The sequence below is a fragment of the Geotrypetes seraphini genome, chromosome 7 (genome assembly GCF_902459505.1).
Source record: "Geotrypetes seraphini chromosome 7, aGeoSer1.1, whole genome shotgun sequence".
Taxonomy (NCBI): domain Eukaryota; kingdom Metazoa; phylum Chordata; class Amphibia; order Gymnophiona; family Dermophiidae; genus Geotrypetes; species Geotrypetes seraphini.
Genome location: NC_047090.1, coordinates 50991239 through 51135417, shown reverse-complemented (window position 1 = coordinate 51135417; position 144179 = coordinate 50991239). Strand labels below are relative to the sequence as shown.

The following is a 144179-nucleotide window of genomic DNA, read 5'->3' as shown; positions in this document are numbered from 1 at the left end:
TCCACACAGGAACTGACTAACTTAGAGAATGATATTAAACGTCTGGAACAAATGCATACTGCTTGTGTCTCTGATATGCATGTCCTTTCCAAACTACGTGCATCGAGATACACTTATAACTGCCTGCTCAGTATCACAGCAGCTAATCAAATATTTACCCAACATTCTAAATACTATACTGAATCCAACAAATGTGGTCACAGTTTGGCTACTTATCTGAAGGGCAAAGCTGGAAAAACTAACATTTCGACCAAACAATCTACTACTGGAGAATTGACGAGTGATCCCATTCAAATACTTGATCAGTTCAAAATTTTTTATGAACGTCTCTACTCGGCAGAGGTGACCTCTAACGCCGATATTGAAACTTATCTGGACTCTCTACCTCATCCCACTTTGAGTGATGCTGATGCACAACAGCTGGATATTTCCTTAACCTTGTCGGATATAGAAAGGGCTATTTATAACATGGCGAGATCCAAGGCTCCAGGACCTGATGGTCTTCCAGTTGAGTTTTATCACTGCTTTAAATCTCAACTGATACCACATTTATTGTCTTTCTTTGACTATCTAGTAACTACTGGTATCCGGTTCGTTTACTGAGGCCAACATTATTGTACTATTGAAACCGAATAAAGACTCTTCCAAAGTGCAAAATTATAGGCCACTATCACTCATTAATACAGACGCTAAGATCTATGCAAAAATTTTGGCCATGAAACTGCAACCTGTCCTTCCACAGATTATTGGGTCTGATCAAAATGGCTTTATGACTGGAAGGCTATCCAGCGATAACACCCGCACTTTCATCAATGTCATTGCTAAAGCTAAAACTGTTACCACTCCCATGATAGCCATGAGCCTTGATGCAGAAAAGGCCTTCGACAGGGTCGAATGGCCTTTTTTATTTGCTTCATTAAAGTGGTTTGGTCTCCCTGCTTCTTTTATACAGCTCGTTTTGGCCTTGTATTCTGCCCCTTCCACCAAAATTTACATTAATGGTCTACTTTCTCAAAACTTCCAGTTGTCCAGAGGTACTAGACAAGGTTGCCCACTGTCTCCACTCCTATTCAATGTCGCATTGGAGCCTATACTTATCGCTTTACGACTAAATACCAACATTGTGGGTATTAGTACTAGTACTCATGAAGTGAAAGTATCTGCATATCTGCAGATTATATTCTCTTGTATGCCACTTCAGACTCCATCCCTCATATATTAAGTACTATAACAGTATATTCTCATGTATCAGGATATAAACTCAATCAATCTAAGACAGAAATCATGTCCTTGAATGCTCCAGAACTTTTTGATACTGTGACGAAGCTCGGACTACAGTGGGCTGGTCGTAAATTAAAATATTTGGTCTTTATTTTGGCCCGTCTCTGGAAGAGACGGTGGAATATAATACTGAACATCTTCTCTCGTCCATCACTTCACTTACAACTAATTGGTCGCCTCTTCGTCTTTCATGGTGGGGGCTTCTAGAGACAATCAAGATGATGATAACACCTGTCTTTAATTATATGCTTTGTATGCTACCAATCTACCAGAAACTGTCCTCGTACAAGAAAATTGAATCTATACTTGTTCGATACTTATGGAATAATTCCACCCCACGCATAAGCTTACAGAAACTGAAACAGGAAAAAGCTGACGGAGGGGTTCGATTTCCCAGCTTTCTTGAATATCACACCTCATTTTTACTCCGTCAAGGTGCTTACTGGCTTGCTACAGCTGATGGGTTCTCTTTCCCTACATGGTTTGGGTTGGAGAAGTCCCTTGTTGATAATTCTGACCTCCAATTCTTTGGATTTTCAGGCACATCGACTGACCTGGATTGTTGTGACGCGCTTAACTCAACAAAATCTGCTTTAAGAAGTCTTGATATTTTGCTCTCAACTAGCTGGAATGACACCAATTCTACATATTTATGGAATAATACTAACATACTTATACAAAAACGTACCGTAAATTGGCCTCTTTGGAAATCGGCAGGGATATGGACATTGGGCCAGTTATACAATGATAGTGGATGGATTCCTTTCCAATCTCTCTGCTCTCTCTATAACCTGCCGTCCTCAAGTATGTTTCAATGGTTACAGATTTGTCATGCTATTAAAGCAAATTACTCCATCAAATCTCTTATAACTGATCCTCCCTCCATTTCCAACTTGAGTAATTTGGTGTTGCAGAAGAAGAGAGGGCAATCCGCCTTCTGGTACAAGACTTTATTATCTCTTAAATTTTCTAACAAGCTAGGTGTTTTAGACATCTGGTCTTCAGATACTGGGATTACTCCTTTGCCTTCTGAATGGCAGAAAATCTGGATTGACTCACTTAATACTCTACATTCATCTGCCATTTCACAAACTATGTTTTTTCTTCTTCATCATGCCTTTTAGACTCCCTATAAACTTTCCAAACTTCCTAATAACGATGCTAACTGTTGTTGGTCCTGCAAATCAGATGTTGGCACGCTAGACCATATGATATTTCATTGTACCCATGTTCGCTCCTTCTGGGTCCAAATCTGGAAAACCATCTCGGATCTGTTAGATATTTCTGAAACCCTAACCCTAGCCATTGTCATGTATGGCAGATATGGCATGATTTCCCCAATCGATGACCCATCAGCTAAATTATTGAGAAGCCTATTACTTATAGCGCTTAAACTTATATTGAATAACTGGAAAAATACTGATAATCTTTCCTACCATCTATGGTGGCATAATGTATGTCTTATTATGAGATATGAGCGATGTTTTGCCATAAAAAATGGCTCCTTACATACACATGATAACTGATGGACCCCCTTTGACAACTTATTGTGAAGCCTTGTAAACACCTATCAGTCATGTCCTACTAATATCTTTCACATTTCAGATGTTTTATGTATGCAGTGAATTGTTATATGCTTCAGTTGTATGCGGAATGTTTGTTTGTTGATCTCATTTCTATTCATGAATCGATTGTGTACTTACCTTTTATTTTACTGTACCTTAAATGCTCAATAAATATAAAAAAAGGGATGGCTAACAAGAGTAAAGATATTATAGTTCCTCTGCATCACTCCATGGTGCGACCTCACCTGGAGTATTGTGTTCAATTCTGGTCTCCTTATTTCAAGAAAGAAATAGCGACACTAGAAAAAATTCAAAGAAGAGCAACCAAGATGATAAAGGGGATGGAATCCTCTTGTATGAGGAAAGACTAAAAAGGTTAGGGATCTTCAGCTTGGAAAAGAGAAGGCTGAGGGGAGATATGATTGAAGTCTACAAAATCCTGAGTGGAGTAGAACGGGTACAAGTGGATCGATTTTTCACTCCATCAAAAATGACAAAGATTAGGGGACACTCGATGAAACTGCAGGGAAATACTTTTAAAACCAATAGGAGGAAATATTTTTTCACTCAGAGAATAGTTAAGTTCTGGAACACATTGCCAGAAGTTGTGGTAAAAGTGGATAGCATAGCTGGTTTTAAGAAAGGTTTAGACAAATTCCTGGAGGAAAAGTCCATTGTCTGTTATTAAGACATGGGGAAGACTCTGGATCGGTAGCATGGAATGTTGCTATCTTTTGGGTTTTGGCCAGGTACTAGTGACCTAGATTGGCTATTCTTATGTTCTTAACATGAAATAAAGACTAAACACTTACAATTGATGACTTCAAGGCAGTTCAGTTTTCACAGAATCTTCTCACTCTACCAGCCCCTCTTATTCAAAAAGGGAGCTGGAAGTGTGTATACATCTTGTGGAAATAAAACTGTTCTCCAGACTTAGATATAAAACTTAGCTGTGTTAGAAATAAGGGTGAAAACCTGGTGGGAGAACAATGCTAGACTCAAGTTTTTATGCAGTCTACAAATATGGCAACTGTTCTCTTGCAAGAAGAAGGGTGGACTTAAGCTCTGTGTATGCCCCCTAGCTCTCTGGGAGAAGCAAAGCCCTCTGGAAATCTAAGTCCATAGAGCACACCTACTTACACATCTTAACATAAACACTTAAACTTGTTCTTATACAAGAAACTGAGCAAATGCCCACATAAAATGGGAGCAGAGCAATGTGCATTATGCTGCTTGGAGCCAAGTCTTCCCTAAATCGTTGAGAAGGTCCATTTCACAAAGAACACTGACATTGGAATTGTGACATCCAGGCCGGAATTCATATATAGATTTTTGGCATGCACAAACTATGCTCCCAGCGGACTAGGTCCTTAAGATGTTTATGTGGATTGCTATATATTTATGAATTTTGAATAAAGTCCATTTCAGGAACATTGTCTCTCCACAGTGTTTCTTTGGTTTCTCTCAAACTATGCCCCTCACCATGCCCCCTTGAAATCTCTGTGTGATATGAGCTCCAAATGGAAAATAGTGCTTTTTAAAATTACCATTTATACAAGGATATAATCTACTCATGCAAATGCTGCTATCTTCTTATGGAGATGCTTCTAAAACAACCGTTATATGTTCACTAATGACCTATCACCCTCTATTCAAATTCCTAAGCCAAATTTTTCATTCCCAGAATAGCATTTTAAATATTTGCCTGAATTCACAAAATAGTAATTAACCACTACAATCCTTTCAGGCCTCAAGTCAAGTGAATTTAAATCGTGTGCCTTTAATGGGGGAAAACTGATCTTTGCAGTCAATGTAAAAATATTGGGTGCCCCAGGTGAATCTTCAGTCTTACACCACCTCAGTTAATTTCATTTCCCTATCCTGTGGTCTCCCTCTCAAAGATTTTGATAATTAAACTCTACAATCATGATTATCATTTATTTAAAAACTTACACTCCGCTTAAAACTTAAGTTGTTCACAAAATACATACTTAATTATAAAACAATGCTATAAAAATTATTTACATTTATCAAACGAACTCTCCAGCAGTAATAAGAAGAATTTTATCTTCCAAGAAAAGGCCTTTATAAATAATGTTGTCTTCAACACTTTTTTAAATTTCTGAGGGCTCCTTTTACTAAGGTGCGCTAGCGTTTTTAGCGCATGCATAAGATTAGTCTGCGCTATAGCGCACGCTAGCTGAAAAATTACCGCCTGCTTAAAAGGAGGCAGTAGCGGCTAGCATGTGCAGCATTTTAGTGCGAGCTAAGCGCGCTCTAAAACCGCTAGCATGCCTGTGTCAGAGAGTGACCTAAGTAGTCCTGTCAGATTATTCCATAAAAGCACCCTAGCCACCAAAATTACTGAAGCCCTTATTTTGGCATAATGTACACTTGCCAACCCTTCACTATAACAATTCTTTAAAAATGAAGAACTGGCCTTCATAATTTTAAAGATTAAACTTTGTCCTTTGAATTTCTGTGGCTGTCAGGACTTTTTGTTTTGCTTTGACAGCAGCCACTTTATGCTGCCACCCTAAAACCTGCCACCATAAGGAACTACCTAATCTTGCATAATGATTAGTCTGGCTCTGAATCTCTGCGCACTGCTCCCTGCAAAACTATTATTTCCTACATCCTATGTTGAAGCTTGGATTTTATGCAAGAGCAATAGTGTGTGTGTATTATTGTTTACACTCAAGAAAACAGCGCTTTTCACTGTAAGGCCTGGAGGCCAGTGGGCAGATTCCTTTGGCCCTAAGCATGACTTTCTGAATCTTTTCCCCAACATTGCATTCTTGCCCACCCTAACCAGAGGTTTGCTGCTAGTACTGCCTCTGGAATTATCTCTGGCACTGACAACTTTTGGTGAGTTTGAGTCACATGTTGCTAAAGCTCCTCTGAGCTACTCTCATGAGACTCAGCAGGCAGTCAAGGATTTTGGTCATCTTATGGCTCAAACTCCACTATTGCCACACAATAGTGAATAGCAGCCCCCCTCCTTCCCCTCCTATTCCAGATGCAGTGCTGACAGCACGGTGAGGGAAGCATTTCAATCCCCCCCCAAAGTAACCCGTTCAACTCTGTAACTCTTCTGGAAATGTCCAGATAACCTCTTATGTAATCTGCCTTGAACTGCAAAGTAATGGTGGAATAAAAGTCATTAATGAAATGTAAAGAAAGTCAACCTGGAGGGCCTGTTGGTAGAAATGGTGATTGACAGAGGCTGACTGATGGAAGAGATTGGAAAGCACTGAGACTGGCTGAGATTAGGTTGAGGAGAATGTGTACTGGGGAAAGAGAATGTAGATTATAGGAACTGGGGCCAGAGAGTTATTTTTAGGAGGAAAGTATATTGGGGTAGATGAGTTGGTGGGAGAAGGGCTGAAAGGAATGAGAGATAGATTGAGAGTGTCAGGGGTGAAAACTTCATTTATATGTATTACAGGGCGTGCATGTTCAGCTGAGCTGACTGCATCATTGGAAGGGAATTTTCTAACCCATTATTAAGGCATTGGCTGCTTTGTCCAATGATGGTCCTAACTCTCACACTGAAATTTTGGGGTGTGTTTTTTTTTTTTTTTCTTCAAAGTGGTAGCAACTTGCAAAATAGTGAGGCACTGCTATGATGACTCTGATCTAGGCTAAAGTTAAGGTTCCATAATTCAGAAGGCCATGAACACCATGGACAGCTCACTGAGAATATATGCCAGTGAGTCCTGCAAATGCTGTAAAAGTCACAAGTTGATGTGCTTTTTCTCATTCTCTTGGATTTTTGACAGATTTCAAAATTTGAACCACTGCCTGATGTCAATTTTAGGCACCATGGAGCTATATATAACATCAGGCTTTATGAATTAATGACTTCTTCCTTTCAAATCAAAATTAGTCATACTAGTGTCTGCTAGGTTCTAGGAACCAGACAGTAGAGTTGACAAAATCTCCTTCAGTTTTATAGTTTTTGCTGAATCCATTAAAATGAAAAGCATATTTTGTTTAAATAATAAACGCTAGCTTTATGTCATTGGTTTTACGGCAGAGTTCCAGTTGAATTTGAAAGTGGAGGCAGCATGCTAGTCAGCAATCTAGGCAAGTTTTTGCTCACTTTTTTTCTTTTTGCATGTATACAGTGTGCCAAGAAATTGAACTTGGAAACAATTATTATAATAATTTATTCATTAGCATTAAAGATCATTAGTTAAGTAGGTTTGCAGTGAACTCCACTATGATACTTCTTGTACTGCAGTGGTCTCAAACTCAAACCCTTAGTGGGGCCACATTTTGGATTTGTAGGTACTTGGAGGGCCGCAGAAAAAATAGTTAATGTCTTATTAAAGAAATGACAACTTTGCATGAGGTAAAACTCTTTATAGTTTATAAATCTTTCCTTTAACAGTTAAAGGAAAGATTTATAAACTATAAAGAGTTTTACCTTATGCAAAATTGTCATTAACTATTTTTTCTGCGGCCCTCACATTTAAAGTTTAATATCTTTCCTTTCTCAAAACTGACACATATCAATCACTATATTGAAAATAAAATCATTTTCCCTACCTTTGTTGGCTGGTGACTTTATTTTTCTGTGCTTTTAACTGTTTCCAGGGCCTTCTTGTCCTTTGACTGTTTTTCTCTCCGTCTTCACTTTCTGCCTTGCATCCATCTTTGGCATTAACTTAATATTCAATTTTTCTGCTTTCTTTTCAAAATCTACATTTCCATGTCTTACCTTCCCTTCTTTCTCTCTCTTCTTCCGTCCCTATTTCCATGGTCTGACATCTCTTTCTTTCCTTTCTCTCCCTCCCTCCCTCCTTCCTTTCCCCTGGTCTGGCATCTGTCTCCTTCCATCCCCCAACTTTTTATTTCTTTCACTCTGCCCACTTCTTTCTATCTCTAAAACAGTGAAATGCATTTAAAAGAATACATTTGTCTATGTTCTGTAAATTTAAGAATGCAACTTGATTCTTTTAACTGAATATGATTGCATACTTTTTGAACAAATTAAAATAATAAATTCATTATATAGGAGCTGCTTTACTAAGCTGTGTTAGCCACTAATGTGGGTCTAATGCAGCAAAAATGGCCTAATGTAGGATGCACTGGTGTCCTACATTTGTTTTATTTATTTAATTTCTATACTGTTCTGCCAGGGGAGCTCAGAACAGTTTACACAGATTTATTCAGTACTCAAGCATTTTTTTCTGTCTGTCCTGGTGGGCTCACAATCTATCTAATGTACGTGGGGCAATGGGAAGATTAAGTGACTTGCCCAGGGTCACAATGAGCAGCATGAGCTTCAACCCGCATTCTCAGGGTGTAGAAGCTGTAGCTTTAACCACTGTGCCACACTCTCCCATCTGCCATCTGTACAAGCTATCAGTCTCAACACAGGCTCAGATTATTTAAATTCTACGGTCACAATGATGTCATATGCCTCCGTGGCTTCAGTTTTTTCAACCTGAGTCACAGCTCCATAGACATAAATTATTGAGAACCAGATCCTCAGAAATACCACTAGAGGCTCAAACCTTCATTGCCTCGGGCTTTACGTGCTGCCTCGTCACTGGATCTTACTTTTTCTACTGTGTATAACTATATTTAAATAAGTGCTTTTTTCATCACTATTAAGTGAATAAAGATTATTACTTAGCTTATGTCTATGTGGTCTTGCCGCTAGGGTATATCACCGACATGACATGTTTCGCAAGACCACATAGGCATAAGCTAAGTAACAATCTTTATTCACTTAACAGTGATGAAAAAAGCACTTATTTAAATATATTTATACACCGTAGAAAAAGTAAGATCCAGTGACCAGGCAGCACATAAAGCCCGAGGCAATAAAGGTTTGAGCCTCTGGTGGTGTTTTGAGGATCTGGTTCTCAAGAATTTAAGTCTACGGAGCTGTGACTCAGGTTGAAAAAACTGAAGCCACATAGGAATATGACATCTGTACAAGCTAAGCATGCAATATTTTTTGAAGGAGAGGTGCTGCATGGTTAGGAATGGGCAAAAAGTGGTATGGACATGGAACCAGCAAGAGACCAGTTAAAAGTAGATTACAGTAATCTAAGTGTGAGGTTATGAGAGTGTGGACAAGGATCCAAACAATGTGCTCAGAGAGGAAGGGATTAATTTTTGTGATGTACTGTAAAGATAGAAGTGACAGGCCTTAGCAGTTTGTTGGATGTGCATAGAAAATGAGAGCTTCACAAATATGTACCTTAAGTATTCAGACTCACAGACCTCAGCAGTGCTGCTGTATGACAAGACTTAAACATACAGATATGATAGCACCAAAATCATCATTAGTCTTCAAATTATGTTTTCTCTTTAAAATATTTTTTAAAGATTTTTAAATATTTAGATTTTTAAATACTCATCTCTTACCCCCTTTTCTATGAAACCACGCAAGCGGTTTTTAGCGCAGAGAGAGCACAGAGAGCCTTGCTGAATGGTCTGCACTGCTCCCGATGCTCATTGAGTATCTATGAGCGTCGGGAGCAGCGCCGGCCATTCAGCGCAGCTCCCCGCGCTAGAAACTGCTAGCGCAGTTTGGTAGAAGAGGTCCTTAGAAACATAGCAAAGGGGATTTTGTCCGACATAGAACTATGTTTCACCCATAGAGGCTATATCAAGGTATTTCCGCTAATAGGAACAAAGAGACAAAAATATAAGGATCTCATTAAATAACATTAGTCTTTATAGCAGGGAAATATATTCTTAATCCCTACCAGTTTGGCATTATCTTTTAAAAAAAATATTACAAGTTTAAAGCAATTACCTTAGTAGTGCCAGTTCCGTGTTTGCCACTGAGTATGCTTACAAGGTAAACATGGACGCGCCTTTTTTAAGAATAAATGAACGTCATGAGCTCATCATTACGTATCTAATCATACGAACAGAGAGCGATCGTGACGTGGAGAAACTTTCAAATAAGTGTCATCCACTCTATTTCAGCATTCAGACCCCATGGTTTTACAGTGTTCAATGAAAAAATCCATTTTTGCTCTTTAAAATTTAAACATTCATCATAATTAGCAGGAAAATTGGTGTTAGACTAACTGAGCATAAATCAAGGATTAATACAGTTAATCATAAAGCCACGCTTGTTCAACATTGGCGGGAAGCTAAATATAAAATATCTGATTTGAAATGGAGAATTATTGACCATATTACAGTTGGGTGGGAGGGTAGTAATTATGATGAATGTTCAAATTTTAAAGAGCAAAAATGGATTTTTTTTATTGAATACTGTAAAACCATGGGGTCTGAATGCTGAAATACAGTGGATGACTCTTATTTGAAAGTTTCTCCACATCACGATCTCTCTCTGTTCATATGATTGGATACGTAATGATAAGCTCATGACGTTCATTTATTCTTAAAAAAAAAGCCACGCCCATGTTTGCTTTGTAAGCATACTCAGTGGCAGACACGGAACCAGTACTACTAAGGTAATTGCTTTAAACTTGTAATATATATATTTTTAAAGATAATGCCAAACTGGTAGGGATTAAGAATGTATTTTCCCTGCTATAAAAGCTAATGTTATTTAACGAGATATTTAATGAGATCCTTATATTTTTGTCTCTTTGTGCCTATTAGGGGAAATACCTTGAAACAGCCTCTATGGGCGAAACAAAGTTCTAAGTCAGACGAAATCCCCTTTGCTATGTTTCTAAGAGATTAGTATTTAAAAATCTAAATATGAGGTTCATTTCATAAATAATGCACACTATTTAAAAAATTTACATGTTTTATTTTTTTCAAGTATTTCTTTACAGTCCTTCAATATAGTCTCTCTGCTTTGCAATGATGGAGTCCCAACATCCGGGAAGCTTCATTATTCCATCCAAGACACTTTTCGTTCAGTTACCGAATAGCTTGGGTAACGGTGTCAGAAAGCTCTTTCAGAAATGCAAAACAATATCCACACATTGGTTGTTTCAACTTTGGCAAAAGGTCGAAGTCTGGTGGACTCATGTCTGGACTGTAGAGAGCATGAGCCGTAATTCACGTAATTTTTCAATGACGACATTCTCTATGTGCGAGCAAGCGTTATCATGAAGAATGAGTGGCTTAGCCAAGAGAAATTGAGATCGGGTTTTGTGCATTTTTCTGTGCATTTTGTTCAAAAAATCATGATAATACACTGCTGTGACACTTCTTCCACATGGAACTTTGGCTGTGATGATGATGCCTTCATGATCATAAGCAAAAATCATCATTTGTATGTCTTTTGATTGAGCTCATCAAAATTTATTTGGTTGTTGGGAAGATGGAGCTCTCCACTCGTCATTGAAAAACTATGCAAATACGGCTGGGAGGTGTTACCTCATGCTCCCTACAGTCCAGATATGAGTCCACCAGACTTTGATCTTTTTCCAAAGTTGAAACAACCTATATGTGGACATTGTTTTGCATCTCTGGAAAAGCTTTCTTCTGCCAGTACCCGAGCCATTTGGCAACTGAATAAAAACGGTGTCTTGGATGGAATAATGAAGTTTCCCGGACGTTGGGACTTGGTCATTGTAAAGCAGGGAGACTATATTGAAGGATTGGAAAGAAATACTTGAAAAAAAAAATAGTGTGCATTATTTAAGAAATGACCTTTGTATTTAAAAATCTAAATTATTAAAAATCTTAAAAAATATTTAAAAGAGAAAACATAATTTGAAGACCAATGACGATTTTGGTGCTACCTATCTGTGTTAAGCCTTGTCACAAAGCAGCACCGCTAAGGTCTGTGAGTCTGAATATTTAAAGTATATATTTGTGAAATAAACAATTGTGGTTACCTTAAGAAAGTTACTACTAAGATTGCCTATTCTGTATATGCACTGATAGAAAATAAGGGATCAGAATCGAAGATAACTCTAAGATTGTGAGGAGAGGAGATTGGCACAATGATAGTGTTATTTACAGAGATGAAGGATGAAGGAAAGAGGAGCAGCTCAGTCTTGAATATTTTTAGTTTAAGATGAAGGCAGGACATTCAGGCAGCAATGTCAGCCAAATAGGCAGAGACTTTTTCTTGGACTTTACATGAAATTTCAGATGTAGAAAGGTAGATCTGGGAGACATCAGCATATAGATGATAATGGAAGCCATGGGAAGAGATCAGGGCACCAAAGGAAGAGGTGTAGAGCAATTCTTCTCAATCTGTGGTATGCGTACCCTAGGGGCTACTCGGGCTGCCTGTTATGGGTACGTGGACTGACCGCCAATACCTCCCTACCACCACACACCAGCTTCATTTAATTATCCCCCACTGCTGCTGCAACTGCTTGGCTGGCTCAGACCTTCTCTCCAACATCAGAACTGATGTTGTGGGCTGGCAGTGTGCAATCAGTGCACGCACCTGGCCCTTCCCTTCCCGGAGTTGCGGTGGTGGTGAGGGATAATTAAATGGAGCTAGCAGGTGGTGGGAGTGGCGGTGGACTAGAAGGGAGGAGGAATCAGCGATGGGTCAGCTTCGGCACAGGTCAGCTTCGGGAGAGGGAGGGAAGAAGGGGATGGGACAAAGGATGGAAGGCAGTGAGGGGGAGGGGGCATGAACTTGGGACACAGAAGGAAGGGGGCACTAACTTGGGACATAGGAAGGAGGGAGGAAGGGAATTGAAAGGGACAATTGTTGAGCCTAAGTGTGTGACTTATCATTTCACAGTCATATCAGTGAAATAGTTAAATCTTGCTTCCATAGATTACGTCTTATCCGTTCAATTTCCACATTCCTAGATCCTAAATCTGTCAATATATTAATCCATTCTTTGGTCAAATCTAAAATTGATTACTGTAATTCTCTTTTAATCAATATAACTCAGAAAGGAAAAAGACGACTTCAGATAATTCAAAATACGGCAAGCTTTTAAATTGTACATCGCTTAGAAAATTTGTATAAGCGATTCATCAAACGTTAATAAAACTTGAAACTTGAGTGAGAGGGAAAGAGATGGTGCACATGGGAAAAGGAAGAGGAAAATTGGGCATAGAGAGGAGTGAGGTAGAAATGCATGGGGAATGGAAGGATGAGAGGGAGAAATGTTGGATATGGTGGTGGAGGGGGAACAGAGGGATATATTGAAGGGGATGCAAGTGATAGGAATGCTGGGCATGGTGATGGAAGAAGAGATATGGCATGGGGTTGGAGAGGGGTGATAGAAGGAAAAATGGACATGTGGTGATGGGCAGTGGTGAAAATGATCTGGGGATAAGAGAGGAAGAAAATTTGAACTCATGGAGGGACAGAAAGAGATCGTTGGGGAATGGAATGAGGTGTGGAGGAGAGGAAGCATGTAGGAAGAAAGAAAGAACATAAGATTTGTCACTGCTGGGTAAGACCATTGGTCCATCTTGCCCAGCAGTCTGCTCACATGGCAGCCCTTAGGTCAAAGAAAGAAAGAAAGAAATATTGGATGCACAGTCAGAAGGATGTGCAACCAGAGACTCATGAAATCACCAGACAACAAAGGTAGGAAAAATGATCTTATGTTCAATTTAATGATCAAAATGTGTCAGTTTTGAGAATTCATATCTGCCGTCTATATTTTGCACTATATTTGTCCATTTTTCTATAGTTGTTACTGAGGTGACATTGCATATTTTAAAGTCATCTGCCTTGACCTCTTTGAAAACCCCCGAATATAAATGATAATTAAAATTTTCTCTGCGTACAGTGTGCTTTGTGTTTTTATAGTTTTGTGGTCACCATTATTTATTAATAAGATTATATTGTGTGTATTGTGACAAACCTAGCACCAGCACTAGTTTTGCCTCTAGTAGGATCCAGTGCAGAAGAGATGACCAGGTTAATTCTGGGGACTAACTTGAGGCTACCTCTCTTGTCCATATGATCAGAGCAATAGTGATCTGGAGCAGAGGCAGGCAGACTGGCAACAGCAGCCTCCGGTCAATAAGGCAGCCAGAGAGAAATTAGCTGCACCTAGAAAACCCAGGCAGGGAAAGCCTACATTGGAACCAAAGCCCACCCCCCTCTACAGGCTGAAGGGGAATGGCTGTGGGCTGATTAAAAACAGGCTGAAGCAAACAGCAGGGGGAGGAGCTAGTGACAAGGGTGAGTCATTTCAGCAGTCCAAGGCAGTGCCGGAGCCTATGCAGGAGGTGGAAGAAAGCCTCCCCACTTCTGACTTCCAGATTCCTGAAGGTTTAGAAGGAATGGAAGTGTAAGACCCTGGCCCTATGCCAGAGAGCCAGGCAGAACTCATGGACACAAACTGAGAACCAGGGAGTAGCTGGAAAGCAGATGGTGTTTTTCCTTTCTAAGCTAGAAAAGCTTTATGTATTTTTGCTGCCTTTGAGTTAACTATTATTTTGGGCACAAGAAGTGTACTTACCTGCAGGTGAATAGCTTGTTTTCCTAAAGGGAAGTTTGTGGCTAAAGAGCTTGGGAACTGTATGAATAGGTTTTCTTTTTTCTCTATTTGAAAACCTTACTGTGACTGCCGTTTGCTGGTAGTATAATCACCTAATCTCCCTCAGCTGCACTGCCTTCCAAGAGGTAGCTGCAGAGACAGTGGGCTGTTTGCAAGGCTGAGCTGTGGCTTGCTGCCTAACAGAGTATCTAACCTTGGCTGTTATAAGAGGTTGTTTTGAACTTTATATGAATGCTGAAAATCTATGTTTCCCACCTCTGGGATAAATTCTGCTGAGAGGAAGTTTGGATTATGTTGTGAATGCCATTATAGATTAATTGCTGAATCAGAATGCAAGAACTCAGGAAGGACAATCTGTATGTAATTTTTGCTTTTGTACTTTTATTTTTCCTTTGCAACTGAATTTGTTTTGAATGAAATACTACAGATATGTGCCCTGGTGTTATATCTTTTTGACCCCTAAGGTCAGAATAAATACACAATTCTTTCTTGAAGAACTTGGTCTGAGTTGTGGTACTTACCTTGTTTTCTCCCAGGTCTAGGCAGTTACCTAGGGCCAAACAAAAGTCCTGAAGATTCTCCTGGTTATAGGGGTTATACCAGAACAGAAGGTTTGTCACAGGGTAGCTTCGCTCTGAGGAGTGTTTGTGACAGTATATGAAAAATGGATGGAAGAAATTGCATTACAATTAGTACTATTATTATGGGGTGGAGTCAGGGGCGGAGTTTGGGCAGGTCTGTGATGGAGTTTAGGCGAGTCTGGGGAAGAGCTTGGATGGGGGTATTCAGTTGGTATTTGTTAGGCTAGGGAGTATTTGGCTTAAAAAGGTTGAGAAACACTGGTGTAGAGAGAGAAAAAGAAGAGATCCTAAGATAGAACCCTGAGGTACGCCAACTGGTAGAGGGGTAGCAGTAGAAGAGGACTCACCAACACATACACTAAAGGTGTAATGGCAGAGGTAGGAGGCAAACCAGGAGAGGACGGGGATTGGAAGAAAGAGAGTTAGTTAATTTATATTTATTTGGAAATTATAGACCACATTTTGTTTTAACATCAATGCGGTTTACATAAAAACAATAAAAGGAAAAGAATGCCTTTGCATTAAAAGGAAAGATAAAAAGGGATTAAAAAAAAAGTTTAATAATGGCTGCAATAACAGAATCCGATAAATCTCTAATAAAATGCTAACTTTAAAAATATGAGTTTAAAAAAGAACTCTAAATTTAGAATAGGATGATTCAGATTGAATTCTAAATGGAAGAGAATTCCATTAGAATGGGACTGAGGCAAAAAAGGAAGAATTATGAGTAGATTGACAACTGATGATAATTAGATGAATCTCAAATTCTGAACTGGGTGATAAGAGACCAAAATTTTTGATAAATAACAAGGTTGGACTGAATGTATAGCCTTAAATGCTAAAGTTAAAGCCGTTTATTGATCAGTCTAAATTTAATTGGAAGCCAATGATATTCTTTGAATAGAAGAGTAACCTTAGATGGATACCTATCCCTATCTGCCCACATATCCCAAATAATCTCCACCTCCTTCTACTACGTCCGCCAACTGAAAAGGATCAAACTCTACATCTCCACACCTGACCTCGCCCAACTCCTCTACGCATATGTCCTCTCCAGAATGGATTACTGTAACTCCCTATTTAATGGACTAACCAAAAATAATCTCAAACGCCTCCAACTTGTCCAAAATGCAGCTATCCGCCTCCTACACAACCTCAACTACCATGATCCCATCTCCCCAGCACTCCGCGCTGAACACTGGCTCCCAATTAGCTAGCGCTGTGCTTTCAAGGCCCTAGCAGTAGCCCACAAGAGAATTTATGCCACCACCCCCTCCTACATAAAATCCAAGCTTCCCATCTACACCCCCACTCGCACCCTCCACTCAAAATCGGAAATACGCCTATGCATTCCCCCTGGAAGGTCCCTCCTCTCAGAAACTGCCCGCAAACGATCCTACAGCCACTTCATCCCACATCTCTGGAATCAACTCCCCCCCCAACTCAGGCAACAGAACTCTTTATTGACATTCCGTAAAATGGTAAAGACCCTCCTCTTCAACTAAAGGTCTCCCTCAGTCTACACCCCCCCTTAAACCCCACCTCTCTCTTCTCTCCCCTATTTAACTTCTCCCTAAATTTCAATATAGTCCTCTCTTAGTCTGTACTCTGATAAATTGTCTGTACTCTGAAAAATTGTTTGTACTCTGATAAATACTGCACAGTCTTGTATGTCCAAGCATCTAAACCTATTGTACATCTTATTTGTCTAATTACTTCCACTGTGTATGTTTACTTGTAGACCGTTCTGAGCTACTGGGAGGACGGGATATAAATCTAAATAAATAAATGGTCGTATCTATGTACATTAGTAAAAATTCTAATTGCAGTATTTTGCACAGTTTGTAATTTTTTAATTACTACTGCTGGAAGCCCGGTATAGACACTATTACAGTAATCTAATTTAGAAGTAACCAATGCATAAGAGACTGACAGCAAGATTTATGATCAAATTTGAGCTGATAACGTCACTAAGGAAATCTACTGTAGTGGCATTTCATTTTTGCAAGGGTGACATAATAAAATGAGGAAAATGGTTAAAAAGAAGCTAAAATGGTCTGGTGTAAAAGTCAGAACTCGAAATCAGGTGTTGATATTGTTTAAAAATACCATCTTGGAAGCCCAGACCAGATGTATTCCACATATTAAAAAATGTGGAAAGAAGAAAAAACGAGAGCCGGCATGTTTAAAAGGTGAAGTGAAGGAGGCTATTACAGCCAAGAAAACATCCTTTAAAAAATGGAAAAAGGATCCTAATGATGAAAATAAGAAGAGACATAAGCACTGGCAAGTTAGATGCAACACATTGATAAAGAAAGCTAAACAAGAATATGAAGAACAACTTGCCAAAGAAGTAAAAACTCATAGTAACAATTTTTTTTTTTTTTAGGTATATCTTAAGCAGAAAACCTGTGAGGGAATTCGTGGGACCGTTGGATGACCAAGGAGTAAAAAGGGCACTCAGGGAGGATAAGGTTATAGCGGAGAGACCGAATGAATTCTTTGCTTCAGTCTTTATGGAAGAAGATGTAAGAGATCTACCTGAACCAGAAATGGTTTTCAAGGGTGATGAGGCAGAATAATTGAAAGAAATCTCGGTGAATCTGGAAGATGTACTAAGCCAAATCGAGAAGTTAAAGAGTGATAAATCATCTGGACCGGATGGTATGCATCCCAGGGTACTGAAAGAACTCAAACATGAAATTGCTGATCTGTTGTTAGTGATCCAGAACCTGTCACTAAAATTGTCTGTAGTACCTGAAGATTAGAGGGCGGCCAATGTTATGTCATTTTTAAAAAGGGTTCGAGGGGATATCCAGGGAATTACAGACCTCAGTGCCGTGCAAAATAGTGGAAACAATTATAAAAGATAAAATTGTGGAACATGTAGATAAACATGATTTAATGAGAGAGTCAGCATGGATTTAGCCGAGGGAGGTCTTGCCTCACCAATTTGCTTGACTTATTTGAAGGTGTTAATAAACATAAGAACATAAGAATAGCCTTACTGGGTCAGACCAATGGTCCATCAAGGCCAGTAGCCCGTTCTCACGGTGGTCAATCCAGGTCCCTAGTACCTGGCCAAAACCCAAGGAGTAGCAATATTCCATGCTACCGATCCAGGGCAAGTAGTGGCTTCCCCCATGTCTTTCTCAATAACAGACTATGGACTTTTCCTCTAGGAACATGTCCTAACCTTTCTAAAAACCAGCTACGCTATCTGCTCTTACCATAACCTCTGGCAATGCTTTCCAGAGCTTAACTATTCTCTAAGTGAAAAAATTAATCCTATTGGTACTCCCTGTATTCCCTGTAACTTCATGTGGATAAAGGTGAGCCAGTTGATGTAGTGTATCTAGATTTCCAGAAAGCTTTTGACAAAGTTCCTCAAGAGAGGCTCCTGAGAAAATTAAAGAGTAATGCAATAGGATTAAGAATTGGTTATTGGACAGAAAACAGGGGGGTAGGGTTAAATGGCTGTTTTCTTAATTGTAGGGTAAATAGTGGTGTGCTGCAGGGATCTGTATTTGGACTACTGCTATTTAACTTATTTATAAATAATCTGGAAACTGGAACTACGAATGAAGTGATTAAATTTGCAGATGACACTAAACTGTTCAAAGTTGTTAAAAAAGCATGCAGACTGTGAAAAACTGTAGAAGATCTTAGGAAATTGGAAGACTGGGCATCCAAATGGTAGATGTAATTTAATGTGGATAAATGTAAAGTGATGCACATTGGGAAAAATAATCCAAATCATAGTAACCGGATGCTAGGGTTCACCTTGGGGGCCAGCGTTCAAGAAACAGATATGGGTATCATCGTAGACAATATGCTGAAACCTTCAGCCCAATGTGAGGCAGTGGCCAAAAAAGCAAACAAGATGCTAGGAATGTTTAGAAAAGGGATGGAACAAGCCTAGGAATGTTATAATGCCTCTGTATCACTCCATGGTGCGATTTTGATGGTGATAATTGTATTGTGCAGAATATAAGGAGGGGGGGCATAACTAATATGGCCTCCATAACCAATATATATATTAGATGCACTTTTAGGGCTCCTTTTGCTAAGGTGTGCTAGCGTTTTTAGCATGCGCTGCCCCCCGTGCTATGTGTAAAAACTAATGCCAGCTCAATGGTGGCGTTAGCGTCTCGTGCGCGCTAAAACCGCTAGTTCTGCTTAGTAAAAGGAGCCCTTAGTTAGGGCTTTAGAAGACACTAATATTATAGCTGAATAACAGAAATCCTTCAGTAACCTGTGACACACAGCAAAGTATAAACAGCAAGTAGCAGAGTACATATTTTTCCTTCATAGAGCAAAATATTATGGTTTAATGTCTGAAACAAGATGCTGGAGCCATAACATAGCGGGCCCCTGCAAATAAACTAAAAGTCACACTGATATATTTGTTGGGGGAGGTCATTTGACTATACCATGTGGTTGCAGAAATGTATTGTTTAGCAAATGAAAGAGTTTCTGGAAAACATATTTTTCTTCCAGTAGACGGTTTAGCGAGAAAAACACATCTGTTTATGTGGCCTCCTTGAAGATGAGATACTGGGCTGGATGGACCATTGGTCTGATCCAGTAAGGCTATTCTTAAGTTCTTATCTAATTAGACCACAAAACAAAAGGCTCCCTAGGGAGGAAGCAGAGATAAAGAACCATGCTTAGCCTGAGATAAATCTAATTACTTTAATTTATTGTTTAAACATTTATCTCCCTTTTTCCTCTGATATATTCCCTAAAAGCCTTTGAACTTTCCAATATTTTTTATTTTAGCCTCATTGAGCCTCACTTTCTCTACACTGGTGGCTGCACCAATGCAGAACAAAACATTAACTACCATTTTCAGGACTGCTTAAAACTGATGTCTGGACAACACTCTACCAGTTTTGTACACCAAAAATGGGACCAAAACTGATATACTGTATTTGAGTACTGATAAACATTGATATTACTCCAGAGGTAAGTGACATCTCTTGCAACTTTTCTTAATATCACTGTCTGGCCACTACCAAGTTGAGGAGTCTTAGATTTGATTACAGGCAGTCCCTGGATAACAAATGTTTGACTTATGTACAGGGTGGTGGCAGATCAGCTGATGTCGACTTTTCATCCTAGTAGAGCAGTGGATGTTGACTTTTGTTCACCAGAAACAAAAATAAGACAGGAAGCAGTCTTTCAGAGACAATTCTGCCGTCGGAGAGGAAGTTCGGGCCAGCCAATCGCCCAGCCTGGCTGGCTGGGCGGAACTTCCTCTCCGATGGCAGAATTGACGTTGGGGAGAGGAATGCTGGTCGGCCCGAAGCAGGGAGAGCATGGGGTTGCGGCGGCTTTGGGGCCTGTTACCATTGGTGGTGGTTTGGGTCCTGTTCCCCGATGGCAGTGGCAGTGGCTTGGGGAAGGGCAGGGAGAAAGAAAGAAAGGGGGCAGGCAGGGAGACAGAAGGAAAGAAGAGAAAAGAAAAAAAGAAAGGGGGCATGAAGAGAAAAAAAAAGAAAGGTCAGGGAGAGAGGAAGAAAAAGTTGGGGGAGGGAATGAGGTGTGGAGGAGAGGAAGCATACAGGCTGAAAGAAAGATTGGATGCACAGTCAGAAGAAGAAAGTGCAACCAGAGACTCATGAAATCAAAATGTGTCTGAATTTATATCTGCTGTCTATATTTTACAATATGGTCCCCTTTTACTAAACCGCAATAGTGGTTTTTAGCGCAGGGAGCCTATGAGCATTGAGAGCAGCGCTGGGCATTCAGCGCAGCTCCCGGCGCTAAAAACTGCTATTGTGGTTTTTTAAAAAGGGAGGGGGGTGGGTATTTGTCTATTTTTGTATGGTTGTTACTGAGGTGACAGTGCATAGAGTCATCTGCTTTGACCTCTTTGAAAAAAAACCCGGAATAGGAATGATAATTAATAATTCTATGCGTACAGTGTGCGTTGTGTTTTTTAAAAATTTTATTGTTGGTAGATCATTTTGACTTGGTCATTTTAAAAGTAGCTCGCGAGTCAAAAAAGTGTGGGCACCCCTGCCCTAGACTGAAGGGAGAGATGTAGACATGTGGGCTTGCGCACTGTTCCCTCTAAGCTGAGCAGGAGTCCTCCACCCACAGTCTCACCAATAGAGGGTGCTGTTTTACTGTCACATTTTTCAATTGTGAGGGACAGGCAAGATCTGCAGGACTCCAGGGAACATACCTGTCCTTAGCGACTGAAAATATTCCACCCCCTAGTGGTAGCAATGCAGCTGGAGGACACCTGCTCAGCTTAGAGGGAACACGAGTTCTATGATTTGCAATGGATGTAACACCTGACTGTCTGAATAGCTCCTCCTCTTTCTAGAGCCCTCTGCTAACCCTAGACTGAAGGGACATATTATGATTGAGGACTCATGTAAAGGAGAGCTGGTGACTGCTGTGCAATGCTGCCTATCATATGCAATCAGTTAGATCCCATAAGAGCTACACATGTGCAAGGTGAGGCACTAGGAAGCAGACCAGTGTCAACTGAGAGGGTATTCCCCCCCCCCATGAAACAAAAAAGCTGTAACAGCCAAGCCAACAAGGCCACACATACACATGTGGCCAGGATCAAGAGTGTGTAAGGAAAGAATCCCAGGGGAGGGGAAGGGGGTAAGTTGAGGCAATCATTGGAGGAAGGAGGTGGCATTGTGGGATAAGGAGCCCTCCCCCCCATAGGCAGGGATGGAGGAAGGGGAGAGTGAAGAGGTGTGTTTCCCAGGAATGATGTGCAGGTGTTCCTCTGTAGCAAGTGTCTGTAGTATCTGCAATACAATAGCCAGGTCTTGAAAAAGAGGAAGGAGGTTTTCAGTTGCTGGGACATCTTACAGCTGCATGTGCAATATTACAGGGTGTGTATGTGTGAGAGGGATCTACACAGTACAAGAGCCCCATAACAACAGTAGATCATAGCAATTGGCCATGTACCCCTGTATGCTATTATCACAGAAGTTAATAGAAGTAATAGGTACCAGGCAAAAAAATGCAATGGTAGCATCATTCCATGCTGCCTATCCAGGAAACACAGTGGTTTACCCTCATGACTGTAAACTGTGGATATAGTACTTTTCTTCCAGGAACCTATCACAGTCTTTGTCCTTACCCTGTTATGGCCCCTATAAAGAATGCTTCCCCCCCTGTTCTTCTAAACGCTGTTTCAAAAAGGCTTTTCAGAGGGTAACCAGCAACCTGAGCCCCAGACATTTCTATAACCATTTTAAACATCACAGATGAAGCAGGAATAGTTGCTTACCTGAATACAGCAACAGGCTTGAAAAGGCATACCATGTAATCTGTAAGAGCCAGCAAACGAGTTAGGAATGCATCAGTAGATAGGAAGGTGTCTCAGAACAGATAGGAGATGGAAGTTAGTGCTGATGTAGACGTATCCCGCTCCCCTGGATTTAAACGTACCAATAAACCTTCCCAAAATGTGGCTTAGACGGGAGAAAGTGGCCTAGACGTCTTTCTGATTTGTCCATAATCGACCAGATGGACGTATCACGTAAAGTCGTCCAGTGGACGACTTGTTGGACGTGCTTAATTATCAATAAAAACGTCTAACCTTATATTATCAAATATGTGGGTACTTTCACACCATGCCTCCCAAACCAGTGAAACCTCTGTCCCGAAAGCCAAACTTCTCCCAGGCTGAGACATAAATGCTGGTGCAGGAGGTGCACACACACACCACCAGCAGCTCTTCTCACCCCAAGGAGAAAGACTTGGGGCATACTCCAAGAGCAAAGTCTGGATGGGAATAGTTCAGCGCAGTCCACCGCCATAACTGAGCTGTGGAGGACTGCAAGAAAAAATGGAGAGCCATTAAAAGGGAGGTCCGAGCTAAGGTGGGCAACCGGCCTCCAGATGCTGACATGGCAGACCTTAGCTCCATGGAGCAGCTGGTGCTCACCTTTGTGTCAGCAACCTCCACCTATGGTGTGGGCACACAGGACACATCAGCAGCCGTACCTGCACAGCCTTCTGGTATGTACATGTCTTAATCCCCAGTCTCACAGCTATGTCCCATATTCTGAGAGACCTCTCTTTCATCCTCCTTCTCCTACTCTCTAATGGGGCAGTGAGTACACCTGCTCTTCAAACCTTTACATAACACCTGTTTGGTACTGCTCCATGTGCTAGTGCCAGAGCATGGAATTAGATTCGTACACCCTTATACTGACAGTTTGGAACATTTGCTAGGATCAGCAGGTGTGCTTACGCAAGGTGTCTGCACATACACTGCTTTCATCCCCTTCATAATGTCACCAACACACCGCCCTATGGTAGCTGGGTATGTAGTCACACGCCTTTGGGATGCATGTTACTGCCAACTCATCTCACCTAGACACAGGTAGCACACCTGTGGTATGCTATTACATCCATATATGCTTTTCCCCTACGCAGATGCCAGCTCTGAAGAGGATCAGCCCAGATGTAGTGCCATCGACACACTAACTGTGCAGGGACAGCAGGATGAGGAAGATGTGCAGGCAGCTGCAACACTTAGCCAGCAGGAGCCTGACGAGTCCCAAGACACTCAAACACAGGAGCCTGCCAATGGGGATGAGGACCTGTTAATTCTCCCACCACCTGAGCAGTTTGCCGATGTGGCTGCGGATACTGAGGAGGGCAGTGAGTGAGTATAGCCTGGCCACTGGAAGGCACCCAGTCGCCAGCGTCACCACCTACTTAGACTGGCCCAGAAGCTACTGGGGCACAATCTGAGCCTGGAGGAATATTGGCAGCAGAAGCTCCAGCTGCTGAGACAGGATGTGGAGGCAAAACAGCAGTCACTGGAGGCAAAACAGCAGTCACTGAAGGCCCAACGGGAGACCAATGAACTTCTGAGGCAGCTTTTGCATGCCAACACTGGCATCGTTGCAAAGCTGGAAGGCTTCCACGGTGAGCTCAGAGCTAGAAACCGTACTCCCTCCACAAGCCAGCACACTAATCAGATGCCTGCACCACCCTCCAGCATTGGCTCAGTGGCAACAGGACGCAAAGCCACGGAGAAAAGAACCACCTCCATATGTTGGGACCTGTTACACGCCTGCCTCCCCCCACTCAAGTAACATGGCCAGCTTTTGTACAGCAGAACACTAACTCCAGCAGTGATAGTGTCAGCTCAGACACTGATGTAGCCCCAGTTGGTCCAGAAGCTTCATCTCTACCTAGAGGGGGAGCTGGGAGGGCTGTCAGGGGCCGTGGGAGACCACGTGGGTGAGAGAAGGGGAAGGGGAGGTAGGTAAGGGGCTTGTGTTGTTCATGTATTTGGGTGGGGGTGGGTTTGGTGAGGATGTGTTATGTAGGGGTGGTGTTTTGCAGAGATCCTGTATGGTGGCTTTGTCAAAGCGGTATCACTTCAGGCACTGCTGGTTTGTCAGCTCAAGGAAGCAGGAGCAAGGTCTAAAGACCCTCCTGCGGTGGGCTCGGTGATGGCACCTCTCATTCTCCCGCTCCTCTTCCTGCAGAAGGATTTCCACTGCAACCAACACATTGAGTCCTTCCATTGCCCACAGAGGTGCAAGCCACTACCACTTTCCATAAGAACATAAGCAATGCCTCTGCTGGGTCAGACCTGAAGTCCATCGTGCCCAGCAGTTCACTCACGCGGCGGCCCAACACGTCCAGGACCTGTGCAGTAATCCTCTATCTATACCCCTCTATCCCCTTTTCCAGCAGGAAATTGTCCAATCCTTTCTTGAACCCCAGTACCGTACTCTGCCCTAAGAAAGCAGAGCTCATTAGAGTCTAAACAGGCCCCAGCCAAGCAGTCACCCGACACCCTCCCCTCTCCCCAGGAATTAAGCCAGGTTGTGAAACAGAGGACTCACTCCTGTGCAGCTCCTGCCACACGATAGAGACCAAAGTGAATGAGTAAGATGAAATGGAAGAGAAAGAGCTGGTGATGCTGATAGGAGGTAAGTGGGATGAGAGAGGGGTTTTTGCAGAGGTCAATGAAACGTGGGGAGACAAACGGCAGTGAGAAAATAAGTAGGGAGGTTCAGATAGAGATGGCCAGAGTGAGGGGGTACACACACAAAATTACACACCCTTCCATTACCTATACAGAGGACGGCACACACACAGGAACAGCTTAGACATTGTGGAAGTAGATTTAACTGGAAACGCTACTTAGAACGCACAGAGCAAACTGATTTAGCTTTGGTTATTGTATTTGTATGTTTGGGACCTAAACCCGCCCTCAGAACGCCCCCAGAACGCCCCCATGTTGTACGACTTACGTTAGACGTTTTGCAGCGTAGGACGTGCAGCTGGCTGACTTTTGATTATGGTCGCTTGTACGTTTTGCCTGGTAAAATGCCCAAACTCCGATTTATGTAGTTTTTTAGACGTCTTTGATTTTTGATTATGAACCCCATAGTATAGAGTTTACAGGTTACAATTTGCTACAGTTATAAAGCAAGACTTTTCAATACAAGTTTTATTCTAACTCGACACATAGTAGGGATCTAATATCAATGTACCAGGCATATCCAACTTCGAACAGGTTGTGATCTACTTTTTCTAGGCCTTTTTCTAGGCGGTGATCTACCACCATGAAAATTAAGTTTCAAATTAGTTTCAAATTAAATTTTAACCCAATAAAGTTGGAGGATTCCCCCTCCCCTCCATTTTTAATGAACCTTCTGTAATTTACTTGGATGTGATCAGCTGTTAAGCAAATTAAGCAAAAACAAAACAGAGAAACGAAGATCCAGTAAGAACTGCGAGGGGAAATGGAAAGTACATTTTTTCTTAAAGTTTTATTGAGTAATAACTTTCTTTAACTGTCTTAATAACTTTCTTTAACTTTTATTGAGTAATTTCTATTAAATTTAGGTCTAGTATTGATCCAGGCTGATCTTGCACAATCTTTAATATTTCGCTCTTGCTCATTAGTGAGATGTCTGAGCCTGCATTTCATCCACCAGCTTTTTGAAGTTGGGTGAATATTGCATGAGGGCCAGTCTCGGGGAATTCTGGAGATGTTCATCTTCATTTTGGAACATTGTGTACTCTTTGTCATTTTCAGATGGGAAAATGCAGATTCACACAAATAAGTTGAACCGAAACAGGGGCGTTTAGCTTCACTGCATCTTCTCATGTTGGGAATTTGTCTCTAGGCACTAGCTTCCAAAACGATTCTTGCTCAGCACGGGTCTTGAGAAAAATGTCATTTTTAAGGGTTAATATTTTATTTTCAAGATATGGCTTGTTCAATGAGCAATTTTTACTGATAGCAGCTGCAGTTTCCTTAATGTCACATCTATTTTGAATGGGTATGACAAGTACTCCACAACTAATCCAATTTTTTGGAAGTAACAGAATCTATTTTCGAATTCCTGGATAACAGAACAGATTTCTGTCACATACTTCTTGTTCTGAAAAACAAAATTTGGTTATTGTTCCAGATGGTCCTTCGTATTAGGAAAATGATCAAAAGTGTTGTTTGCAAGGTCAGTCATCATTAGCTCAAATTTGCTCTTGTAGAATGAAACTGTATTCATCATATCGCCAATGCATTTGTTTTTACCTTGTAGTTCAAGGTTCATATCACTTAGTTCGCCTGTAAAGTCAGCGGGAAATGCCAGATCACATAACCACTCCTCATCTTCCAACTCTGCTTGGTCATCTCCCCTCTCCTTCAAAAAACTTCTTATTTCATTCAGCAAATCACAAAATCTTTGCAGAAATTTGTGCTTACTTAACCACCTTACATCTGTGTGCAAAATGATTTCTGCTGCCCCTTCATTAAGAGTAAGATTGAAAAGCCATTTTTGAAGTGATCTTCCACAAACTGAATTTCCAATTTTGAAAGTGATGTTCATGACAGTCTTTCTATTGAGTCTCTTGCTTGCCAAAACTTGCTGGTGAATGATGCAGTGGTAAGAAAGGAAATCTGGGAAGTCTTCATGCTGTCTACAGAGGGCTATGAAACCATTAACCTCACCGGTCATTGTTCTTGCTCCATCAGTAGTGATGGAAACAAGTCTACTGCATGCAATGGAAGATTACACTTTGTTACAAAAGAATGGAAAGAACTGAATATCTCCTGACTTGTAGTTCTCCCTTTTAAAAAAAAATCATTCCAAGTAGTTCTTTAACACTGAAGTCTTCAAAAACCATCCGGATAAAGATTAGTAACTGGGCTATGTCTCTTATGTTTGTAAATTCATCCAGTTGGAGTGAGAAAGCAACACAATTTGAAACATTCTCCAACAATTGTTCAGTTGTGTCTCCACACATCTGTTCTATTCACTGCACGACGGTGTTTCTTGACAAGTGTACATCTTGAATAGCAGCTATGATCTCTTTCTTATTTTTAAATCCTTCAAAAAGATTGTCAGCTGCTTTAAGAAAACAATTTTTTACCAATTCCCCTTCAGTGAAAGGTTCACATTTCTTTGCAATCAGGTTGCTGACCTTGAAGGATGTTATGGTTGCATTGACCGAATGTGACCTTGGCTTCGCCGTCAACTGCTCCTGAGTAGCCAATTTCAATTTAAGTTCTTTGAGCTTCAGTTTACAAATTTCACTTTTGGGTGGAAAATCAGCATCAAACTTATTGCTATGCAGAGTCTTATAATGATGTTCCAGATTACCCTGTTTGGGCAAGGATACTGGGGTGTTACAAATTAGACAACAACTTGTCTTTCACCATGATGAAGAAGTAGTGCATTTCCATTCATCATGAAAGAACATAAGAATTGCCACTGCTGGGTCAGACCAGTGGTCCATCGTGCCCAGCACTCCGATCACGCGGCGGCCCCAGGTCAAAGATCAGTGCTCTAAATGAGTCCAGCCTCACCTGCGTACATTCCAGTTTAGCAGGAACTTGTCCAATTTTGTCTTGAATCCCTGGAGAGTGTTTTCCCCTATAACAGACTCCAGAAGAGCATTCCAGTTTTCTACCACTCTCTGGATGAAGAAGAACTTCTTTACGTTTGTACAGAATCTATCCCCTTTCAACTTTAGAGAGTGCCCTCTTTGTTCTCCCTACCTTGGAGAGGGTGAACAATCTGTCTTTATCTATTAAGTCTATTCCCTTCAATATTTTGAATGTTTCGATCATGTCTCCTCTCAGTCTCCTCTTTTCAAGGGAGAAGAGGCCCAGTTTCTCTAATTTCTCACTGTACGGCAACTCCTCCAGCCCCTTAACCATTTTAGTCGCTCTTCTCTGGACCCTTTCGAATAGTACCGTGTCCTTCTTCATGTACGGCGACCAGTGCTGGACGCAGTACTCCAGGTGAGGGTGCACCATGGCCCGGTACAGTGGCATGATAACCTTCTCTGATCTGTTCATGATCCCCTTCTTTATCATTCCTAGCATTCTGTTTGCCCTTTTTACCGCCACAGCGCAATACGCAGACGGCTTCATTACTTGTCGATCAGAACTCCCAAGTCTCTTTCCTGGGAGGTCTCTCCAAGTACTGCCCCAGACATCCTGTATTTGTGCATGAGATTTTTGTTACTGACATTCATCACTTTACACTTATCCACATTGAACCTCATTTGCCATGTCGATGCCCATTTCTTGAGCTTGATTATGTCACGTTGCAGATCTTCGCAATCCCCCTGTGTCTTCACTACTCTAAATAACTTCGTATTGTCCACAAATTTAATCACCTCACTCATCGTACCGATGTCCAGATCGTTTGTCAAGTGGTAGATTTTGCTCTTCTTTGGAACACTCATCTTCGTTATACTGGGGTGGCTGGATGTAAGAAGGCCAAATCTGCTAAGTTAGTATAAACACTGGCTGAATCTGGTCCAAAACTGTCACTGTCACAAAGTATTAAAGATCAACAGGAACTGAAGACCTCTGGATGATGTTCAATACAAGAACTGGAGATGCCAAAACCACACATGCAGTTATAAAAGTAAAAATAAGACTTCATCATACTGGCACCAATAATCAAATACCACCAAACAATCATCAAAAAAACTCAAACACCTGTCCAGCAAACCAAATAAAATCAAATACTAAAGCACGCGATTTAATAAATTCTGCACAGAACGTAGAATCAACTCAAAGGCAAGGCGAAATAAAATTGCAGTGTGGATTCAACGTAAAGGCTAGGCAAAATTAAATTGCAGAGGCAATCAAAAGTCACAGTGGTTTGAACCAATTCAAAGGCATAGGCAAATTAGAACAAAATTGGAAAAGCCTGCCAAAATCACCAAATTATTGACACTTTGTTGTGTCTGCCCAAAAACATTTAATGAAAGCGAACTATAAAGCGATCAACAACCAGCACACGACACAACTAATACGGTAAGTGTATTCAGGTAAAGTCCGGGTGAATAAATATCACCCCGTATATAACATACTTCTAAGGGGTTTGGGGGCAGGAATGGGTGATTCTGAGAGGCAGGAGACCAGGTATGACGCCGGGCCTGTAGTGTATCGTCGTGAGGCGTGGGTGGCGGCCCCCTGGGGTACCCACAAATTCTGCCCTAAATTTCCTGCACGGCTCTTTGCCCCTGAATCTTCTGCTTTCTGTCCCAAGTGCTGCCCTGGCCTTCCCCCACAGTGCGAGCCCAGGGTTTAAAGTCGGGATGGCTACAGAGTGATCCGGGCAGTCGGTTCAGGGCATGATTCTGATTGACCTCATTTGTATGAGGGCGATTCTTGAATCAGCCCTCCGGACACGGATCGGATCCCTCACGGATTGGATCTGATCCGTGCCCTTAGTGAATCTAGCCCTTAGTCCAGTGATTTTCCACTTTTTCCGTTCCATCAGAAAAAGAAGAAAAGCATCTCTGCTAGTAGGTTGGGATGTTTCTGGTTTTGGACTCATCAGAGACTCATTCAGCCTCTCACTGGCATTATAATGTCTCCCTATTCCAGTCGTTCTTGGATTTTCATAGTGCCTGACTAACTAGTCTGTTTTCTGGGAGAGGATCAGGGTTGGGTTTTTTTTTGTTGTTTTTTTTTCACATTTAGATGTTTCAGTCAAACTCTGTAGGTGGGTGTCTACCTCAACAGTATCTCCAGGCATGATGGAAATCTCTACAGCCAGAAAGACCTCCTCAATAACTAGGGACTCTCTTCCAGAAGCTGTAAGGTAAGCCCTTTGAAATATTCAGAGGGCTCTTAATATTGGATGAGCCCTGCAAGAGAAAAGAGGATATTCGGAGGGGGGGTGGTAGAAAGTTTGAATAATTAGGGAGGTGAATGAGACTGTGATGAGGAATGGAAGTAATGGGAAGAGGAAGAATTCTTGGGGGATTGGAAACAAGGAGTGAAGTATAGTGATTGGTGGGAATGGGAAAAAGGTGATTGGTTGATTCGGGCGGGAGAATTGTGAGGAGTTTGTTTGTGGGAGGTTGGGGTCTGAGGAGGGTAGGCGGTAAAGAGGAGTGATAGAAAAAGTTGGGAATTGAGAGGGTAGTTTGAGGTTTTAATTCCCTCCCTTTCCCATCCTCTTGTTCTGTGGTCACTGTCTATGTTTTGGTGGGTGGGTGTGGTTGGGGGGGCGAGTTATGGTTTGGTATGTTTCCAGTTGTTTGGGATGTTTTATTGAAATATGAGATATGTGTGCTTGGGTGGGTGGGCGGGGCAAAATGGGGGGTTGGCGGTTGCAGCTTGGGCGGTAAATGAGAAGGGATTCCTTCCAGGTGGCCAAGGATTGTGGGGAAATACCTATGAAATATAATGTTGAATGCTGTGTGCGGCCGGGCGACACCGCAGGTCTCGCAAATGGGATATTTGGAATGAATATAATGTATTGGGATATTGGGATAAGCAGCTAGGTCGGGACCGACTAGCTGTTGGGATGGGAAACAGGAAGGCCACCTAGGATGAGAGATATGAATTTGAGTTGCATTGTTACTGGAGTATGTTAATTAATAAAGCTGTGGCCAAATTTCTGCCAAAGTTCATATTGTAAGTGTTTTTATTTAAGTGGTGGAGTTATGAGTTGTCTGAATGCAGAGTGCAAGTTCCAAATATTATGCAGCAGAAAGTTTACTCTAAGCTGCAAGCCACCTCCAAGGAGCAGGAACCAGTTCTGAGACTTGGAGGTGAGCCATATAAATAACTTTCAGCTGCTCCTCCCCTGGAAAATCCCTACCAACCCCCTGAATATGATAACTTTGCACCACTGGGGCGGAGGGCAGAGGTCTCTGTACAGACCGAGGTCATCCCCTCAAAGATGTCTACAGTCTCCACACAGACGGAAGCAATGGATCAGCCAGATGAAAGCCTTTTGCTAGAGCTGAGGAGCCTGAGAGAGGAGCTTAAGATGCATCCAAGACGACGAGACCTTCATCGACGGTGTCATCCAGGAGCTGTCTCAGATCGCCGAACAGGAACCTGACAGGACCATCCTTGAGACACCCAAAGCTTCCAAACCTGCAAACTTGAGACCAACCGTCGGAATACAGGAAGTGGGTGGGGACACTGATTCCTGGCAGCTGGTGACTTCCTCCTGGCAGCTGGTGACTTCCTCCACAGGAAAATGCAGAAGATCTTACTCTGTCTCTTTCTCTCACATACAGGGCGGCTCTACATCGACACCACAAATCACCCTAAGGAACAGATACCAGCTGCTACAGGAAGGTCCCGACAATGAGGAACAAGAAGTTGTTCAGCAGACGGTTCCAGTTCCGGGGTCAACAGATCGGCCCACCCCTAAGAAGCGCAGAGTGGTGGTCATCGGGGATTCGCTGCTGAGGGGCACCGAGTGTTCAATTTGTAGATCTGACCTGCAATCAAGAGAGGCAGTGGCGTACCTAGGGTATGTGGCACCCGGGGCCCATCATTTTTTGACACCCCCCCCCCCCCTCATGTAAAATTTTTTTTTTTTTTTTTTTTTGCAATAACCATGAAATGGAATAAATGGTCAGAATAGAAACAGGCAGTGAAAATTTTCTTTTTTTTTTTTTTTTCCAAAGTATTTTTATTGAGAATGGCAAAAGGTCCAGACAAGCAACCATGGTCTGTACAGAAACTTATACATTATCAAAAAGAACACAGAATGAGAGTAACAGCAACAACAAGCATGAACAAGCCTCTCCCAAGAGAAAATTGCCAATGAGAGGCATAGCAATACACAACAAAAGGCCAAAACTTGGGGCAAGCAAACAAATCCCACCCCAGAACCCACAAGAATAATAAGCCGGACTAGACCCTCAGCCATATTTTATAATGAAAAAAACCCCCACAAGCAACAACACCCAGACCGCTCACCAGACACACCAATCCGCACAACAAGCACCCAAGAAACACCCAGCCACCACCCAGACAAAACTACCAGACACACCTACCCCACCAAGCCCAGACCCAACCCCCCCGCCCCAGAGAGTGCAAGCGCAAAGTGGACCGTGAAAAGGGCAGCTGCAGAAGTGGAAAGCCCCAGATAAGTAGGTTAGCTAAAGAAAGCCCACAGATAGAAGAAATCAGGATAACAGAAGTTCCAACAAATGCTCCCACAGAAAATTTTCTTTTATTGAACCTCATTTATGTAACCATTATTCCAAACATAACATAACATAAATTATGTCTGAATTGTCATGACATCAGAAGTACATATGGAGTAGTTGCAGGTGATGCTTGGGACAGTTCTGATTATGTTAGTTTGGTTTTATGTGTTTTTTTAATAGAAGGGTTTTTATTTCTTTTTTTAAGGTTTTGTAGTTTGTGGTCGAGGTCAATAGGTTGTAGAGTTGGGGGTCAAGTGTTGCAGCTCGAATGGCTAGGAGGTTGTCGAACAGTTTTTTTCTTTTGACGTTTTTGGTTGGAGGGTGTGTGAATGGTGCGTGAGTTCTCCTATGTCTGTTTGAAGTGGATTGAATTATTTAGCTGAAGAAATTAGTTACCCCCCCCCCATTCCACACACATTAATTCTCTTCCATTTTTGTTCCCATTATAAAAAAACACTGATAAGTTCCCAGGAAAAAAATACATTAAAATAAGAAGTGAAAACAAAGGCCCCTACAGATGAGAACATAACATAAGAATAGCCTAACTGGGTCACACCAATGGTCCATCATGCCCAGTAGCCCATTCTCATGGTAGCCAATAGTGCTGCCCGATTCAGAGAAAAATATTTCATTCGATCCGATTCACCCTGTTGAATCGATTTTTCGATTAGATTCACTGTTAATGACACCGCTTTTTAAGTTTAAACAAAGTATAACAATAAATTTCACAACAACAATAAATTTCACAAAGTACTTAAAAAAAAAAAAATCACATTTTTCCATTAAAGCAGTTCTGGAGACATTTGCTTGAACAGTCTTTTTTCCCAGTCCATAAGCAAGCAATATGAAAAAGATTTCCTTAATTATCTACTCAAACATTTTTGCTATTTACTTTCATTGTACCTATACTATTATTCAGTAGAAAAAATGGACTTAACTGTGCAGGAAATGAATCTCCTCATACACCCACCATATAGTGCAAAAATGTGCAAAGGTCTGTTTTTTTCTTTCGATCACTACATAGCCTAATGCCACACAAGCAGCGCTGTTACAAACATATTCTGAAGGTCAATGCTAAGGTTGACAAAGTTTCCTTCCTTGGACCAGAAGGAGATACTGACAAACCACTGGAAGAGATTCTAAAACAACTACCCAGAAATAACACCCAAAGACCCACTCAGTGTGTGAACCAGTTGAGTGGAGTGGACTAACTGGGGGTGGAAATGGGCCCAGAGTTTGCTCAGCAGAATTTCCCAGACTACCTCTTCCTCTCAACACACTGACATGCTACCACCACCACCAACACTAGGAACACCTCACCGAGTATGCCAGCAATGCTTATAAACTTTATAAAACACATTATTATATTTTCTTATAAAGCATATATTTTAACTGAACTCAGCCTTGCCATTCACAAAAATAGAAAAGTTCCCATTTCAAGCTGTCTCATGTACACTTTTCAAATCTAACATATTGTAATCACAAAACAGAAAATAAAATTATTTTTTCTACCTTTTGTTCTCTGATCAATATTCAAATCTTGTTGGTCCCAGGCTCTTGTTGTCTTGCTTGCCAGGGTCTCCTTTCTCCGTGCTAACCATCCGTCTGCCATCTCTGTTCTCCCCTTCCGTTTCCCTTCCCTCTCCCGGAGATCTGGCATCTTTCCTTTTTTTTGTCTCCATCCACAGATTCACCTTTTCTCAACTCCCCACCACCCCAGGATCCACCATCTCTCCCTTTCTTTTCCCAACTATCCTCCTATCCAGTATCTCTATCCCCCCTCCACACCATCCCCTGTTTCCAAGTTCTCTCCCTTTCTGTTCCTTCCCTCCCTAAATCCCATTATGCACCATCTCTCTCCCACTCCTCTGTTTTTAGACCCATTATTTCTAACCCCCAAAGTCTGGCATATGCATGTATCTTTGAACCCCCCCTTCCCTCTCTCCCTCTGTGTACTTTTACACCAGGACCCCCCCTCCCCCGAAGGTCTGTCCCCCCTCCGAAGGGCTACACCCCACCCCTGAAGACCTGCACCCCCCGAAGGACTTTACCTCCCACCCGAAGGTCTGTCCCCCTCTGAAGGCCTAAACCCCACCCCTGAAGGACTGCACCCCCCCCCCAAGGCCTGCACTCCCTTGAAGGTCTGCACCCCCCCGAAGGCCTGTCCCCCCCTTGAAGGCCTGTCCCACCCCCTTGTAGGCCTGTCCCCCCTTTAAGGCCTGCCTGCCTGCCTTTCCCCCCCTTGAAGGCCTGTCTCCCCCTTGAAGGCCTGCACCCCCCTTGAAGGCCTGCACCCCCCCTTGAAGGCCTGCACCCCCCCTTGAAGGCCTGTCCCCCCCCTTGTAGGCCTGTCCCCCCCCCTTGTAGGCCTGTCCCCCCCCTTGTAGGCCTGTCCCCCCCTTGAAGGCCTGCCTGCCTTTCCCCCCTTGAAGGCCTGCACCCCCCCTGAAGGCCTGCCCCCCCCCCTGAAGGCCTGCCCCCCCCCCTTGAAGGCCTGCACCCCCCCTTGAAGGCCTGTCCCCCCCCCTTGTAGGCCTGTCCCCCCCCCTTGTAGGCCTGTCCCCCCCCTTGTAGGCCTGTCCCCCCCTTGAAGGCCTGCCTGCCTTTCCCCCCTTGAAGGCCTGCACCCCCCTTGAAGGCCTGCACCCCCCCTTGAAGGCCTGCACCCCCCCTTGAAGGCCTGTCCCCCCCCCTTGTAGGCCTGTCCCCCCCCCTTGTAGGCCTGTCCCCCCCCCCTTGTAGGCCTGTCCCCCCCTTGAAGGCCTGCCTGCCTTTCCCCCCTTGAAGGCCTGCACCCCCTTGAAGGTCTGCACCCCCCCAAAGGCCTACACCCCCCCCGAAGGTCTGCACCCCCCTGAAGGCCTGCCTGCCCCCCTTGAAGGCCTGCACCCCTTGAATGTCTGCACCCCCCCCCCGAAGGCCTGTCCCCCCTTGAAGGCCTGCCTGCCTGCCTGTCACCCCCTCCCCCTTGAAAGCCTGCTTGCCTGCCCGCCCGCCCCACCCTGAAGGCCTGATGCCCCGACCCACCCCGAAGGACCGCTCGCCCCCCTGGCCTCCCCGCACCACCTATGAACAGCCGCAGCAGGATCGCGAAGTCAGCGTCGGGTACCAGCCCTAAGGGGGTGTTCCCGGCCTTGCCGTTCAGTCCCCCGCCACCCCCGAAGGACCGCTCGCCCCCCTGGCCTCCCCGCACCACCTATGAACAGCCGCAGCAGGATCGCGAAGTCAGCGTCAGCGATCCCTGCTGCTTCCTGCGCCACGGTCCCGCCCCTCCTCTGACGTCAGAGGAGGGGCGGGATCGCGTCGTAGGAAGCAGCGCAGGGATGCTGACGCTGACTTCGCGATCCTGCTGCGGCTGTTCATAGGTGGTGCGGGGAGGCCAGGGGGGCGAGCGGTCCTTCGGGGGTGGCGGGGGACTGAACGGCAAGGCCGGGAACACCCCCTTAGGGCTGGTACCCGGGGCGGCCCGCCCCCCCCCGCCCCCCCTAGGTACGCCACTGAAGAGAGGTATGCTGTTTGCCAGGGGCCAGGATCCGGGATGTAACCGCTTGCCTGGACAGACTCATCAAGCCCCGTGACCACTTCCCCATGATACTCATCCACGTCGGAACCAACGAACCACCAGGAGCACCCCAGAGAGCATTCCTGAAGACTTCAGAGCCCTGGGTGAGAAACTGAAGAGGATGGATACGCAGGTGGTCTTCTCCTCGATCCTTCCAGTAAGGGGCAAGGACAGTGCCAGGGAGGATCGCATCCAGAGGGCAAATGACTGGCTGCAGGGATGGTGCAAGGAGATGAACTTTGGATTCTTGCACCATGGAAGGGCATTGCAAGGACTACAAGGACCAGACGGATTACACCTGACCAGAAGAGGGAAGAGTGTCCTTGGACACCGTCTAGCCCGCCTACTACACAGGGCTTTAATCTAGGTAAGTTGGGGGAGGGTACGGGCACAAACAACCTACCTGTCGAGCTAAGCTGCCAATACTTTTTTGAGACTAAGGTAAGTAAACACTGCAATTCTGGGACAAGGGCGAGTACACACACTTTCGAGTCTGGGGTTGGCTCACATTATAATTCTGGGTCACATTGTAATTCTGGGTCTAAAGAGAGTACACACTGTAATTCTGGGTCTAGGGGGAGTACACACTGTGATTCTGGGTCCAGCGAGAGAACATACATTGCAAATTGTACTAAAGGAATTCAAGTAGCCCAAGTGGGAATACCCCCACAGGGTACACACATTTCCGAGTCTGGGATAGGAACACACTTTAGTTCTGGGTCTGGGGAGTCCGGGATAGGTGCACGTTGTAACTCCGGGTCTAGGGAAAGTACAAAACGTACGAATGATGCTAAAGGTGTCCAAGTAGCTCAAGCGGGAACATTCCCGCTGAGACGTAACAAATATACAACATGGAGGGCTATGTACGTAAACGCCCACAGTCTGGGAAACAAGATCCTGGAATTAGAAACAGAAATGAGGAATGCCAACCTGGATGTGGTGGCGATATCTGAGACCTGGCTCACGGACTCCCACGGGTGGGACATGGTCATACCGGGTTAAAACTTGCTTCGCCGGGACAGGGAGGGCAAATTGGGAGGAGGTGTAGCATTATATACTAAAAATGACATTAAGGAATCCCTTTGGGTAAATTTGGCCAGAGGGAAGGACAAATGCCTATATCTCGGCGTAATATACAGACCCCCAAGACAACAGGATGACCTAGATATGGAATTAATTGGAGATATAGAGAATATCACCTTGCGTGGGGACACAGTATTGTTAAGTGATTTCAACATGCCTGATGTGGATTGGGACAAATACCCCCCTCCCTTTTTACTAAAGCACAATAGCAGTTTTTAGCGCAGGGAGCTGCGCTGAATGCCCAGCGCTGCCACTGCCCAGAACCAACTCTTTGGGCTCCTTTTACAAAGCCACACTAACGGTTTTAATGCACGCACCAGATTAGCGCGCACTGTAGCCCGCACAAGCTGGAAATCTACTGCCTGCTCTAAAGGAGGCGGTAGCGGCTAGCGCGTGCGGCAATTTAGCATGCGCTATTCCACGCGTTAAGGTCGTAGCACGGCTTTGTAAAAAGAGCCCTTTCTTTCAGGATAGTCAGATCTCTTAGCCAACTTCCCAAGTCATCTCAATTTATGCCTACTTATGTATAAACAACAGGGAAGCATAATGCAAGATGTTTTTCCAAAGATTGAAGCTGAAATAGAGGTAAAAATAAAGAAAACACAATAATAGTTGAATAAGCAAAAGTAGCTCTTCTTTCTGAAAAACCATTACTATGCTGCATCTTTATCGAAAGACTTTTGGCCTCTTTTACAAAGCTGCACTGCATTAATGGCCCCAAAGCCCATAGAGATTTAAAAGGCTTCGGGGCTGTTGCCACGTGGCAGCCGCTAGCTGACTGACTAACCTATGGTTTTCTGTTCTTAAACACTTGAATGGATTTGAACAAAGTAATTAATGTAGCTTTATTCATAACATAAAAGTTGCAAGAAAGCCATTTTTCCTTTGAGGAACAAGACAAGTATATGCATTAATCATTTTTAAAAGTACATCATTTCCATATACCCTAAATTGGTACTGTGCCTTTAAAGGTGGGATTATACATACAACAGGTCTGAGGCCAAGAATTCATTTTCTACCTTGTACCTAAATGGTGCTTATTATATCTTTTGTTGTGGATACACTTTTTTAGTAGTTAATGCTTCTCTTAATGTATATGGAAATAAAAGGCAGGAAGAGGATAAAGAGCATTTCCTATGTGAATTTCTCTAAGTGTAATTAAATAAGTAAGTAGTAGGACAAATATGCCAGTTTCGTAGAATGTGCTGTCAAGTGTATCCAAAACAGAAATATTCCATTAGCTTTTTTAGTTAATCATCTGTTACACATTTTTGTAAGATAAAACATAACAATATATCTTGACATTTAAGACTGTTTGGCAGCTCCTACTCTGAAAGAGATGAATTTAGGCATAAAATGTCATTAGATAAGAACGTTCTTTGAACTTTTAGCACCAGACACCACACCTTTTCGATCAGTCTGGAGAACTATACATAGTTCAAAATGTGCATGATACATGAGAAAATACTATAATAAAAATACAAAATGAACGGTAATCTGCATATTTGGGACAGCAAAGCACTTCTAATTCCTAAGTGAATACAGGATTTAGCATAGGATTTTGTTGAAGAAAGCTGAAATAGAAAAGGGATATGAAGTTTATACAGGAAATAGCTATCTGTCATATGATAAAAGTATTCATGTAGGTGGAATAGATTATACAATATCCAGACTGTTTTCTGGACAGACATACTTCAGTTAGATGACACATTTCCAAGCCCTGCTATTTGCTAAGCATGGAAATGATGCCGTATCTTTGAAATAAACTTTCAGCCCTGTTGGCATTTCTCCCTTACTCGAGGTAAAAAAAAAAAAGAAAAAGTGTTGGGAATGACATAATTATGAGTCTCTAGCATCATTTAACCAGAGACGATTGTTTAGTTAAAAGGGGGAATGTGGATTATGACATCAGATAGCCTCCTACCCAATAAAGGCACAATGAGAAGAAAACCTTTATATAAGAAAAGGTTAAGCTACTGCTCCATTATTGAAAGCGAAGAAGCAAGATAAGCACCTGCTTCCTAAAAATAACAAAGGAAAAGGATGAGTTTGCACTGTTGAGGAAACCAGATTAAACAAAATCATTCTCACCTCTCTTTTTCAGGCTGGATGTTTAAACTTCTCTGTGGGTATAGGTTTAAAAAATAGTTTGAAAATGTGTTCAAAGATCATCCTGCATGACTAGGGAAAATTCCAGAGTGCAAGAAGGCTCCAGATCCTGGAGAGCAGAGGCAATTAGTTGTGAGGTACCTTTGTCATTCAAAGTTTATAAAGACTGTTGTATCACAGCTTTTAACATATGGATCTGGAATGGCCGAGTTGTTGGCCCCTTAAACCCTACCTCTCCCATCTCTCCCTTACCCCCTTGTTCGCCAAGCCGCCTCGTTTTCTTATCAGCGCTCAAAAGACCTTCACAATAATGTCAACAATAAATAAACCACAGACTCTTTATTGATGGTAATAACCAGGCTGCAGCTTTATTTATTGGGACAACAAATAAATATGCAATTAACAATTGCTTCACCTCCTGAGCTACAAAACATTGCAATTTTACAAATCAAAATTGTCTTCCACCTGACCCCGCCATGTCAGCAAGAGCCTAGGTGGGTGGCATGGATCTCCATGCCCCTCTTCTGTGACATGTACCTAAAAGCATATTCGCTCACCTGAGCTCACTTCCCTCTAACGGCCCATCCCTGGATGAGCCTGTATGGGTAGGCATGTTCCTCCATGCCCCCCTTTCAGGGTCACTTGACCTGTGATGTCACCACTCAGCTGATCACACTACCACATAACTGCTCATCTTTCGAAAAGCCAAACCTTGTAGCTCGGGATTACCACCACTGTGATATCCCCAAGCACCCCATCTCCCTAGCGAGCTTCTCATGCAAAGGGGAGGGTGGGAGGGAAAGCTGCCTCCAAGGAACAGGAAAGAACCCTGTGCCTCGGAGGCATGAGTCCTATATCGCCCTCTCAGCATGCCCTGCTCCTCCTCCACCTCCACCATACCCCCCCCCCCCCACCTTCTTATCGCCTATGAGCTCCTTCACAATGGGCGAATAACATGGGCCATCCACCCCATTATTATAGTCACCCATCGAGATCAGCTCTGGGGCTCTTTTTAACATATAGATCTGGAATGGCCGAGTTGTCGCCCCCCTTAGACCCCATCTCCTCTCATCTCTCCCTTACCCTCTTATTCGCCAAGCCTCCTTGCTTTGTTTCTTATCAACGCTCAAAAGACCTTCACAATAATGTCAATAATAAATAAACCACAGACTCTTTATTGATGGTAATAACCAATCCAATGCCTAACCACAGCACAAGCAGCTTTGTGTATTGGGACAACAAATAAATAAACAATTAACAATTGCTTCACCTCCCGAGCTACAAAACATTGCAATTTTACAAATCAAAATTGTCTGCCACCTGACCCCGCCATGTCAGCAAGAACCTATGGGGTGGCATGACCTCCATGCCCCTCTTCCGTGACATGTGCCTATAAGCATATTCGCTCACCTAAGTTCACTTTTCACTTCCCCCTAACAGCCCATCCCCGGATTAACCTGTATGGGTAGGCATGTACTTCCATGCCCCCCTTTCAGGATCACCTGGCCCGTGACATTGCCGCTCAACTGATCACACTACCACATAACCGCTCATCTTCCAATGAACCAAACCTTGTAGCTCGGGATTACTGCCACAGGCATATAACTTACAGGCCCCACACCCAAAAACAAAGCTGTGACCCCAGATTCCCAAGGACAAAAATGTCCCCATCAACCAACACAGCAACTAATCCACACTCTAGGTAGTTCCCCCCCCCCCCCCCACCAAAGAGAGCTGCTAATCATGCAACCAGCTGCAGTCGAGCCCCCCTACTGAAGCCACTAAACACAGGCCATCAACCTTGAAAATCTCCACCCACCGGTATCCACCACTGAATCCAGGGTGCATCTCCCTGTTCTCCCTGGCTCCCAGAGCCCTGAAGGAGCACTGACATTCCTGATAGGGTACCTGGCCAGCCATGAGTACCCACTAACCCTGAGGATGAGGCCAGCCCAGGGCGCCCCAAGCATCAACCACTGCCCTACGGCACAAATAAACCTCGGGCTCTGACGTGCCTGCACCCCTGGATGCCCCCACAGTAGGAGCCTCCCGCCGCTGATCCACAAGTAGCCCCTAAAACACCCACCTATCTGTACCCCACAGAAATCTCTTACCGCCAGCTCAAGCTACCCTGCAAGCAAACCTGGGACCTCCCCCCACCCCGCCCCCACCACCCAGGAGCTTATCATCCTGCGCCTTCCTCCAAAGCATTCTAGAAAGAAGGATCCCCCAAGCACCCATGCAGGGGCCAGCCCAAACTGAGCTATTAGAAACCACATCCTGCCCGCACCCCAAGAACCCACAACAGAGCGGGCCAACTTGCAGGAAAGTATCCAAATGGTCAAGACAAAGAGCCCAGCACTCGCCCACGGGCCCCAATGGGTGAGCATGCTGGGACCAACCCCACACCGAGGCAGGCTAGAGGGACCCTCCAGAAAATGGCCATGATGCACCTCATAGCTATACCAGCCACAGCGCTTTGTCGCATGCCTGGACACACTGCCCCCACTTCCCATATGAAAGGAAAGCACGCTAACCCCTACCCACTGCCTCACCCTCCACGGTTGGCAAGCAGGAGGATTCACTGTCCCATCCCATATTCAGAAGTACCCACCACAACACCAAGAGCTTTCAACACCCCGAACTACCCTCCAGAATCAAACGCTCCCTCCCCAACTGAAAAGCAGACTGAAACCCAAAATAACACCCTATGACCACCCCTGCCCCCCAATGTAAACATCCAGAAATGAGAGCTATGATAACAAAAGGAACCTCAACCAACCCCAAACAGACAATCTCTGACCAGATAGCAGAAACTCATCCCTTTACCACAGAGGACACTTGCCAGTCAGACACAAAACCCAACAGCAGCCACCATCGGCCCAGGCAACCCCAATGTAATAGTCCTGATGAGTCCCTCAGCCCAATACCTGGACCACCAAAGCCGCTACACCATATCATTACCCCGGATGGGCTAGCCATCCCCCCTCTCCCCCCTGGAGCAACCCTGCTAAGCCCAAGCAGCGACCAATCAAGTCAGCACCCCTATAACCCACAACCACCTGGCCACCAAAACCACTCCACCCCTGCCAATCCAATGCCTAACCGCAGCACAAGTTGCCACGCCGCCCCACAGGCCGCCCTATATATCAATTGCGAATGAACAGCGGGAGCACGTCGCAGCACCAAACTATGGACAAACCCCCTGCAATGCGCAGCCAAACTGCTCCCATTCACACCTGCAGGATAGACACCAGATTAACGGGGATCTCACCTGCACACACCAGACAAACGATCGCCCACAATGAATCCAGTAAGGCACCAGGTCACCGCATTGAACAGGTTGAGTACCCCATAACCTTACTCACCTGAAGGCCATTCAAGACCCTTCGCCCCTACCAGTCCCCTTTAGCCTTGCATGAGCCCCATCCAGGACTGTCCCTAAAGTACCCTCTACCACCCATGCCAACCTAAAAAGACCACACCTCCCCCAGTACTGTCCTCCAGCTGCACCTAACCCTAACCCTAATCTCCACCCAGGCCAGCATCAAACCGCCCTGGTCCAGCCCAATCCAGACTACAGACAGCCACATACCACCCCATTCACACGGCATGCCGGCCAGAAACAAAAGAGAGGGGTTGGCAACGAACCCATGTTGCCCTGATAGCAGCCACGCAGCCTTCTCCAGCCACCTCGAGCCCCTAGCACAACGGTGGCATGCATCCAGATAACCGGCAGAACCATCTAGCCCCGCCACAATATACTGCAAAACCACCCGGTCCTGCCAATCAGTTGCAGCTGCAGAACAGCCCCCACATTCTGCGGCATGTCAGCCAATGGGGGGGGGGAGGGTGCGGACCCGAGGCACTCTGTCAGCAGCCATGCAACCCACTCTCACCACAAGCATACTCCTACACTGCCTGGTCATCCCTCCCCCGCAAGAACTAGCAGAACTGCCCGGTCCTGCCCATAAAGCCACAGCTGCAACCACAGAACAGCCCTGATGTTCTGCGGCATGCCAGCTGACCATAGGGTGCCACAGACTTAGGGGCACCCCAACAGCAGCCATGCCAGGCCCTCCCCAAGAGCCACATTTCATAGCCATGGAACAGCCCCCAGTTCTATGGCAGCTGGCAAAGGGCATGTCATCCACAGCAACCACACATCCAGCGCAGCCCTCCATTATTCTGGTCAGAAGCACTGGAACTAGCCAACTCCATCATGCTGTAGGGGCCACTCCCTGCACCTCACAGACACCAGTTGCTGTGGGCTCTGGCGCTGGCCTGAAAATAAACAGAAAGAACAGCCAACGACCCCCCCCTCCCCTACATCAAAAGGACCGGTGAACCTGGGACACCAGTTTGACCAAACCATTGCACAAACCCCAAGGCTACACACGGGGCAATGAAGGTCAAGGGACTGTCACAGAGGCACCCGTAACTGCAGTGGGAATCAAAATCACACCTCCGAGTGTGAAGGTACTGCCATGACTAGTCCATCCTGACAGCAACCCCAGATTCCCCTCCGTCTGAACCGTAACACAACCTCTAACAGCACCCGGTAAACACCCAAGGACAGGTATCAAAACAATGAGGCCCCACCGTCCTGACCTCTCATATGGGAACCAAGAGCCGCCGCATCATGGACTAGGCTGCCCTGTGGAACAGCCAAAGCACCCCTCCTTGGTCTACAACGACCCCCATCTGACGTGCCCACACACCACTGTTCCATACAACAGGAGCACAGGACTCTAGGTGCAAATTCCAGTCCCCCGTCGGCACCATGTGAGACACTACTGTCCCAGGGTTCCCACCCAGGGAATCCCCATATGGCCCTACCCTTGGACTACCGATGACCAGATCCGAGGGTGCAGGCACCCCTGCCCCAAGGGCAACAACCAGATCCCCATTCCACGACACCTGATTCCCACCGCTAGGTTCAAACAATTGCAGGGGGTTCCAACAGGTAATAATGGCAGTCCACCAATCACACAGACCCCGGACTGTGCACCTGCGGACCCCACAGCACCACTGAAGGTGGGTAGATACACAGCACGGACCAAGCGCTGCCCCACCCAGTCCTGTGCATTCCCACACACGATCATGCATCCGAGCTGCCAAGGCCAGGCAGCACTGTGGAACCATACACCAGTGGCCTCCCCAGAGACAAACTCAGTGCAGTGGCCCAGAGGCATGTGCTCCCACATTAAGAGCTCGCAATCCATAGACATGCACCCCACACTGACCCCAGGCACACCTTTCCGCATATCACCAGGACCGGGGCCACAACCCCCAGCAAAACCCCCCAGATAAACCACATGCTGGGCATCCCAAGAGGAGAAAGGCCTCGTGCCTCGATCCCGCCTGTTCAGGGCCGGTGCCCCCACCCTTTACCTCCCTTTATACCCAGACACCTCCAGCCTGCTGCTGCCGAGCACAGGCCCCAGGTAACGCAGCTGGTCCATCAGCCCTCCCACTGGAACCCACATGCCACGGCAGCAAGTTTTCAAAAAGATTTTGGTTTTTTCTTGAATGCCACTGCAGCCTACAGGCTCTCCCATTGCCATCCATGTCACACAGCAGGTGCCACATAACACCCAGGCCACAAGACCTGCCCACCCCAGTGAGGCACACAAGTCAAACTGCACCTGCACACCTCAGGCAAACACCCTTGCCGACCAAGCGCAGGACACCACGCCAACATCCAGCAGTAGCCACACACGCCCATCAACTGTGCCAAGCCTGGCCATAGACCTGACCCAAGCACATGCAATGGGCCGACGCCATTCCAACCCACCCCAATCACCACCATGTATGGTATGAAATTGGGCTACAGTTTCTTAGCATTTATTGTGGAAGTACCATAAATATTGTTTAAAAGGTAAAACATTCCGATATATACGTATATACAATATATATATAAAAGGTTTGTTTTTATTTTACTCTTTAGTGCAAATTTTTTAAGATGTTTAGATTGTGCAGAGGCTTGAAGTTGAGAGTCTATTTTGGATTTGAATCTGTGGTGAATTAAGAAGAACTAAGTAGCTTAACAAATGTCACTGCCTGAGCTGAATCCCATTCTTTTTGCTTGCACATTTTTAATCTTTCTGGGTCTATAAACTAGCAAAGGTTTCACGTATATCATCCATTAAGCTGAATTTATTTGAGAAGCATTTAAAGAACAATTTATTGAAGAGATAGCTGTACCACTGTACTGCCTATCATACCAAACATAAAATAGACGCAGATACAAGTGACGATGGCCAGCAAACTTGGTGAAAGTTGCGATTAGTCACGCTCTGAGTTAGACATACTGTTGGGGAACTGAATTATTCTACTGGCTTTACATTAAATGGGAAAAAAATATCAAGCAGTTCTTTTATTTGGTCAGGTGACTGGAAAAAGCATCTGATGGGAGGCACGTTTGATAGTTACACATTTTCCAAACTGTATTGCAGAAAAGGGATACCCCTTTTCAAGGATGGCAAAAACACATATTTTAAGAGAAATGCAGCAATGTTTACTGGAGTGTGTTTGGACAGATTCCAGATATCCAGCTGTTTTCAGGCTAAAGTATCAAGATATAGCACTCTAAAATTGGAGCATTTTCTCACAAATAAACATAAGTCTGGAGCAAAGTGATTTCGGTTTCTCGCTACATTATAAATCAACCCATAAAAAAGGTCTTTTCAACACCTTAATACCATATGCTTCCAGATCACTGACATAGACAAACTTGGTACTTTGAATGCCTGCTTCTGTAGAGTGGATGAAGGTAGCAAGACACACTGTTGTACATAACCACTTTAATTCTACTGATTTTGCAGACTGTAGTTCTGCTATAGAAAGTCAAGAGTCTCAACTTGCAGATGCTGATTCAATTACTGAAATACATAAGGAAACACTATTCAGAGTGAAACTGTGACTGGGTTCTAAGTGCTTTGTTTCTTTGCTTCTCCTCTTGCTCCGTCTTTATTCTGATCCTTGTAAGTAAAGGAATTTGCATTGCATCAGTTAATGGGTGTCCCATACTATCGGAACTCTGCTCCTTTCCGAGGGCGCCACCTCTCTTTGCAGTCAACTCCTCCAGCATGATTCCAAGCCACTGCCTCAGAGCGTGTGAACATTTTGAGCCCAGCTCAGTCAGCACTGCTCTACCAGCAGCCCAGGACAGGCTCAACCCAGCCCTACCCAGTGCAGAAGCAAGCAACCTGCACACTGCTAGCAAGATTTCCAGCACACCATAATCCTCAAACCTATGCAAGCCAGCTGTCCAGTGAGACGTCACAGTCACCTTCAATCTATGCTGCTTTTCTCCACAGAAGCGGACCAAAGTTATCTCGAGCAAGAGCTGAATCTTGAAGCAGAGAAGGTGGTATGCATATTTAAACAATTTATACAAACAAATATGCACACATTCTATATCTACAACTGGTAAGCAGTTTTGACTGTCAACTAACTTTTTTGACACTTTATCATTAAAACCAAAAGGGGAGTGGGTGTTGTACAGTAGTTTAAACCCAAGGGATAGGTGCTTGCCAGGTGAACTGAATATTGTTATATGGGATAAGAGCACTCTTACTAATTTATATATACTTTAATTTTTATTTTAGGGAAGAAATTCTTTAGTGGTTTCTACTTATTTATTGCTTTGTGAAAAGACAAGACTGACCAAAAGCTTGGAGCATTAATCTATAGAGGTGAGTGCCGCATACTGTCTCTTCTGATTTTATTTTCATCGCAGATCCCCAGGTATTACGGGAATTCGGAAGATGCTAAGACAAAATCTAGGAGTACCCTCTTGGCCTTATTTTCCTGTATTTTGCAGGTTCTGAGAAGCAGAGGACAAGATGTTAAGGACGTTGTTCCAGCAGTGGGGTCTCGCAGTGTTCCTGCTCAGTTACTCTGTGCCCTCTTATGGGAGATCAGTAGAAGAGATCGGCAACAGAATGTAAGTTTTTCCCCTTTTAATTTTTCCCTACCCTACCGGAACGATGAATTTGTATTTTAAAAAAATATTTCTTCGTTGACCCAGCCTTCCTTTCTGAATGCAATCGAGATTTAAATCCTTTAGGAGGAATTTACAAATTAGTTGGCTAAGCCAATTGATAGTTATGCTTTGAAACTAAATCAGGATAAATTCCTGTAGTTATGAACTTTGTCATTTAACAGCCGTCCTATCTCGATATGGAGTTTTGCTATTGATTAAAAACTAGAAGAATACATTTTTGTGAAAGATCAGAATAGACAATAAACTCAGGTTTGTTTTGTGGCATAGACCTTTTATGACAAGTGAAACAGCTGAATTTTAGTTTAAGACATATATACATACAAACGTATTGTATGTATATTACTTGTGTAGTTCTAAAATTAGCACTTGTGTGGATTAGTCAAAGATACAGCTAGTAAGTAGCTGGGAAGTTAATGAATTTTAAGTGAAGCGGGATTTTCTTTGGAATGGTGCCACTTTGCAATAGTTATGAATTAGAGTCAAATATTTTGCTTGGAAACGAAGATTTTTTTTATATTTGGAAGGTAACGCAAACTGGCTCTTTTGAAAGGAAAGTTTATTTTGAATAATGGGGGTGGGGGTGGGAGAGAGAAGAAAAGTCTGGAAGACAGGGATTTAGAACATGAACTTCAGAAAAGGAGTCACACAGGTGGCTGTATTCAGACTTGGCTCTGAATGGGCCGGCTCCTGAAGGCAGATAAGTTGCACGGAGCTCCTTTTCATGTACGTCTGCCTGCTTTTAGAGACGTTAGACTTTTAGAGACGTTAGGATTTCTTTTGAAATATCTGAAAAGACTAATAATTGCCCTTATTTGGTTTCAGAAAAAGAGAATTGATCTCTGGGGCTAAACATGAGCATTTTAATTATTATTTATATACATGTTTTAAGAAATCCTTAGATCACTCATACTGTAGAGTTTCAGTTAATTTCAAGTGGCTACATGTAGTTCTTTAAGTGTGAAGAGCATTCTATGAAAAATGTCTTTTTTTCTTTAGTGTTATTCTAACAAAAATACTATGTAAAAGGAATGAGACATGCTTGAATTTGGGAACAAAATGAAAATATTAGTTTAGATTTCCTAAGGCTATTTGTATAGAACATTATGAAGAAAGGAATCTAAGGTTAGGTCTTGTTTTTTAAACTTTTTGCAGAGTTGCCTATTAACCTGATTGCTTTTGTCTGGACATTGTTCTCTACCTGAGGAATCCAAGTATGAGTTTATGCATATTAGAATATTTCAAATATCATTAAATATACAGCTGCATATTCCTAGCTGTAGTAACTTTGATCTGGCTGCTGGCCAATATCTCCATGTGGTTAGAATTAATAAGACATATCTCTTTTCTCTATTGAGGGGCATATATCATTGCATTTATTAAATGTGTCAGGATTAAATGTCACTTTTCTCCAGCTTTGACTGTTATTTTGTTTGCTGCATTACTCGTTTAGCAAGATCTGTACAAAAATAACTTTTGTCTTTATCAAAGAACAGTAAGAAAGGATTTCATGATTTTCTCTAATTACTATAGATATGTGTGTTTGTAAGTGTGAATAGTTAAGGAATACCAAGAAACCATGAAGCAAACTTGGGAGAAAAAGAGTGTGAAGTGCATTTGATCCTAATCCATAGTCAACATGACATGACTGGGCTTGTTATTTAAAACAGATTTTGCTGAGTTGTCCTATAAAATCTAGGTATACTGTATATGCTGCTTACTGAGTCCATGAGAAATAATTTGGTGGTTTCCAGATCTAGCCCTGAAAGGTCTGTCTTTCAGGTTATCTGTGGTGATTATTCATGAAATATATTTGCTAATAATTGGACTAAGAATTGATAAAATTAGAGTGTACACATACACTGATATATGGGTGTTTGTCTGAAAACCAGACAGGAGGCTGTTGAGGTCTGCATCTGAAAACCAATGTTCTAAGGAAATTAAAGGGCCCATTTACTAATAGGGGTGGACATCTAGAAAATTTTCATTTTGTGTCATTTCCCATTTTGCTTACAGGAATTTTTGTTTTATTTTGTTTTTCATGGCCCTTTACTAAGCTATGGGAGCAATGTCACGTGGCAAATGCTCCAATGCCTATTCAATCCATATGGGGGTCAGAGCAATTAACACATTTAATGTTTTTGAATACGTAGAACTATTGGGATGATGTGTATTTGTTAGTTGTATGATTCATGTTTATTATTAGAGCTTACAATCTAACTTTTACAGACATGATATATAGGGTTGGAGATATAGAACCCAATTTGAGAGGAGTTGAAAGTAGTCTCGAAGTTGCAAATTAGAGAATTACACAGGGAAAAAATTTGTCCCTGTCTCTGCCCCGTGAGCTTGTTCCTGTCCCCGTCCCATCCCCGTGAACTTGGTCCCCATCCCTGCGAACTCAGTCCCAGTCTCCGTGAGCTCGGTCCCTGCTCCCACCCTATCTCCACAAACCATCTGATCCCATCCACACAAGCCTTGAATAGTTTTACACTGAACTTATGAACTTATTTTATTAAAGTATAAAAAGAAACAATATTCTGTACAAATGTCATTTTATAAATCAAAGTTCTGGCTGCCGAACTAGAAAAAGAGATCTTCAGCTGGCAGGACTTTGTTTATAAATGTTGAACACAACACAACTAATATACTACTTTATTCTAAATAAATAAAAAAAAAAGGAAAATAAATATAATTTTTTTTTCTACCTTTATTGTCTGGTTTCTGCTTTCCTCATTCAATTCATTCCTTCCACTGTCTATCTTCTCTCTGTCTCTCCCTTCTATCTCTCCCTCCACCCCACCCCTATTGGTCTGGCACCCATCTTCTTCCTTCCACTCCCCCCATAGTCTGGCATCTCTGTCATCTTCCTTCTATCTTTCCTTCCCTCCCCCAGGTGTTTTTTAGCATCTCTCTCCTTCTTTCCTCCCCTCAGATCTGGTATCTGTCTCCCCAATCCAGCATGTGCCTTTTTTTTTTTTATCCCCTCCTTCCATCCATCCTTCCCTTCAGTGTCTGTTCCATTCTCTCCTATCCACTTTCCTTCAGCATCTTATCTCCTCTCTCTCTTCCTCATTTCCCATCAGTGTCTGTTTCTTTCCACCCCCTCCCCTTTCTCTACACCCCTTCAGCAACCTTCACGTGGTCCAGGCAGTGCCTAACAATTCCTACCTCTGCCCACCTCCACCCCTGCCTCCACACACACACAGACTCCATTTCACCAATCTATTCTTCCTCCCTCCCTTCCTTCACCTTACCTTCATGCCGATTTTTAATTTTCTTTCAACGAGAAGCCAGTGCCGCCCCGTGAGCTTGTTCCTGTCCCCGTCCCATCCCCATGAACTTGGTCCCCATCCCTGCGAACTCGGTCCCAGTCTCCGTGAGCTCGGTCCCTGCTCCCGCCCTATCCCCACAAACCATCTGATCCCATCCACACAAGCCTTGAATAGTTTTACACTGAACTTAAGAACTTATTTTATTAAAGTATAAAAAGAAACAATATTCTGTACAATTGTCGTTTTATAAATCAAAGTTCTGGCTGCCGAACTAGAGAAAGAGATCTTCAGCTGGCAGGACTTTGTTTATAAATGTTGAACACAACACAACTAATATACTACTTTATTCTAAATAAAAAAAAAAAAAGGAAAATAAATATAATTTTTTTTTCTACCTTTATTGTCTGGTTTCTGCTTTCCTCATTCAATTCATTCCTTCCACTGTCTGTCTTCTCTCTGTCTCTCCCTTCTATCTCTCCCTCCACCCCACCCCTATTGGTCTGGCACCCATCTTCTTCCCTCCACTCCCCCCATAGTCTGGCATCTCTGTCATCTTCCTTCTATCTTTCCTTCCCTCCCCCAGGTGTTTTTTAGCATCTCTCTCCTTCTTTCCTCCCCTCAGATCTGGTATCTGTCTCCCCAATCCAGCATGTGCCTTTTTTTTCTTTATCCCCTCCTTCCATCCATCCTTCCCTTCAGTATCTGTTCCATTCTCTCCTATCCACTTTCCTTCAGCATCTTATCTCCTCTCTCTCTCTTCCCCATTTCCCATCAGTGCCTGTTTCTTTCCACCCCCTCCCCTTTCTCTACACCCCTTCAGCAACCTTCACGTGGTCCAGGCAGTGCCTAACAATTCCTACCTCTGCCCACCTCCACCCCTGCCTACACACACACACACACACACACACACACACAGACTCCATTTCACCAATCTATTTTCCCTCCCTCCCTTCCTTCACCTTACCTTCATGCCGATTTTTAATTTTCTTTCAACAAGAAGCCAGAGCCTTGAAGTTGCGTGTGGCTGCCGGAAAGTTCTCAGCTGATGCAACCAGAAACAGGAAGTTGTGTCAGAGGAGAACTTTCCGGCAGCCACACGCAATGTCAAGACTCCAGCTGCTTGTTGAAAAAAATTAAAAATCAGCATGAAGGTAAGGGGAAGGGAGGGCGGGAGATGGCCGGATGGACAGCGACGATCTGAAGTATTGCGGCAGCGGCAATCGTTAGGAAGAAGGGAGGGGGCTGTGCACGATCAGTGACCATGCATGCTTCCTCCCTTAACTGTGGAGACAAGGCCATTCACCACTCCATTGGGCAATAAATGGCCTTGCCCCCGTACCCGTGGCAACCACTTTTTTCCCCACCGTTTTGGCGGGTTACCCATGTGTCATTCTCTATTGCACTGCCTATTTACTAATAGCAAGCAGTTGCCATGCGAATTAGCATGTGATAATTGTTACTGTTAAACTATGTTGCCATGACAGCATGCATTAATTCACACAATAACTGAATACTTTGTGATAGGGTGGGAAATGGGTTTGGACTGTGTGTTGCAATTAAGCTACAATATCTTAACATGAGTTGTCACAATTGCAAATATTGGAGATGCACTTACAACCTTCTATGCAGGAGGCAGTAAGTTCATCTGCGGTGTCACTTCATGTATCATATAGTAAAGATTTTTTTTCTTTGCAGTAACTATATGAGAAAATGCTGGGAATGAACCATGGAGTTAGCACAAAGGTTTGCACTTACTGCATGGTAATTTTGCCACTTACTATCCAGTAAATACAAAATTTAACCACACGTTAGTTAAAGGGCATCTAAACCTTCAAACAGTTTGTTCCTCCCTTGAATGATGCCTATGGATATAGTGGCCCATTGTAGGCTTCACAGTTCTTCAAGATATTATTTGCTTTAAGAAATTTTAACAACTCTAAATCTAATAGGAGCATAATGGGGGGAGGGGGGTATCATTTTGTAAAGTTTTGGCCTTGCAGTTTCCTATTGTTCCTATGGGCTTTAAGCTTTCTGAGAGTTTAACTTTATTGGGGCTATAGAACATTGGTATATAAGCATTTATTTATTTTTAGGTATTTATATTGTGAAAGGGCTGGGGGGGGGTATCTGTCTAGCACTCCAGTAACCCAACTTCTGCCACAGGCGCAAGACCAAGCAACCGTTGAGGTACCACACAATAATGGCATCAGAGGAAAAAGGAAAAACAAAATGCTGCCCACAAACCAGTCAGTTTAAACATTTTATTGCTCAGTTTAACTTGCACTGGGGTATGTTGGTAGCCTCCTAGGCTTACCCTGATTTGGGTTTACTCAGTTCCAAAAACCACACTTCATTTTAAACCAACTTATCTTCTAATTTGAAAGCCAAAACAAACAAAAAACTTTTCCCAAACAAGCTTTTACATTCCCCAGAGTCCAGCTGCCACTTGTCTCAGTCTCTGTAGATGGCTCCCAGAGACAATGTTCAGGAGCACCCTGGACATGAGGGCTGGCTCTGGTGGCCACCCTGCTCTGGTTACTTTCCTTTCTTTGACTTGAATCACAGCCGTGCTTCAAATTAAGGCTTTTCAGGAAGTTTTACCACCTGACTCCCTGAGCTATATTCTCCCACTGGCCAGTCTTTAACCCTTGACAGGGAAATGAGGAACCTTAACTTCCCTATTGAAATTGATGGTCTATATCCCTCTCCAGTTCCTACTTCTAGGTGATTTAGACTGTCAGGGCTCTGAAATAGCCTTAAGGGTTCCTTTCCCTCTGTATGATAACCAATCTCAGCCCCTCCCCCTTTCAGCAGATTTCCCCAGCACTAAAGGGATCTTGGCTTCACCATTTCTAGCATCAAAGCCTCAAATTAATTCAAGAAAGATTCATTCATAAGAACTTTAGTACTTTCCTATAAGTTTATAGACCACCTTCAGGCATTTAGTAAGTTTGCATTAACTTCCACACAAGATTTCATTCATACATGCTTTCTTCAGTCTCACTCACTGCCTCTGGGCTTCAGTTTATCCCATGGTCACTATTCATGTCAGAATAAATGTCTTGTATTTCCATGGGCATTTCCTCCCCCTTTGAATATGAGGACTCATTTGTCCACTAGACTGATTCAAAATGTCTTTGCCCTGGCTGCCTGTCCCTCCCTTCTAGCTCCTGCTTTAGAGCTGGGCTTCTAACAGCTCTAGTGAAGTCTGGAATGAAGTGTTTATGTGGGAGAGGCACTGGAATTGACCTCCCTTCAGAGCATTCTCTGAAGCTCTCTCCTCCCTGGGTTCCTAATTGCCTGCCTGTATGCACAGCTGGGCTTAATTTATCCTACTGTGTCTTTAGCTTTACTCCAGCTCCTAGGAGAACCTTGAGCTTTTCAGTCCCTCCCATTTCTTTAACCCTTTCTGTGTCAGATTGTTTGCAAAGGGGTTTAGCTTGAGTGCTTGCATTGGCTTTATGAAAGGAATGATAAGGCAGTGTAATACCCTGCTCTTCTCAGCAGTATGCCTACTGATCTGCCCTCCGTGTCTTCCCTTAGAGCAGGCACAGCCATAGTAGATAGGTTTCTCTCTCTAGGCACAGGGATATTTCCATTACTGAATGGGTTTAAACCAGAGTTTGAACCAGTGACAGGCTCTTCACATCCACATACCCTCTTCCTCAAAATAATTTCATCTTCAGGTGAGGGCTCTACTCCTTTCTCCAGATATGTAGGAATGTCAGTATTTTTGTGGAACACCCCTGATCTGTGTACCATCTAGTAAGCCATGTGTTATTCTTCATTTGGGCCAGCCATGTTAGTGGGATATGATCTGTCACTAAAGGGAAATATCTGCCATCCAAATAATATCAAAATGCCTCAATGGCCCATTATATGGCCAAACATTACTTTTTGATGGTAGAATAGTCTTTCTCTCTGGGCAACAGTTTTCTACTGAGTCACATTATGGGATGCTCTTCCCCCTGAACATCTGTGATAGAACTACCTCCAACCCTTCCTGGGAGGTGTCAGCTTGCAAAATGAAAGTTTGTTTGAAATTCACCTTCTTTAGTGTGGTCTCTTAGCACAAACACCTTTTTAGTTGTTCTAAGGCCTTGATTCCCTCTGGAGACCACTGAAGTTGATTGGGGCAATTCTTTTTGAGCATGTCCATCAGGACCACAGCTTGGTCTGAGAAATGAAGAATAAACCTCCTGTAGTAGCCCACAAGTCTAAAAAATCCCCATAATTGCTTCTTTGTGGTTGTGGGAATTCCTTAATGCATTTTACTTTGTCCACCAGGGGTCTGATCTCCTCTTTTCCCACTTAGTAGGCCAGATACTGTACTAGCTCTTGGGTGAAGGAGCACTTTTTAGGATTAACAGTTAACCATGCTTCCCATAAAGCTGATAATACAGGTGGGCTGGTCAGTGAGTTGAAAAGATGATGATGTCATCCATGTAGGTAGTGGCATAATGACTATGCCTTTCCAGGACTTTGTTCATGACATGCTGACAATATGTGGCAGCACCATGCAAGCCAAATGGAATGCACCTAAATTGATACAACCCTTGTGGTATCTGAAAGGCTGTCTTTGCATGTGAGGCCCAGTCCAAGAGTATTTCCCAGTACCTTTTGCAAAGATCAAAGGTAGAAAGGTAACACGCTCTTCCCAGCTTATCAAGGATTTCTTCTATCCACGGCATTAGGTAGGCATCAAATTGGGAAACCACATTGACTCCCCTTAAGACAATAAAGAACCTTGTCATACCATCAGATTTTGGAATGAGGACAATAGGACTACTCCATGGGCTGTGTGATTCTTCAATCACCTCAAGATCTAACATTTCTTTTACCAATTCCTCCACAATGGCTTGTTGACTTATGGGAAACCGACAGGGTCTCTGCCTTACAATCTTTCCAGGGGATGTGATGAGCTCGTGCCACCTCATGGTACAGCCAGGCTTGGGTGATAGAACCTCAGAAAAGTCTCTCAAAACAACTTCCAATTATCAAGGCAATGTTGAATCAACAATCCAATAGTATTATTACTTTGTACTTACTAAGTTCCATTATAAGATATCTTTCCCTCCCCCACTAAGATATACAAGACCTGCATTCATACAATATGAATGTGGTATAAAATACTCATACTTGCTCCTGATCCATCCTTGCCATTTTCAGGGCTCAGACTGTAAAAAAAACCTCTGCCCTGTACTAGCTATACTTCCCAGTTACCGGAGTTGCCATCAAAGCCCCCTCCAGTCCATCCTGATATGTCTGACATGTCCATCCATAAAAATCTGTCTGACATCGGCTTCGCTTCACCACTGCTGAAGATGCCATCAAAACATTTTCCAGTGTATCCTGGATGCTGTAGGGGGAAGTGAGAAGGGGGCTTGTTTTTAACATAGTGGGGGTAAGGACTAATTCTTTGAAATGAAAATTAATGAAATTCTTTTTTTTCATTTCAAAACAAAAAGAAACAAAACAATTAAAACATTCTATTTTCTTTCCAACAAAAGTTCATTCCTAATTTGTATCCATATAAATCAGTTTGAAGATTGTCTTGAGATGGTATAGTTTAGCTAGGTTATTGCTGAGTAGCACTAGTGGAGGTACAGGAACATGTGGAAGAGATGGAAGGAAAAAATCATCACGGAAATGAGAAAACATAGGGTTTAGTAAGCTGCAAGGAGCAGGTACTGACTATATAAGTATTTTAAATTAAATGTTCAGAGCCAACAAATGAATAAATTTTGGATGGACAACTCAATGTTTAGTCAAAATTTATCCATCAAAAATTAGAAAGGGCCAGGTGTGTTCTGGGATTGGGCCAAAATGTATCTGTATAGAAAGTAATTTTATATGGAACAACCTAAAGTTAGGTAACATGTATTCCTGTAAATGCCAGTATTCTAGTCTTTTATGCATGCTATTTTGTAAGAAAGCATATACCTTCAATAGCATGTACTGTACTTTTAAATTGGACATTCACATGAGTAGAGTCTAAGCAGGGATGCAAATTTATGTGTGTAACTTATAAAAAGCTATAGTTATACCTATATCTCCCAAATTTAGGTACAAGCATTTATACCTGCTCTTTGGCTTGTTTATGCCAGTATTCTATAAAGGAATTTAGTACTTTCCTTTATAGCATAGGCTCCAAATAGGCTTTGTCTAGGTACCCTAAATGTATGCACCCCTTTATAGAATTGCTCTCCTAGTGATAATATACCCTTACCATGTGTATAAATTGATATATTTAGATGGATTAGACAAATAACAGTTCATGATCCCCAAAGAACACTCCGCTCCATTTCTCAAAACTTTCTTGCTGTACCTTCCCTGAGTCATATTAATACAATGCAACCATACATTTTTTAAATTACCACTCCCACTTTGTGGAACGCTGCTCCAAAGTATTTAAGAGAAGACATGACTATTTCAGACTTCAAGTCTAAACTCAAAACCTATCTATTCAAGGATGCTTTTAACGTTTAACCGTCCTGTTAAGGGCGCTCTCTTTCTCTTTGAACCTGATTGATTCATGTGATATCTGCTCCCTTCCTATTGTCCGTTCCACTTGTTCTTTCTCTATAAATCATGTAGTTCTACCACCTCCCTTCTGTACCAGTTTGTCCGTCAGTCTTATATTGTTAAGTCTTTGTATGATATTCCTTTGTTGTATCCTGTATTATTTTTAATACATGTATTTTTAATATGGTATGTACACCGCCTTGAAGTCTGATTTGGTGGTATAATAAGATTTTAATAAACTTGAAACTACCTTTAAATGGATGTTACCTATAAGTTTAGAAGTACATATTCCCAGGTAATAGAAAGTTGGACACCCAAATTTCTGATTCTCTCAGTTGCTCTGATCTCACCCTTATACCTTTTGATCCTATAAGTCTTTCCCCACATTCCCCTCTATATCTCTCAGTTATACTCTGCAGCTTAGTCCTTTCACTCACTCTCTTCCCTCAGTCCTTCTGATACCCTCATTCACTTTCCTTTGCCAGGGCACCCTGACTTTCTGGCCCTCCTAAATCCCCTCACTCATTCTCCATTCCACATTCACTTACTATCTCACACTTGCCCTCCCCATCTCCTTCTGATTTCCTTACTCATGATGCAGCTTGTAAGGAGAAGGATAGTAGTCCTTCTACCTCTCAGGGCTGCTGTCATACTTTGAACTTCATGGGTACTGTAGTGTTGACTCCAAGCTCAAAAGCAGAGGAGGAAGCCATGGCTGGAGATAGTGCACTGCCACAGTCCTCTTCCTCCTCCTCCTTAAAAGACATGATTGGCACAGAGAGGAAAATAAGGGAGAAATACTATTACTGTTGTTGCTAATGCCAGCACTGACCCTGATGCTTCTGCTCCTGTCCCTGACACACTTTGTTAGGATATTAGACTCTCGTATATATGGCACCTAGAAAATCAGAAGTTGACTAGTGTGGCACTAAGCATGATTCTATAAAAGTTAGGTACATTGTATAGAATCATATTTAGCACTGTTTAGGCATTGCTAGGCATCATAAATTGTAGGCACACCCTATTTATGCAGTGTTTTCTTGGTCTAACTGTGTCTGCCAAAGTTAGGCACAATGGCACCTACATCAAAAACAGGTGCCTAACTCTAAAACATGCTGATGATCTGCCCCTAACCATTCCCACTTATAGGTAGGTGCTTTGGATTAGGCGCCCACCTTTTAGAGAATCACATCCACCAAATTAGGCACCTATCAATGAATTCTAATTAATATCAATTATGAGATAAGTATTAATTATCGACACTGATTAAGCCTATTAATTAAAATAGGTGCCTACATTGGCTAGGCAGGATGATGTAGGCACCTAACTTTAGGCGGACTTTATAGTACTACAGGTGCGGGCGCACCATTGCACGATACAGTGGCAGGATGACTTCCTTTGTCCTGGACGTGATATCCTTCTTAATGATGCCCAACATTTTGTTTGCCTTCCTTGAGGCTGTGGCGCATTGCGCCGATGCCTTCAATGATGTGTCTACCATCACTCCCAGGTCTCTTTCAAGGTTACTCACCCCTAGCGGTGATCCCCCCATTTTGTAAGTAAACATCGGGTTCTTTTTCCCTACATTCATGACCTTGCATTTCCCTATGTTGAAGCTCATTTGCCACTTTTTGGCCCACTCTTCCAGCGCTGTCAGGTCTTTTTGGAGATCTTTGCAGTCCTCCATGTTTTCAACCCTGCTGTATAGTTTGGTGTCATCCGCAAATTTAATAACCTCACATTTTGTTCCTGCCTCCAGGTCGTTAATAAATATATTGAACAGGAGCGGTCCCAGCACCGACCCCTGCGGAACTCCGCTCGTGACCCATTGCCAGTCTGAGTAATGGCCCTTTACTCCAACCCTCTGTTTCCTGTCCGCCAGCCAGTTTTTGATCCATCTGTGGACCTCCCCTTGCACCCCGTGGTTCCATAGCTTCCTTAGCAGTCTTTCGTGTGGTACCTTGTCGAAGGCTTTTTGGAAGTCAAGGTAAATGATGTCTATAGATTCCCCTTTATCCACCTGGCTGTTTATCCCCTCAAAGAAGTATAATAAGTTTGTGAGGCATGACCTGCCCTTGCAGAAGCCATGCTGGCTCGGCTTTAGCTGCCCAGTGTTTTCGATGTGTTCCCAGATGCTGTCCTTAATCAGCGCTTCTATCATCTTTCCCGGGACCGATGTCAAGCTCACCGGCCTGTAGTTTCCTAGGTCTTCCCTTGAGCCTTTCTTGAAGATGGGCGTGACATTTGCTATTTTCCAGTCTTCCGGAATCTCTCCTGTTTTCAAGGATAGGTTGCATATTTGCCGAAGTGGCTCATCTATTTCGTTCCTTAGTTCCTTGAGTACCCTTGGGTGAATGCCGTCCAGACCCGGCGATTTGTCGCTCTTTAGCCTGTCTATCTGCCTGAGGACATCCACCTTACTCACCTCTAGTTGGACCAGATTTTCATCCTGATCTCCTTTTACAATCCCTTCCGGTTCCGGAATGTTGGTTGTGTCCTCCCTCGCTGAATTAAAGATACATGAAGGGCATTCTATAACAGATACCTACAACAATTAAGTTTGCGAACACATCCTAGAAAAATGCTACATACCTCATTGCTGAATATCATTATGGTCACCTTCGAAAGCTATGCAGCGACACTGACTTAGTCCACCCTTCAAAGCATTTTTGGAACTCTTTTTCTGGAATGCCCATCAGAGCTGTTGTCGTATTACCCTTGTTGTCCTGAATGCCATTAAAATGTCTTCCTTTCAATATTTTCTTTATCTTCGGGTAAAGAAAAAATTATTGGGAGCCAGATCAGGTGAGTAGGGAGGGATGTTCCAATACAGTTATTTGTTTTCTGGCTAAAAAACTTCTTCACAGACAGTGCCGTGCGAGCTGGACTTGATGGACCATTGGTCTGACCCAGAAAGGCTATCTTTATGTTCTTATGTAAATGTTCGGGTTGTTTTTGTTTAACTTTTTCACTCAGTCTTTGCAGCACTTCCAAATAGTAAACTTGGTTAACTGTTTATTCAGTTGATACTGATATCAAAAAAGGTTATCAACATCGTTTTGACTCTTGATTAGGACTGGCGGAACATTTTTGGTCATGGAGAATTGGCTGACTTCCATTGTGCATTTTGACGCTTTGTTTCAGGGTCGTATTAGTACACCCATGTTTCATCACCAATGATAACATGGTTCAAAACAATAGCTTGCCTCTTCAAAAGGTCTTGGCAAACTTCGACTCTCCTTTGCTTTTGTTCATCAGTGAACTCCTTCGTGACCATTTTTGCACACACCGTTCTCATGCCACAATTTTCAATTAAGATTTTCCTGTTTCTCTTGGTCTGCTATGCTTCTCACAGTCAGATGATGATTTTGATGCACAATTCAATAAATTTTTGCAATGTTTTCTTCAGTTCTTCTCATTACTGGCTGCCCTAACCCTTCTTCATCAGTGACGCTTTCTCTCCCCACAGAAAAACATTTAATCTATTTGTACACTGCCGTTTTCTTCATGTCATTATCCCCATAAACTCGGACTAACATGTCCCTGATTTCACTTCCACTCTTGGCAAGTTTAAACAAGAAATATAATGCTTGTTCATTGCTTTAATTCAAGTTCTTGACATTTTCGTGACAACACACAAAAACACGCAACAGCAATAATGAACACTGCTCAGTAAGACACTGCCACACGTCAACACGAACACAGCTGTGAGACACTGATATACCAAGGTTCTGAAACCTTACTGAGTTGTTTGTACAGTGTTGTCAATGTAAGCGCACAGAGGCAAGTTAATGAACTTAATTGTCAGACTGTATTTACATGCCTACAGTGTGCCTAAGTGGTGTCTATTCTATAAAAGAAGTAGTTGCCTACTTTCTTTTATTGAATACTAGCATCACAGATAAAATATGTCCCTAAATTAAAGTGCAAGAACTTATACCAGCCACAGCATTCATAACTAAATTGCTTAAATATACCTATAAATAATAGCATTCTATAATTTACATATGTAACTATATGCTCTGCCTGAATGTTTCCCATGTGTGTGCCAACTTTCAAACTACCACTACAGTATTTACGTGTCAGATTATAGAATAACACATATGTGGAATTTTGGCATTTAGATGGTTTCCTATGGATTCTAATATGGCACCCAAATTTGAGTGTGCAAATTAATTGAGTATTGAGCCCTTAATTATGAATAATTGGGTGCTAGCAACCATTTTACATAGTAACATTAGTCAAAGATAGCAGATAAAGACTGGAACTATGCATCCAGTCTACCCAACAGCTACACGTATTATAAATTCATGATTAAATTAAATTGTCTTTTTTCTTTTATATTTATGGGCCATAGATCATAGAAGTCCGCCCAGCACTATCCTTAGATTCCAACTACTATAGTTGCCATCGAAGCTCACTCTAGCCAATCGGAACCATCTTCTCATTTGTGAGATACAGACCGTAAAATCTGCCCAGCACTGTCTTCATGTTCCAAATTACTGCAGTTCTTGTTAAAGCCCTCCTCAGCCCATCCTAAACTAAATTTTCATATATGGAAAACAGACAATGCAAATCTACCTAGTATTGGCTTTAGTTCTTCAATTTATATATTGAAGTTAATTGACATGCATTAAAATTTGCATGTGAATCTGGCTATACACTATTCTACAAGGCATGGTGCCTAACTCTACTAGCATGTACATAAGAACATAAGAATAGCCTCACTGGGTCACACCAATGGTCCATCAAGCCCAGTAGCCCGTTCTCAAAGTGGCCAATCCAGGTCACTAGTACCTGGCCAAAACCCAAAGAGTAGCAACATTCCATGCTACTGATCCAGGGCAAGAAGTGGCTTCCTCCATGTCTTTCTCAATAACAGACTATGGACTTCTTCCAGGAGATTGTCCAAACCTTTCTTAAAACCAGCTACACTATCTGCTCTTACCACAACATCTGGCAATGCGTTCTAGAGCTTAACTATTCTCTGAGTGAAAAAAAAAATTTCCTCCTATTGGTTTTAAAAGTATTTCCCTGCAGTTCCCTGTAACTTCGAGTATCCCCTAGTCTTTGTAATTTTAGATGGAGTGAAAAATTGATCCACTTGTACCTGTTCAACTCCACTCAGGATTTTGTAGACTTCAATCATATCTCCCCTCAGCCATCTCTTTTCCAAGCTGAAAATCCTAACCTTTTTGTCTTTCCTCAAACGAGAGGAGTTCTATTCCCTTTATCATCTTGGTCACTCTTCTTTGAACCTTTTTTAGTGTCGCTATATCTTTCTTGAGATAAGGAGACCAGAACTGAACGCAGTACTCTAGATGAGGTTGCACCATGGAGCGATTCAGGGGCATTATAACATTCTTAGTTTTACTTCAATTATACCATCTGACTGCTGTGATGGCAGTAGCCAGATGATGCCATCAGATCACCCTGAGCCAAGATGATTCTAGAAAGTTTCCAGTTATAACCAGAAAATTCAGTTTTCCCATTGGAGTTTCTGATTATATCAAAAGCTCTATAAATAAATGGGCATTATTTAAAATAGGACTTTGCATTGAGCAGATTGTCACTCAATTAACAAATTATTTAAAAGCACAAAACAGCAATAAATGCTTGACCTCCTACTCTAGTATTTCTTTAAAATGCAGTAGCTTGGCACATCAGTAAATTTCCTTGCAGAGTAAAACTATAACATAAATATTTTTAATGCAGAAAAGCACAGGCATAAAAACTAGACACTTTAAAAAAAGATGATGTTACAGGAAAAAAGCAGTTGTATTAGCATCACCTGGTTGTTACATGATACTGTATGTTTAACATATGCAACAACATTTTTTCCAAAGTAGTCAAGTTAAAGTATACCAATTGATGCTATTGCTCTCAAGTTTCAGACATGGGTAGAAAAAAAATAATGTTCTAATTAGCTCATCTTTCTTGTATACCGACTTCCTTTTCACAAATAGGATGCAGGGACAACCCTAGCCCCAGGGAGATGATGGGGCAAACCCTCTAATATAATTCAGGAAAACATGAAGGATATCTCAAAACTCGATACTGGGATAAACAAATTACAAGTTCTATTAAATATCAAAAAACATTTCAAAAATTTACTAGGGAATGTGGCCTTGGGTGTGCCAGTGGTTTTTCAAAAAGCTGAATGCATAGTTATAGAATATTTCCCCAGTGCACCTAACTTGGACACCAGCATTTATAGCACGTTTCAGCAGATGTAAGTCTGGCACCCAAAGTTAGGTGCAGAAATCAGTGCTATCCATTACTGCATTCATTACTGTATCCATTACTCTTTATAGAACAGTGCTTAGCACCTATTTTTTTTTAGTAACCATATCTGAGTTCTATTTATAGAATCCCCCCATATAGAAACAAAGAAACATGATGGCAGATAAAGGCCTAATGGCCCATCCAGTCTGCCCATCTGTAGCACCCACCATCTCCTTTCCCTACGAGATCTCATGTACCTGTCCCACACTTTCTTGAATTCAGACACATTTTTTTGTCTCCACCACCTCTACAAGGAGAGTATTGCATTTATCTACCACCCTTCCTGTGAAAAAGTATTTCCTTAAATTACTCCTGAGCCTATCATCTCTTAATGCCCTCTTATTGTGGAGTTTTCCTTCATTTGAAAAAGACTGACCTCCTGTACATTAATGCCATGGAGATATTTAAACATCTCTATCATATCCCCTCTCCCGTGTACATATTAAGGTCTATAAGTTTGTCTCCAAAAGGTGCTGGGGGGGGGGGGGGGAGTGCATCTTATGGAATGAAAAATACGGTAATTTCAACTCTTATCAAGAAAGCCTGAATTAAGTAGCAGTAAATAACTAATGGGCCCTTTTACAAAGCTGTGTTAGGTGTTAGTACGTGCCTAACATAGCTTAAAATACTGGTGCACTAACCGCACACTAAAAATTTAAAAAAAAAAATAATAATAATAATAATTAAGGGGCATGTATGGGGAGTGGAGAAGTGGTCATTTCTGTGCTAATCAGTTACTACAGCAACATTACTGCTAATTGATTAGCATAGGAATAATGCATGAGCTGTTACTGTCCACAAAATGCGTGGTTGTAATCGCATATGCACTTTTTTTTTTTAATGACTGTGCAGTAATAGCAACAAAAGTGCTTGGCCACTAATACTAAAAATAGAAAAAAAACATTTTTAATGGCCATGGCATAAATGATCTTAGTGCAAAGGAAAAAAGAAATGCAAGGGTACATTAAGGCACTTTTTGCTACAGCTTAGTAAAATGGTTCCTAAATAAATCTATATACTACTCTAAACAAGGTTTAGCAAAATACATACATATGCAATGAGCCCCTGCCCCAAAGAGCTCTTGAAGGTCTGGTGACCTCACAAACTGTTTGAGGTTTTCTGTCTACAGAGTTCCTCTATTTATATTCTTTTAATTGAATTACAATTAAGGAAGAAAAGAGGAGAGTGGTGTCTGGAATAATACACAATGGAAATATATTCTATAAACAAACATTTGCAATTCTGTAGCACTTTTCATCAAGATTCTCAATGCACCGTAGAAGCACATATGCAGACACCGCCACGTGGGATCCCTGTGGGGGTCGAGCTAAGGATCTGGGTCATTAGCACTCAGACTTGATGGGGTGGGTCAGAAGAGTGGGCAGACTTGATGGGCTGTAGCCCTTTTCTGCCGTCATCTTTCTATGTTTCTATGTTTCTATGTTTCTATGTTTCTATGTTTCTATGTTTCTATGTTTCTATGTTTCTATGTTTCTATGTTTCTATGTTTCTATGTTTCTACATTGGCTTTCATGCTGCTCTCTGCTTCCAAATATTTTGTGTTATTATTGCTCAAGCACAGATGGCTAGTTTAGGGACTTACCAAAGTCACAAAGCCAATGGCATATGAAAACCTAGAACTCTCAGTTTCAAATAATTAATTAACCAATCATTATACTGGGACATTTACAGAATTCCATCAGAATTGGAACATGACACTTCGGGCACTTTATAGAAAAGTGGCAACCCTCCCCCCCCCCCAAAAAAAAAAAAAATAAATTGAACAAAACCAAAACAAATAACAAACCCCTCCCCCTTTTTACTACTTTTACTACTATTAATTATTTCTATAGCGCTGCCAGACGCACGCAGTGCTGCACAGAGTCACAAAGAGTAAGAAGACAGTCCCTGCTCAAAAGAGCTTACAATCTAAGCAGGCAAGACAGACTAACACTTCATGTCATGGATAAAGTTAAAGGGAACGGTTAATCAGCTGGCTGGGTTGGAGGGCTGAGGGGAGTTCAGGACAATCAAGCCATTGTGACATCACTGATGAGGTTGGCTCTTATTGGTAGAAGAGCCATTATGACATCAGAAGCTCAGCTGCTTCCCAAAGAAGTTGTCTGGGTTGGAGGGCAGCGGAGTAGGGTTAAGGATTGAAGCTATATAAAAAATATGGGTTTTCAGTCTGCGTTTAAATAAGGGAAGGGACTTGATGGACAAACTCGGGTAATTTATTCCAGGCATAGGGGGCAGCTAGATGAAAGGAACGAAGTCTGGAATTGGCAGTGGAGGAGAAGGGTAACGCTAAGTGTGATATCTGAGGAAAGGAGTTCTCTGAGTGTATAAGGAGAGAGAAGCGAGGAGAGATATTGAAGGGCAGCAGAAGGAACACACTTGTAGGTCAGCAATAAGATCTTGAACTGTATGTGATGGCATATAGGGAGCCAGTGACACAAGCGTATAGGCAGATAGGAGAGGGATGACTGGGGTGTAGCGAGGTTGGTAGAAGATGAGTCGCGCAGTAGCAGCTGCCATGTGGCATATGCTTCGATGCCCATTAAATTACTGTGGGCGTCAGAGCGATTACCGTGGGAGCAGCCGCTACGACTTTGTAAAAGGAGCACAAAGTGAATTACAGAAGTATAATTATGAGCATAAAGTTTTCCTATTTGCTTAATTACTTACGCTGGCTTTTACAAAGCTGCAGTAGAGGTTTCTACAATGGGCCGATGAGGTAAATGCTTTGAATCTCATAGAATTCCTGTGAACATTGAAGCATTTACCTTGCCGGCCCACAGAAGAAACTTCTACCGCGGTTTTGCAAAAGGAGCCCTTAAAAGGGCAATATTACTCCATTTTTTCATTCTTTAGTACTCCTATGACCTTTGGAAATATTTTTAAAATTGCACAGCAAGTGTAAATTTTTAGGGTTGTCCAAAAAGACCTAAAGTTGGAAAAACTGTGCAAATTGAAGTTTTTCCTGTGAATTTGATTTTGCTTGATCAGAAAATCATTAAAAATATATTTTTTAAAGCCCATCCTGGGTCGCTCAAATCCACTGATCCTTTTTAATATTTATATCAATGACCTGGAGGAAGGAACATCCAGTGAGATCATCAAGTTTGCAGACGATACAAAACTATGCCGGGCAATCAGATCGCAGGAGGATAGAGAGAAACTCCAGAGCGACTTGTGTCGGTTAGAAACATGGGCGGAGAAATGGCAGATGAAGTTCAATGTGGAGAAATGCAAGGTAATGCATTTAGGCAATAAAAATAAGGAATACGAGTATACAATGTCAGGTGCAACTCTGGGGAAGAGTGAACAAGAAAGGGACCTGGGTGTACTGATAGATAGGACCCTGAAGCCGTCGGCACAATGCGCGGCAGCGGCAAAGAAGGCAAATAGAATGTTGGGCATGATAAAGAAAGGAATCTCGAGTAGATCGGAGAAAGTTATAATGCCGCTTTATAGGGCAATGGTCAGACCACACTTGGAATACTGCGTCCAACATTGGTCTCCCTACCTAAAGAAGGATATAAAACTGCTGGAGAGGGTGCAGAGACGAGCAACAAAACTGGTGAAGGGTATGGAGAGACTGGAATATGAGGATAGACTTATAACACTAGGATTGTTCTCCCTTGAGAAAAGGAGAATGCGTGGGGATATGATCGAGACCTTCAAAATACTGAAAGGAATCGACAAAATAGAGCAGAGAAGATTATTTACACTGTCCAATTTGACACGGACTAGAGGACATGTAATGAAGCTAAGGGGGGACAGGTTCAGGACTAATGTCAGGAAGTTCTGCTTCACTCAGAGAGTGGTTGACACCTGGAATGCCCTCCCAGAGGAGATTATTGCGGAATCGACCGTCCTAGGCTTCAAGAGCAAACTAGATGCATATCTCCTTAAGAGAGGCATATAAAGATATGGTGGACTATAAATTACGCCAGGTGTACACCTGGCGGGGCCTCCGCGTGTGCGGATCGCCGGACTTGATGGACCGAAGGTCTGATCCGGAGATGGCAGTTCTTATGTTCTTATGTTCTTAAAGCTCCATTTTTCTTAAAATTTGCTATTATTTTTGCTTAATAGAGCAAATTTCTTTGTAAAAGTCATAGCTACAAATTTTATGTTTTCACACTCAGCAATGATTCATTGATAAAAAAAACATTTAATGCAAAAAAATCTAGCAGTATTTTATTAAATGAGGTGGGCCTGGGAAGCAGGACCATGGGTCCAGATTTTCCATTTAGAAAATCTAATCTAATCTAATCTTCCATTTGTGTGTTGCTCATATCTATTCAGTCTCTAGGCGACTTACATAGAGAGGTTAGAAGGAGTCGTAGGGAGCAATGAAAGACTCATTTGTCGGAAGGGGAGTCATCTATGTCCTTAATAAAAAGAGGATAAGATCATTCCTGAGAGAGGCGTGTTGGCATGCAAAAGATCCCATTTTCAAACAGCTCTTAAGAAGAGAGTAAGACAGGGCAATAAAGAAAACCTGGAGGCAGGAACCTTACATCCTTTTCACACTGGAAAAGCTGATAATGTTATTTGTTGCAAAATATAAAGAAATCCCAAATACTTACCTTGTTGGAAATTGGCAGAGTAAAACCTCAGCAGGAGCTAAGCAGGGAGAGAGGGGATTCATCAGTATTTTTCAGGCTCCTAATCAGGGAAGCCTATGTGACCCTATTTCCTCAGCAACCTAGAGAGGAAAAAGGTGTGGCTAGAGAACATACACTGTTAAAAGTAGCAAGCCAGCAGAACAAGGAGGTCTACGGTTTAGGAGGAGTTGGTTTCCTCAGAGCCAGAGGGAAAGAAGGAGCCTGTTGGAAAGCAAGCCAGTTCCTATGGGAAAGAGGAAAGAAGGAGTCTCCCAGGGAGGGAGAGTCCCAATCCACAGCCTGCCCGAAGGAAAAGGGATTTTTTTCCCAAAGTGCTGTAAGAGGTAGAGAAGCATACGAACATAAAAATTGCCGCTGCTGGGTCAGACCAGTGATCCATCGTGCCCAGCAGTCTGCTCACACAGCGGCCCTCTGGTCAAAGACCAACACCGTAACAGAGACTAGCCCTACCTGCGTACGTTCTGGTTCAGCAGGAACTTGTCTAACTTTGTCTTGAATCCCTGGAGGGTGTTTTCCCCTATGACAGACTCCGGAAGAGCGTTCCTGTTTCTACTACTCTCTGGGTGGAGAAGAACTTCCTTATGTTCGTATGGAATCTATCCCCTTTCAATTATAGAGAGTGCCCTCTCGTTCTCCCTACCTTGGAGAGGGTGAACAACCTGTTCTTATCTACTAAGTCTATTCTCTGCACAGGTGGATTCCAAGGAGCAGCAAAAGACTGATATTCCTTGGGAAAGGTAATAGTTGTCCCTGATAGCTAGCTGGAATGTGGATCCACAGCTTCCCCAGGAGCCTGGAGAGAAAGAGAGGGAGACAGAAGCTGTGCAACTAGCTGAATGTGAATTAAGTGCTGTGCTTTGAAAGCTTGTTAACTGAGAGAGACAGGTAGGGCTGGAAGTTAAAAGTCTGATAAAGGGGAGAAGGCTACACGTGGTAGGATAAGGAAGTCTCAGGGCTAGATTTTCAAAAAACCGTGTAAAAAATTGACGGGCTGCTATGGCAGTTGTTATAGTAGCGATTTTAAAAAAGCAAATCGTTCTCCAAAAACGCTCATGCAAATGAGGTTGGTGGAGAATAGTGAAGACTCGGTAAATTTGCATGTGCCCATCACTGGTTATAGTGAAGGGCACATGCGCAGAATAAACAACAAAAAAACAACAACACAACTACACCGGGAGAGATGCCGAATCTGTCCTGCCGCCAACCAATACCCCCCCCCAGCAGTGGGAAAGATGCCTAATCTCTCCCGCCACCAACCAACACCCCTCCACCTCCCCTTGGCAGTGGGAGAGTTGCTCATACTCTCCTGCCCAACCGACACCCCCACCCCACGGCGGGAGAGATGCCCAGCCTCTTCCGCCACCAACCAACAACTTCCCCAACTCCTCTCAGCAATGAGAGGGTTGCCCATACTCTCCTGTCCACACAGAACCCTTCCCTGTGCCTCTGTCAACCCTCCCCCTCTCCCTCTTGCCTTATTTTCAGATGGCTGGCCGGAAGGATGCCTACTCCCTCCGGCCAGCTGGTCTGCCTCTTCAAAATGGTGGGCCTTCCACAGGGAGTGGTTGCACGGTAGCAGGAGAGTGTGGACAATTCTTCCACTGCTTAGGGGAGTTGGGGAGTGTTGGTTGGCGGCAGGAGAGCTTGGGCATCTCTCCTGCTGTGTGTGTGTGGGTGGGTATCAGTTGAGCAGGAGAGTGTGGTCAACTCTCCCACTGCCGAGGGGAGTTGGGGGGGTATTGGTTGGCATAAGCCATTTTGATAATCTGCCGCTAAAATGCGTGCAGGCTTAACTGGCTGGACCCGGTTTAGCGACCGCGTTAAATGCCGGTTTTTGTAGGGTCCCTGGTGTGTTGAAAGGAACTGAAGAAGTTAGAAAGCTTGTCAACTGCTTGGAGAGAGACCAGTATTGTTAGAAGTCTTGGAAAGCTTGTTAACTGTCTGCTTGGAGTGAGACCGGTATTGTTGGAAGTCTGAAGCCTAATCAAGGAGAGAAGGCTATACCTGGTAGAGAAAGGTGATCCTAGTATGCACAGTCCCTAGGCTGCTGGAAGAACCTGGGGAAAAGTGGAAACCCTGTGAGGATAGAAGAGGGATATGTTTATTGTTAAGATGCTCATCTAAGTGATGTGCTCTGTGTTAAAAGAAATAACAAGCAATTATGGAAATAGTGAAAACCTGGATGAGAGATTTTAAATTAAAACTTAATATAGAGAAAATAAAAAAATTTTTTGGTCTCTCCCAATAACAAAATTCAAGAAGAAAAAGTAATACTGAAAGGAATTAGTCATCCTATTATCCCCAAAATTAAAATTCTATGTGTTCTTCTAGATCAATTGTTGACTTTGTGTTCTTCCTGCTTCCCCGACGCTACAAAAGCCTGGTGCAAGCACCGGGTCCACAAGCCTTCCCCCCCCCCCCCATGTCAATTCTGATGTCAGAGAGGAAGTTCCGGGACAGCCAATCACTACCTGGCTGGCCCGGAACTTCCTCTCCGACCTCAGAATTGATGTTGGGGAGGGGGAGGGGAAGGCTTGTGGACCCAATGCAGGCCTGGCTTTTGTGGCATCGGGGAAGCATGGAGAAATCTGCGGCAGTGGCTTAAATCGGTGGCAGTGGCTTGGGGGACAGGGAGAGAGAGAGAAAGAAAGAAAGGGAGCATAGAAAGAAAGGGGAGGCAGGGGGATAGAAAGAAAGAAGGGGGCAGGGAGAAAAAGAAAGAAAGAAAGGGGGCAGGGAGGGAGAGAGGGAGAGAGGAAAAAGTTGGACTCATGGAGGGACAGAGCAAGATGTTGGTTGGGGAATAGAATGAGCTCTGGAGGAGAAGAAGCGTGCAGGAGGCAGAAAGAAGGGAAGAAATATTGGATGAACAGTCAGAAGGAAGTGCAACCAGAGACTCATGAAATCACCAGACAACAAAGGTAGGACTTGCGAGAACTGAAGGCAACATTCGGAGGGCGGCACTGGCCCAGACAGGTGGGCGGAAAGCTTGCAGGCAATGAGAGACATGTAAGGGGGTGTGGGCAAGATGGGATGAGGTGGTGCAGGCCCTGGCAGGCGGGCGGAGGGCTCATACCTGCCTTACTTTGCACCGCTGAACCACCAGGCAATGGACATTTGAAGAGGTACAGGATGGGATAGGAAGGGGGTATTTTAAAAAGGGATGGGAGTTAAAAAAGGTACTGGGGGTGTTTTAAAAAGGACTGACGGGGGTGTGTGCGCATTTTAAAAATTGGTATCTTTACTGCATAAGACGCACTAACATTTCCACCCACTTTAGGGTGGAAAAAAAGTGTGTCTTATGGAGCGAAAAATACGGTATATGCTTAGCGATGGCATGAGCTTGACCACCAGGATTCTAAGAGGAAGGCTTGGGGCAGTCCACAGGAAGGTGGAAATCTTATGAGAGGCTCTCTATGGGGTGAAGTCTTTATGGAGAAAGGCATTTGCTTGTGTTGGTGAGTGAGGGCTGTCTTCAGGGATGTGTTTAGTTTGAGTTCATTGATTTTAGCCCAGATATGTATTTTTTCTATGCCATTGGATATTTTTTGAGAGACATCAAGTGCATTGTGTTTGATTGAGATGAGCATATGGATGTACTCAAGGAACTCATGAAAAGGTTGTATAGTATTTGGGAGAGTGTTGATCCTTGAGGGACACCGCAGAATGCTTTCCAGCTTCTGGAGAATGTTCCATATTTGCAGACAAGGTATTTCCTATTCTGTAGGAAATCTTTGTACCAGCTTAGAACAGTGCCCTCAATGCCTATTTCATTTAGTTTGGTTAGAAGTAGGCGGTGGTTGACTTAGACAAAAGTGGCTGATATATCAAATTAGAGTAGAACTGCCTGGTGTCCTATGCTTTGGTGGTTAAGGATAAAAGAAGAAGTTCTGTGCTATGTTGTGAGTGAAACCTGAAATGTGAAGGATGGAGGCAGGAGAATTTTTCAATATCAGCAGAGAGTTATTTACAGAGATGCACTTCTAGATGTTTAGTAAGTATAGGGATGTTAGTGATGGGTTTGTAATTTGAAGGATTTGAGATATCTGTGTTTTGGGTCTTGGGAATAGGGATGAGAGCAATAAGACCCATTTGAAGTGGTAATTGGCCACACTGTAGTAGGTTATTTAGGAGTTTGGTCACCCAGGATATGATGTTTATGTTTATTAAAATTTGACATTCCGCCAAATCTTACAAAAGTTCTCAGCAGATTACATTCAAATTACATAAATAGAAACTAAAAAGAACTCCATAATATAAAGAGAAGACCTATACTCATCATTCATATCTAAGATACATTCAAATCCAACCACACAATAAAATAAATAAAGTAGTAGGTCAATTGCCTGTGAACATCTCAAATTAATAAATATGATCATTCGGAAAAGGATCAATACCAAATACCTGCTGAAAAAAGTATGTTTTCAACAGTTTTTTAAAACATCTTTTGATTAAATTCAGTACGAATATTTTTCAGAAGTTGATTCCATTGACTAGGTTCTAAGAAAAAAAATGCCTTATTACGTGTTAATTCCCACTTTGTTATATGTACAAGCGGTAGGACTAATCTGTTGTCCTGCAAAGATTTGATCTGGGGTGCCTGCTAATAAACAAGTGGAGGGGCATAATCAAAAGATATGTCTAAGTCCGTTTTGGGCCTAAGTCGCTAGTCACCCAAATTCAAACATGGGAAAAGGCCCATTTTTGAAAAATACGTCCAACATTTTTTTTTTTTTTAATTGTCTAACTGTACATCCAGCCGTCTGATCATCCAGACCGTTAAATCGTCCATCTTTATACCTCATTTTCATCCAAAAATTTGTCCAAGTCAAAAATGCCTAGAAAAAGACCTTTTGCACATGGGCGGGGTCAGAAAATTGATGGACTGGACACCCAAACATTATACCAGAGTAGTGGGGTACTTTACAGGGCACTGTTGTAAATTCCACAAAAAGGGAGTCACATACACATCTCACCACACAACTTTATAGGTCATGGTGAGCCCCCCAAAACATCCCCCAGAACCGACTAGACCCACCTGTCTACCACCCCAATAGCCCTTATAGATGCAGGTGCCACTTATATGGCAGTACATAAAGGTTTTTGCTTTTTTTGGGTGGTGCACATGTTTCACCATGCATGCAGTGGTTAGAGTGGCTTATGAGCCTAGGTCCTCCTCTCCATGGTTCACTGCCCCTCCATGGTTCACTGCCCCTCCCATACCCCCGACCACTTAAGCCACCTCTGTGCAGCTCTACTAGACTTTCCTATGCCAGGTTGCCAGGTGCTGATGTTCTGGAGGCAGATATGTAAAATTGTTATTACGATTTTTATGGCAGTGGTGGTAAGGGGTCAGTGATTACTGGGGGAGTGTGTAGGGGTCTGCACTTTGTCCCTACAGTGGTTATCAGGTCACTTTGGCTACCTTCTTGTGACTTAGACCTGGTTTTAGATAGCCTAAGTCACAATGTCCAAGTCCATCTAGGATGGCCCATGTCCTGCCCAAATCCCGCCCTCACCACTCCTTTTAAAATGCCCCTTTTAGCTCTGGGCTTACTGCAGCACTGTGAAGACCTAAGTCATTTTTAGATACATCTAAAACCTGGTTCGATTATTGGCACATGGACGACTTGTCTAACTGATCGTCTAAGTGCTGGTTTAGGCCGATTTTTAGACATATTTCTGTTTCGATTATGAGCCCTGTCGGGTATTTGTCAAGGGTGGTGCTGCGAGTGGATAATTTTTTTTAGCTGGGAGGCTGTGTCAGATATTATTAAAGGCTTAAAGATATTCTAAATTCAGTCAGCTGTACAGGGGTCTGTTGTCCTTGAGTGTAGTGTATATTCTGGTGTTACTGTGACGATTGTCATATCAACCTCAGTATGTGCATGTTTGATTTTGTTTAAGAAGAAATCAATTAGTATTTGGACATTTAATTAAGAACTAATGTCGGATAGACCTAATTTTGAAGGAGTAGTCATGGTGCATATTAGGCAAAATAATTTTTTTATATCAAAATTTTTGTTTATAATATTGCAAGCATAGTGGGGGTTTTTGGCTTTAGCTATATTGAATTTAGCTATATTGAATTAGCTATATTGAATAGCAAAATAGCAACCTATCAGAACACAAAACAGCCTGGAGGCTTATTGATTGCAAGCCTCCAGGCTGTTTTGTGTTCTGATAGGTTGCTATTTTGCTATTGCCTCTCAAATCTTCAGCAAAATTGATTTTCATCTATTAGGTTTTCGGTAAACCAAGGCGAGGGTTTGGTAGTTCATGTATTGCAGTGGTATAGTGGGGCTTTTGCGTCTAGCATTTGTTCCATTGTGTTGTTCCAATTAGTAGGTATTGTAGTAGGATTGTTTGAAGACGTTTAATAATTCGGTGGCTTTATTACAGAATTGGTTTGTGTTTATTCTATCTCTTGTTACTGTTTTTTTATTGGTATCCTTAGTAGATGTATTACTCATGTAAAGGGTAAAACTGAAGGACAATAGGTCTGTCCAGGGAACTGTAGTCCATTCTGTATCCATGATGAGGTAGGGAGTTGGATGTTATAATAATTTTTTAAGTTCAATAAGTTTTTATTAAGATTGTGTGTCCTTTTTTGTGTGTAAGACAAATTGGAAACGCTAGCGTTTTCTTGGGAATCTAGTAGATTATTTGTGTCACCTAAGGCAATTACTCTTTCAAACTGGCAGGTGAGGTTTGAGATAATTGTTTGTAGTTTTGTAGTATTATGTGACCATGGTCCAGGGGGGTGATATAACAGTAGTTATAATCCATGTTGCAGGGATATTTATCAGATTTATCTTTTAATTTGCATATCATATATTCTACATCAGGGAGTATTGAAAAGTCTGTTAATATGATTTGGAAGAAGCTTTTGTAGACTACTGTGAGACCACCATAGGAAGGGCCTTAAGTAACCTGGGCCAATCAGAGCCCTAGGCCCCTCCCTGATGCATCCCAGGATGCACCAGGGAGGGGAAGGCCTGTCATTTGAAGAATGGGGCTTGCTGGCCGGAAGGGGTAGGCATCCCTCTGGCCTGCCTTCATAAACAAGGTAAGGGGGGGGGGTGTTGGAGGCATGGAGATGGGGTTGTTGGGGGCATGATGGTGGCGGTGGGAGAGAATTGGCATCTGTCCCACTGCTGGGGCGTGTCAGGGGCTATTGCTTTCCCACTGCTGAGGGGTTGCATGGTGGCGGGAGGGAGAGGGCATCTTTCCCACTGTCGGGGGGGGGGGGGATTGCTTGACATCAGTGGTGGGAGAGAGTGGGCATTCATCCCTTTTGTCAATCTTTGATGTGGGGTCTTTTTTTGTGTGCATTTATTCTGCACATGTGCTGATCGTTATCACCAGTGATCGGCACATGCAAATTTAGCGACCCTCTATGGCTCTCTGCGAAATTCATTTGCATGCACAGTTTTTTAAGAATGACTCACCTTTTTGAAATCCTTACAGTAGCATCTGTGACAGCTACCCATTTGATTTTACCACAAACATTTGAGAATCTTCCCCTCAGCTATCCAGTTAGTGGTGTGAATATTGCTACTAACTGGATAGCACCTGGCTCCGCCCACCAACTAGTCTGGCATTGTCTGGATAGTGCTGAGGTGATCAGGGGGAATATTCTCAGCACTGTTCATTTACTGCTGCTGAATGTTCCACTTGTTGGCACATTTCAGATAGCAGCACCTCCTAACCAGATAAGTGCTTTTGAATATTGGTGGTTAGATTTTAAGTTCTCTAGTGATAGAAAAATGCATACTATACTTGAATGTAACTTACCACCTTGACCTACACATAAAAAGTTGTAAGCTATATACAGTATGAAATGTTCTGGATTATCTAAAAAGGGTTGTGGGCTGCCGATTGGACAGAAAGGGCAGAGGCTTATAGTAGAGGAAGGATAGTTTACTTAAGTACCCAATATGGCCTGTGTTTTGGCACAAAGGTCTGCATCAGGGGTTATATAATGAGTTCATGAACAGATAACTTCCTGTACAACTCAGAGGCTCCAACTTTTTTGTCTCATCAGCAGCCCACTGTATTCTTATTTCTGTTACACTTTGTGCTTTTGACAACCTCTTTGTTTTGCCTAAATTTAGGCACTAACTACCAAATTTTAAATATGATGCCTTGAGCTTAGGCATTGACTAGTGTGGCACTAAGCATAATTCTATACGTTAGGTGCATATAATCACACTTAGCACCACCTAATCAATCTTAGGTGCTGTTAGGCATCCTAATTTTAGGTACACTCTATTTATCCCAAGGTTTTCTTCGCCTAAATACCTGTGCCTAAGTTAGGTTGCTAATGGCATCTAAGTCAAAAATAGGCACTTACTTGCAAAACATGCCTATGATCCGCCCATAACCACACCTACTTTCTGGCATGCACTTTGGACTAGGCATCTTCCGTTAGGTGCCTAACATCCAATTAAGTTCAATCAACATTGATTATGAGGTGCTAATTGTCAATTATCATACCCAATTAATTATATTACTTAATTAAGTGTGCCTACATCAGCTAGGCGCACCAATGTAGGTGACTAACTTTAGGCAGCCTTTTTTTTAGAATAGTAGCATTTACATGCATGATTGGTACAAAAGAAGTGGCAGTTATGCATATAAGTGACATAGTAACATTGTAAATGACATAGGCCTTAGAAATCCACCCAGTATTGTCCTTAAGTTCCAACTACTGGAGTTGCCGTTGAAGCTCACGTCAGCCTATCCAAACCATTTCCTATGTGGGATTCAGACCATGAAAGTTTACCCATTTATATTCTAATTAGAAATCCTCTATATTCATCCCACGCTTTCTTGAATTCCATTTTCCTCTCCACCACCTACCTCAGGAGGGCATTCCAGGCATCCTCCACCCTCTCTGTGAAAAATAATTTTTTAACATTACTCTTAAGTCTACCGCCCTGCAACCTCGATTTATATCTTCTAGTTTTACCAATTTCTCTTCTCTGGAAATGTCTGTATCATATCACTCCTGTCTCTTCTCTCCTCTAGAGTATACATGTTTAGGTCCCTTAGTCTCTTCTTGTTCTTCTATTGGTGCACACCCCTATCATTTTTGGCACTTTTCTCTGGATCGCTTCAAGTCTTCTTATATCCTTGGCCACATACAGCCTTCAAAACTGAACACAATACTCCAAGTAGGACCTCAATTCCTCCTTTCTTCTGCTGGTTATGCCTTTCTCTATATAGCCTAACATCCTTATGGCTACAGTCATTGCCTTGTCACACTGATTTGTTGCCTTCAGATCCCCAGACACTATCACCCCAGGCCAGTCCCTCTCCCCATCCATGCATATCAACCTCTTACCTCCCAGCACATACAACCCCCCTCAGATTTCTACTCCCCAAATGCATAACTCTGCACTACTTTGCTTTGAAATTTAGTTGCCAGACAGAACTTTCTTCCAACTTTTGCAGATCCTTTTTCATGTTTTCCACTCCCTCTGGGGTGTCCACTCTGTTATAACTCTTGGTATCATCCACAAAAAGGCAAACCTTTCCTTCTAACTGTTTGACAATATTGCTCACAAACATATTGAACAGAATCAGTCCCAGCACTGATCCCTGAGGCACTCCACTTCCTTCCTCTGAGCAAATTCCATTAACTACCATCCTCTGACATCTGTCTGTCAACCAGTGCTAGGCGCTATTCTATAAACAGTGCTCCTAAATTACTTAGTAGAGAATGACATGGGGGAAAAAATTTATCATTGTTCCCACCCCATCCCCATGAGCTCAGGCCCCATCCCTGCCCTGTCCCCACGAGCTCAGTTCCCATCCCATCCCCGCAAGCTCAGTCCCCTTCCCTGCCCCTCAAACTCGGTCCCCGTTCCCGCCCAGCAAACTGTCAGATCCCATTCACACCAGCTTCGAATAGTTATGATTTTATAATGAATTTATTTTATTAAAGTATAAAAAGAGACAATATTCTATACAATTGTCATTTTATAAACACAAAACCCCTGTCTCCCCTAACAAATATCCCCTCCAATATCATCAAATTACTATAGAATGCTATATAGAAAAATCAAGCTAACAGAATACTTCAGTCACATATGGCAGGAATAGTGTTAGGGGAGTACAACTAAGGCAACTACCCCCTAGTCAGAGAGAGCCCTAAGCCAGCTGGAAGCTAAAGAAGCACAGCCTGGGCTTTGCAGTTCCTAGTTATGTCTAATCCAGCTCTAGCAAATCTGAAATATTCTAATCACAATATATAAAATAAATTTATTTTTTTCTACCTTTTGTTGTCTGGTAATTTTATTCTTCAAATCACATTGGTCTCAGGCTTTGGTTTTGGGGTCCTTCTGTCTTAATCGTGTCATGGCTGTCTCCTGAAGGTAAAATAGGTGTAAGAGGATCTGGAGAAGAGATGCCGAGTCTGACATGGGCGCAATTTTTTTACCACAGGAGCAAAACTTTTCACGTCTCCCATGGGGCGGTAAAAGGTCTTGTCTCCATTCCTGCAGGGTGGTGAAAGGTCTTGTCCCCATTCCTGCGGTAAACCAGTTGCACATTTCTCCATTCCTGCGGATTTACTGCGATGACTCACGGTTTACCGCGGTAAACAGTCCCCTTTTCATTATCTATTGCTTAGTTCACAACTATCAAGGGGGCATACACATAGGAGGAGTATGGGCATGTCATAGGCATGCCACCAGGTGATGCACCCAACTGGTGTACTTAATAACATAGTAAATGGTGGCAGATAAAGACCCGTGTGGTCTATCCAATCTGGCCAAAAGTCTATTTTTTCTTCTTTGATATTTTTGCCAAAGAAGTCTGCCTGGCACTGTCATTAGATTCTAAATACTGGAATTGCCATCCAAGCTCATGCAAACCTTTCAAATCATCCCAAATTATTGTAGTTCCCATCCCATCCCAAACTGTATAGTCATATACGGTACACTGATTGTGCAAGTCTGCTTAGTTTCTACTCTAGTTCTTCAATTTATACCCTTCACTTTCTGATTAGAGATCCTTTGTGTTTGTCCCATGGTTTTTTTTTTTAATTCCATCACCGTTTTGCTCTCTACCACCTCCCTCGGGAGGGCATTCCATGCATCCATCACCCTCTCTGTGAAAAAGAAGTTCCTAACGTTACTCTTAAATCTACCGTCCCTTAATCTCAATTTATGCCCTCTAATTTTACCATATTCCCTTCTCTGGAACAGATTTGGTTCTGTTTTAATAGCTTTTCAGTATTTAATTGTCTGTATCATATCTCCCCTATCCCTCCTCTCATTTAAAGTATACATATTCAGATCTTCCTGTCTCTCCTTGTACATCTTTTGGCTCAAACTCCTTACCATTTTTGCTGCCTTTCTCTCGATCACTTCAAATCTTCTTATATCTTTGTCATATACGGTCTCCAGAAATGAACACAGTACTCCAAGTGGGGCCTCAGCAATGAACTATATAAGGCCATCAACACTTCCTTCCTTCTGCTGGTTATGTCTCTCTATACATCCTAGCATCCTTCTGGCTACAGCCACTGCCTTGTCACACTACTTCTTTGCTTTCAGATTCTCAAATACTATCACCCCAAAGTCCCTCTCCCCATCTGTGCATATCAACCTCTCACCTCCCAGTACATATAGCTACCTTGGATTTCTACTCCCTGAATGCATCACTTTGCATTTCTTCACATCTAGCACATTACCTTGATCCAATTTTCTGGTCACCCAGTCAAAGTATTGTATCATATTTGTTTGGCACGATTTACCTTTAGTAAAGCCATACTGCAAAAGCCATACTGCCTTCAATCTTGTAATCCATTTGATTCTAAGAAATTGACTATCCTTTCCTTCAGCAATGTTTTCATTATTTTCACAATAACTGAAGTGAGGCTTATCAGCCTATGGTTTCCCGCCTCATCTCTGCTACCACTTTTGTGAAGAGGGACCACATCTGTTCTTCTTCAATCCCATGGAATCTTTCCTGGCTCTAAGGATTTATTGAACAAATCTTTAAGAGGACGTTACAGAACCTCTCTGAGCTCCCTCAATATCCCGTCCTGTCCCATGGCTTTGTCTACCTTCAATTTTTCAAGTTGCTAAACACTTTCTTCCGTGAATGGTGCGGTATTCACTTCATTCTCTGATGTAACTTTGCCAGCCAATCATGGACCTTCTCTGGGATTTTCTTCTGTGAATACAGAACAGAAGTATTTGTTTAGCACGTTTGCTTTTTCCTCATCACTGTCTACATAGCAGTTCATAGCTACTTTTCAGTCTCGCAATTCCATTTTTCAACTTCCTCCTTTCACTAATATACCAGCAAAAAAATGTGTCTCTCTTTTTTATTTTTCTAGCCATTTGCTCTTCTGTTTGTGCTTTCACCAGATTTATATCTTGCTTGGCTTCTTTCAGTTTTATCCGGTATTTCTTTCTGCACACCTCTTCTTAAGTTTTTTGTATTTCCCAAATGCCTTTATTTTCTCTGCCACTAGTGTGGAGAACCATATCAGTTTCCTTTTTCTTTTCTTTATTTTCCTCACATAAAGTTTGGTAGCCATTCTTATTGCTCCTTCAAGCTTGAACCACTGTTTTCTACTTCTCTTAAATCCTCCCATCCTATCTGCTCTTTCTTCAGGTAGTCCCCCATTTTATTAAAGTCTGTATGTTTGAAATCCAGGAGTTTGTGTTTTGTGTGGCCGCCCTCCAGTTTTGCCATCATATCAAACCAAACCATTTAGTGATCGCTACTTCCCTGATGGGCACCCATTTGGACATTCGAGATACTTAGGCATGCTCACTTAAGCTAGCCATGAACCTATAGTAAACAAGCATGCCAGACATTTGGCATGCCATTGTAGTTTTGCACTAATAGTCTATAACAGCTTAAGCATGCCCTTAAGCATTTATAGAATTGGCTATAGAGGACAACCAAATTTTGGATTCAGTTTAGGCTTCGGAGTTAAAATCAGTCCAAAATCTGGATTTGGTTATGTTTTAGTTTTGGCTGAAAATTCTGGTGCATTTTGGGCTAAAAACAAAACTCACCCTCCCAACCAAAAACAGTTGTATAGCCCTTAACCCTCTGAGAGAAAACTATTTATTTATTTAAAAAAATTTCTCAACCGCCTATTCCTAGGTGGCTTTACAAATAGTAACATACATAAAATAAAGCAAACAAGACTTGTAGAAACATCAAGGATTACAGATCATTCCATGTAAATAGTTGGTTCACAGTTCTTCACAATACATTAATCCTGAGACCAGAATTAGGCAGAAATCATTTTTCATTGGAATAGTTCTATAAAAAGTGTAGGTATGAGCATTTTCTTAAATTTCTGAATATCAGATAGAGCTTTTTGCAGTCCAGTTAATTTATTCCACAGCGTTACTCCTACGATGGAAATAGCAGAAGCTCTCGCATTTTCATAATGCACTTTTGAGAAGTCCATCAATGACAATCGTATCATACCTTCAGACCGCAGAGTTCTAAGCGGTCGATAGATTGCCATAGTTTGCGATAAATACCAAGGAATCCCATAGTAGATGACTTTGAACCCCAGTATTAATGTCTTGAAAATAAAACGTAAATGTACAGGTAACCAATTGTGACGCTACCGGAACTGTGTGGATATGACTCCCTCCGGTCAGCGTCCAGAATAGCCCAAGTCCGACGTGCTTCCAAAGAAAGTTGGAAGTCCTGCTGGTCACACCATTCAATGTAAAAGTAAAAGATTCAAAAGAGTCAGTTTCCAACATAAATCAAGTCCTACTTTATTGTGGCAATGAATCGGGAACAGGCTTCAGTTCATGCTTTCCCCAAAACCATAAGTAAACATCACAAACACAAAAAGTGAGTTGAAAACAAGCTTCCTGCAACTCACACCTTTCTTGCAGGTACTTCAGGTAAGTAGAAGGGTGCAATCTTAAATGTTTCCGCCTTTGGCAAGCAGGCAGTTCCCAACAGTTACACTTCTATAATGCAAAACAATGCAGTGTCCAAGCCTTGGTTAATGAGCGGCTTGGCCCCAGCCAACTTAATGGGAGTTGGTGGGGGAAGGGAAGTAGCCAAATCCACAAACTTTCTCTGTAAAAACAGAATGCCACAAATGGCCCCGCTATCCCAACCTAGGATGATATGTGGATTCTTCCCCAACAAGCTACCTCTTCCGACCCACAATTCAAAACCCAAAGTTTTCCTTGCTCTCAAAAAACAAACAAACCGAAATATAAACTTAAACAGTCCAGCACACTTCAACCCAAAACCCAAGGTTTTTACTTTCAGGCACCTAATAAGAAGCTTAGCACTGCTTCCTATCCTATCCCAGGTGCAAACAGTTCCCATGAAAGGAACCTACACAATGGCTAACCCGAGCATACAAACAAAACCCACCCAGCATTGAAACTTAACTTTCTTCCATAGGACTGGCTTCAGTCATGCTGGCAGTTTCAAGGCATTCCATAAGCTCCGGTTCTGCTGGCTGGTTAGCTTCAGGGTCAGTGGCTGGATCTCCCATCTCAATGTCTTGAGGGAGTTGAGGTTCAGGAGCACAGTCCTGCACACCTCCTTCCCGGGCTGGCCCAGGGCAGACTGCCTGCTTCCTTCTCAGAGCAGCTTTTAATGCATTAAGGCGGCCACGCCCTGTTCTTAGAGGAGGAAGGGCAATCTGCAGCTTCTGCTTAGCTTTACCAGAACTTCTAATCAGCTCCTGCAGCTGGGAGCTGACAGGAGGAGGAGTAGAAGGATTCTGTGGCTGTTCCAGGCTCTTACTCTCATAATCCTCCCCTCCCCAGGGATCAGAAATCTGGGTTTTAAAGGGCCATACTGAGCTTTCCCTATTCTTTGACTCTAGTCTATCACAATGATCAGCTCTTTTGATGGCAGGGCTAGGTTTAGCAAGAGCCTTATCTGACACAAGCCGAGCTTCAGGGTTAGGGTTGTGACACAGTGCAGTTTCTTCAACCAAGGTGTTATGTGTTCAAACTTTCTAACACCACAGATTAACCTTGCAGCAGCGTTTTGTATCATTTGTAATGCTTTGCACTGTACTGTTGTAATCCCTAAATAAAGGACATTGCAATAGTCCCCAGCCCTTCCCAAAAAACTGCCGCTGCTGCCTTCTGACTGAAAGCCAGTCTTCTCTGAGCCTATATTAGAAGATTAGAGGCCTTGTTGGAACAGGACCAATCTCCATTCGCTCCTTTCTGTGCTGGCTTAATAGTCAAAGTGGCTGCTGTGGTTGTGCAATCTCACAGCATGGACAAGAGAACATAAGAACATAAGCAGTGCCTCCGCCGGGTCAGACCACAGGTCCATCCTGCCCAGCAGTCCGCTCTCGCGGCGGCCCAAACAGGTCACGACCTATCTGACTCACCAGAAGGGGCCTCCTTGCACCTTGGTTTCCCATTGAAGTCCTATCTTCCCATAGAAGTCCTAACCCTCCGGTCTTGCACATTCACGACCTGGTTGGGTTTCTATACTTATTACCTGGTTTGCTTTCTATACTTGTATTACATCCCAGCACTTCTCTCAGTATCCCACGATCCCTTTATCCCTCAGGAATCCGTCCAATCCCTGTTTGAATCCCTATACCGTACTCTGCCTGATCACTTCCTCCGGTAGCGCATTCCAAGTGTCCACGACCCTTTGGGTGAAAAAAAACTTCCTTGCATTTGTTTTGAACCTATCTCCCTTCAGTTTCTCCGAATGCCCCCTCGTACCTGTTGTCCCCTTCAGTCTGAAGAATCTGTCCCTATCCACCCTCTCTATGCCCCTCATGATCTTGAAGGTCTCTATCATATCTCCCCTGAGCCTCCTTTTTTCTAGAGAGAAGAGCCCCAGCCTATCCAACTTCTCGGCGTATGGGCAGTGTTCCAGCCCTCTTACCAGTTTTGTTGCTCTTCTTTGGACTCTCTCAAGTACCACCATGTCCTTCCTGAGGTACGGCAACCAATATTGAACGCAGTATTCCAGATGCGGACGCACCATCACTCGATACAATGGCATGATGACTTCCCGCGTCCTGGTTGTTATGCCCCTCTTTATGATGCCCAGCATCCTGTTGGCTTTTTTCGAGGCTGCTGCGCACTGAGCAGATGGCTTCAGTGATGCATCCACCAGCACACCCAAGTCTCTTTCAAGTCTGCTGTCTCCCAACAATGCCCCCCCCCCAATTTGTAGTTGAACAACGGGTTCTTTTTCCCTATATGCATGACCTTGCATTTTTCCACGTTAAAGCGCATTTGCCATTTGTTTGCCCAGTCTTCCAGCTTGTCCAGGTCCCTTTGCAGGTCCTCACACTCCTCCCTGGACCTAACTCTGCCGCACAGTTTGGTATCGTCTGCAAATTTTATAACCTCGCACTTTGCCTCCTTTTCCAGGTCATTGATAAATATGTTGAAGAGTAACGGTCCCAGCACCGATCCCTGTGGCACACCGCTCGTGACTCCCCGCCAGTCAGAATATTGGCCCTTTACTCCGACCCTCTGCAGTCTACCCGACAACCAGTGCTTGATCCATCTGTGCACATCCCCTCCCACCCCGTGGTTCCACAGCTTCCTAAGCAGCCTTTCATGTGGCACCTTGTCGAAAGCCTTTTGAAAATCGAGGTAAATGATGTCTATGGGTTCCCCATTGTCCACCCGACCGCTTATTCCCTCAAAGAAGTACAGAAGGTTCGTTAGGCACGACCTTCCCTTACAGAATCCGTGCTGGCTTGTTCTCAGTAGGCCATTTCTCTCGATGTGCTCGCAAATGCCGTCCTTGATCATAGCTTCCACCATCTTCCCTATAATTGAAGTCAGGCTCACCGGCCTGTAGTTCCCGGGGTCACCCCTCGATCCCTTCTTGAAGATAGGTGTGACATTCGCCAATTTCCAGTCCTCTGGTACCTCTCCAGTTTTCAAGGATAGGTTGCAAACATGCTGGATTGTGCCCGCTATTTCTTGTCTTAGTTCCTTCAGAACCCTTGGGTGGATCCCGTCCGTGCCCGGTGATTTGCCGCATTTTAACCTGTCTATCTGTTTGAGGACATCCTCCTTACTTACCTCTATGTGCTCCAATTTTTCGGCCTGTTCCCCACTCATGAGCTCCTCTGAGTCCGGTATATTAGATGTGTCTTCTCTCATGAAAACCGACGAGAAGAACGTGTTCAACCTCTCAGCTACCTCTTTATCCTCTTTAATCATTCCCTTCCTATCCCCATCGTCCAACGGCCCCACCTCCTCTCTCGCTGGTCGCTTCCCCTTTACGTAACTGAAGAATGCCTTGAAGTTTTTCGCCTCCCTGGCCAGCCCCTCTTCGTATTCCCCTTTTGCTTTTCTAACCTCTCGGTGGCATTCCTTTTGGCATTTCCTGTGCGCCTGGTGATTTTCTTCCGTTGGGTCCTTTTTCCATCTCCGGAAGGATACTTTTTTGTCATTTATTGCCCTCTTTACTTCAGTTGACATCCAAACCGGGTCCTTTGACCGCTTGTTCTTGCAGCCTTTCCTGAAACTGGGGACGTACATTCTTTGTGCTTCCTGCAGGGTGTCCCTGAATAGGGTCCAGGCGCTTCCTACAGTCTCCATCCTAAAGATGTTTCTGAGCTTCCTCCCCACCATTTCCCTCATAGCAACATAGTTTCCTTTCCTGAAGTTGAGCGCAGTTGTTGTGGTCCTCCTTACTATGGGTATCCCCCTTTCTAATGTGAATCTGATCGCGTTGTGGTCACTGTTGCCTAGTGGTCCTCCCACTTCTACCCCTCTTGCAGGTCCCCCTAATCCGTTTAGGATGAGGTCAAGAGTAGCACCCCCTCGCGTCGGTTCCCTGACTAGTTGCTCCATGAAGCAGTCCCTCACGGTTTCTACAAATCCTGTTTCCCTAGTGCAGTTGGAGTGACCTGTACTCCAGTATATCCCCAGGTAGTTGAAGTCCCCCATCACTGTTACACTTCCAGTCCTGCATTCCTGTCTCAGTTCAGCTTCCAAGTCGTGTCCGACTCCTTCTGGCGTACCAGGTGGGCGATAGTACAGCCCCAGTTTTATGCCTGCACCCTTGTTTCCCGGCAATATGACCCATAGCGATTCCAGCCCCTCTGCCTTCGTTGCCATATCCATCCCGACCGAGTAGATAGAGTCCTTTATATATAGTGCTATGCCTCCCCCCTTCTTGTGATCAGAGATTACTTCTGCCCTGATGAGGCCTGAAGAGGGCCCACAGCTGATGGGAGGGCAGCAGCTTTTGGTCGGAAGGATGATGGCAGTGACTTTTGAATGAAGAGGGTCAGCTTTCTGTCAGAGGCCAGTGGCTCATGAAGCTCACATTTGATTATGATGGGTGTGTGTGTGTGTGGGAGGGGGGGGGGGGTGCATGCCACATACTTTAAGTTTTGATTGTGGTTTTGGATGAAACTGTGTGGTGAATTTTGGCTGCAGATTCATTTTTGGCTGAAAATGAAAATCCTGGTTTTGGTCACCTTCTAGAACTGGTGCTAAGCAACCCCTTTGTGAGAGTATTGTTTAGACATTTTTGTAAAGATATGTTCTTCAAGTTCAAATTTCAATCATTCATCCTTTTGAGGTAGATAGGATGCCAATTGTAATTATGCATGGAGGAGAGCTTTCTAAAATTGCACCTAGTTAATATTTGTTTTCATGTGCCTCTTTTATGCCTATTTTATAAAGCCAAGTACATTCCTACTTGACTTTACAGAATGCTAGTGCAGAAGAATGTATGTACAAGTAGGCATTAGCAAGTATATCAGTTTTATGACTTGTATAAATATTACACTCTGTCCTAAGGTATTTCTGTCCCTCTGTATTCCCACAGTGGAAGTAAGTCTATGAAATTTTTATACGAGTTAGTATTTTATAAGACCTACAGAATCTGTGAATAAAATTATGTTTACAATCGTTTCATTTAGCAACAGGAATATGTATATATTTTTTTCTTTTTTGTCACCTACAGGAAAAGAGCAGTATCTGAGCACCAGTTACTTCATGACAAAGGGAGGTCAATTCAAGAGCTACGACGAAGAATCTTTCTTCAGAATTTAATAGATGGAGTTAACACAGCTGAAATCCGAGCCACATCAGAGGTTTCTCCTAATCCGAAGCCTGCTACCAACACAAAAAACTATAATAATGCCAGGTTTGGCAGTGATGATGAGGGCAGATACCTAACTCAGGAGACAAACAAAGCTCAGTCATACAAAGAGCCTCCATTGAAGACACCAGGGAAAAAGAAGAAAGGGAAGCCTGGAAAACGCAAAGAGCAAGAGAAGAAGAAGAGGAGAGCTCGCTCGGTGTGGACAACTTCTGGAAGTGGTGTTGAAGGGGTTCCTCTTTTGGATATCTCTAGCTTTAGGTGGATTCTTAATTTAAGGTAATGATAATTCTACCTACATTTAGTAAAACATGGTCAACTTGCTAGATGAGCACTATGCCATGAAAACTCATTATTTTTTACCCATTAGGAAAAATTTCACAGATTAAAGACCTAAAGTTGCTGCCATTAAGTAACTTTTTTAAAGAAATCAGATGGCTTTCTCAATTCTGCTTCTGTCATCTAAATGTCTATAAATCCAAAATGGCTGCCTATAACAGATGTTCTTTAAGGTTGCAGTTCACCAGTCATACAGCTGAGCCATGTAACTGAATACTAAATAGATATGAATCTTCTAAAGTTTTCTGACTTGAGACAGAACAGCTCGCAAATGAGAGTTGGAAATCTTTGCTTGATGATTGAATTGCTAGTGTCAGAGAAGAGGAGAGTGTGGCACAGTGGTTAGAGCTACAGCCTCAGCACCCTGAAGTTGTGGGTTCAAACCCTAGTTTTGCTCCTTGTGACCCTGGGCAGTCACTTAATCCACCATTGTCTCAGGTACATTAGACAGATTGTGATCCCACCAGTCCAGATAGGGAAATTGCTTGAAGTACCTGTATGTAAACCACTTTGTGTGTGGTTGTAAAACTACAAAAAGGTGGTATACAAGTCCCAATTAAATAAATAAATAAATAAATCCATTATAGGTAACAAACTTTAATTGCTTTTTTCTGACTGCAGGCAGTTCATTGAGTGACACATTGTGAGAACCTCTAGTTAAAAGGTGGTGTCTTAAACAAACAAACAAGTCAAGACTAATAAGATTTTTTGTTGGAAAGGGTCTGTTTCTCTGTTTTGTCTTTTTAAATTAAAAGGGAAGGTTGAAGTTAGGCTGTATCCCTCAAAGATTGTGGAGAATAGACTGTCCAAATCAACTTTCCTGCTAGGAGACTATGCCCAGACAGTAATGGAATGCCAATGTATGAATTGTATATTACAGCCTGGCGAATTCCCTGAATGGAAATAAACCTTAATTGATAACTGATACTACCATGACCTTTATTGATCTTCATATACACTTCTAATGAGGTCTGGTAGGGCATAATAGAAGATGGAAGATATCATCCATTCAACAGTAGTACTAAGAACATAAGAACATAAGAAGTTGCCTCCACTGGGTCAGACCGAGGTCCATCTCGCCCAGCGGTCCGCTCCCGCGGCGGCCCATCAGGTCTGCGACCTGTGAAGTGGTTTCTGACCACTTTTATAACCTACCTCAAGTTCTATCTGTACCCCTCTATCCCTTTATCCTCCAGGAACCTATCCAAACCCTTCTTGAACCCCTGTACAGAGTTCTGGCCTATCACTTCCTCCGGAAGCGCGTTCCATGTGTCCACCACCCTCTGCGTAAAAAAGAATTTTCTAGCATTTGTTCTAAACCTGTCCCCTTTCAATTTCTCCGAGTGACCCCTAGTGCTTGTGGCTCCCCTCAGTTTGAAGAATCTGTCCTTATTTACTCTCTCTATGCCCTTAAGAATTTTGAAGGTTTCTATCATAAGAACATAAGAACATAAGAACATAAGAAGTTGCCTCCACTGGGTCAGACCGAGGTCCATCTCGCCCAGCGGTCCGCTCCCGCGGCGGCCCATCAGGTCCGTGACCTGTGAAGTGGTTTCTGCCTATTTCTATAAACTACCTCTAGTTATATCTGTACCCCTCTATCTCCTTATCCTCCAGGAACCTATCCAAACCCTCCTTGAACCCCTGTACAGAGTTCTGGCCTATCACATTCTCTGGAAGCGCGTTCCATGTGTCCACCACCCTCTGGGTAAAAAAGAACTTCCTAGCATTTGTTTTAAACCTGTCCCCTTTCAGTTTCTCTGAGTGACCCCTAGTGCTTGTGGCTCCCCACAGTTTGAAAAATCTGTCCTTATTCACTTTCTCTATGCCCTTAAGGATTTTGAAGGTTTCTATCATGTCCCTTCTAAGTCTCCTCTTCTCCAGGGAGAACAGCCCCAGCATTCTTAACCTGTCAGCGTATGGAAAATTTTCCATACCTTTTATCAGCTTAGTCGCCCTCCTCTGCACTCCCTCGAGTACCGCCATGTCCTTCATGAGGTACGGCGACCAGTATTGAACACAGTACTCCAGGTGCGGGCGCACCATTGCGCGATACAGCGGCATGATGATTCCCTTCGTCCGGGTTGTGATACCCTTTTTGATGATGCCCAGCATTCTGTTTGCTTTCTTTGAGGCTGTCGCACATTGCGCCGATGGTTTCAGTGATGAGTCGACCATCACCCCCAAGTCCCTTTCCAGGTTACTCACCCCTAGCAGTGTTCCCCCCATTTTGTAGTTGAACATCGGGTTCTTTTTCCCTACATGCATGACCTTGCATTTCTCCACGTTAAAACTCATTTGCCACTTTTTTGCCCAGTCTTCCAGTCTCGTTAGGTCCTTTTGTAGGTCTTCACAGTCTTCCGTGTTTCTAACCCTGCTGCAGAGTTTGGTGTCATCAGCAAATTTGATAACCTCACATTTTGTCCCCGTTTCCAGATCGTTAATAAATATATTGAATAGTAAAGGTCCCAGCACCGACCCCTGCGGAACTCCGCTCGTGACCCATTGCCAATCTGAGTATTGGCCCTTGACTCCAACCCTCTGTTTCCTGCCCGCTAGCCAGTGTTTGATCCATCGGTAGATATCCCCTTGCACCCCGTGGTTCCACAGTTTTTTTAGTAGCCGTTCGTGTGGTACCTTGTCGAAGGCTTTTTGGAAGTCAAGGTAAATGATGTCTATGGATTCACCCTTATCCATCTGACTGTTTATTCCCTCAAAGAAGTACAGCAAGTTCGTGAGGCATGACCTTCCCTTGCAGAAGCCATGCTGGCTCGCCTTCAGTTGTCCATTGTTTTCTATGTGTTCGCAGATTGTGTCCTTTACCATTGCTTCCAGCATCTTTCCAGGAACCGAGGTCAAGCTCACAGGCCTGTAGTTTCCCGGGTCACCCCTTGATCCCTTCTTAAAGATGGGCGTGACATTTGCTATTTTCCAGTCCTCTGGGATCTCCCCAGTTTATAGGGAGAGATTACATATTTGGCGAAGTGTCTCTGCTATTTCGTTTCTCAGTTCTTTTAGTACCCTTGGGTGGATGCCGTCCGGGCCTGGTGATTTGTCGCTCTTTAGTCTGTCTATCTGTCTATCTGTCTATACTGTACAGTATATTGCACTTTCAGGTCTATTGAGGGCAAGAGGAACAAAAATCCAGGTAAATTTTTCATAGGCCTCAGACAGCTATAAGAAGGTATCAGTTCAAAAAAAAAAAAGAAGGATCTTTTCATCTTTATGAACGTGTGGCATGAAACCACGATAGAGAGGAATTTAAGATGCATGGGAACACTAACAGAATAAAACTGATATAGGGTAGATCAAGTTTATCAAGTTCAAGTTTATTAGGATTTTATATACCGCCTATCAAAGTTATCTAAGCGGTTTTTACAATCAGGTACTCAAGCATTTTCCCTCTCTGTCCCGGTGGGCTCACAATCTATCTAATGTACCTTGGGCTATGGAGGATTAAGTGACTTGCCCAGGGTCACTAAGCCCTAAGAAGCCAGTGATTGTTGATTTTATGAGTTGAAGAGACCACCACTAAAAAAATAACCTTTTCAGTTAGGTAATCAAGGTTACAAGAGCCTAGAGGCTTAAAAGATGTTACATAGATTATCTGAAATGTCAAATCAAGCAAGTCCTACAGAAACTGACAATAAGAGGCTATATAGAAATAGGGTTTCCTTCTATATTTTGATGAAAAGCTCCAAGTGCACTGAAATGAACACATAGTCATTTGGGTTTTTAGGCTAACTCTGAACAATATAAAAGGATTTCAAGCAGTTAGTGTTGAGCAAGAGACAAGATCTAGAGCTTAGTTCTCATACCAGACAGCAAACACTATCATTTAAAATCTTACTACTACTTGGCTGATTAATATATTACATCCCCTTCAGCATCCGAATGAACTTTGAGATGAAGCCATGTGCCCTGATTCGGTGCTGCACAAGTTCCCAGCTTAATTAGTTTTCTCATGGATAAGTCGAAAGAAGATGAAACCAAATCTGCCTTGGCCAAAATGAATCCATAAAGATCATACAAGTTCCCTGTTTCCTTCTGATTGGTATTAAGCTTTTGACCATTAGGACAATTTTTCAAAGGATTTAGTTGGATGACAAAGATGACTAAGAGCAAGTAGTGGGGTTCTAGTGTTGAGCTTTTGCAATATGGAGATGTCACAGCTGGATTCATCATAGCCTTATCCCAATACTTTAATACAGGATGACTTAGATTTGCACTTGTGCCAGAACTTGAAGTCATTGCCTTGCTTCTCAGAGTATGGAAAATTAATAAGGCAGACTCAAAAAAGGACATTTCTTTTAGAAAGGAAAGTAACAAAATAAAATTGACAGAGCAACCTCTTGGTGTAATCATGGTGTAGGAAGAAAACATGGACTGGCTAAGTAAGAACTATGAAAAAGAGAAAAGAGAATAGAACTTAAGAATTGCCAAAATCCTAAATAAGGCAAACCTACCAAGTTCTAGCATTAAAATGAAAAGAGCAGTAAAAAGAAGAACCTCTTGGTGATTTTCAGGACTTCAGAAAGAAACAGCCTGTGATAGTCAATTTAACTGAAGGGAGATATGGGACTATTTTCAGTGTGGAAAATCTATGCAAGCACAGTAAAAGGTGTTTGTTTATCTTTCCAGAAAGCACTGCAATATTCATGTCCATTTGGTATGTACTCTGTCGTGTAATGCACATGTGTGGTTTGGTGAACTGTTTGGCTTCATTTCCTTATGTGATAAAGTACCACCAGAGATTGAGTGATCATGAAAGTAAATTACAGATGTTCTCCTTGTGAAATCAGTTTAGTATGAATGAAACAAATATATACCACACTGTGTGGGACAAAATTTCTCCCTCGTGTTCTTTGTGACACTACAGAAAGAACACTAAGGAGGTAGTTTTAGAAGGTTTAGATATGTAAAATAATGTTGTTTAATCATATAAATTGGTAAAGAAGTATAAGCTGAAATTTTAGAAGTGGTGCTATTTTTATGTATATGAATATGACATACACAAATTTAAAGGAAGTGTGTTTCATAGTTTGCAATAGAAATGTATACTTTAAAAAAAATTTCCCCATTTGCATATACACCTGCTTCAAGGCATGCATAACTTAGTTAACTGCATGTTTGGACCTGTGGCATGCAGGAATGATAGAAGGGAGAAGAACTATGCTTAGCTCTCTGATGTTCAAAACCACCTTAAAGAGCACAAAAATTGAGCTTTGGAGCTCAACCTTCCAACGTCGGAGTGCAATTATGCAAATATCTGTGTCTTATATATGTAAGAATCAAAAAAATCCTCCCTTACTGTGCATATTAGCATTTACACATACAAAGGTACACGTGAATCTATTTTTTTTTTACATGTTTATTTGTAAAATTGCTGTTCTCTCTGTGCATTCTACCAAATACAGATATTTTCCCCTTGACCTTATACATATTTTACAAAGGGCTCCACATTCAGAGAGCTTTTTGAACAATACCCTGTAAACTGTGACTGTCCCAACTCGGACTACCCTTTCTGACCTAGATGACTTATACAAAATTGGGCTTTAGACATTTTCCAGCAGTAATGTCTTCAGACAATGTAGCCAGTCTTTCCTAAAAATATAAAAATACCTTCTCTATCATGAGGACCATTTTATTCATCTCTGTCTTCCTGCCAGCCTATGAGATAATTACGTAACTGTTGAAAAATGTAGAGAATTACCCTTGGATAGACAAGTTTCTCTCATACATGACAATGAATGTTTTTAATGGCAAGAAATGAAAGCTTCACTCGTCAGTGTGAAGAAAACACTAGCTTTGTTGTTCTTGTTGTTGGGTAGGAGGTATTTGGATCTGGGATGTAATCGGAGTGAGAGGATCAGATGAGGAATTTGTTCAGTGCTCATTATTTCATCGTTTTAAAATAAAACAAGGACATAAAACATGAAATAAAAGAGATGGCTGCCTATACTTCCCCCCCAAAATATTCATTCTATTCGAAATACATAAGGAGATTTGCTTGAAAGAACAACTTTAGCAAACATTTACCTCCTACTCCTTTCCAGAAAAATGTTTAAATATATTTTTTTTCCAATGGGAAGTTCCTTTCTGCTCAACATAGCTTTAACAATGAGCTTAAGCATTACTATGTCAGCTTTTGGTTCAGTGGCTTAAGAAGGGCCTGTTTCAGATTGTCTGTCATCAAATACTGGTTACTTCCAGGAGCTAAAAAAAATGTTATAAATGTAATGCTAGTTTTTACAAAGAGCTCCAGGGGTGATCTGGGAAATTGCACACTGGTGAGCCTGATGTTGATGTTTAAAAGCAAAATGGTAGTAACTATTCTGAAAAACAAAGCTACTGGCCACATATATATGGAAAAAGCGTAATGGGACAAAACCAACATGGATTTAGCAAAGGGAAGTCATATGTGACCATTCTGATATTTTGAAGGTGTTAATAAGCATGTGAGTAAAAGTGAGTCAATGGATTATGGAGCCCCATTTTACACAGAGATTAGAGATCAGAATTGAGAAATCTAGGCTAGGATATGCTCAGTTCTGGTGGATTTTAGGAAAGTATCTGAAGAACCTTTTGAGAAAAATACACTTGGAAAAATTGAAAGACTTGAACCCAGAAGCTTCCACAAGGAGATATGGGCTCATAAAAAAAAATATATGGTTTTTGCTCACACACTTTTCAGTAGTAGCTCAAGGTGGGTTACATTCAGGTACACTAGGTACAAAGATGAGTAGGAATTTCACAACTACCAGGTGTAAGTTGTCTCTTCCACATATAGTTTCCCATTTTATAAATCTACATTTGCAAATGCTGCCAATTAAGTAGCAAAGCTGCAATTTTAACTCAGTTTCATGTTTGAGGAGGAAATACACAGTAGGGAATTATGGAGAATGACTCCTTTAATCCCTTGTATAAAGCCTTGGCCTAAGGGAACACTTTTTTTAAAACCTATGCTTAGTACGTATTATTGAGCTGATGTAAAGCCTGTGGGGGAATTATTTCCCCATACACCTGAATTCCTTTATTAAAATGGGGAATAGACATGTAGGACCAGATTCTGTAACTGGCGCCTAAAATTTAAAATTAGGTGCCTATCACATGTCAATCACTATTAGGCACCCATTACAGAAACGTGCTTACCGATGCTTAACTTAAGGCATCTGTAATGTAGGCCATGGTTTTAAAGGCCTACATTATAGGCACCTAAGTCCTTTACAGAATTGCACCTAAAAGTGCCTAAGTTGCTCTCCAACACCTAAACACGTCTATTTTACTTTTAGGCATCATGCAATAGGCACCTTTCTATCACCCAATTAATTATTTTTTTCAATTATGAGTTTGTTAAAGATGCGATAAATAAGCTTAAGGTTTAGTTTAGTTTAAATTCTAATTATTTATTTATTTATCCCATCCTCCCAAAAGAGCCCAGAATGGGTTACAGGAGTACATATACAGTATATTCAAGACAAATATGGATAAGAAGTATTTGGGAGGTAGTGGTACAATGATCGAATTATGGTAAATAGAGAACATCTGCGATACACTAGTTATGCTATAGTTGAAATAAACAGCCGAGATACATTAGTTAACTATACATGCTATATTAAATATAAACATCCAAGATACTCTTAATTAATTATACATGCTTGGTGAGGAACTTAGTACTATGGCCTAGTACAGTGGTAGGCAATTCTGGTCCTCGAGAGCCAGAGCCAGGTCAGGTTTTCAGGATATCCACAATAAATATGCATGAGATAGATTTGCATCTCAAGGAGGCAGTGCATGCAAATCCATCTCATACATATTCATTGTCCATATTAAATTTCATCTGTCATTTGGGTGCCCAGTCTTCCAATTTCCTAAGACCTTCCTGCACGTAACATAGGGCTCCTTTTACTAAGGTGCGCTAGTGGTTTTAGCGCACGCACAAAACTACTGTGCGCTATAGCATGCGCTAGCTTAAAAGGAGGCAGTAGCGGCTAGTGCGCGCAACATTTTAGCGCACTCTATTCCGCGTGTTAAGGCCCTAATGTGCCTTCGTAAAAGGAGCCCATAGTATTCTACAAGTTTGTTTATTTATTTATATGGATTTATTTACTGCCTCTTTGAAGGAGTTCACTCAAGGCTGTGTACAGCAAGAATAAGTCAAACATAATCAACAGACACCTAGAGCAGCAAAAAAAAATTAAAATTACAATACAAAGTATAGTATAGTATGTTACATACAATGTCAATACAATTTGCAATAAAGCATTTTAGTAGGCAGCATAGGGTGTAAGCAAAGAAGGAATATATAGATAGAAAAGACAGAAGCTAGAAAATAAGGGAACATTCTGAAGAAAGCTGTACATGAGGTCAGACTGGTGCTTGAAAATGATCTCATCTAGGGTAGGAGCAGATAAACATGTCCTGCAATAGTAGGTATGTGCAGCCAAGTGTCACTCCTTGTGTGTGTGACTAGCAAGTTAGTTACTTCTTCCATTAGAGGCCTGGGTGAAGAGCTAAACTTTTACCTTTTTCCTGAAGTAGGGATAGTCTTGTGTTAAATGAAGCCTTTTTAGGAAGTGCATTCCAGAGTGTAGAGGCTACTCTGGAGAAGGCTCACTGGTGGGTATCAGATCGTGTCTTTCAGAGAGGGTGTGGTTAAGGATATTCTTTGGGAGGACCTTAGTGACCTTGAAGGTGTGTGTAGAAGGAGATCCTGTTCTTCAAGTACTCTAGACCAGTGGTCCCTAACCCTGTGCTGGAGGACCACCAGTCAATCAGGTTTTCAAGATAACCCTAATGAATATGCACGAGAGAGATTTGCATATAATGAAGGCGACAGGCATGCAAATTTACCCTGTGCATATTCATTAGGGCTATCCTGAAAACCTGACTGGCTGGTGGTCCTCCAGGACAGGGTTGGGAACCACTGCTCTAGACCAGGGGTAGGCAATTCCGGTCCTCGAAAGCCGGAGCCACCGAGCCAGGACAGGTTTTCAGGATCTCCACCATGAATATGTATGAGATGGATTTGCATACACTGTCTCCTTGAGATACAAATCTATCTCATGCATATTTATTGTGGATATCCTGAAAACCTGACCTGGCTCTGGCTCGCGAGGACCGGAACTGCCTACCCCTGCTCTAGACCATTTCCTTTGAAAGCCTTGAAGATCAGACATAGAGTATTAAATTTAGCTCTGTATTGTACTGGTAGCCAATAAAGGTTTTGCAAATCTAATCTAATCTAATCTTTGGTTTTATATACCGATTCATCCCTACAAGAGGGCTCGACTCAGTTTTGCAAAAATGATGTGATGTGGTCACTTCTCTTGCAACCTTCTATTAGTCTTGCTGCAGCATTCTGAATCAATTGGAGCTGGTGCAGACCCTTTATAGTCAGACCAGTGTAGAGTGCATTACAATAATCCAACTTTGATGTTATCATGGCATGCTTACATGGCATGCTATCATGGCTGAGACAAGATTTGCTTTCCCAATGTAAGGAGAAAGGCTGCGTAGTTGTTGCAAATGATAGAAGCAGCTTTTGAAGGTTGCTTGAATTTGGGATATCAGAATGAGTGTTGAATCTAGCTGTATTCCAAGGTTCCTGACTTGTGATTTGAGGGGGAGTTTGTATTTCTCAAATGAGATTTTTTTCAGTTTAATATCTTTATTGATATTTCAGAGGAAAATACAAGTAGAAAAAAAAGAAAGAAAGAACCAAGTAACAATGATGCTATAACATAACGAAGTAGCCCCAGGCTATAATGTTAAGACAGAAATACATCACTGACACGTGAATAATATGCATGTTCATTTTCAGTGTTCATTTTCAATAGTAACCATTTTCATCTACCATTATTAGCTATATCTAACCATATCCTTTTATCAGAAATAAAATTAAAAGTACTAAGAATTTCAGAACCTTTGTCATATCAAATCATTGTTTTTGGAAATCTGGGTAAGACAACTAATTTGAACAAAATGAAAGCACGATTACTTAAAATATTATCTCTAATGTCTTTAAATCAATTATATTGAAATGGAAAAACTTTTCAATACTAAAGTATAATAAATGATGGAACACTGTGTGCTTATAAGCTAACACATATGCAAAGATAATAGCAGAAAGGTCTGGTACGTTGCATAGTTTTGAAAAAATATGGGCCCCATTGAGAAATTTCTGTATGTCCCCTTGAGATTACTCTATAATGGATGTTAGATATATAATTAAATCTATGGTGGTAATCTATGGTGGGTAGATATACCCAAAGGATATTTTGATGTCAGGTATTTGCCCAGTTGTGTTAGGGAGCCATAGAAGCTTGGTTTTATTTAGGTTCAGACAAAGTTTGTGGTTTTTAGCTCATTCTTGAATTGATGTTAGGCAAGTAGTCAGTTTATTCAAGGCTTTGAATAAATCAAGTTCAGTGGATATGAGTAGCTGCATGTCATCCGCATAGATGTAAAACTGAGTATCCATTGACTGAATCAGCTTGGCTAGTGGCTTATGGTATATATTGAACAGAATAGGTGAGTGTATTGATCCTTGTGATACTCCACAGGTCAGTTCCCATGATGGTGATGAGTGCTGCTAAACAGTGTGGACTGTTGTCTGTCTGATAGATAGAATCTGAATTATGCTAGTACTGTTCCATTGATACATGTTTCTGCCAATAAAGCTAGCATAAAATAATGATCCATAATGTTAAAAGCTGATGAGAAATCTAGCAGTACTAATACTAAAGAAAATCCTCATTCTTGGTTTCTGTGAAGATCATCTAGTAGGGATATAAGGACCATTTCTGTTCCCTAACTAGGTCTGAATCCAAACTGACATGGATCTAGCCAGTTTCTCTCTTCTAGACAATCACTGAGCTGAACACAGGCTATTCTATAAGTTTTCCTGGAAATGGGATGTTAGATACTGGCCGGTAACATAGAAGCATAGAATTATGATGCCAGATAAGCGCTAAATTGTTCATCCAGTCAGCCCATCCACAACATCCACTATCTCCTGCTTTCTCTAAGAGATCCCATGTGCCTATCCCATGCTTCCTTGAATTCAGACACAGTCTTTGTCTCTATTGGGAGCCTATTCTACTCATCTACCACCCTTTCTGTAAAAAAATATTTTCTTAGATTTACTCCTGAGCCTATCACCTTTTAACTTCATCCTATGTCCTCATATTCCGGAGCTTCCTTTCAAATGAAAGAGACTCACCCCATGTGCATGTATGCCATATAGGTATTTAAACGTCTCTATCATAGCTCTCCTCTCTCACCTTTCCTCCAAAGTATACAAATTAGATCTTTCAGTCTATTCCCATACACCTTTCAGCCTATTCCCATACACCACTGACCATTTCCTCTGGACGACTCCATCCTGTTTATATTGTGCAGTCTCCATAATTGTACACAATATTCTATATGAGGTCTCACAAGAGTCATATACAGGAGCATCAATACCTCCTTATCATACTGGCCATACCTCTCCCTATATACCCTAGCATCCTTCTAGCTTTCGTTGTCACCTTTTTGACCTATTTGGCTGCCTTAAGATCATCACATATTATCACTCCCAGGTCCTGCTCTTCTTTCGAGCACAAAAGTTCTTCACCCCTTAAACTGTACTGTTCCCTTGGCTTTATGCAGCCCAAATACATGACTTTATATTTCTTAGCATTAAATCTTAGCTACCAAAATCTTAGCTGCCAAATTCAGACCATTCTTCAAGTTTTGCTACATCCTTCCTCATGTTATTCACTCCATCAGAGGTGTCTGCTCTATTGCAGATTTTGGTTTCATCCACAAAGAGGCAAATCTTTCCTGACAGCCATTCAACAATATCACTTTCAAAAATGTTAAAAAGAACAGTCCCAAGAACCAAACCTTGAGGTACACCACTGGTAACATCCCTTTCCTCAGAGAGATCTCCATTGACAACTACCCTTTGTCGCCTTCCACTCAACCAGTTCCTGACCCAATCTGTAATGTAATGTAATTTGTAATGTAATTTATTTCTTATATACCGCTACATCCGTTAGGTTCTAAGCGGTTTACAGAAAATATACATTAAGATTAGAAATAAGAAAGGTACTTGAAAAATTCCCTTACTGTCCCGAAGGCTCACAATCTAACTAAAGTACCTGGAGGGTAATAGAGAAGTGAAAAGTAGAGTTAGAGGAAAAATAAAAATAAAATAAACATTTTAACAAGACAGCATTGATCTAAATACTTTGGAATGTAGAAGAGAGGAGAGAAAGGAATAGAAGCAGAAGGGGGAGCCGTTGAACAGTAGAATTCTGGAGAAATTTAAATTATAGAAATAGAACAAAACAAAGACAAAAGGCAAAACAATAGATAAGATTAAAGATAAATCATAAGCTGGAAAGAAAAATAAAATAAAACTTTGTCTTCAATCCACGGTTTCAGCGTCAGTGATGAAGTGGAGCAAGTAAGTTTAGGAGGAGCGATTGACGTTTCCAGAAAGGGCTTCTTCAGGGAAGAGACTTGGCAGACAGTCCCAGGATGCCTGTGTCTCCTCCCCTGCGATGTTCTCCCATCCATGCATTCCCTCCCATACACACTGCCAGTGCCCCAGCCGCTCCAAGGAGGCTGCCCCAGATGAGGCCCACGGTGAATGCAGGATTCTCTCCTCTGCGGGAAAGCCGCCCGGAGCCAACAGTCGATCTTCTTAGCAGATTGCATGGGGGGAAGAGTTCACACTCTTGGTAGGATCGGGTCTGTGTGCTCTCGGTGGTTGTGGCTGGTCTCGTTGCTGCTTAGGTGTAAAAGCAGTTGATCTCCACTGTCACTTTGGGGCCCATCTTGAGAGCATTCACTCCCTCTCTTCAGTTTATTTTTTTTTTAAAATTCTTTATTTATTATTTTGAAATATATGACAAGTAATACACTTGTTTAAATAACACAAAAAGTAATAATACATAAAAGGAAAATTCAATAAAGGAAATCAGTTAACAATGTTCTTAGACCTCAAAACACTGTGGGAGAGAGGTCCTGAATATACAGAGATTTAATTTAACCATCAAAAGAAACAATAAAGGAAATGGCTTAACGGGAATAATTCCTCATTATATAATCACACCCTTTAAACCCTGGAGATCTTCAGGAGAAACTACAATCAATAAATGCGTGGATGAGGAAATGGTGTGAGGAAGAAGGATTCCACTTCGTGAGGAACTGGACAACGTTCTGGGGCAAAAGCAAGCTCTACAAGAGAGATGGGCTGCACCTGAGCATGGCAGGAGCTAGACTTCTAGCAAACAACATCAGGAGAGGAATAGAACAGGCTTTAAACTAAGAAGGGGAAAGCCGACAGTCGACCAAGCGTCGACGATTCGGAAGAAGGTATCCCGTGAAGATACTGAGGGGAAAAAAGGCTGGGAAGAAACAAGGGACAAATTGCAAGGGTCGACTATCCCAGAAGAGGAGGTTAGAAAGATTGTAGCAAAAGAGAAGAAACTAAAGACCGAAGCACAGGGAATGGAAATGAAGACAACAAAATACCAGCATCTGAATTGCATATATACCAATGCAAGAAGCCTGAGAAACAAAATGGGGGATCTAGAAGCCATGGCCAATGCAGAAGACATAGACATCATTGTAATCTCTGAAACATGGTGGAATGAGGAAAACAAATGGGATACAGCACTGTCGGGGTACAAGCTCTATCGCCAGGACAGATCAGGACAGAAAGGAGGTGGAGTAGCCCTATACATAAAAGAAAGCATACAATCAACTAGAATGGATACAGCAGAGACGACCAACAAGCTGGAATCGCTATGGGTTAAAATACTAGGAAGGAAAGGAACTGAAATAAAGATGGGCCTATACTATCGTCCACCCTTGCAAACCGGAGATATCGACGAAAAATTGGAAGCTGAGATGAAGCGAGAATATAAAAGTGGCAACATGGTTATTATGGGAGACTTCAATTACCCCGGGATAGACTGGAGCCTTGGAAGCTCAAAATGCGCTAGAGAGACAGAATTCCTGGAGGCTACACAGGATTGCTTCATGGAGCAGCTTGTTAGAGAACCGACAAGAGGAAATGCCACTCTGGATCTAATCCTAAATGGGTTAAGGGGACCTGCAAAGGAAGTAGAAGTAGTGGGACCGTTGGGAAACAGTGATCATAATATGATCAAGTTCAAGGTTGAGGTAGGAGTACCGAAAGGAAAGAGAACTATAGTGACAACTTTTGACTTCAGGAAAGGAAGCTACGAGGCAATGAGGGAAATGGTAAGGAAGAAACTTAGGAACACTTCCAAAAAATGGCAAATGGTAGAACATGCCTGGTCTTTTTTCAAGGGCATGGTGAGCGAGGTGCAAAATATATATATCCCCAGGTTCAGAAAGGGATGCAAAAAGAGTCGAACAAAAGACTCGGCGTGGATAACCAAAATAGTGAAGGAAGCGATAGGCAATAAGAAAAATTCATTCAGGAAGTGGAAAAAGGACAAAACTGAGGGGAACTGGAAAGAGCACAGGAAGAATCAAAAAGAATGTCACCGTGTGGTTCGAAAAGCCAAAAGAGAGTATGAAGAGAGGCTAGCCAGGGAAGCACGAAACTTCAAACCGTTCTTTAAATATGTTAAAGGGAAGGAGCCGGCTAGGGAAGAGGTAGGACCACTGGACGACAGAGACAGGAAGGGACTGGTGAAGGAAGAGAAAGAAGTGGCAGAAAGGCTTAACATGTTTTTTTCGTCTGTATTTACAAATGAGGACACATCCAACATACCGGAACCTGAGCAATTCTTTCATGGAAGTCAAGCAGAAAAATTAACATCCACAGAAGTGAGCCTTGAAGACGTGCGCAGGCAGATAGAAAAACTAAAAATTGACAAATCCTCGGGTCCAGACGGAATACATCCAAGGGTTCTGAAGGAATTAAAGGAGGAGATAGCAGAACTACTACAGCAAATTTGCAACCTATCCCTGAAAACAGGCATGATCCCAGAGGATTGGAAGATAGCCAACGTTACGCCCATCTTTAAAAAGGGATCAAGAGGTGACCCGGGAAACTACAGACCTCGGTTCCGGGAAAAATGGCGGAAGCACTGATAAAAGAAAACATCGATGAACATTTTGAAAAGAACGAACTTCTGATAACCAGCCAACATGGTTTCTGCAAAGGGAGATCATGCCTAACGAACTTATTGCACTTCTTCGAGGGAATTAACAAACAAATGGACAGAGGAAACCCCATAGACATCATATATCTAGATTTCCAAAAAGCCTTTGACAAGGTGCCCCATGAACGTCTACTCTAGAAACTGAAGAACCATGGGATGGAAGAAGACGTACATAGATGGATAAGGGCCACTATTCAGACTGGAGGAGGGTCACAAGTGGTGTCCCGCAGGGCTCGGTGCTCGGGCCGCTGCTATTTAATATATTCATAAATGATCTAGAAACAGGGACAAAGTGTGAGATAATAAAATTTGCAGACGACACCAAACTATTTAGTGGTGCTCGGACTATAGAGGACTGCGAAGAATTGCAAAGGGACTTGAACAAGCTAGGGGAATGGGCGAAGAGGTGGCAGATGAGGTTCAACATTGAGAAATGTAAAGTATTACATATGGGAAGCAGAAACTTGAGGTACAACTATATGATGGGAGGGATATTATTGAATGAGAGTACACAGGAAAGGGACTTGGGGGTAATGGTGGACATGACAATGAAGCCGATGGCACAGTGCGCAGCGGCCGCTAAGAGAGCGAATAGAATGCTTGGTATAATCAAGAAGGGTATTGCGACCAGAACGAAAGAAGTTATCCTGCCGTTGTATCGGGCGAATTGCCACTGCTGGGTCAGACCAGTGGTCCATCGTGCCCAGCAGTCTGCTCACGCGGCGGCCCTCTGGTCAAAGACTAGCGCCCTAACTGAGACTAGCCCTATCAGCGTACGTTCTTGTTCACCAAGAACTTGTCTAACTTTGTCTTGAATCCCTGGAGGGTGTTTTCCCCTATAACAACCTCCGGAAGAGTGTTCCAGTTTTCCACCACTCTCTGGGTGAAGAAGAGCTTCCTTATGTTTGTATGGAATCTATCCCCTTTCAATTTTAGAGAGTGCCCTCTCGTTCTCCCTACCTTGGAGAGGGTGAAAAACTTATCCTTATCTACTAAGTCTATCCCCTTCAGTACCTTGAATGTTTTGATCATGTCCCCTCTCAATCTCCTCTGTTCGAGGGAGAAGAGGCCCAGTTTCTCTAATCTTTTGCTGTACGGCAGCTCCTCCAACCCCTTAACCATCTTAGTCGCTCATACCTACAGTTAGGCTCTGCATTTTTCCCTGCTGTTTCTGGAGAGATAAAATGATGGTGCGGGACCCCACAAATATATATTTGCCTAGAGCACAATATAGTGTTCACACATACTGTATTTTTAAACGATGTATAAATTGCATCTCTTCAAAAAACTCTCCTTTAATCACACATGCACTCAAGTCAGGTAAAGGTATATGTGCTCTTGTCATTGCTCGTACTTTGGGGAAGATTTTAAAACCCAAGATCACAAAGAGCAACAATAGGATTCAAAATGGGCACTCCTGGATCTTAAGCTCAGTGTCCTAACCACTAAGCTACTCCTCCATATGTTTGTGCCCTCTATATAACCATACTTCCTACATTGCATTTTTATTCTGCTATATTTTCCTGAGTAGCATATAGGTGAATGGGAGCTTATGGGCAGGGAGGGTTTACACTTCACCCTCCCCATTTGCGGTTTCCCTACTCGCGATTTCACATAATCGTGATTTTTTGGGGGGGGAGTAGGAAAAAAAACCCCATATTTTTGTCTTCACCCCGGCATCCCGGCCTTACCTGGTGGTCTAGCTGGTTTTTGGGGCAGTAGCGATCTTCCTACGCTCCTGCCCCGTGCAGATAGCCATTAGGAGAGACTACGGGAACTCCCCACAGCCATTTCCTAATGGCTATCTGCACGGGGCAGGAGCGTAGGAAGATCGCTACTGCCCCAAAAACCAGCTAGACTACCAGGTAAGGCCGGGATGCCAGGGGAAGGCAGAAGGGAGGCGGGGGTGGGTCAGAGCCGGATATTCGCAGTTTTTCGCCATTCGCGGTCCGGCTCTGCCTGTATCCCCCGCGAATAAGGAGGGAGAAGTATACAAAGAGAATTTGTGATGGGTTCTTCTTTACTCAGAATATCTATTTTCATGTCATGAGAAATATACTTTTTGTAAAATGTATTCAGAATATCTACTTTTATAACGGATTCTTTTCATTTTTTAAATCTTGCTATATAGATTTTGGGTCAATTGGGCCAGAAATGGTCTTCTTTTGACATGCTTTTTATATCTAGTACAGTGACTAGTTTTTGGTGACACCTCTCTTTATAATAATATGTGCATAAACTCCCCACTATGCACTGCCTTCTTAAACATTTAGAAATCTCCTTTTCTCCTTGATCCAATCAGTAATTCACTGATGGCAGAAAATATTAATCAAATGATAGCCAAGGAATAATCTGATGGCAGCAAAGAAATACAGCATTGTATCAAGACAGCAGTTGGAACCTACACACAATGAGGTTTTATATGAAAGCAACTGCCAGGTATATCTTGATTTGCTTGGCTCTGGACTTCCAGAACAAACAAAACCTTGTCTCAGTTCACCTCTTTTCTTATTCAGATTTGTTTTTCCTATCCCTTTTGTGTGATTGAACTTTAACTTGGATGTAATACCCATGTTAGAACTGAGAGGCTTTAGTTGCCAAAAAAGCGATATGAAAAGTGATCTGCTGTATCGAGTGTCAGTATGACTTGTTTCACAGAGAGGGGTGAGGTGCTGCTAGTTCAGTATTAAAGTCACATTTTGGTTTCCCATGGCAAAACTTCTTATTGATTGGGACATTCCATTCTGGCATGATCTGAACCTTGATATTACTCTTTTTGGATTAGAAAATAGACAGCTTTAAGTCTGACTGCTAAAGCACATACCTTTAGCAGCTGAATTTGAGCTGTGGATGTGTAACTGCCATGACAATTCATGACTGTGTCCCAGAACTGATCTACAAATACAATTCTAGCTGTCTTATCAAAGCCACTGAATTATCTAGTTTAGCAACTCAGATTTATCCTGACCCTAATTTTTACAAAGTGAAAGCTTTGATGTTATACGTGTAAACTTCATTATATTTTGTAAATCCCTTATGACGCCACAGACAAGCTGAGTTGCAGTAATGTTGGATTAATTCTAGATGTACCTAGGAAGGATTAAGGTCTAGAGTCACTAAGCCCACCGATCAAGTTCCAACCACTTAGCAACCCCGTTATGACCCAATTTCCCACTGACCCGATTCACTAACCTCTGTACCGATCAACGCATGGAAATGAGGGGGAACGGCATTCAAATGTAAGCAGGAAGCGATTCACTAAAAAAATGAGGGACACCGACTGGGCTGACTCCAAAAATAAGCGATTGCTGAGGACCAGTCGCTCAGGTCCTTTACGACTGCCATTCCTTCTGCCCTCTGCCCTGCTTTTCTGCTCTCGGCCCGATCTTTTGCTCTCTGCCTCATCTGCTCTCTTCCCTGCAGTGCAATCCCGTGGTTTTAACCCATGGGTTAACACCACAGGCTCACAAAAAAAAAGTAAAAAGCTCTGCCGGGCACGGAGGGCCAGCGCATGCGCAGACCATCTACAGATGGTCTGCGCATGCATCCTGATCGCTATTAAGCGATCCCTGCAGTCGGTTGGGGGCATGATTCCGATCGCCCTCATTTGCATGAGGGCGATTCATGAATCAGCCTCCCGGACATGGATCGGATCCCTCACGGATCCGATCCAATCCATGCCCTAGTGAGTCTAGCCCTAAGTCTTCCAATCTATAATAAAATAAAATTCTGAAAAAGGGATGGTTAAGGTTTAGGCATTTTGTTAATAACTTGTTCAAAGTTTTCCAGTGGGTTGTCCATGCTGAACTGACACCACTAGCACTGATTTTAGGTGGTAGGAATAAGGTAGAAGATAATGTAGTGTACAATGATATATCCACATTTATCATGAATTCAATGAGTGCATTCTAGTAAATCTTAAAGATAATCACTCTGCATCTGTATACTTCCTCCAGGAAAGAATCCATCCATAAGAGTCACCATCTTTTGTATTGTCTTTCTAGGAGTACTGTTAATAAGTTTAAAATGTTAATATTTCAGAAATAATGGCCTCAACTTGTTCTTTTCTTTTCTCTCTCTCTCTCTCTCTCTTTTAGGAGGTGTTGAAATTTTTCAGAGGGGACCTTCAGAAAACATATTGCAGTATTCTGAAATGGTGAACATATGGAAAGTATTAGAAATATTTATTGTCTGTAAATATAGTGAAGACATCAGAATAAAACCTTTTCCCCCTAGTGCTCTATGAAACTGCACATTTGGTCATTGTGAATATTTTTGCCAAGGCTAGGCCGATTTTTATTGTAACATTTACTATAATTTATTTTGTTGAATGGTGTATTTATTTTGTAAATGTATCTTGGTGCTGCTGACTTTCTATATTTTTTTGTAAAATAATGCACTTTAGAAATATACATATCAAGTTCCCTGATAATTGACATAATATGTTCTTATTTTGTGGTTGGTTTTAATGGATACCTAAGTATAATTGTTCTAACTGATTTTCTTCCATGCTTGTAAAAATAGCAATATTTTAAATTTGTAAAGAAATGTCTAATAAACTATAATCTGGTAAGACAATGGCTCCAGAAAATGAAATGTCCTTCTAAGATTTCCAACAAACAGAATGTCATATATCAATGTTTTAAATCACTAAAATACCTTGTCAGGGGTGAATGGTAGGAAAATACTGACCTGGGGGGAGGGGGGTCTGTCATACTATCTTTAACTTCTCCTTCCCTTACCCTCACTTCTGTCTTGCTCTCAGCCAGAAGGATCCTGGCAGTCTGGCCTAGCAATGAAGTGTAAAATAAGTGTGGAGCCTCTGAGCTGATGCAGGGCTCAAGAACCTGTCTCATTCTTCTGGGCATTTATATTATGGACAAACTGGATTAGCTCTTTTCTCTTAATTATAGCAAATTGACTGAGCAGATTCAAAAGGATTAATTCTTTGAAGTTATGCTGAAGGGAGATACCTAAAGAGGAATCTTATTATGGCATGTCTTAGATTTATTTAGAATCGATGATATGGAATTTTATTGCAGGTTTTTTTTTTGCAATTTTTAGTGAGCTAAACATATTGCCTCTTTTACAAAGCCGTGCAGCAACAGCCCCGAAGCCCTTTAAATCTCTATGGGCTTCGAGGCCTTTAGCGCAGGGCAGCCACTAGCACAGCTTTGTAAAAGAGGCCCATAGTGTATTGAAAGTATTATTGTTTGTTGTCTTCTGAATTATTGTATTGAAAATATTGCTATGTATGTTATCCTCTGAACCATTGTGAATGTTTTAAATTGTAAACCGCTTAATTATAGGTGGTTAAAATTTTTTTTTAGAAATAAATAAATAAATCTAGAATTCTCTTCTGTTTTGGTGGGGAAAGGTGGCAACTATTCAAATGAAGATCCTCCCTAAATTTTTCTTTTTCTTTTCTCATCTCATGATTTGGATTCCAGGAATTTCATTTGGCAAGGCAAGAAGACTAGAATTAGTCTCCAGAGGCTATCTCAATTGAAAAACAAGGAGGGCCTGGATTTCCCAAATTTAAAGCCCTTTCAATTATCACCCCATCTCCCCTTTCTTATCCAAGCTACTTGAACATGCTGTTCACTGCCGATGTCTTGACTTACTTTCCCTTGTATGTTCTCTCTTTACTATATTTATTGCAGTTCCTCCCTCTTCCATTTTGTTCCAGTCTAGTCAACCTAAGGTTTGTCTATTTTTATATTTTAATGTAATGTTTTCCCCATTTTTAATTGGTAATACGCTTTGAAATTAAGACATTGCGTGTACATCAAATCTTAAATAAACTTGTAAACTTGTATCTCAAGCTATTTTTGACCCATTTTAGTCAGGCTTTCACCCTCTGAATTCTATTGAAACTGCCCTTGCTAATATCTCCAATGACCTGTTCCTGGCCAGATCCAAAGGTGTCTTTTCTATCCTCATCCTTCTCAATCTATCTGCTGCTTTTGACACTGTTGACCACCACCTACTCCTCGATTCACTGTCCTCACTTGGATTTTCAGGGCTCTGTCTTTTCTTGGTTTTCTTCTTATTTTTCCCATCACACTTGTAGTGTATGCAGTGGTGGATCCTCAGGGCTCTGTCTTGAAACCTTTTCTTTTTTCCATCTATACTCATTCCCTCAGTGCTCTGATCTCTTCCCATGGTTTTCAGTATAACCTCTATGCTGATAACTCTGAGATCTACCTCTCTACACCAGAAATTTCTACAGGAATCCAGCCAGGCCGAAATCTCAACTTGCATGTCCGACTTTGCTGCCTGAATGTCTTACCACCTTTTCAAACTGAACATGGCCAATACTGAACTTCATATCTTTCCAACTAAACCCACCTCTCCTCTTCCCCCATTCTGTTTTTTTGTGGATAACACTTTCATCCTCCCTATCTCATCAGTTTGCAACTTTGGAGTCATCTTTGACTCCTCTTTCTCTGCACAAATCCAACAAATCACTAAAGCCTGTTGTTTCTCTCTCTATAATATCACCAGTCTTATCACCTCTCATCTAGATTACTGCAACTTGCTCTTCACAGGTCTTCCACTAAACCATCTCTCTCCCCTTCAATCCATTCAAAATTCTGCTGCATGACTTATATTCCACCAGTGTCACTATGCTCAGACTACTGCTCTCCTCAAGTCACTTCATTGGTTCCCTATCCATTTCCACATACAGTTCAAACTCCTCTTATTGACTTACAAGTATATTCACTCTGCAGTTCCTCAGTATCTCTCCTAACTAAACTAAACTAAATCTTAGATTTGTATACCGCATCATCTCTACATTCGTAGAGCTCGGCACGGTTTACAGGAGAAGGGATAGAAAGGAACTACAATGAAAGCTAGAGGTTTACAGGAGAAGGGATAGAAAGGAACTACAATGAAAGCTAGAGGTTTACAGGAGAAGGGATAGAAAGGAACTACAATGAAGAGTTAGAGGCCCAGATATGAAGAGTTTTAGAGGGCTTAGAATGTCGGGGGTGGAGTAAGTATCAGATTTTTGAGAATAGCCAGTTCTTCAGATGTTTGCGAAAAAGTTGGAGAGAGCTCAGGTTTCGAAGAGGGGAGAAAAGGTTGTTCCAGAGCTCGGTGATTCTGAAGGGAAGGGATGTCCCTAGTTTTCCTTTATGGGAAATGCCTCTTAATGAGGGAAAGGATAGTTTTAATTTGTTGGTGGATCTGGTGGAGTTAGGGTTCATCAGGTAAGTATCTCTTATCTGTACTTTCTCCTCCACTACCAACTCCAGACTCTGTGCCTTCTGTCTTGCTGCACTGTTTGCCTGGAACAGAGTCAGTATGTCAAGCTCCATCTCTGGCAGTATTAAAATTTAGGCCAAAAGTTCACTTTTTCGAGGCTGCTTTTAACTTCTAACTCTCACTCACTTGTAAAGTACCCATGTCTGTTTTATCAATCCCTCTGTGAGAAGTTCCCTAACCTCTATTTGTCCTGTTTGTCCTCTTGTCTGTTTTAATTAGATTGTAAGCTCTATTGAGAAGGGATTATCTCATATGTTTAATATACAGCGCTACATACATATAGCAGTGCTATAGAAATGATAAGCCATAGTAGTAGTACTATTATTGAGTGGCTGTATTAAAAGCTCTTAGAGAATTCTATCTAGAGGAGACTCCAATACATTGTGTTTGTCTGGAAAATGCAATCCAAGTACCATATTCAGTTTTTGGCATCCCTGCCCCTCTCTGTGAATCATATTTTCTAGGGGTCCCTTCAACATGAATGGGCTTTCACTAGGAATGCTTTTCGCTTGGTTGGCACATTCTCCCTGTTTGAAGCACTTTCATCCATTCTTGGCAATTTAACTTTCAAAATGTGCTGACCAGGATGAAGTCTTAAATTGGGAGTACTGTACAGACCTATTTGTTCAAGTAGTATTCCTTACTCAAAATCAAAATCAGTAATGGTTACATACTAAAGTTCCTTTTTTATCAATATTTTTAGCTTTGTGGCCTTTTGTTAAGCTCTGATGCAAAACAAAATCTACATAGGGCACCAACTGAATTGGAAATCAATTTGTTAACACATTCTCCTGGAAAGGGTATTTTGTCACACATATATAAGGCCTTAGAAACTGTCCTCTCACAGGAGTTGCACATAGAATTGCATGGTTGGTTGGAAGGTGTTGGAGGAGGACATTTGGTCTATACTCTATGGACAGACGTATGCATCAATATTCCCCAATCACTAACTACAACAAGTATAATTTAAATGTATACATAGATTACATTGGACTCCTTCTTTAGCTGCATACTTATCACCACAAGAGAAGGTGAGCTGAGGCCGGTGTCTGCAGCCGGGAGATTCCACTCGCAGCGCCAAAGATTTTGGAGAGTTTCAGAGGAGGCAGCCTCCCAAGGGATCCATTTCAAGGAAAGAGACCTTAGGCCATTCCTTGGTTTCTGATGACCCTACCCTGATGTATTATAGTACCTGCAGGGCCGATTTCAACTGTTATAAACAGAGAGTACAAATACCAAAATGCACTGCGATATAAATTCAAAAGCCAAGATACCCTTTATGAACTTGGTCACCTGGCAAACTCCAGCAACGTCTTTTAAAAAATACAAAAATCATTACAAATAAAAAGGGGAGGGGGGGATGTTGGCACCATTGTGGAAAAACTGGTACTTTGGAATATTTCTGGTGAGAGTACGCAGTAGTGAAAGCATTTTGCAAGGAGGTTTGGGTCTCAGTATTTCAGTGAGAAGATGAGCAGGTGATCCAATATTTTGCCTGCTAGGACTTATCCCTTCTGAGGATCACTAGAATGGTACACAATCTCTTGTGGCCACTCTAGCATTAGCAGCACAAATTACAATAGCTCACACCTAGAAACAGCCTAAAGAGTCAACAAAAGGTGCCTGGCTCTACATTTGTTGCGTATATGTGAAATGGGCCTCCATTCCAGATGGCATGATTAAGTGATGGTTGATTGGGGTAATGCAGGAAGGTGAAGTACCAGATAGTACTGCCAATTTCTACTTTTAATACACTTATGAAACTTAGCAGTCAAGTGAAGATAGGCAATCAAAAGGGACAGCGTCCAGTCAGTTGAATTGGCACTTTTTAAAGAAGATACGCAGACAGGATTCAATTCATAAAATAGGAATCAACACAAGGTTTGTTTCAGTGAAAGCCTTCATCAGGAGTCCATCAAATATCTGCAGGGGAAAGCAATAAGGAATAAGCCTCTGCTAATCAGCACTATTGCATCACACATCATATTAAAACTCATTGTTCAAAATAGCAGCCTATTTTGTGAATTGAGTCCTGTTTGTGAATCTTCTTAATAAAGAGCCAATTCAAATGACTGCACACTGTCCTTTTTGAATGCCTGTCTTGGTTCCCACTTCACCTTGACTGCTTAGCTTGCTTATGTGGGATATTTTCTTTGTTTTGTGGACTTCAGTTATTAAACAAAAATTTGCTGCTTTTTTTTGTGTGACATGTTTAGTGCCTATGTGATGGGTTGTTAGTGGAAATGGTTGAGGTGGAAGGGTGGGATATGGGGGAGGGGGAGTTGGCTATTACCCTTATTTTTATTGCCTTTAGTATTATTGTTCATTTCTTTACACTTAGCTTCTTTTTAAGCTTCAACAAGTTCACTCCATCTGAATTAGCAATTATCTTGATAGAGAACTCTGTTATTTTAAACTATGCCATATTTTAGTTTGTGCTTCTTGATAGTTTGGATTATTTTTGGTGCATTAATAATAATAATAATCATAATAAAAAAATTATAGTACCAAACTTGTCTCATTCCCACCCTTCTTACCACAGATTTCTTGTTGCTAACACAGTTCATTTTCTGTTAATACATTTTCCATTTCCTGTATTGCTAACACAGGAATTTGCATCAAAAGAAAAGGGTGAGAAAGAGGCAGGTCCTTGAGCACTGTAGCAGCTCAGGCCTTCAAGTTATTTTTTACATCTTTGCTTTTTCAACCGTAATGTGCATACTGTTGGAGTTACTGATCTTGACTCATAGCTGCACTTAACCCTCTGGGACATACCCAAACGCCAGTAAGACAATCCACCTCTGTATCTTGTCTTTTCTCTCAGCTCGAATATGTTCACCTCAGATTTAAATAGCCAGAATCCCCAGAAGTACCCACAGTGAGAAAAATGAACACAGTGCCCTACTAGATGTGGCACACCAAAACACTGTTTTGACTGCAAGAGATAAGAAAAATAGATGAAGAGAGAGCAAGGCCAGCACAGACAGACCTTTTCCAAATACAGAACAAAGGATCACAAATAGTAATAGAAATTGAACTGGGACCCCCAATAAATTAAACTCAGCATGTATGACAACACTGGAGAAATAAAACCAGATATACACTTCCAGGCCCAAGTCTCCCCAAAATTAGCCACCTTCCTTGCTGTAGCTGGTACTCATTCAAGGCCATCCTTAGGGAACAGTATGACTATCCATGGCTCTGCTCAGTAGCCATGTACCTCTGTTGCCAGCAGAAGAGCATATAAAAGGCCTTTGCAGTCACACATTCAGAACAGAGATAGCCTCTTTTTAAATATAGGCAAAAATTAACCTGAAATACCAAGAAGCCAGACTGCATGCAGCATAAATACCAGGAAAACAGAAAGAAGCATGTTTCCTCCCGTGCAGTGCAAACTAAAGAGAGAAGATGTAAATTCTGAAATTGAGCATATTCTAAACACTAAAATGATTTTTTTCTACTTTTGTGGTCTGGTAACTTTGCTTTTCTGATCACCATTTTCCCAGTCTCTGATTCTGGCTTTCTGTTTCCAGGGCCTCCTGTCCATTTGTCATTTATTTGCTCTCCTGCTTTCTTCTTTACTTTCTACCCTATGTCCATCTGTCCAAACAGACCAGAGATTTTAAATTACAGTCCACTTAAGGGGTAATACTTTCAAAACAGAATAAAACACACAAAAATACCCTCTCATCAATACTAGGCAAGCTTCTCAAATAATATCACCATGTAACATTTAAAGGCTTTTGAATATTTAAATGTGCTCATAAGCTCTTCAGCAAGGTGCCACAACAGCAGTACAACGTCACTGGAAAAGTGCTTGAATTATAATCATAACACATTGCATGGAGCAAGGAATCTTGCTTCTACTGGAGTGGCAAATGTCACAGCTCTAAAACTGTTTAACAGTAGACCACTTATCTGAAAAGGTCAGTCCATCTGTGGCTCTGATCTTTCAGATTCAGCTTTCTTCCATGTTTCTGTCCCTTTGTCAATTCTTGTTTTCCATCTATTCCCTTCACTCAATCCATGTGTATTCTCCCTCTTTCTTTCCTTCCCCTCTCATCCATCCATGTGTGGTGTATCCTTCTCTCTTTCCATTTCCCTCCATCTGTCAGGACTGGTTAAAGCCAGATCCTCTGGATCTGTTCTATACCTTGTACAATTGGGGGGGGGGGGGGTCTGTGGAGGATCCGGCTTTTACTTATGTGCTGTTCTGCCCATGATCCTGTGCTGCCTCAGCCAGATCCTGTGGCTGTCCTGGATTCTCTGCTTCTTTGATCTGTCCCAGATCCAGTGGTTGCTTCTCCACCCTGATCTGCTCTGCTTCGGCAGGGCTTACTTTGCCCAGGAACTTCAGCACTTTTTTTTTTTTTTTTTAAACATTGAAGTTGGATTCAGGGGTCTTCTCTGGATCTGACTTTCCAGCAATAAAGTTAGATACCTTGAAGAAGGTATACAGTGAATTCAGCAGATATGAATATCCAACTTTTGCCTGTTTTCTCCCTTCATCTCTAAATTAGATGAAAGAGCAGTCTTCCTATAGCTTCCACCAAAATTCAAATTGGTAACCAATGTACTTTCCTGCCTCATTCACCTCAAGCCCCAATTAATTGAGTTTGAGGAACTATAAAGACAAACTTCATACCTCACAGCATACCCTGAAGAAAGTAAAAGCATGATGGCTGAAATGTCTGCTCTACCGAGTGGCATAGTGTAGGTGAGATGCATCCTGGGCGGTGGCACTCCATTCCCGCCTTTATCTCCCCCCCCCGCTCCTTCCCCAATCCCTCCATTGCCCCCTTCCCTTCCCCCCATACCTCTAGTTGTTCAGTGCTGTGAGCAACAAGAACTTCAACATGCTCCTCACGACCCCGTCGGCTCTCCCTCTGATGTCACTTTCTATGTGCGGCAACCAGAAGTGACATCAGTGGGAGAGACGACGTGGTCATAAGGAGCATGTTAAAGTTGTTATTTGTGGGAGTAAGCAACTAGAGGTATGGGGGAAGGGAAGGGGTACACACGTGGCGAGGGGAGGAGTGGGATGAGGCAGGGGGCAGAGAGGAGGAGGGGTGCTGGCACCCCCACCAACATGCTGCCTGAGGCAGACCCCCCCCCCCCAATACTATGCCATTGGTTCTACCTGACAAGACCCAGTGAGACCCAGAAACCTGCAACAAGCATTGTAGATAATGTTCATATCTGGTTTGTTTCTTATCTTTCCAATTGCTTTTTCATAGTTGACTGGAGCACATACTTATCAAACCCATATGCTTTGCAATGTGGTGTTCCTCAGGATTCCATTCTTTAACCATTCTATTTTTAATTTTCTTAGACTTACTGATCCAGGGATTCCAGTTCCCTATAGACCAATTTTTAAAATCATAGTCCTTGACTTTAGGGCCCGCCTCATAAACTCTGAATGATATCTGTCATCTCTTCTTAGTCACCATTCACTAGTCTGAGCCTAAAGTCCTCTCAGCATTTTCTTTATTAGTCCCTTTACTAACAAGAACAAGGCTTGAATCTACTCAACAGCCAGCCTTCAGCTATGCAGTGCTTTACTGGGTCACACCAATGTTCCATCAAGCCCAGTAGCCCGTTATCACAGTGGTCAATTGAGGTCACTAGTACCTGGCCAAAACCCAAGGAGTAGCAATATTCCATATTACCGATCCAGGGCAAACAGTGGCTTCCTCCATGTCTTTCTCAATAACAGACTATGGACTTTTCCTCCAGGAAATTATCCAAACATTTCTTAAAACCAGTTACGCTATCCGCTCTTACCACAACCTCTGGCAATGCGCTCCAGAGCTTAACTATTCTCTGAGTGAAAAAAAAAAATTCCTATTGGTTTTAAAAGTATTTCCCTATAATTTCATCGAGTGCCCCCAGTCTTTGTAATTTTTGATTCACTTATACCCATTCTATTCTACCCAGGATTTTGTATACTTCAATAATATCTCCCCTCAACCATCCTTTTTCCAAGCTGAAGAGCCCTAACCTTATTAGTCTTTCTTCATACGAGAGGAGTTCCATCTCCCTTTATCATTTTGGTCGCTCTTCTTTGAACCTTTTCTAGCACCACTATATCTTTCTTGAGATAAGGAGACCAGAATTGAACACAATACTCCAGATGAGGTTGCACCATGGAGTGATACAAGAGTATTATAACACTAGACTTTAAGCCCGTTACATTACTAGAGTAGATGTCTGTCTGGGTATTTTTTTCTTTGTCTCTCTCTCCTTGCACGCTGCCTGTCTGTCATTTTTTCTGTCTGTGTCTCTCCCTATGTCCTTAGTGCCCTCAGTGCCTCCTTCCTATGTCCTTAGTGCCTCTTCCTATGTCCATAGTGCCCCTAGTGCCTCCTTCCCATGTCTTTAATACCCCTTCCTACATCCTTAGTGCCCCCAGTACCTCCTTCCTGTGTCCATAATGCCCCCAGTGCCTTCTTCCCATGTCCTTAGTGCTTCCAGTGCCTCTGTACTGTGTCCTTAATGCCCCAGTGCCTGCGTACTGTGTCCTTAGTGCCCCAGTGCCAGTGTACTGTGTCCTTAATGCCCCCAGTGCCTCCTTCCTATGTCCTTAGTGCCCCCAGTGCCTCCTTCCCGTGTCCTTAGTGCCCCCAGTGCCTCTCTCCTGCTTAGTGCCCTCAATGCATCCTATGTCCTTAGTGCCCTCAGTGCCCCTTTCTATGTCCTTAGTGCCCCCAGTGCCTCCTTCCTATGTCCCCATCATTATCTTCCAGACTTTGTCCCACCCCACCCCTGATGCCAGCCTGCCTGCCTGCCTCCCATCCCCCTGAGCAGCATGTTTCCATTTAAACCCCCCCAGCCCCCGATGCCAGCCTGCCTGCCTCCCATCCCCCTGAGCAACATGTTTCCACTTAACCCCCGATGCTAGTCTGCCTGCCTGCCTACCTCCCATTCCATGAGCAGCATGTTTCCATTAAAAAAACCACACCCCGATGCCAGCCAGCCTGCCTGCCTGCTTGCCTCCCATCCCTCTGAGCAGCATGTTTCCATTGAAACCCCCCACCCCCAATGCCTGCCTGCCTGCCTCCCATCCCCCTGAGCAGCATGTTTCCATTGAAACCCCCCACCCCCCTCCAATGCCAGCCTGCCTGCCTCCCATCCCCCTTCCATTGAAATCATCCATGCCAGCCTGCATGCCTGCCTCCCATCCCCCTGAGCAGCATGTTTCCATGGAAACCAAACCAACCCCCCAATGCCAGCCTGCCTGCCTTCCATTGAAACCCCCCAACCCCCCTCCAGTGCCAGCCTGCCTGCCTGCCTCCCATTCCCCTTCAATTGAACCCCCCCCCCGATGCCAGCCTGCCTGCCTGCCTCTCATCCCCCTGAGCAGCATATTTCCATGGAAACCCCCCCCCCGATGCCAGCCTGCCTGCCTGCCTTCCATTGAAACCCCCCCCCCCCCCTCCGATGCCAGCCTGCCTGCCTGCCTCCCATCCCCCTTCCATTGAACCCCCCTGATGCCAGTCTGCCTGCCTGCCTCCCATCCCCTGAGCATCATGTTTTTTACCCCCCCCCCTGCGCCGACCCTACCCGGCACACCAGAAACCCCCGTTGACCCTCCCAGCCGACCCTCCCACTGCTAGACGGCCGACAAACCTCACAGCTCCAGCAGTGTCCCAGGCACAGTAAACACCGCTGCTTCGCAATCTTCTACTGGCCTAATTTCCTCTGCCACGTCCCTGATGTCAGTCAGGGCCCCCCACCCCCTCGAATGAACACAGCAGGAGGGATACCCAATCCCTCCTGCCCAGAACTCCCACCCTGAACGAATGCAGCAGGAGGGTGCCCTAACCCTCCTGCCGGAACACCTCCCCCCATGAAGATCGCTGGCAGGAGGGTGCCTAATCCCTCCGGTTGGAAACTCCTCACCCCCCCCCCCACTGTAGATATCACACTGACCCCCCCCTACTGACCCCCCACATGCCGAACCTCCTCCTAACCCCCTCCCACTATCCTTTAATGATTGCCAGTCAGCCTCTGTCAAAATGAGGTGTGCTTGCCCCTTCCTGGTGCTTTGTGGGATGCACTGGGGAAGGGCCTAAGGCCTGATTGTCCCAAGCACCTAAGGCTCCTCCTATGGGCAGGGCCATAGGCACATGGGCCAACCTGAATCTTAGGCCCCTCTCCAGTGCATCCCACAATGCACTGGGAAGGGGCAGGCCAGCCTCATTTTGACGGAGATGGGCCTGCCAGCCGGATGGTGGGAAGACCCATTCGGCCAGCCATTATTAAAGGTTAGCAGGGGAGGGGGGCACGGGGGTCATCATGATATCTTCAGTGGGGGGTGGGGGTTTTCCTGCAGGAGTGATTAGGCACCCTCATGCCGGTTTCGTTCAGGGTGGTGGTGGGGGTTTTCCAGCAGGAGGGATTGGGCACCCTCCTGCCAACAATCTACAGGGATGGGTGGGGGGGTGTTCCGGCTGGAGGAATTGGGAACCCTCCTGCAAGCGATCTTCATGGGGGGAGGGGGTTCCGGCAGGAGGGATTGGGTACCTTCCTGCCGGCAATCTTTAGGGGATGTTCTGAGCAGGTGGGATTGGGCATCCCTCCTGCCTCATTCATTCGGGGGTAGGGTGGGGGGACTGGTGTCCGCAGCTGCTAAACTTATCGCGACAGGGAGATCCCTTGCCACAATAAGTTTAGTGGCCATGTCTACAATAACTCGATTCTCTAATTGGTGTCTGTAACATGGACATCAGTTAGAGAATCGGGTTTACTTTAGGCAGCCTTGGGCCCGATTCTATATAGGATACCCATCGGCCTCTGTGACTGGGCATCCTATAAAAAATTCTTACAAAAATGTCCAATCGCTCTCACTCAAAAAAGCAATTGGACATTTTTGTAAGGATTTTGTTGGTTGAGATAGCTATTTTCAAATTGAGGAGCCTGATTTGAAAAGATGCATATATAGAAGGAAGATGTTTTCTTCCTTTAATTTTCTATTATTAAATAGTGCACCTCTTCTTTTAATGAGGGCTAGATAGAATTTCTGATTTTGTAATGATAATAATTATGTAAAATGATTTATGTTTCCATATCCTGTTATGTTTCTTTGTAAACATTATTTGAAATTTCAAAATTTTTAAAAAAAATGTTCAATGCCACTTTAATCACTGTCTGGTGATGTGGTTTTTAAAGTTTCAGTTTGCTATCAGGTCCCTGTGGTTGGGTGCCATTTATGTAACCCCCTTGCTTACCCGGATGCTGAGAAAGAGCACACAAAGTTAATTTTATTTGTTAGGACAGCGGTTCTCAACCTGTGGGTTGCGACTCCTTTGGGTTTGAATGACCCTTTCACAGGGGTCACCTAAGACCATCAGAAAACACATATTTCCGATGGTCTTAGGCAGTGCTCTTCAACCGCCAGTCCGTGGGCCGGTGCTGGTCTGCAGGGCCGGCATGTCCATCGAGCCCAAGACAGCATTCTTCAGCCACCGGTCCACAGTGCAATAAACGCGGCGTCTTCAGGCTGGCTCCCTGAGTGCTGCAGTGCACAAAGCCATGGGAACAGGCTCTTACACGCAGCCTGCGCCTGAACTGGGTAGGCTTTCAGATGAGGTGCGGGACGTGTGTGAGTAGCTGCTGCCCACAGTTTTGTGCAACACTCAGGGAGCCGGCCCGAATACGCTGCGTTGATCGCACAGTGGACCAGCCCAAAGATAACACCGGGGGGCAGGCCAGAAGGCAAGGCACATGGAGGGAGAGAGACAACAACGGTAGGGGAAATGCTTTTATTTTTTTTTATTTAGTGATTGATTTGTCTGTTCAGGAAGAAATGCATTTGTTTCTTTTCCTCTGGGGTTGGATTGCTTGCAGAGTCTTGCATCTTAGTACTTAGTATTAGTACTTTTAGTTTTTGGTCCTGCATTTGCATGGGGTTATCTGTTTTCTGGTAGGAGTGAATGTTAAAAAGCATACAGTGTGCTTTGTGTATTTTAATTTTGTGGTTAACCATTATGTGTTGTTAATACAATTATATTGTGTGTATATATGAAAAATGAATGGAAAAAATGGTGTTACAATTAGTACTATTATGGGGGCGGGGTCTGGGGTGGAGATTGAGTGGAGATGGATACAACTTAGCCCAGTATTCTTCAATTGCCGATCCACAAACTAATTATTTCTTTCTTTCTGCACTCAGGCCCAACAATTGTCCCTTTCTATTCCCTCCCTCCTTTCTTAATATGTCCTCAGTGCCTCCTTCCTATGTCCTTAGTGCCCCTTCCTATATCCTTAGGGGTCCTTTTATCAAACTGCGGTAGGGGTTTAATGTGCAGAATACTGCGCACTAAACCGCCTGCTGCGCTAGCCGCTAACACCTGCACTGAGCAGGCATTAGTTTTTTAGCCGGCCGCGGGGGTTAGCGCATGATGAAATGTCCGACGCGCTAACCCCACTAGCGCGGCTTGATAAAAGAACCCCTTAGTGTCCTCGGTGCCTCCTTCCTATGTCCCCCTCACTGCCTTCCAGCCTTTGTCTCCTTCCCATCTCTCTCCTCTCCTTACATCTCCCCCTCCCACTCCATTATCTGGCATCTCTTCTTCCTTTCTCTCCTTCCTTCCTCCTGGTCTGGCACCTGTCTCCTCCCCCTCCCCCCATATACCCTGACATCTCTGCCCCCCCTATGGTCTGGTAGCTCCTTTCCTTTCCCTCCCTCCCATGGTCTTGGCATCTCTTTCCTCTCCTCTCCCCTCCCTTCCCTGTTCTTCCTTCTCCCCTCTCTCTCCCCAATTGTGTGCAGCAGCAGCCGCACTTCTCTTCCCCTATCCCCTCCCTAATTGGGTGCAGCAGCAGCACTTCTTTTCCCCTATCCCCTCCCCAATTGGGTGCAGCAGCTTTTCTCTTCCCCCTCCCCCCTTGGATGCAGCAGAAGCAGCTTTTCTCTTCCCCCTCCCCCCCTTGGGTGCAGCAGCTTATCTCGTCCCCCGTCCCCCCTTGGGTGCAACAGTAGCATTTCTCTTCCCATCCCTCCCATCGGCAGAGTCGCAAGCTTCCCTCTATCACTGACCTATCTGCCATAGGTCAGTGACAGAGGGAAGCTTACAACTTGCTGCTCTTCCTTGCTTCGGGCCTTCTTAGTTGCCGGGTCCTGCCTTCACAGAAACAGAAAGTAGGCAAGAGCTGGACCTGGCAGTGAGGAAGGCCCAAAGCAAGGAAGAGCAGCAAGTTGTAAACTTCCCTCCATCGCTGACCTGCCTCCCTTAACTTCCATCCGTCGCTGCCCATAGCGAACTTCGGGGCTCGAACGTGTGCATGTCGGCTTCCCTTCTCTTCTCCTCCCCCCTGGGACGTAACTTCCGGTTTCGGAGAGAAGAGAAGGGAAGCCGGCACGTAGCCCCAGAGTGTGGGTTCAACTTGAATGCTGGAATCAGCCTGGGAAGGAGCATTGGCGGCAGCAGCAAGATTAGCCAGGCGTGGAGAACACTGCGGGGGTTTGGCACTGGAGGGACCGTCCCCATGTCCTCGTGCACAGCTTCAGGATGCTGTCCCTGAAAATGGGACATTTTGGCGTCCTGAAGCAGTGGATTGGGATAACGGGACAGTCGGTCCAATTTCAGGACAGGACGATTCCATTGAAAAAGGGACATATGGTCACCTTACCAGATACCCAATCTTCTAATCCAATTGCGCTGGTCAGATGGTGTGCTCTGACCAAAATACAAATTTCCCGCCCAAATCCAGATCTCAAATCTCCTTTGGAGTGTAGTCCCAACACTGACACCACCTTCCAGGAACTGGCTTGGCCTCTCATTGGGTTTCTTCAGCTTCTAGGAAACTGCTGGAATTCCTGTCCTGAGTGGTACCTGCCTGTCTACACGTAGTCTGTAGTTCCTATGGATACCCAGGTGCATAAACTTTTTTTTTTTTTTTTCCAAACGCTCTAGGTCACAAATTCATACCTTCCAGTTGTTATCAGTTTGCATCTATTATTTTACTCCAACTGCCAAACTGTGCAGCTCCAATTGCTAGGGCTGCCCTTCATTCCCCAGTACACATTGTACAGCACTGATAATTTTAAACTCTAACTTTGCAATTCTGGGAAACAGGGTTACGTATGTTTAACTGCTAAATACAAAACTGTTATTGCAGAAAAATACAAATCTGTTAACTCTCTTCTTAAAACTTGGAATTCTTTAAAAGAATATTGCAACATAAGCTTTTCACATTCAGATACTACTAGAATTTTTTTAATGAACACTACCTTCATTATGCTTTCTTACATCTCTAATGTAGAATATATGGAAACAAGATAATATTGTGTTGTCATTTCATACATGTAAGGGTCTCTGCTGACCAATGTGCTCTTTACTTGCTGTTGTATCTTTTATGACCTGAATAGGTTCAACAATGTTCATATACATCTTACGTTTAATTACATGTTTATAATTTTAAATATTCAAAACTCAATAAAGAACTTGAAGAAAAAAAAAAATCAATTAGAAACATAGGAGAAGCAGGGAAAGAGGATGAGAAAATCAGTCAGCCAAACAAGCAGTTACAGATTTAGATGTGTTAAGGATAAGTAATTTGTTGTGCAGCCTGACAGTAATTTGATTAAAAAAATAGTCCTAGGCTCAGATCCAGAAGAAGGGAATCAGTATGGTGCAAGAGCAAGATGTTATCAGAGTAAAAATACTCTACTTCCTCAATCTTGAATAGTTGTGGCCAGGAAATTAATATAGATGTTAAAAAGGAGGGGTGATAATTCTGAACCTTGTGTGGCATGCTGCATGACAAAGGGTAAACAGGAGAGGCAGTGGATTAAGTCATGACCTTTAAGGTGCAACTCTGAAAAAAAAAAAACAGAAAAGCAGTCTAAGGGCTAGATTCACAAAGGGCATGGATCGGATCCGATCCATGAGGGATCCAATCTGATCCACGTCTGGGGGGCTGATTCACAAATCGCCCCCATCTGACTGTTGGGATCGTTCTCTAGCGATCCCGACACATGCGCAGACCATCTGTAGATAGTCTGTGTATGCTTAAGAGTAGTGACCTTTCTTTTAACTTTAACTTTATTTTTATTATTTTTACTTTTTTTTTTTTTTGCGAGCCCATGGTTTTAAACCACTTAAAACCCATGGGTTAAAACTAAGGGCTCATAGTGTGGGGAAGGGCAGGAGACTCGGGGCGAGAGCAGGGCGGCCAGTCAGGGGCGGCAGGAGAGATTCGGGGTGAAAGCAGGGTGGCAGGAGAGATTCACGGCAGGCAGGAGATAACAGGAGATTCAGGGAAGGTAGGAGAAAGCAGGAGATTTGGGGCAGGCAGGAGAGAGCAGGATATCGGAGCTGAGAGCATAGAAGCAGGGCAGAGACCAGGGCGGCAGAAGGCAGGGCAGTCGGAAAGGACCTCAGCGACTGGTCCTCAACAGTCACTTATTTTTGGATCGGCCAGCCCAGTCGGTGTTGCTTTTTTATTTTAGTGAATCGCTTCCTACCTGCATTTGAATGCCGTTCCCCCTCATTTGTATGCGCGGATCAGAGGATGATCGGGATACAGGTTAGTGAATCGGGTCGGAGGGAAATCGGGTCGTAAAGGGGTCGCTAAGTGGTTGGAAGTTGATTGGTGGGCTTAGTGAACCTAGCCCTGACTAATCTAGCAATAAGGCAATCATGATCGACAAGGTCAAAAATCACCTAAAGAACTAAAGATCTAAGGTCTATGTTTCTATGTTTCTAAGGTCAACTGACCAAAGTCAAAGGTACTGCATAGTTCATATATTTTCAACAGCATTATCCAGATAATGCCACTGAAAATCTTGACTACTTCCAAAGTATCCAGGTCGTGCCAGGGTGGTCTAAGAGAGAAGCCTGGGAAGAGTTGGCATTTACCTTGTTAGCGGTGGTAGAGAACAGCAAAAATGCTTTCCCAGATTTATCTAGTTACTTCTCTAAGTACTGGTCTGAATATCACCAGTAACTGGATAAGTAGCACCAAAAATTTATACCTGGATATTCAGGACCAGCTGGTATCCAGGTACCGGTGATGAATATCTGGAAGTTAAAAAAAAAAAAGAAAAAAAAAAAGATGGTCAGCATTTATGAAAATTCTGACCACTGTGGGCTGAGTGCTGAATATTAGAGGGAAGGAAGGGGGGGTGGGGGGGAGGGGCTGTAAACATTGCAGTCACTAACAGCAGGGAGTTTAGAGGTGGTGGAAGAGCAGGAATGATAGAAAAAGCATGAAGAACATTCATCATAGAATATTTTCCAACCTTTCTATGTTTGGGCAGATGTATATATCAGTATATATTTGTGTGTTAAAAATTGAACATTTTGTGATATTTAGTAGTGACATCAAATTCATAATAATAATGAGGAAAAAGCCCTCAAATACCCCAGCATCTTAATTTTTTAAAGACACTTTCAATGGGGTAAAACGTACTATCATTGGTCAAAAAAAAACCCAACTCATTACCATTGTGATCTCACCAAAAGACTTTTTCTTTTTTATATTATTTCCTTTTGTATTATTTCTTCTAATTCTAAATCCTGTGATGCTTTTAGTTAAGATCTTGCTTCAGGCAAACTCCAATGTGATATTAATATAACTGTATGTTACTGAGCAAACAATTGTAAATGGCCAAACAGTCACTTATAAATGTTAAAATAAGCACTTATCTTGCACCCAAAGGTGGCCCATCCATTTCACTCAATGGCTTCCTCAGAGGATATGTTTAAAGTGCTATCTGTATTGTGAAATCTTCACATCAACTTTGCTCACACAGTTCTTGCTGACAAAAGCTCATCTTGAAAAGGAAAAATAAGAACAAGCCAAACCAAAATGTCACTGCTTTTTTCTTAAAAAATAGCCCAGGCGTATGGTTTAAATTATATGACTTTCAACAAGCTTACTTATTGCTTAATCTTTCAGCAAACTTGAATGCTAATTACTAATCTCAAAATAGCGCCAGCTTTTTTGTCAGAAATCTATCATTGAACTCTAATAGAAGGATTCAAAATCTCATTTGTACCAATCTTCAAATTCAAATCATAACAAACCATACACTTCAAATAATGGCACAGCATGGGCCACAGCTTTAATAATCTCATCAAACTATTGAATAATATACATTACCTTACAGTAATAATTCAATGTAGCTTAACAATCACATATACCTGGAACTATTCGGTTCACAAATCTCAATATACCTGGAGCTATTCAGTATCGAACTAGCCCAGCTCAGAAAATTCCCCACGTTCCACCGATTCCAACTTCCCCCAGCAAGACTTGTGGTGTTGCAGGGTCCTGCTGCCACCCATGGCGGTTCCACACAAAAGCAGATAAGAACATGGTAACACATAACTTTATTAGCCACACTGTTCCAGAATTTATCCCCATATCCCTCCTTTTCTGCCCCAAAAGCTGCAACTAACCCCCACTCCACCCCATCCCATCAACAAAACAAACCCAACCCCTAAAAGCAGCAAACGCGGAGGTGCAGGAAGGGAACATTTAATCAACCACCACAAACACCCTCCCATACTCCCTCTCTTCCTAACAATGACAAAACCTATCAATTCTTCACAGACCTCATAAGAACATAAGAATAGCCTTAATAGGTCAGACCAATGGTCCATCAAGCCCAGTAGCACAATCTCACAGTGGCCAATCCAGGTCACTAGTACCTGGCCAAAAACCCAAAGAGTAGCAACATTCCATGCTACCAATCTAGAGCAAGCAAAGGCTTCCCCCATGTCTTAATAACAAACTATGGACTTTACCTCCAGGAATTTGTCCAAACCTTTCTTAAAACCAGCTACGCTATCCGCTTTTACCACAATCTCTGGCAACGCATTCCAGGGCTTAACGTCAGAGCTCTGCCTGCCTCTTTGGTCCTGCACGTGGAACTGGGAGCATTTCTGAAAATGCTACCCTGGAGGATTTAGATTTTAGTTTTCTACCTAAGAGCCTAAATTTGGCTTCCAGAACCTCCCTCCCACATTTTCCTGTCATTGGTGCCTAAATGTATCACAACAGCTGGCTCCTCCCCAGCACTATCTAAAATCATATCTAAGTGACCCGAGAGGTCTGCACCTTCACACCAGGCAGGCAAGTGACCAGGCGATCCTCACATCCACCAGACACCCAGCTATCTACATGCCTAATGACCGAATCACCTACTACAACAGGTGGCCTAACCCTTCCCTCCTGGGAAGTGTCCACTGGAGACATATCCTCTGTGTGAGAGGATATTGCTTCCCCTGGTGGTAAATGGACAATACTCGGACTGGAAAAGCGTCACGAGTGGAGTGCCGCAGGGTTCGGTGCTTGGACCCATGCTCTTCAACATATTTATAAATGACCTGGAAATTGGTACGACGAGCAAAGTGATTAAATTTGCAGATGATACAAAGTTTTTCAGAGTAGTGAGGACGCAGAAGGATTGCGAAGATCTGCAATGTGACATAAACATGCTCGAGAAATGGGCCGCAACATGGCAAATGAGGTTTAACATGGATAAGTGTAAGGTGATGCATGTCGGTAACAAAAATCTTATGCACGAATACAGGATGTCCAGTGCAATGCTTAGAGAGACCCCCCAGGAAAGAGACTTAGGAGTACTGGTCAACAAGTCAATGAAGCCGTCTGCGCAATGCACAGCGGTGGCGAAAAGGGTGAACAGAATGCTAGGAATGATTAAGAAGGGGATCACAAACAGATCAGAGAAGGTGATCATGCTGCTGTACCAGGCCATGGTATGCCCCCTCCTGGAATACTGCGTTCAGCACTGGATGCCGTACATAAAAAAGGACACGATACTACTCGAGAGGGTCCAAAGAAGAGTGATTAAAATGGTTAAGGGGCTGGAGGAGTTGCCGTACAGTGAGAGATTAGAGAAACTGGGTCTCTTCTCCCTTGAAAAGAGGAGACTGAGAGGGACATAATCGAAACATTCAAGATAATGAAGGGAATAGACTTAGTAGATAAAGACAGGTTGTTCACCCTCTCCAAGGTAGAGAGAACAAGAGGGCACTCTCTAAAGTTAAAAGGGGATAGATTCCATATAAACATAAGGAAGTTCTTCTTCACCCAGAGAGTGGTAGAAAACTGGAATGCTCTTCCGGAGGCTGTTATAGGGGAAAACACCCTCCAAGGATTCAAGACAAAGTTAGACAAGTTTCTGCTGAACCAGAACGTACGTATGTAAGGCTAGACTCAGGGCACTGGTCTTTGACCTAAGGGCCGCCACGTGAGCGGACTGCTGGGCACGATGGACCACTGGTCTGACCCAGCAGTGACAATTCTTATGTTCTTATGGTGGGCAGGTCCTAGCTACAGGATTATTTCCTATATCACCAGAGTGATGCTCTCCTTCTAGGAGACCTATCTCCTCCAATGCAGCATAGGGGCTACCACACTGGAGGTGAAACTTCTCTACAACATCCCTTTAGGTCTCCTCTATATACTTCTCTGTCTCCCTGAGTTCCTCCAAGTCTGCCACTCTAGCCTCAAGGGAACTTACTCGTTCTCTGAGAACTAGGAGCTCTTTGCAGTGAGCACACACATATAACCTCTCGCCAACTGGAAGATAATCATACATGTGACACTCAGTGCAAAAGACTGGATTGCACCGCTCTCACTGCTGGACTACTGTCTGCATCTTATAATTGAGCTGATTAATTAATTAAACCTTATTAAGCTTCTAGGAATATATTAGACTAGTACAGAGAGCGTTAGGATTATATTATATGCTTTATTTAGTGTTTGCTTCTTAGATAATCTTAGGGTTATATTGGACGCTTATTTAGTGTTTGAGTCATTAGCAGGTACAGTGGTGCCTCACACAACGAACTTAATTCGTTCCAGGAGCAAGTTTGTTATGCGAAAAGTTCGTTATGTGAAACGCGTTTTCCCATAACAATACATGTTAAAAAAAATAATTCGTTCTGTAGCATAAAATATGCTAAGATGACATAAAAAAAGATACATTTTTGGTTATTATTTTTATTTAGATACATCTAAAAACATAATTGTTTTTTAAAACAACACACATTTTTTAAATTTAAAGACAGACTAAGTAGAGTCTAATTTTACAGTGAGAGAGGGCAGAGTCTCAGCGGCAAAAACTGGGACTTAACTGTTCTTTTTTTTTTTTTTCTACCGTGTTTCCCCGATGATAAGGCAGGGCCATCAAATAAGACAGCCCCCCCTTTTTAGAAAAAAATGTAAAATAAGGCACCCCCCCCGCAAATAAGCCACCCACCGATACCTGCGCTTACCCGAATCGGGTGGTACGGTGGGTGACTCCGTGTGGTCCCTGGCACCCCCGACACGATCGGGGCAAGAGGGAGCTCAAGCCCTCTTGCCCCCCCCGACTCCCCGACACGATCGGGGCAAGAGGGAGCTCAAGCCCTCTTGCCCCCCCGACTCCCCGACACGATCGGGGCAAAAGGGAGCTCAAGCCCTCTTGCCCCCCCGCCTCCCCGACACGATCGGGGCAAAAGGGAGCCCAAGCCCTCTTGCCCCGCCGATTCCCCAACTCCCCGACAATATCGGGCCAGGAGGGAGCCCAAGTCCTCCTGGCCACGGCGACCCCCTAACCCCACCCTGCACTACATTACGGGCAGGAGGGATCCCAGGCCCTCCTGCCCTCGACGCAAACCCCCCCTCCCCCCAACGACCGCCCCCCCCAAGAACCTCCGACCGCCCCCCCAGCCGACCCGCGACCCCCCTGGCCGACCCCCACGACACCCCCAACCCCCTTCCCCGTACCTTTCTGTAGTTGGCCGGACAGACGGGAGCCAAACCCGCCTGTCCGGCAGGCAGCCAACGACGGAATGAGGCCGGATTGGCCCATCCGTCCCAAAGCTCCGCCTACTGGTGGGGCCTAAGGCGCCTGGGCCAATCAGAATAGGCCCGGGAGCCTTAGGTCCCTCCTGGGGGCAGGGCCTGAGGCACATGGTCGGGTTGGGCCCATGTGCCTCAGGCCCCGCCCCCAGGAGGGACCTAAGGCTCCCGGGCCTATTCTGATTGGCCCAGGCGCCTTAGGCCCCACCAGTAGGCGGAGCTTTGGGACGGATGGGCCAATCCGGCCTCATTCCGTCGTTGGCTGCCTGCCGGACAGGCGGGTTTGGCTCCCGTCTGTCCGGCCAACTACAGAAAGGTACGGGGAAGGGGGTTGGGGGTGTCGTGGGGGTCGGCCAGGGGGGTCGCGGGTCGGCTGGGGGGGGCGGTCGGAGGTTCTTGGGGGGGGGCGGTCGTTGGGGGGAGGGGGGGTTTGCGTCGAGGGCAGGAGGGCCTGGGATCCCTCCTGCCCGTAATGTAGTGCAGGGTGGGGTTAGGGGGTCGCCGTGGCCAGGAGGACTTGGGCTCCCTCCTGGCCCGATATTGTCGGGGAGTTGGGGAATCGGCGGGGCAAGAGGGCTTGGGCTCCTTTTTGCCCCGATCGTGTCGGGGAGTCGGGGGGGCAAGAGGGAGCCAGGCGGAGAGAGGGCAGTTAAGCGCAGTGCCTGCGCGGAAGGATGCAGCTCGGGCGACTTCGTTGTGTGAAACGAAGTTCGTTGTACGAATCAAGACATAAAGTTCGTTGTGCGCAGCGTGCGCTGTGCGAGGCGTCCGTTGTGTGAGGCACCACTGTAATTAAATATAAAGAGTTCTCCTATTGTTCTAAGTAAAATAATTGACAATAAATTAAGACTATAAGTAAAGAATGAGCTAGGGGTGGGCCTGGCAGAAGCTATCTGTAATGTTGAGCCTCTACAACCTCTCTCTTAAAACCAGGCTTACTGAGGGTTCGGCACTAGCCAACATTCCTCCCCACAAGGGTCACCTGTGGAGTATGATCTCTTAAGAAAGTCCTCAGAGTTCAGTCTCAGCCAATCAGCCTCACTTTTCCCCAACCAATCCAATCTTCCCACTCATTCCCTTTAACCAATCCTTTTCCCCCAGCACCTGAAATTTACCAATCGCATCCTTAACCCGTTGCCTTAACCCGTTTTCCCTAAAGATTACTACCTCACCACTATAATCCCCCCTTCCCCCACACACCCTTACTTTAACCTTTGGCTGGCTCAGCTAGGGTTATAAGCTCACAGTATAAAACTGTAAACTCTCTTATTTGTCAAAGGAAAATTATATGAATGAGCCTTTCTAATCATCCTAGATGTTGCAAACAAGAGTTTAATCTGGATATTGGATGTTAAAAACAAGGGCATAAATATCGCTGACAAATTGATTAATTGCAAAACAAGTGCCTCCATAGAGAAAAACTCATTAAAATAGCTCTTATTTTTCACTTACCCCCCCTCCCAGTTACTGTAAATTGATACTGGCAGGTTATTAAATCAAAAAGAACTTTTTGTTTAACAATTCACTTCAAGAAAATCTTGTTATTAATTAAAAATTAAAAATGCTGATAAGAGAATGACACAGGGAAAAATTTTTCCCGTCCCCGCAAGATTGGCCCTGTCCCTGCCCCATCCCTGTGAGCTTGGTCTCCATCCTCACCCCACCACCGCAAGCTCAGTTCCCATACCCACCACATCCCCGTAAACCATCTGATCCTATCCACACAACCCTCAAATAATTTTAGACTGAACTTATTTTAATAAAGTATAAAACAAAACAATATTCTGTACAATTGTCATTTTATAAATCACAAATAATACAGAGCAAGGATCAACAAAATCCCTGTCTCCCCTCTCGTCCCCCTCACAAATATCCCCTCCGTTATTGTGAAAACTTAAGTCAAATTACTACAGAATGCTACATAGAAAAATCAAGCTAACACAATACTCCAGTCACTCATGGCATGAATAGTGTTAGGGGAGTGCAACTATGGCAACTACTTCTGGTTAGAGAGAGCCCTAAGCCAGCTGGAAGCTAGAGCAGCACAGCATGGGCTTTGCAGCCGCTAGTTATGTCTAACACCTGCTCTAGCTGGATACATATTTCAAATTTGATATATTCTGATCACAAAATAGAAAATATTTTTTTCTACATTTTGTTGTCTGGTCATTTTATTCTTCATCACATTGGTTTCAGGATCTAGTTTCTGTTTCCGTCTGTCTACTCTTAACTCATTTGCCAGGGTCTCCTGACCATTTTACATGTCTTCTTTCTCAATGCTCACCATTCATTTTCCATCTCTGTATATGTTTTTTCCCCCATGTTCAGCAAGTATTTCCCTTCTCTGTCTCATACTTCTCTTTCTAATATTTCCCCTGTGCCCATCTCCCTGCCTTCGTCATCTCACCATTTTATGTTTCCCTCCTCCTGTGTACAGTATCACTCCTCTATATCTCTATGCCCCCCTTTTCCAGCATCTTCCTTCTGCGTTCTTATTCTCCCCCATGTCTAGCCATCTTCTCTCTGCTGGAAGGAGGGACTCAGCAGCAAGAAAATTCTGAGTGGAGCAGCCCTGCATGCAGGAAGCTTCTAACAGGCTGATAGGCCTATCCTGTTGTTGTTTTTTTTGTTTGTCGCCTGCCATCTGGAGGGAGGGTGCGAGGTTGGCGGGTTATTGGACCCATGATAAGAAGGGAGGGAGAGGGTTGCTGGACTTCCGAGGGGGAGCTGCTGCTGCAACCGCGATCACAAGGAGAACTGTTGACTGGGAGGGGTGGGAAGGGAGGCAACTCATGGCAGATACTTTACTGAGGGGATCAAGCCCATTCACCACCACGGGAGCTGGAGAGCTTTACCTGAGGGAAACGAGGTGATTTCTGGATCTCTGTGGCTGCCTCCGCAGTAGCGGTGACTTTTGCTGCATATCGGCAGGCACTCACTGAGACGGACCCCTGACGTCATTGGGTCCGTCTCTAATCAGGATATAATGGTGCCGCTGCCGCGAACAGCTTGGGAGCTGGAGAGCTTTACCTGAAGCCCATTCACCACTCCACAGGGCAGTTGTCCCTGTACCCGCGGCAATCATTCTTTTTTTCCCCCCCATTCCTGCGAGCTACCCATGGCAAGCCATGGGTAACAGCCACCGTGCCATTCTCTAATGCCAATACTAACAGGTTCTTTAATATTTTTTAAAAAAACTTCTTACTTAGTATTTTTTTAAACAGCCTTTTACTTCACAATTCACTTCAAAAAAACAAATCTTGCAATTAATTGAAAACAAAAAGTACCAATACTGACAGGCTCTATAGAGTTTAAAAGAGCTTCTTGCTTGCCAGTAAGGATTTAAAGAAACAGATTGTCAGGAAAGCTCTTATTTTTCATTTCAAAAGGACACTTGCTGTTAGTTAATACAGGTAGATTATTGAGGCAGAAATAGCTTTTTGCTTAAAAATTCACTACAAAAACCTTGCTATTAATTGAAAACAAAAAGTGCCAATACTGGCAATTACTTATAGATTTAAAAAAGCTTCTTGTTTGCCATTTTTATTTGACAATTCAAAAACATTGATGTTGATTGAAAATAAAAAATGCCAGTACTGACAAGTTTTTTTAAGATTTATAAAAAGCATCTTGCTTGCCATTTTTTTGAGAGCTTCTTACTTAACAATTCACTTATAAAAAAAATTTTTTCTGTTAATGGAAAACAAAAAAATGCCAGTATTGACAGGTTCTTTGAAGTAAAAAAAACAACATAGTAACGTAGTAAATGTTCTGCCCCCCTTGTTATTTGGGCATTTGCTCAGTAAATGTTTGTTTAGATGTGTAGTAGTTATGGGTGCTCTGTGAACTCAACAACCCAGAGAGCTTTGCTTCTAGTAGTCTGGGCTGCTTCCACAGAGTATGGGCCCACCTCCTTCTTCAGTCTGAGGAGGGCAGTAGCCATATTTGCTGAGCATATGCCAGAGTGAGAGCTTGAGAGTGGTGTTCTTCCACCAGGTTTTCACACTTTAATTCTAACAATCAAATACAGCTTAGATCAGTGTTCTTCAATCACCGGTCCATGGACCAGTGCTGGTCCACAGGGCCAGCACGTGCATCAGACCCAAAACAGTGTTCTTCAACCACCGGTCCACGGTGTGTTCGATGTGGTGTTATCTTCGAGCCAACTCCCTCTTCCTAACTGATTCAGTACACAAAGCTATGGGCAGTGGCTCCTAGGGGCATCCTGCGCCTGAACCGGAAGCCTTCTCTGTGACATTGCAACGTCAGAGGGAAGGCTTCCAGATGAGGCACGGGACGTTCAAGGTGCAATTAGTACTATTATGGGGGCGGGGTCTGGGGTGGAGATTGGGTAGAGATGGGCGGGGTCTGGCCCATGACTTAGCCCAGTGTTCTTCAACTGCCAGTCCACGGACCGATGCCGGTCCACAGAATAATTCTTTTATTTCTGCCGGTCCATAGGTGTAAAAAGGTTGAAAAATACTGGCTTAGATTACTTCTAAGTCTGGAGAATGGTGTCATCTCCACAGTGTGGGCACTCCTAGCATAGATGTGATATGTTAGTGGAGTGAGAAGAAATGTACAGGCTTGAACTACATTGAACTATCATTTGATTAAGTTGTTTGCTTCGTTATTAAAGAACTGTTCAATTGATTCAGAGTCTGACTGGTGACATCAAGATTAATGAATTAGGGGTTGACTGAACAGAAAACTCTTACAATGGCCAGTAACTTAGCGAAGTCCTTGCAGAGGACCATGCAGAGAGCTGTATCTGTATAGTAGAAGTTAGACAGCAACAGTAAATGATGGCAGATAAAGACCTGAATGGTCCATCTAGTCTGCCCAAAAACTTCTTGTTTGCCAATAGGGATTTAAAGAAACAGATTATCTGAATAGATCAATCTAATTGCTCACAAAAAAGCTCACCATTCTAAGTCCAAGAGATTCTAAAGAATTCAATTTGAATATTCATTCTTGTTTGCACTGTAGTGACATTTTTGCACAATCACCATCTCTTCTACTGTTACAATGTCAATGAAAAAAATAATGTAATTGATCAAAATTGTGCTTCATGGTTAAAACAATGTAGCACTAATGGAGCCTCAATCTTTCCACGTTTTAAGTTGGAATGATGTTCATTCAGTCTTACCTTGAAGTTTCTAATAGTTTTACTCACATAAATCTTGTGGCATGGACACATAATCACTTAGACAGCAAATTTACTTTTGCAATAACTGAATTGTTTAAGTTGGTAACTCTTATTGTCAACTGGATTAACAAAAGTTTTTATTTGCATGGACATAGCACAATTTTTACAGCTGCCACATTTAAAATAACTCTTGATATCATGAGACATTCTGTCTTTGGGATTCAGAAGATCAGAGGGGCTTAAAATTTCCTTTAAGTTTTTCCCTCGAGATTAGGATGTTATTAATTTCATGGCTCTGAACTTATCTTGTGTTTGAGCAATACCCCAATGCTTTTTAACAACCTTATCTAAAATTGGACTTGCATGGGTGTTTTGAGTTATAAATGTCTGTACATTGCTTTCAATTAATGTGACTGATTTTGAGACCAATAGATGTTCATGATGGTTGTATTTTACTCTTGTATAGGCCCTCTTCAGGTTATTGTTGTTGTTGTTGTTGTAACCTCTTTTTGAAAACTCTCCAAACAATCTTCTTGATTGTCTTTTGAAATCATTGGTGTCACTGCAAATGCGCCTAAAGCACAAAAAATTGAGAGTATGGAAGACCTTTCTATGTCTGGGCAGATGTATATATCTATGCATCTGCCCAGATGTACAGTATAGATACATCTATGTGTATCTGTATACATGTGTATTGTCACAAAGCCCCCTATCCTCAGCACTTCAGGGGACTGTTTCAGAGTCTATCTCCCATACCACAGGAGACAGGTCTGAGTACTAGTCCTCAAAATCAAGAGAACCTTGCTTATCATGAAAAGGATCAGAGACAATCTGCCCATTTACAGTAGTTCTTGCAGCATCACTAGCCCCTCATCTCAGTAGCTTACTCATTTAGGGTGAATTCTGTACCCTTGGTTAAACTGCTGTTTGTACAAGTTCAGTACCACTCCTTCTTTGAGATCAAATAATATCTGTATTATCCTTTATTCTCGTAAGTAGAAAACTGGAACGCTCTTCCGGAGCCTGTCATAGGGGAAAACACCCTCCGGGGATTCAAGACAAAGTTGGACAAGTTCCTGCTCAACTGGAAAGTACGCAGGTGAGGCTGGGCTCATTAGAGCACTGGTCTTTGACCTGGGGGCCGCCGTGGGAGCGGGCTGCTGGGCACGATGGACCACTGGTCTGACCCAGCAGCGGCAATTTTTATGTTCTTAACCCCCCCAACAACTACCCCGTGCCCTCAACAATCCCCACCCCCCACCCCTCCCTACCTTATTCTGGAAGTTCAGCCGGAGGGACACCTACCCGGCTCCAACTTTTGACATAATCATCAGTCAAATAAGAAAAAATACAGTGTTAACAGAAATATTCCTTACAAGAAAAACTTTTTGGAAATTTAAACAATGAAATAATGTCACCATGTATAATTAGTCCAAACTATCAGCAGATAAATTCTACTGGTTAGGATTTTGAGATTTAAGTCTCCTAGTAAGGTAATAAATTTTTAAAAGAGGTGGATATGAAGTTTCCGGAACCTTAAGAACTTCCGTTAAATATTTTTTAAACATGTCATGTGCTGATAAAGGAAACTTTTTGGGAAAGTTTATAAGCCGAAGATTACATTTCTTGGTGGCATTCTCCAGCATTTCTATCTTGAAATGTAGATTCCCACTGTCCTTAATCTCAAGATATGAAACTTTATTCTTTATATCCAAATTTTCAGATAAAGCTGCTGTGTAACGTTGTGAAAGTTGCTGGAATTGAGTTCCCAACGTGAGTTGCAAATTTGAAATTGCCTCCCAAATCATTTCCATATTGAATTCCTTCAGCCTTTGCATAGGCACAACACTGTTCCCCAAGCCCTCTGTAGAAAATAATGTACCTGTAGCCACAGCAGCTTTCTTTTCTGTCAGGAAAAGAGCTCTAGTAGCCTGCTGCATCTCACTCTCCGAACGCTGCAACGTTGTAGAAACAGCCTCCTCAGCCCTCCATGCAGAGCCGTTATCCACACTCTGCTGGGTCAGGAAAGGAGCATCCTGAGCCGGTTTCTCCTCCATCTGCCATCCCCTTGCCTCGGGATGAATCGGAGGACTAAGCTCCTCCGGGGACAAAGTGGCGCACTCGAGAGAGAGATCACACGCTTCAGCTTGTGTGTCTCTCATTGCCGAGGATCCTCCCGGTTGCTGAGTTCAGATTGCTCATGTCCATTGGCCCTGCCATTACAGCAGATTCATCCGGGAAAACCCGGATCTTTGATTTTCTTTTGACTATAGAACTCGGTCAAGGAAAATTATCTGCAGGAACTCCGATGGTGTCTTCGCGGCCGCATTCAAGCCGTCATCAAGGAAATACTTTTTTACAGAAAGGGTGGTAGATGAGTGGAATAGTCTCCCAGTAGAGGTAGTGGAGACAAAGACTGTGTCTGAATTCAAGAAAGCCTGGGACAGGTGCATGAATCTCTTATGGAGAGGAGGAGATAGTGGATGCTGTGGATAGGCAGATTGGATGGGCCATTTGACTTTTATCTTCCATCATTTTTCTATGTTTCCTTACTGCCAGCCTCTTTATACCTTGAAGAGAAGATACTCGTCCAGCAGCTGGCTCCTTTTGGCCCTCCCCTCCACTGGACCCTGGCTCCTTTTGGAATCCTGAACTTTCAGCACTTCCTGGGTATGGGTCATCCCCAGATACCTCTGGCTTGTGATCTTAATTCTACTTGTCATTGCCTTCAAAACACTCTTGGTTGCTAATCCCATAGTTTCTCCTTCAATAGAGCCATTAGCTACAGCATATCTTTATAGACTACCCAGGATACTTCCCCTTCATAGTCACTTAATGATCCTCTTTGAGCGGTCCCTTCAAGCACCGCTTAGTTACATGGTCTGTTTGCTCACAATGCTCACAGAAGGACTTCAACTCCCCCATCATCCCAGGATTCCTTTCCCTCCTGTCACCTCCCTGCCTCACCCCACTCTTCACAGACTTTAAACTTGAAAGGGTTTGAACTCCAAAGGAGTTTGTAAGGAGGCTACCTCAGTTCCAGTCAAAAGTCACAAAACCTGACCCTTGCTTTCTTCTCTGTCAGATGCCTCCAAGGCCTTTTCCTCCAGACTTGTTCTCTGCTGTGCCATGGAAGGTTGCTAAGTAGCCACTAGTCTTCTAGGGATCTGAGAGCCATCCATGAAGCAAGACTTTTGATCCAAGAGCCAGCAGTTCCTTTAACAACATGCCAGCATGCCACACAAAATGAACTATTTTTTTTTCTTTTACATTTGTTATACATTTCTATGGTCTCAGAGTGTGTGAAGTTCATGGCAACGACAACATGAAAAATTTCTACTGATATTTAGTTATGAGATGTAAATGAACCAGGAGTCCTTTTGCATCCCATGGCGGTCTACTGCAAAAATGGCCATGAATCCAATATATCAGCTTCTGGATTTTATGCTCTTTATTCTATTACATTTACATGCATCTTGTGCAATGCAGCTTATAACAGATGAAAAGTATTACATGTGAAATGCATGAAGTACAGTATGCTATTGACCTACATTTGATGGACAAATGGCTTTATCTTTTTATAAGTTAAGGATGGTCATTAGAACTAGACTATTATATTTCCACCAGACTAGCATGTTGAGTTATGACTATCATTTGTTTGGTATTGTTTTTGTGACTTTATAGGTTTCTCTGTTGCATTTTAACTCCTCTCCCACCCTGCTACTTGTTTTCACTGGCTTCCGCAATCCTAAACTCTGCCCCTGTCTTTCTGTTATATGTTTTCTTTACTCCCTCTGCAGCTTGGGTTTTGTTAATTAATCCTTCCAGTTAGAGAATGACACGGTGACAAAATTCATCACCGTGGGAAACAATCCCATGCCATTTTTTAGTGTCTGTCTCAACTTCAGTCCTTCTACACCAGCATTCTTCAATGCAAGGCTTGAGGATCAGTGGCTGTGCCCATTCATACTCTGATTCTACCCTCTCTCCTTAAAAAATGACATGTAGATGGTTTCCCACGGTTATCCACAGGGATAGGAACGGTGATGAATTTTCTCACGTGTCATTCTCTACTTCCAGTGATTGTGCCTATGTGTGTCTTTCTTTCCCCTGTCCCCGTCATGTATTTTCCTTATTTTATAAATAAATTCTTAACTTTATTCCTTCATTAGGACTGGTTACGTGAGCTAATAGTGTAGTGGGCTGAGAACTCAGAGAACTGGGTTCAATTCCCACGGAAACTCCTTGTGATTTGGGGCAAGTTACTTAGGCCCAAATTCTGTAACCAGCGCCAAATGTTAGGCACCTATTTCTGAGGCGCCCAACTAGATAGGCGCCTATCTAAATTGAACAACGAGCACAATTAAGCTTTTTAATCAGCACTGATTGAAGCATAGGCACCTATCAAGAAAGCGCGATTCTGTAACAAGGCGCCATTAAAAATTTAGGCAGCCTTCAAAAAAATAGGCGCTATGCACGTTTGGCATGGGCGTGGCTACATGTTAGGTGCCTTGTTGCAGAACTGCTGCTCTTAAGCGTGCTTAAGTGCTCAGCTAGGCGCCTAACTTTTAGTTGTGCCTAGAGCTGGCCTATTTATTGGGCGCCTCAGAAATAGGTGTCCAAATAGGTGCCGCTCAGCACGATTCACTAAACAACACCCAATTTTACTTGAATCACTCTGAACAGTGCCTAATTAGGCGCCTAATTTTTGGGCGCTTCTTATAGAATTTGCCCTTTAACTTTCCATTGCCCCAGGTACAAACTCTTAGATTGTAAGCCCATTAGGGACAGAGAAAGTAATGCATAAAACCACTTTCGTTGTACCACTGAAAGGTAGAATATCAAATCCATGACCCTTTACCTTATTATTTTTTTTATTAGTATGCAATTATATTTCGTTTTGTTTTTTCCACTTGCCCTTTTTCCCCTTGTACTTTTGTCTCTATCTGTCTCTCCTTCCCCTGCTATTTTCTACTTTGAAACTGTTAACTGCTTAGATATTTTAATAACTTTGTGGTATATCTAATAAAGCTGCTGCTGCTTATGATGATTAAATCACTCCAAAGTGAGCAAATCCTAAACTTTGTTACTGAGAGAATGGTACTATTATCAGAATACACATAAATGGAAACTGAAATCTACAAATGAATCATTCTCTTCCTGGTAACAGCAACAAGGTGTGGTCATTTTCACACACACACACACATACACACAGTGGTATTGCACTTAGAATGAACCCTTTAATATCCCCAAGGAAGCAAGACCAAATATAGCGCAAAAAAAATATGACAATGTTACACATATATTCTTGCAGGAAAGATTTCTCATATCCTGCAACCAACAATACAGCTTCTGTTTCTCTTGGGTACAATAGGATTATTACAACAGGCATAAAATAAGTAATTTTAGAAAGGTTACATGCAGGGCTGCCATCAGAAATTTCTGGGCCCCTTACTGAGCAATCCTATTGGGCCCCCCACGCACCCCTTCCCCCCCGAACCCCCCCTTCTTCCGAATACACACATACTTTTCTCTGTCGCCGCACTCTTTGACCAAAAGATTTGTAAGCCTGCAACCACGTCAAGGTAGACTCTTTCAGCAGGGCCCTAACCTAACCTAAACTAAACTAATCTATACCTATCTATTCTAAACTAACATATGTCTAATACTGAACTAATAACAAACTAACAAACATCTGCATAATAAATAACTAATAAATAATAGTGCTAGTAGCTATAATTCACTTTTGAATGTAAAATCTCAGTTAAGGATTTCTTTTGACCTTTGTAGGCCAGAAGTAGATCACAATTGCACAATATTTTTTGTAATAAGTATTAAATGTGTTTTTATAAATACTGTAAGCTTAATAAATATATCAGAAAAAACTACACATCTGAGCACATATCTGAACATACACATCTGTATGATCCCATCCTCCTCTGCTTGCCTATAGCTGCATCATGCATGTTAAAAATGTACGATATGTTGATATGTGCACCTTCCTTCCTTCCCATCCATCCTCCTCAGCCTGTCCTTACACATCCACAGCTGCATGTTAATGATGATGTATATGTTATGATGATAAATAAGTGCATATGAGCACATCATTAACATGCAGCTATGGATGAATATAAAAAAGAAACAATATTCTGTATAATTGTCAGTTTATAAATCAGCGTCTTCTCCCCACTCTCTCTTCCCCATTTCCCTTCAGCGTCCTCAGCCCACTCTCTCTCCACTTTCCTTCAGCGCACGCACATAAAAACAAGCAAATAATTTATATCATTTTCATTCTATTCATTCATAGAAATTAAAGTCTAAATAATGCCAGTCACATAACAAAACATGATTTTACAAAAATAATTCCCTGCACAGTCAAGCCTGCAAGGATTACTAGATGTCTTTCAGAAGCTCCCCTCCCTCCCTCCCCCTTACCTTTGTGGCCAAGTCAAAATGATCTACCAACAATAAAATTTTAAAAACACAAAGCACGCTGTACGCAGAGAAAATGTTAATTATCATTTATATTCCGCGGGTTTTCAAAGAGGTCAAGGCAGATGACTTTATGCAATGTCACCTCAGTAACAACTATACAAAAATAGACAAATATTCCCCTTCCCTTTTTACTAAAACTCGATAGCGGTTTTTAGCGCAGGGAGCTGCGCTGAATGCCCCACGCTGCTCTCAACGCTCATAGGCTCCCTGCGCTAAAAAATGCTATTGCGGTTTAGTAAAAGGGGGCCATAGTGCAAAATATAGACAGCATATATAAATTCTCAAAGCAGACACATTTTGATCACTAAATTGAAAATAAAATCATTTTTCCTACCTTTGGTAATTTCATCAGTCATCTTTATTCTTCTGACTGTGCATCCAATATTTCTTCCCTTCTTTCAGCCTCCTGTATGCTTCCTCTCCTCCAGACCTCATTCCCTCCCCAAACTTTTTCTTTGTTTCACCCTGCCCCTGCTTTCTTTTTCTCTCTCTCCATACCCCCTTTCTTTCTATATGTCTGTTTTTCTCTCTCTCTCACCCTGCCCCCTTCTTTCTTTCTCTCTCCACACCCTCTTTTGTTCTGTATGTCTGTCTTTCTCTCTCTCTCCGTGCCCCATTTTTCTTTGTTTCATCCTGCCCCCTTTCTTTCTTTCTGGCTTCCTGTCCCCCCTTTCTTTTTTTCTCCATGCCCTCCCCTATGCCACCACCATTGGGAAAATGCTGCCACTGCCGCCATTGGGAACAGGCCGGCGCCGAGTTCGCCCTGCTTCTCTTCCCCGCAGGGCCGACTAACTCTCGCCACCCGACGTCAATTCTAACGTCGGAGAGGACATTCTAGGCCAGCCAGGCAGCGATTGGCTGACCCAGAACGTCCTCTCCGACGTCAGAATTGATGCGAGTGGCGAGAATTGGTTGGCCCCACAGGGAAAAGCAGGGAAAACTTGGCGCCGGCCTGTTCCCGATGGTGGCGATGGCACTCAAGTGGCTAAAGAGCCACAGTTTGCCGACCTAGGGAGAACACTGGAGGGTGGCCATCTGTGCATCCCCTTGGGACGTAAATCCGGGGCGGGGCAGACTGCCCCCCCTCCCCCACCTTGGTATGCCACTATCTGTACCTCCCTCCCTCCCTATGACCAAAAATTCTCCTTTCTTCTATTCCCCGTGTACACAACCATCTCTTTCCTTCCCTTCCTCTCTCCCAAGTCCATGCCTTCTGTGTCCAAAAACCCATTCCCTCTCCCACCTCAGCATCTCTTTCCCTCCCTTCCTCTCTCCCAAGTCCATGCCTTCTGTGTTCAAAAACCCATTCCCTCCCCCACCTCAGCATCTCTTTCCCTCCCTTCCTCTCTCCCAAGTTCATGCCTTGTGTCCAAAACGCACTCCCTCTCCCCTTTTGTGTTCCGCGTTTGCCTCCCAGCCCATCTTTGCAACTTTCTCAGCAAAACGGAACTCGAGCCGAGAGGCTTGTCTCCTGTTTCCTGCCTGCCCTGCCGCGCACAAATAGCCGACCGGAAGTATTCTCCGACGTCAGCGCTGACGTCGGGGAACACTTCCGATCGGCTATATGTGAGCGGCAGGGCAGGTAGGAACAGAAGACAAGCCTCGCGGCTCGAGATGTATTGAACTCCGTGGGTCCCCCATCCAGCTCTCTCCTGTGCACCTGGGGCGGACCGCCCCCCCCCCCTAGGTACGCCACTGGGACCGGCGGTTGAAGAACTGTGGCCTAGGACCCTGGGGGAGCCCGGGCCCCCTGTCAGCTCCGGGCCCCTGAATGTAGGACTGGTAGTACTGCCCTGATGGCGGCCCTGGTTACATGTATACAACTGGGGTTTACATATGGAAGGTCAACTTGATTTGAAATGGCTTAATTAAGGAACAACCAAAATGACTCAGATATCATGAAAAGTCAATAATAATATAGAATAACATTTTCAATTACAATTGATGCTTGATGTTCCACTTTAAAGTCTGATCGGTTATGTCACACTCTGAGGCAGCAGATTTGTGATACGCTGGCCACCATCGGTGTACTGATCAGCGGAAGATAAGTTGAAATATATTTTTCTTCTTTCTTTTTTGTTTTCTATAGCATACCACAGCTTAGAGCTTTTTTCACCTTTGTTGAAGGGTTTTTTGCCAGAGGTGACCGCTCAACCACCTTTAAGAAACCACTTTTGTGGAGGTGGGAGGGCTCTTGTCTGAGGCTTTTTCCTTCAGTTTGAACCTGATATAAAGTCTATGCTGTCCTTACATTACTTACACCATTGGACATCAAGCATCAATTGCAATTGAAAGTGTTATTATATATTAATTAAGAAACAAACCACTTGAGATCATGTCTTTAGCCATTTCAAAATCTTTAAGTTATGATATAGTAGTAGACCAGCTTTGGAGCACTTTTAATCATATTGCAGAAAATGAGGTTCAGACTCTGTTGCTAAAACTCTCATTTTCATTCAAGATAGTTGTCCTTCTAACTTTTTCCCTAATTCTCTGTCACCTGCTATAGGCTGGACTGTTTCATTTGTTAATAATATGTTGGAGCTTGGATGTTTACAATACATAGAGAAGAAGCAAATAATCCACAAAAAGCAAACACGCGAACTAGATGAGTGGGAATCAAGGCAAGGCTCATGAGAAGGTGATTTGATAAAAATGCTCCAAGCAATCATTTGGAGTGCAGTAGTGCTATAAGTATGTCTCTTAACTAAGGTGACCATACGTCCTGTTTTAAACAGGACCGTCCTGTTTTTAGATCCCCGTCCCATTGTCCCCACACAGAGCTTCGGGAGGCTGAAATGTCCCGTTTTCAGGGACAGTGTCCCAAAGCTGTGCGTGGGGACAACAGGACAGGCAATCGCTTCCCTTCCCTCCCTGCCATGCCAAAGCCAGCCTGCCCGCCTCCTTCCCTCCAGCACCGAAGCCTGCCCCCCCCAGACCTGCCCCTGCTGCTGCTTTCTACCTGACGAAGCCTACCGTCTACCCCCCGGTCTGCCACCATTGCCGCCCGCTACAACTAAAGGAAGGTCCAGGAGCTGGCCCACAAACCTTCTTCCCAATGTCAATTCTGACACCGGAGAGGAAGTTCCGGGCTAGCCAATTGCAGGACTGACAATTAATAGATGTCCCTTCTTGATGAAAAAAATAAATGGTCGCGTTACTCTTAGCTCTTTATATGTATGTATGATCTGACACATTGTAAGACTTGAATTGGACTCCTGTCCTGATGAAGGTAAATGGCCAAAATATAGCTTGTGTTGAGTCCATTATATGAAAAGTCATAATAAAGTCATAATTTATCTAATCACCTCTGCATGTGCCTTGCCATGATTCCCACTCATCTAGGAGCATGGATGTTTTCCATATGATATGGACCAGACTGCTTTAATACTTTTGCTGTCTTACTTTGTGTGTTTTAGATTGCACCTCGGTGCTACCCAAGCTGTTGAATGTCATCCCTGTAGAACATTTACTCCTCTGCAAAACTGGTCACATAACATGCTACTTTGTACCTAAGTGCTGCCTGGGCTGCTAAACATCATCCCTGTAAAATGTCATCCCCTCTGCGGAATGGGTCACATGACCTACCACATAAGCGCCTATTACATAGAAAACTCTATATATTAAGCAGCAATGTTAATGGCGTCCATTTGTTGTTTTTTTTGGCTTACTTTTGCTGTTTTACTTTGTGTGTTTTAGATTGCACCTCAACACTGCCTGAGCTGCTGTAGAAAGTTCTCCCCTCTGTGAAACAGGTCATGTGACCTACTATATAAGCACTTGTTGCTTAAGCGCCTATATTAAGCAGCTCTTCTAGTGGCATCACCTTTGTAAATTTTAAATTTTTACCTCCCAAAATAAAAAAAAGCAATAGATTAGGGGTCTGACACAATATCTTCCAGCCAATATAAAGTTTAATCAAGACTCTTTTTATCTAATGTACTGTAAAGTTTAATCAAATCAAGACTTGACACAGAGCCGTGTTTTAGTGGACACTCGCCAGCATCAGGAGTCACAAATTCTACATTAAAACTAAGGATTATATAAGATACAAATGATTAAATACAATCATAAATATTTTTAATAACAAAAAATTAGGTAAAAAA

The 144179-nt window shown here is 43.0% G+C and overlaps 1 protein-coding gene across 3 annotated transcripts; it reads left to right on the top strand.

Annotated features, from left to right (window-relative positions):
- The first annotated feature begins 46121 nt into the window (after positions 1-46121).
- On the top strand, positions 46122-106912 carry PTHLH (parathyroid hormone like hormone). Of its 3 annotated transcripts, none has more exons than XM_033952082.1 (5): positions 46122-46394; positions 46636-46722; positions 46851-46973; positions 86698-87114; positions 106430-106912. In XM_033952082.1, the coding sequence occupies exons 3-5, from the start codon at positions 46873-46875 to the stop codon at positions 106437-106439; spliced, it is 528 nt and encodes a 175-aa protein (XP_033807973.1). In that variant the 5' UTR covers positions 46122-46394; positions 46636-46722; positions 46851-46872; the 3' UTR covers positions 106440-106912. The 3 variants fall into 3 exon arrangements, with proteins under 3 accessions (XP_033807973.1, XP_033807972.1, XP_033807971.1); XM_033952081.1 differs by having other exon boundaries at positions 46122-46397; XM_033952080.1 differs by having other exon boundaries at positions 46122-46456.
- Positions 106913-144179: the final 37267 nt, after the last annotated feature.

Bases quoted from the DNA above. Each gene is read 5' to 3' on its own strand.
- PTHLH (XM_033952082.1), top strand. From the start codon at position 46,873: ATGTTAAGGACGTTGTTCCAGCAGTGGGGTCTCGCAGTGTTCCTGCTC. The intron at 46,974-86,697 runs GTAAGTTTTTCC...TGTCACCTACAG, and splicing joins GAAGAGATCGGCAACAGAAT to GAAAAGAGCAGTATCTGAGC.